The following is a 144,179-nucleotide window of genomic DNA, read 5'->3' as shown; positions in this document are numbered from 1 at the left end:
TTCCGGGCAGGGGACCTAACTAAAGCAGCCCAAGCCTCCCGCCACACTCTGCGAACTCGTCGCAAGTGTTCCTGAACAGAAGGGACGGACACATCATCCTCCTGGGAAGGGAACAAAGGGGGTTGAAAACCATACATTACCATGAATGGCGACATACCAGTAGCAGATGTGGAGAGACTGTTATGAGCATACTCCACCCACAGTAGCTGAACACTCCAGGAGGATGGGTTACGTGCACACACACATCTTAAAGCGGCCTCCAGGTCCTGGTTGGCCCGTTCTGTCTGGCTGTTCGACTGAGGATGGTACCCAGACGATAGACTAACCCTCGCCCCCAATGCGCCACAGAACGCTCGCCAAACCTGGGAAGAAAACTGGGGTCCCCGATCAGAAACGATGTCCATGGGGATACCATGGAGACGAAAAACATGATGAACCAGGAGCTCAGCAGTCTCCAGAGCAGAAGGGAGCTTCGACAGTGGTACAAAATGCACAGCCTTAGAAAAACGATCGACAATAGTAAGGATGACAGAGTTACCTGCAGAAGGAGGCAGACCAGAGACAAAATCCACCGCGATGTGAGACCACGGCCTTGAGGGGATGGGGAGAGGGTTCAGTAAGGGCCGTTGGTGCGAGGCCTTCCCTCGGGCACAGACGGAGCACGCTGCCACAAACTGATTGGTGTCACGGACCAGCGTGGGCCACCAGAACCGCTGTCGAATAAGCTCAAGTGTGCGTGCCGCCCCAGGATGGCAGACCAATCTGGAGGAGTGCCCCCACTGCAGCACCTGAGACCTAACGTTCTCGGGAACGAACAAAGAGTTAGGTGGTCCGATTTCTGGACGGGGACAACGGGAAAGGGCCCTCTTAACCTGCTGCTCAACCTCCCAATGAACCGCTCCCACAAAACAGCTTGGAGGGAGCACAGGCTCAGAGGGATCAGTCAATGGCTGTCTCTCTGTCTGACGGGAAAGGGCATCAGGCTTTAAATTACGGGAACCAGGTCTATAAGAGAGAGTAAAATTAAATCGGCCTAAAAAAAGTGCCCATCTGGCCTGTCGAGAATTGAGACGTTTGGCTTGCTGAAGGTAGGCCAAGTTCTTATGGTCCGTCCAAACCACAAATGGAATTTCTGCTCCCTCCAGCCAGTGTCTCCACTCTTCTAATGCCAGAACGACTGCTAAAAGCTCCCGGTTACCCACATCATAGTTGCGCTCAGCTGGAGACAGCCGGCGAGAAAAATAAGCACACGGATGCAACTTCTGTTGTGAGATCTGCGAAAGCACTGCTGCCACACCACTGTCAGAGGCATCCACCTCCACTATGAACTGCTTAGAGGTATCAGGGTGGATGAGAACAGGCGCAGAGGAAAACAGCTCTTTAAGTCTTGAGAATGCCTGGGCAGTTTCAGAGGTCCAGGTAAAAGGGCTGGAGGTGGAGGTAAGTTGGGTGAGTGGAGCAGCCACCTTACTAAAATTCCTAATAAAGCGCCGGTAAAAATTAGCAAAACCAAGGAAACACTGAAGTTGCTTGCGGTTCTCAGGTACTGGCCACTCAACCACCGCCCTTACCTTGGCTGGATCAGAGCGAATCTGACCTCTTTCAATGACAAAGCCCAAAAAAGAGACTGACTGGACATGAAACTCGCATTTCTCAGCCTTGACAAATAATCTGTTCTCAAGCAATCTTTGGAGAACTAATCTGACATGCTTGCTATGTTCCTCCAGTGTGCTAGAAAAAACTAAAATGTCGTCCAGATAAACAAAAACAAAACGGTTGAGCATGTCACGGAGTACATCATTAACTAAGGATTGAAAAACTGCCGGTGCATTAGTTAACCCAAAAGGCATGACCAAGTACTCAAAAAGGCCAAGAGGTGTGTTGAACGCCGTTTTCCACTCATCCCCCTCACGAATACGGACAAGATGGTATGCATTCCGAAGATCTAGTTTGGAGAAGACAGTGGCTTGATGAAGGGAGTGAAAGGCTGAATCCAACAGTGGCAGGGGATATTTATTCTTGACAGTGATAGCGTTCAGACCACGGTAGTCAATGCAGGGGCGCAAGGTCTTGTCTTTCTTAGACACAAAAAAAACCCCAGCACCTACAGGGGAGGAAGAGGGGCGAATGATACCTGCTGCCAATGACTCCTGTATGTACCTCTCCATAGTCTCTCTCTCGGGACGGGAGAGGTTGTAAAGGCAGCTGGAGGGGAGAGGGGACCCAGGCAGTAAGTCTATGTGGCAGTCATAGGGACGGTGTGGTGGGAGAGACAGAGCTTGGTGTTTGCTAAATACCTCAGTCAAGTTATGATAACAAGGAGGAACCCCAGAAAGATCAGGAGAGACGGAAGGAACTATGGCAGGAGGACTCAAGGCTGGACCAGCAGATCTAAGACAATTATTGTGGCATGCTACACTCCAGCTAAATATTGTGACAACAACCTACCGTCTAGAGCATTTACCTTACGAGGTGCTGTAAGTGACACAACAGGAATATTATGTAGTTAAACAAAATCTGCGGAAATAAAATTCTCATCTGCCCCAGAATCCACAAACGGATTCATAGCCACCTCCTTAGAGTCACAAAACAAAACGGCAGACAACTGAGTACGTGTGGAAGGGAAAAAACCTGAATCTTGGCTCACCTGGGTCCCCCCCTCCTCAGGTGAGCCTAGGCTTTTGGCAGATTGGGGCAGTTCTCTCGAACGTGGCCGGGTTGGCCGCAATAAAAACAAAGCCTCGCCTGAAGTCTCCGTTGACGCTCCGTCGGAGTCAATCTGGCCCGTCCAAGCTGCATGGGTTCAGGAGGGGGCAGGACAACAGGAGTGTGAGCACCTGCTGGAGTGGACACCTCCACCTGTTGGCCAGAGGCAGAACCAAACAACTGGGTACAGGCGGAAGTGATGCAGCTCCGGTCACGCTCCCGGCGTCTCTCTCGCACGTGGTTGTCCAACCGCCTTGCAAGGTCTATGAAATCGGCCAGGGATTCTGACTCATCCTGAGCCGCCAGCTCATCCCTCAAATTGTCATTCAGGGAGCGAAAAAATATTCCCATCAACGCAGCATTATCCCAGCCGCTCTCCGTCGCCAGTGTGGAGAACTCAATAGCGTGGTCGGCTACTGACCTGGAGCCTTGGCGCAGTGAGAGCAGTCGGTTGCCCGCCTCTTTACCACGAACAGGATGGTCGAAGACCCCTCTCATCTCCGCCACGAACCGCCGGTAGGAGGAGGAGAGCTGGGGGTTGCCCTCCCACGTAGCCAGCGCCCACTGTGCAGCCCGTCCGGAGAGGAGGCTGGTGATATACGCCACCTTGGCGCGGTCCTCCTGGTACATCCGAGGCTGCAACTCAAACACCAACGCGCACTGGAGGAGGAAACGTCCACAGGCTCCCACGTCCCCGCCATAACGCTCTGGCGTCGGGAGATGAGGCTCAGGAAGAGGGGGCATTGATGGCAGAACAGCGACAGGTGGCGGATAAGCAGCACACAGCTCCAGTGTCTGAGAGAGGGAGGTGACGCTAGAAGTCAAGGACCCCAACGCCTCCATAATGTCCTTGAGGTCCTGGGCATGCTGTCCCATTAAAGAGCCCTGGGCTGTCAGCGCCTGGTGAATCGACTCTGGATCCGCGGGGTCCATTTGGCTCGTGTGTTCTGTCACACCGTAATGAAGTGCGGGCCCCGGTGTGGTCACAGAGTCAGGAGAACAAGAACTCTTAGTTCAAACAAAAGTTTATTGGTTAACAGAAAATCTCACACAGAGGAAAAACCTGGCCTGGTGAGCAGGGAAGTCGGCCAGCAGGACCGGAGCAAAAAACCAAGGTAATCCAAGAACAGAAAATAATCCACAAAACACCAAGGGTCAGGATCCAGGTCGTGAACCAAACAGGCATAACAAATACATTAACACACGAGCAAAGAAAGGCGGAGAAGACCAGGTATTTAAACTAACGGGGTACTCAAGGGAAGATGAAACACAGGTGAGTTACGAACCAGGTGTCACAGCTGAAGAGCATAAAGAGCAATAAGCACTCATAATTACACTCACATAGAGAAAGAAAACAAACCACATTGTTTTAAGAATGTTTGATTCAAATACATTACCGTGTTTCTTTTACATGGTTATTTCCTACAGTGAGCAGTAATGTAATGGATCCTTTATATCTCAGTTCTCTCTCTGTAGGCTGGCCCTAGATCTGCGAGACATGGTGTTTATTTGATAAAGGAATATTGTGGTGTTAATCTAAAACCATGCTTATTATATCTGACAGTTGTTTGTTTGTAGTGAAATCCAATTAAAATGTACACTTTTCAACTTCATTGCTCTTTTTTTGCTCCTTCTCCTCCCTCTATTCTCCTTTTATCCTCCTGCAGTAACCAGAAAAAGAGCCTATGATGGCTTAAATAACAACTGTGCTTTCCTTGTGGTTTTTGTGAGAAGAGGGCAAACTCACAACAGCTGTCAGAAAAAGGGGGTTTATTTAAAAAGCAAATGGCTTTGGTCTAAAGTTCATTTGGAGACCTCTCTAATTAAATAGAGAGCCGAAAGCTTAAGTTAATTAGTAATTCCCTGGGTCCAGAAATTAGACCTGTCACGAGTGTTCATGCTCTTGGACAGCTAAAAGGTATTGTGTGTTTTTCCATATATCCCCTGTTTGCTCACATCTCTGTGTGTTTAAATGTGTGTTAATTTGTGCTTCTTTTAAAGTGAGGTAAGCACATTTTTCCTGTTGAAATGCTTAAGACATTAATGGTCTTTTTTTGGCGTGTCAAAGAAGTGCTCAGGAGATATTTAAGTGAGGGGTACATAGCTTGTGGCGTCAGTCAGGATACCTGCCCTATGATTATGTTTATGAAGATAATGACAGGGCCAGGGTCCCGCCGTGTACCTCCTTTAGAAAACAGCGGGGGTTTGAACTTTAAACTTTATTGTTACTCCTGGAAAAGAACTGTAAGATTTAGTCGGCATGTCTGAGAAATGTCTGTACAATTAGTAAGGTGTCTTTATCCTTCTCTTCTATTCTCTTCACTTCTCCTGTCCATTGTAATTGGCCTTGATAAGCACAGGTTAAGCAAACATAAATCAGCCAACTTTGACACAGCGGAGAGACAAGTTGTCCCTACCTGTTCAGGCCATAATTGAGTAATGACAAGTATTTTAGATGGAAGCAAGTACACAGCTGTTGAAATATCCACTCACTTAAATAGTGTGTCCCATGTTATAACTAACAACTACAACAAGGCAACTGCTTCACCAGCCATCTGGTCTCTAAAGTGGTCCAGATCACCTTCTGTTCAATATCAAGGTTGATCTAACATAAAATGTTGTTGTTTTGTTGTCCAGTTAGATCCTTAGATAACTACGTTAGGGGGTCCTGCTTTGCCTGCTCTGTCGACCTGGTCAAGTTTACCGCTTCTCTGCTCCAACCTTGAGTGGTCATCCAGCCTTGTCAGCTCAGCCTTCAGGTCTCCCTTACTGAGCGGCCTCGCCTAATAGCTTGCCATCACAGTAATCTCATGCAGAGCTGTCAAAGAAATTAATTTAGTTATCTGTATAATTTGGGAAAACCTCTGATTTGATTCACTAACTCAAAAAAGGCAACCAGCTACAGATAGGCCACATAGGCAGTCACAGCTGTAGCTCAGGAGGAAGAGCAATCCCCTACCAATCGGAGTGTTGGTGTTTGATTCCTTGGCCACAAATGTCCTTGGACAAAACGCTGAGCCCTATATTGCCTACTGATACGTCTGTATGAATGTGTGGGACTGCGTGGAAGAAAGCACTGTGTAGCCTATATGGAATAATATGTGAATGGGTGAATGTAGCATTTAGTGTGAAAGTGCTTAGAGTGGTCAGCTAGACTAGAAAAGCCCTATACAAGTACACTCCATTTACCATTTGCTTAGGGTGCCACCTACTAGAGGGGGTGCTGCTGCAACCCCTCAAAAAAAATCCTCTTACGCCAAACTATTATCTCGCCTAAGGCACCAAAATATGGCTATGAATATGATTATAACAACTTTGTTTCAATTTGATATGTGGTATTATTCTGGTGTCTAATACTGTTTAGACCATACTTGCATTTAAAAAAATTAATTAATTACAATCAAAGTTTTGTATTTTACTTCAAGCTGAAATAACTTGTTCTTACATTCTTACCGGGGGCTCACAACCCGCCGCTTCTGCTTCTTCTGCCGCCAGAAGCGGCCAAAGAAGCCGGAAGTGGCCAAAGGGGCGGGGCTTATATGTATAGCAACTAGCAGACATATATAATAATCCATTCATACATCGGTTCCCTCTTTCACCATGGATCGTACTCTGGGCAGCCTTCTTTGTGTTTCTTTATGTGTGCGCTCTGCCGTTTTCAGCCCTTTTCCACTTTTTTCCTCCTTCGGAATCCAGATCGGCCCCAATTGGCTGTCGCCGCGTCACTACTCCAAGGCACCTTTGCTGACGGCTTTGCTTTGCGGTAAGACGTATTGCATCACTTCCTGTTGCTTTGTGTGTGCACTTTGACAGTTCTCGCTCTTCTTGAACTACTAATAATCACCTTATTTCTCCCTATAATTTACACATCTTGCATAGTTAACTCTATCCCATACTTGTTATATTCTAACGCTCACTCTTACAGATCTTTAGTTTTTATTTTTCACTTTTTAGCGGTGTGTCTGCTTCTCTAGCTTAGCATGGCTACCAGTTCTATTCCTCTATCTCCTGCTTTCACCTGCTCCGTGTGTCAGATGTTTAGTTACTCCTCTACCTCCTTTAGTGGTAATGGTACATGTAACAAATGTAGTCTTTTTGTAGTTTTGGAGGCAAGGTTATCTGAATTGGAAGCTCGGCTCTGCACTGTTGAAAACCACCCGATAGCGAGCCAGGCCCCTTTAGTCAGTGCGGAGCCACCTAGCGTAGCTAGCTCTGTTAGTCATCCCCGAGCAGATCCCGAGCAGCCGGGACTTAAGAGTGGCTGGGTGACTGTCAGGAAGAGGAGTCATAGTCCTAAAGTCAAGCCCGTGGTTCACCATCAACCTGTCCACGTTTCAAATAGATTTTCTCCACTCAGCGACACACCCGCTGAGGACAAAACCCTGGTAATTGGCAGCTCTATAGTCAGAAACGTGGCATTAGAGACACCAGCGACCATAGTCAAATGCATTCCAGGGGCCAGAGCGGGCGACATAGAATCCTATTTAAAACTGCTGGCTAAGGATAAGCGTAAATATGGTAAAATAGTTATTCACGTCGGCGGTAATGACACCCAGTTACGCCAATCGGAGGTCACTAAAATTAATGTTGCATCGGTGTGTAATTTTGCCAAAACAATGTCGGACTCCGTAGTTTTCTCTGGACCCCTGCCAAATCTGACCAGCGATGACATGTTTAGCCGCATGTCCTCATTCAATCGCTGGTTGTCTAGATGGTGTCCAGCAAACAACGTGGGCTACATAGATAATTGGCAATCTTTCTGGAGAAAACCTGGTCTGATGAGGAGAGACGGCATCCATCCCACTTTGGAAGGAGCTCTTCTCATTTCTAGAAATATGGACGAATTTATTAGTCATCCAAAAACATGACAACCCAGGGTTGAGACCAGGATGCAGAGTTGTAGTCTTACACACTTCTCTGCGGCTTCCCACCTGATGCTGCCCCCCCCTCAATCAAAAAACACAAAAGGAGCAAATCCTCTTGTGCAAAAAAAATTTAAAACAAAAACTTTAACTGAACAAAAACATCAAACTATTAAATGTGGTTTGCTGAATATTAGATCTCTCCTTTGGAAGTCTCTGTTAGTGAATGATTTGATCTGTGATCATCATATTGATATATTTTGTTTTACAGAAACCTGCCTGCAGCAGAAGGATCATGTTAGCATTAATGAATACACTCCCTCTGACTATTTAAATGTTCACGTTCCTCGAACCACAGGCAGAGGAGGAGGAGTGGCAGCTATCTTCAGATCAGGGTTACTAATCAGTCCTAGACCCAAGATTAGTTTTAGCTCTTTTGAATCTCTGATTCTCAGTTTTTCCCACCCAAAGTGGAAATCACAAAAACCTCTTGTGTTTGTTGTTGTGTATCGTCCACCTGGCCCTTATTCTGAGTTTCTGTCTGAATTCTCAGAGTTTTTATCCCAGTTAGTGCTGAGTACAGATAAAGTCATTGTAGTGGGTGACTTTAATATTCATGTAGATGTTGAAAATGACAGCCTAAATATTAACTTTAATTCTATATTAGACTCTATTGGATTTTCTCAAAGTGTTCACAGACCTACTCACTGCCTTAATCATACCATTGACCTTGTGCTGACTTATGGCATTGAGAGTGAACAGTTAACAGTGTTCCCTCATAACCCTGTCTTGTCTGACCATTTTTTAATAACTTTTGAATTTACATTACTTGACTACACGGTTTCTGAGAAGAATTCTACATATAGAAGGTGTCTGTCAGAGAATGCTGTAACCAGATTTAAAGAGTTGATTTCATCATCCTTTTCTTCACTGCCATGTGCTGATATGACAGAGGATGGCTACCTAAATTTTACTCCAGTAGAACTTGACTCTCTTGTTGACAGCACTACAGCTTCAATGCGTACAACACTGGACAATGTTGCCCCTCTGAAAAGGAAGGTAATCAGTCAGAAGAGGTTGGCTCCTTGGTATAATTCACAGCTGCGTGCGTTAAAGCAGACTGCAAGAAAGCTGGAGAGACAGTGGCGTTCCTCTAATTTAGAAGAGTCTCAATTAGTCTGGAAAGATAGTTTAATAACGTATAAGAAAGCACTTCGTAAAGCTAGAACTGCTTATTATTCATTATTGATAGAAGAGAATAAGAATAATCCCAGGTTTCTTTTCAGCACTGTTGCCAGGCTGACAAAGAGTCCGAGCTCTGTTGAGCCATGTATTCCTTTAACTCTCAGCAGTGATGATTTCATGAGATTCTTCATCAATAAAATTGTTTCTATCAGAGAGAAGATTAATGGAATCCTTCCCATTATTATCACTGATGTATCATCAAGTAGAGGAGCTTTAGAAGTATCTTTCGAACCTGAATTGTATTTAGACAGCTTCTGTCCAGTTGATCTTTTTGAGCTAACAACAGCAATAGTCTCTTCTAAACCATCAACTTGTATGTTAGACCCAATCCCAACCAGACTGTTCAAGGAGGTTTTCCCCTTAATTGACACTTCCATATTGGATTTGATCAATCGGTCTTTGTTGATAGGATATGTACCTCAGACTTTTAAGGTTGCTGTAATTAAACCTTTACTTAAAAAACCTACTCTTGATTCAGAAGTGTTGGCTAATTATCGACCTATATCCAATCTCCCTTTTTTGTCCAAAGTTCTTGAAAAAATAGTTGCAGTTCAACTTTGTGATCATTTACATAGAAATAATCTGTTTGAAGAGTTTCAGTCAGGATTCAGAGTGCATCATAGCACAGAAACGGCACTGGTGAAAGTTACCAATGATCTCCTCTTAGCTTCTGATAGCGGACTTGTTTCTGTGCTTGTCCTGTTGGATCTCAGTGCTGCATTTGATACGATCGATCGCAGCATTCTGTTACAGAGACTTGAACATGTTATTGGGATTAAAGGAACTGCATTAGGCTGGTTTAAGTCATATTTATCTGATAGATTCCAGTTTGTTCTTGTAAATGAAGAATCTTCCTCACACGTTGAAGTAAGTCATGGAGTTCCTCAGGGTTCTGTGCTTGGACCGATTCTTTTTACTTTATACATGCTTCCATTAGGTAACATTATCAGACAGCATGGCATAAATTTCCATTGTTATGCTGATGATACTCAGCTGTACTTATCTATGAAACCAGATGAATCCAATAGGTTGGTCAGACTACAAGCCTGTCTTAAAGACATAAAGACCTGGATGACTCAGAACTGTCTGTTTCTAAATTCAGACAAAACTGAAGTTCTCTTTGGACCTGAGCGCTTCACGGAGAAATTGTCTAGTTATATAGTTACTCTAGATGGTATTTCCTTGGCTTCTAGTTCTACAGTGAGGAACCTTGGGAGTTATTTTTGACCAGAATTTATCATTTGACGCACATATAAAACTGGTTTCTAGGACTGCCTTCTTTCACCTTCGTAATATTGCTAAAATCAGGAACATCCTGTCTCAAGGTGATGCAGAGAAACTAGTTCATGCATTTGTTACTTCAAGATTGGACTACTGTAATTCCTTATTATTGGGCTGTCCCACTTATTCTCGGTAAAGCCTCCAGCTGATCCAAAATGCTGCAGCCAGAGTTCTGATGAGAACTAACAGGAGAGATCATGTTTCTCCAGTTTTAGCTTCTCTTCATTGGCTCCCTGTTAAATTCAGAATAGAATTTAAGATTCTTCTTCTCACATATAAAGCTCTTAATGACCGAGCTCCATCATATCTTAAAGATCTCATTGTAAGATATTTTCCTAACAGAGCACTTTGCTCCCAAACTGCAGGTTTACTTGTTGTTCCCAGAGTTTCTAAAAGTAGAATGGGAGGTAGAGCCTTCAGTTATCAGACCCCTCTCTTGTGGAATAAGCTGCCAGTAAATGTCCGGTAAGCAGACACCCTTTCTGTCAGTACCAGAGAGGGATTCAGGACGCAGATGCAGGGTCTTAGGGTTCAAGATGGTTTTATTATCAACACAAGACAACAGATGACGGCACTGCAGGGCAATCTCCCGCAGCGCAAACGAAAAGTGCTATAAACGGCTAAGCGCTCTCCTCTGTAACTAGAGTGGAGGAGGAGCGCGGCTATGAAAGTTAACAAACGTAAAATCTCTCCACAACGGGAGGAAAACCAAAAGCTATGAACTCTTAACAAAACAAAGACTCGCTCTCGAAATGAGGCGGATAAAACAAAGGCACTCTTTACAAGAACAGAGGCTCTATGAAGCTTTAACTTTCGCGCTCTCCTTTAACGGAGGCGACCATGACAAATAACAACGAAAAATCACTCCGTGAAAATGGAGGAAAAACAAAGCTATGGAACTTACCGTGACAATACATAAACTAAGGCTATGGCTGTGGAATGAATTACAAGGCAAGGTGCGCTGCAGGAGAGTCGCTCACTGCAGGCTCGTGGGATCTGTGGCAAACAAGACAAGGCTGCTGGTAGTGACGCTCGAACAGAGACAACATACTGGCACAAGACAAGGGAAACGCAGACTATTTGAGCACACGAGGGACCAAGGGGAACAGGTGAAAACACTTGGGAATCAGGGAAGATAATCAGACTGTTGACACGGGAGGAAGGGCAAGTCACCTGAAACGAGAGGACAAGATTAGTGATCTTTCAAAATAAAACAGGAAATGACGAGACAAGACGTAAAATGGAAAATAAACCGTGACAGAAGCCCCCCCTCAAGGATGGCTACCAGACATCCCAATAGGGTGGGAGGGAGGGGCTCTGAAGGACCCAACGTCGGGTCCGTCTGGCGGTCGGCCAGACTCCCTGTGACCCGGCAACCGGGGCCGGAGACCGTCTGCCGGACGGCCAGACCCGTGAGCCTGCCCGGGCCCCCACTGGCGAGGAGCGGTGGCGAAGCCGGCCAGGATCCCACTGGCGACGGTGTGAGCTTGCCCGAGCTCCTTCGGGCAAGGACCATGAGCCCGCTCCGGCTTCCATGGACGATGGCGAGGACCAGAATTTGCCCACCCGGCCCACCCCTGGCGACGTCCACAGCCCCCTTCTCAAGGAACAGCTTCCTAAACGTTCCTAAAATGGGGTGGGCGGGTGGGCGGGTGGGACTCTGACCACCGGAGCAGGCTTGGTCGTGGGCGAGGCAAGAGGCTTGGTCGTGGGCGTGGAAACCGGCAGGACCGCCCGCTCTAGCGTGGAAATCGGCAGGACCGCCCGCTCTGGCGTGGAAACCGGCAGGACAGCCAGCTCTGGCGTGGAAACCGGCAGGACCGCCGGCTCTGGCGTGGAAACCGGCAGGACAGCCAGCTCTGGCATGGGACCCGGCAAGACCGCCGGATCAGGCGTGGGAGCCGGCAGGAATTGAATTGAATTGAATTGAATTAACACCATTATTTTTAAGATTGCTATTTGATATAATTGTTCATATCACCAGATATCTTAAAGATTCTTTTGCCCTGAATTTCAGGTTCCTGGAGTAGAAGGCAGGACAACACACATGTCACGCAGTCATCCATTGCATCTTTTGCCCAGAAAGTGCAGGTCTACAGTCTGCATTCACCAAGGCAACAAGCCATCAGTAAAACCATCATCCAAGATTTGGTAATTGGGTGTTTCCTGCCTCATTTGTAGAAAATTAACATTTTAAACACTTTCTTGGGATAATGGACAGTAAGTACAGACCAATCTCTAGAAGAACAATTTCTGAGAAACGGATACCAGAGTTGGTAAGGAAGGTCAAGGAAACCATTTTGAAGAAGCAGGAGACCCCGTCGTCCGTGTCATTAACAACAGATCTCTGGTCAGATCGCAGGCTTCGCTCTTTTCTTGGAGTGACTGCCCATGTGTGCTCTGAATCAAAGGATTCCTATGCAATTGAGTCCTACCTGCTTGTCTGTAGGTGTTTTACAGGTAGACACACAGTGCAGAACTAATTGCTTCTGCTTTTGATTGAACAACAGAGGAATATGCTATCTGCCAGAAGATAAGCTATATCATCACAGACAATGCTGCCAATATGAAATGCGCTTGCAAAGTTCACATGCCTCAAGTCTGATGAGAGTGACACTAAGGAGGAGAATCTAGATGATGAGCACTTGTAGGAGGACATGGATTCAGTGGAAGACACAGAATTACCCTGGTCATCAGGTGAACGACTTTCCTGTTTTTTCTCTCTCCAGTTAGTTGTCAATGACGGAGGTGAGGTCAATCTCCCGCACCATAGCCAAAACATCGCGGTTCACAATTTACATAGTAGCTCACAATTCATTGACAAGTTTGAGGCTATGTTTGACACAAATAAGACTATTCCAACAGCAAACACCACTCGTTGGAACAGCACTTTAAAACAAGTACAGGCCCTCACAGCTGTGGACCACAAGCTGTGGGACAAGCCCTGAACAAAATATGCAGCTATGAGGATGTAGTTTTTAGTGCCTGCGATTGGAACCAGCTGAAGGAACTTAGTGCAGTTCTTGCAACATTCTCTGAGGCAACAGACTTGACAGAAGGTGAGAAATCAGTTACAATTAGCATGGTGGTCCCAACTATCCTGGACTTGAATACACACCTCCTCAAGACTCCTTCAGCAGTCTCTGCTGAAAAGATTCTCTGGAATCTTTACAAAAGCAAACATGTCCAAAGAGGATGGAAAATATTAACCTTTTAACCACAATGTGTACTTTTTGGCTTCCATGCTGGATCCACATTTTGGCTCAGCTTGGTGGATCTGGACGTCACAGATGGAGAAAATGCAACATCAGTGAAGAAGATCAGAGACGAGCTGAAGAGGATACTGACAGGAAAGTATTATCCAGGGAAAGAAATAGTAAAAAAAAAAAAAGTCCTTACATAATCAAAGCTGAAATATTGCTTTAATTTCATCTGTTTTATTTTTCTCAGAACAATTTTGCAAAACTCCCAGTTTACTGAACTGCCTATTCTTTTTGCTTGCCATACATGTACTTTACTGCCCCAAGTACGTTTAAAAAAGGAGCCCAATAGTAACATTTACTGCAATAGCACCTTCATGTCAAACTTAAAAATAACAGTTCATAGAATCATGTAAACATCATCATCCGCCGCTGGCGCAAGCAGGACGCTGATCCAGTAGCTCCGTACGTGTAGTGTCGTTTTAGCATTTAAAGTGTTTATTTTTATCCATCCATCCATTTTCTATACCGTCAATCCGTCGGTCGGGTAGCGGGTGGGCTGGAGCCTATCCCAGCATCGGGGCGAAAGGTACACCCTGGACAGGTCGCCAGTCCATCACAGGGCCACAGTGTTTATTTTTATTTATTTCTAATTTTTTTTTTTACTTTTAACTACACTCGCTGCGCAGTACTTCATATATATCCTATAGACACAATGTCTTCTTATCGGCAATACAGCGGCGGACAACTTGTTTATTCAAGTGAGAAGCTGCTTGTACTCCAAACAATGGGATGAACCGGCATTGTTCAACCCCTACCTGAGGAGCTGAGGAGGCGGCGACGAGGCCGCAGAGTCATGGCGATGGTGAAGGCTAGACTTGCGGCTAAGCAGTGGAAATACAAGCCCTCGGTTCCCTCGTTTATCATGGGAAATGTCAACTGTCTGATCAACAAGACGGACGAGCTGGCTGTCCTTGTGAGGACCGAGAGGACATTCAGGGAGAGCAGTTTACTCACCCAGAACACGCTATTGTGGATGTACCTGGATTCAAGACGGTGAGAACGGACAGGGACAGCAGATGCAGAGGCAAACACAAAGGTGGGAAACTCTCACTGTTTATTAACAACAGATGGTGCAACCCGGGGTATGTTACAGTGAAGGAGACTGAGTGCAACAGAGACATTGAGGTGCTGGCGGTAGACCGTATTACATGCCCAGAGAGCTTTCCTACGCCATTGTTGTTTGTGTTTACATTCCTCCGCATGCTCACGCTGACGAGTGACGTCATCCATGCCTCTGTTTCGAGGCTGCAAACACAACACCCAGACACATTCATCGCCATCCCTGGGGATTTTAACCACATCAAACTGAACACCACACTACCAGACTTTCACTAGTTTGTAAGCTGCCACACCAGGAAGAACAGGACTTTAGACCTCCTGTGTGCCAATGTGAAGGACGCTTACACGGCCACCCCTCTGCCCCCACTGGGAAAGTCTGATCATAACCTGGTCCTGCTCACACCACACTACAAGCCAAAGATCTAGACACAGTCCGCAATCACACGTTGCTTCAGGAAATGGTCTCCTGAGCCGGCCTTTCCGCCGGGCTCCGCCTTGTCTCTGCTGGTCTTTCCGCCGGCCTCCGCCTCGTTCCTCCGCCTCGTTCCTCCGCCTCACGACCATAGTTCCTACGACCACGACCATGGTTCCTGCCACAATCACGACCATAGTTCCTACGACCACGACCATAGTTCCTGCAACCAAGCCTGTTGCCATGACTAAGCCTGCTCCGGCGGTCAGAGTATAACAATATTCAAGGGCCCCGTGATCACCATAATCTGGCAAAATATAGAATAAATTACAGTAATATAAATATACTCAATACTTCAATAACTGTCATCAAATGCCATTTGATGTACAGATGTGCAAATGCTCATAAACCTACAAATGCACCACCATGTCCTCTTGTCAAGGCCACTCACTCACATGCTCTTATGAAAATAAAACACACCGGTATCAGTATAACCTGGCAAAATTTACCCACTTTCATAAAAAAATAAATAAGCAACCACTTTCAAAGCATCCAATATTTATTTAACAACACCTATTCCCAACATAAATGCATTGAACTGATAGAACCGTCACAGAGGAAGTCCACAGACAAGACAATCAAGTAATAGTGCAATATAAACTCTGAAATCTGCCTGTTTTCTCTCAACAACAACAAACAATTTACAGCATTTTCATGGAGCCAGCACAAGGAAAAAAATAAATAAAATGCAGTAACATCTGTATAATTTCAACCTATTCTAAAACAGAAAACAACCTGTCACATCACAACTCAACAAGACAGGCAAGGGTTAAACATTTGGAAATCTGTCAATTTCTCTCAGACAAATCACAAAGAAATGCTACATAATCAGGCAAAATACACAGTCTTAATCCTGAATAATGGGGAAGTGCAAGTTTAAATTTGAAATGCTTCATTTCATTTGGCAAACACATCTTACACTGGCACTTTTCTGGACTTTGGATGTGCAAACTGGTGTGCAATATCTTCATAATCAAGGGCACTAACAAGTTCATGTTCGATGACCAAAAGAGAAAGTACAGAGAGCCATGGCGGTGAGACTCAAGGCCCATCACCGCTTCCCTCAACAATCGCACTTGCAGCAGAATTCGGGCCATCGGTTGAATTTGCAGGGGGCTAATCGCTCTCCGAGCTGCGGACATTAGCTAGCGCCGGCAGTGAAGAAATGTCCTGGCTAGCTGAGCTGTACTCGTTGATGGTAGCTGCCTTACAGAACAGTTGGTAACATTTTCTGGAGGAATTACCTATTTTTGGCATATACTTCCAATTGTCTGCGTTTCTGATGTCCTTCACCTTTTTTAATATCCTTAGCGCTCCCACTTCGCTTCTCCATGTTTGCATTTTTTTTTTAAATCGGGTACTGGCGTTCGACATCACGCAACGTGCTCAGTGCACGTTGATTAGCGTCACCGTTTAACCGCCTCATACGAGCTGACCATTGAGGAGAGGGTCACAGCTCACGGTAACAGTCACAGGCAGTCTGGGGCAGAGATTCTGTGCAGCGCATAGACTGTATTGGTGCAGCACAATGGCTCTGGCTCACAGTTTAACATATAAGCGAGAGATAACGAGATATTTTTCTTCTGCCCTCACTGCCCAGGGCCCTTTAGAGGTCAAGAGCCCTTGGGCAATTGTCCAATTGCCCATATGGTTAATACAGCCTTGAATACATGTTCTGAGCATAACCTCAAGGTTTCTGTTTCTATTTAATGTTAAATAAATAACCCATATTTAGTAACTAGTCTTGTTGAATGTTTTCTTGAAGTAATTACGGTCAATTCCTTTCCTTCAGAAACCAACCCGTAGTTTGTAACTTCTGATCCTGTTTCCTATGAAAATTAGACAAGAGGTGGTGCACCAACAAGGTAATTAAATATTAAATTTGTTTAATATTTAGAACGCTACAACAGGAAGGGGCCATCCCCAAATTGTTTCCACAAAGTTGGGAGCATGTAATTGTCTAAAAACTCATGGTATGCTGAAACATTCAGAGTTCCTTTCACTGGAACTAAGGGGCCAAGCCCAGCTCTTGAAGAACAACCCCACACCATAATCCCCCCTCCACCAAACTTTACACTTGGCACAATGCAGTCAGACTAGTACCGTCCCCCTGGCAACCGCCAAATCCAGACTAATCCATCAGATTGCCAGATGGAGAAGCATGATTCATCACTCCAGAGAACGTGTCTTACTGCTCTAGAGTCCAGTGGCGGCGTGCTTTACACCACTGCATCCGACGCTTTGCATTGCACTTGATGATGTATGGCTTGGATGCAGCTGTTCAGCCATGGAAACCCATTCCATGAAGCTCTCTACGCACTGTTCTTGAGCTAATCTGAAGGCCGCATGAAGTTTGGAGGTCTGTAGTGATTGACTCTGCAGAAAGTTGGCGACCTCTGCACTCTATGCGCCTCAGCATCCGCTGACCCCACTCTGTCACTTTACGTGACCTACCACTTCATGGCTGAGTTGCTGTCGTTCCCAATCACTTCCACTTTGTTATAATAGCGCTAACAGCTGACTGTGGAATATTTAGTAGCGAGGATATTTCATGACTGGACTTGTTGCACAGGTGGCATCCTATCACGATACCAGTGAATTCACTGATTTCACTGAGCTCCTGAGAGTGACTCATCTTAAGCTTCACCTCTCAGCCCAACCTGCTCGCGTTCACTCTGCTACAACAATGAAGCCAGCTTTGGGTTGAAATGTTCTGTTATCAGCTGCATTGATGGACAACATTCCACCAAAAATTAGCTAAAGACTGTTTGTGTAACAACCACTCATCTGAATGTTTTAATAACTTGGTCCAGTTCAATGCTGGACTGAAGAAACTGAGCCACAAAGAGGGATCAGTTCCAACTCTCAGAGCCTGAATTTCAGAGCAGGGAAATGGAAGCATCTGAGAAATAATTAATCATGGTTTATTTCTTTATTAGTTTTTTTTTTTGTTTAGCAGGAGCTAACACTAACAACTCTGACGATATACACCAACTTCTAAGTAGTTAATGTTCCTCACTTTTTGAAAGACTAACATTATTGTTACACCATCACTTTTAGCACATGCAATGTTACGCTACGCGTTATGCAGTGTACATCTCCGGCTTGGTTGCTGTTAACTTTTGATCAAGAGGCATTGTTTACGAGCATCTGTTGCTAACTTACAGCCAGACTGCCAAACTATTTCCCACTCAGATCAATAGAGTAACCATGTTTATCTATATATAGAGTTTTTTGGTGTGACTGGAGAAAGAGCTTCTTTATGTTTGAATTTACTGCATTAAATTAAACAATGGATGCCCAGGTTTTGATGACAGTTAACGTACGTCAGCATCCTGTAACTTGGGGACATTGTGTCTTCAGCCAACAGGTATTTTGACCAAAGCATGTCTCTTACATCTCAATAAGTTATGAAAATTATGTCAGATTGTTAAAAAAAATGGGCATAAAAGGGCATAATGGCTTATTTAAGGAGACATTAAACTGTGGCAACAGGTTGCTGACTGACAATATCAATATTCAAATGACAAAGTGGAACAGAGTGAGATGTCTTAGTTTCTGTATGGTTTTGAACTGCATGGTGTCTGCCTGAATAGTATCAGACGCTTCACACCCATATCTGATCAGACTAGCATAGAAAGAGGACACTAAGTTGACTGTTTCATCTATTCCACAAGCACGGTCTTAGTACCAACACATCACATACATATATCAAACTGTGTCACAGCAGGTATCCTACACGGCAGAGTTAGTCACAGTAAGTAAATACATCAGTTTATATCAGGGTTTCATTTTCAACATTCAACAGTCGTTTAGTCATGTGGTGCTATGTAGATCAACTGGTGAAGTGGGTGTCCCATGTACAGAGGCTGAAAGTCCTCATCATGGTTGGCCTTGCTTCGAGTCATTCCTCTCTCTCCACTGGAAATAAAGGGTACTAGAGGCCTGTATATATCATACTTACAGCCCTCACATATATATATGATTCGGGAGCCCTTTGTGCTATATTATCTAGATAGATAGATAGATAGATAGATAGATAGATAGATAGATAGATAGATAGATAGATAGATAGATAGATAGATAGATAGATAGATAGATAGATAGATAGATAGATAGATAGATAGATAGATAGATAGATAGATAGATAGATAGATAGATAGATAGAGCCCTTTACACTATATTATCAATGAGCACAGACCTAAATGCCTCTGGGTGTAGTTGCATGGATAATGATGGTGTTGTATTGATACGTCTGTGAACAAATGTTTCTGATTCTGCCATTCCACCTCAGCAGCAGCTATCTCAGTTTATTTATAAAATTGCTTGGTGCTGCTCTACAGCTAGAGTCATCATATCAAAGCTGCCTGATTTTAGATGAATGCTTGTGATTAGTTTGGCACATGAAGGGCAGGAGGGAAATCTGTGTCAACAAGGGGGGGCAGATGCATTCTGCTGCCAGAGCACATTAAAAACACAAGCTCTCCCATTTCTGCAGCCTTTTTCACATAAATGTGTGAAAGGATGACTTCTTTTCACTACATTTCATAGCAGAGATGAGTAATGCTTTAAAATATGTGTTGGCTGCACTGAAAGCAAAAACCTTATACATGGTGATTTGGTTAAAGAGCTCATCCTTGTGATGAAGACTCCAGCGCTTCAGTTTTTCCCCCCTGAGATTTACTAAGTAGAAATATAAAGAGTTCTAAAAAACATGTAACTGCTTTTGAAATAAACCTGATACAAGATTAAAAGTAATTCATGGCTGGCTATAACATTACTATTGTTTCTATTATTTTGTTCAGTTTAAACCGTAGAAATACCAAGAAATGCCCCATATCCATGGTAGTCTTGACACTCAGTGGGGGTTACATGAGTGTCATTGGATCGAATTAATGGCTAAATTACAATAAGATTGAGTTATTAAGTTCATGTAGACACCTTAATCTGACAAAAAAAAAAAAGATTGGATCGGGTTATTCGCGATCGGATTAAGACCCCGATATAACTCGATAAACGTGAATATAGATGGCAGATGGTGGATTGGATTGAGCACTCTGCACATGCTCAGATCATCACCTTCTTTTGCCCCTTTCTCACCTAGACATATAAAGAATAGACGCCACATCGACATACAGGCTTTTGCATGACATTTGTTCAGTGAGGACAGAGAAATAGTTCTGTTTCTTTTACTTTGTTTGTTTTCCTCTATTTCTCCGCCGTGTTTTCCCACTTAGGCTGCATCTAATAATATATGTACAATTAGACCAGTGTTTCTCAATTCCGGTCCTCATGACCCACTGCCCTGCATGTTTTCGATGTTTCCCTCCTCCACCACACCTGATTCAAATGATCAGCTCGTCATCAAGCTCTGCAGTGGCCTGATAAGGAGCCATTCATTTGAATCAGGTGTGGTGGAGGAGGGAAACATCGAAAACATGCAGGGCAGTGGGACCCGAGGACCGGACTTGAGAAACACTGAATTAGACTCTCATCGACCGGGAGTGTGTTGCAGCTATTCAGGTGCACAAACCCAATGCACCACTCCAGTGGTTCCAGCAGTTCTCAATGAACTGATTACCTGCGGAGGCGTGGTTAATTTACAAAAGCTTGTCATTGATGTTGTGTCTTCTGTGAGAAAGCAAAGCAACAGAAACAGAAACAGAAGTCTTTCTTTGTCCTCACTGAACAAATTAATCATGTCATGCAAAAGCATGTATGTCTGTATCTCGTATTGGATCGATTTCACCTTCATCTGCTGGATGAAAATGGAACACAGATCAACTACGTGACGCGTTCATGTAAGCTGAGTGGTGCGCACGGTGCAGATCAACTATCAGGGGCATTTTATGCCACTATACTAAAACGTGTGTACAGCGCCTATGCTATGATATTAAATGGATGTAAATTCCATTCACTTTCAAAGGACAGAGGAGCGTCACGTGACGGGTGAACTACGCATCAAGTACGTGACGTGAAGAGCACGCGTGACTTTGAGTACAATTGTGCATGAGCGCACAGGCACGCGCTGTGTAGTGTTTGTGGAAATCATATGCGAGGGGTCATTCGTGCCGTGCCACGTGAGAACGCAGCGGACGCCTGTGTACGTTTGTCTCAATGTACAAATAATTATTTATATCATGATGACTTTATGAAGTTTAGTCTATTTCAGTCACACGTGCACACTCTTGGCTTCTTTTTTTTTTTTTTTTTGAAAGGCCCACATTAAGGCGACTTGGAAGCTCACTTTTTTCCTTTTCTTCACCTTCTTTACATGAGATGAAAATAGGCATTTACAGAAACCAAAATCAGACCTTATTTGAATCTGGTTTTCTTGGTTTTTGTTTTTGATTCAGACAACAACAAAAAAAAACCTCTATTGTGGGGTGAAAGTGATAACTGAAATAATTTCAACTAGTTAAAAATAAAAATATCCTGACAGCTCTGATGGGGCTTGGGGTTCATCTATATGATGTACATCCTACTATAGGCGTTAACACGTGCGGCACTATTGAACGAAAGCCAACGCTTTCTGGGCACATGTAGACTTGAAATAGCCTGCAGCAGCAGCACCGGGAAAAGACTCGGCTGGTACATATAGTAGCTGAAAGTATTTGACCGTTTTTATGTTGTCTGGGTAATTTGTACATTGAGACAAATGTGTACACAGGCGTCCGCTGCGTTCGCACGTGGCATGACACTTATCACTTATCACCCTCATTATTTGGTGTACACTCAACACGCATGTCTGTACGCACGCGTTTTTCAGTCTTTATGCAGGTGTAGGCGACGCGGTTAAGATGTTTTAGTGTAGTTTTCGCTGGCATAAAATGCCCCTCCTACATCAACTTCCAGTCGCGTAGCATCAGAATCTGCAAACGCACGTCTGTGAGCACATAACAACATTCGTCAAACAATGACAGACAGACGTGCACACGCTGCTTCATACGTACACAGCTTCTAACAACGCACGCATAACAAAATAATCATGCATAAACACACATGTTACTGCGTATCTCTATGGTTGTTTTGACATCGATATCACCTCATACACCCGCGCGCACACGCACACCTTCTTTTCTGTGACAGGAAACCTTTTCCCTTGCTCACTGTGGTTTCTCAGTGCTAACATTGGTACCAGACCATGCTAGAGCCTGCCAGCTGCTGTATGTCTCTGCCTGAGTGGGAAGGATGAGGTACACTTTTCCCTGAGTCAGTGTTTCCATCAACACTAAATGTTTTACTTAGACCTGTCACTTATTACTGACTGAAACTATAGACTTGGATGGTAGAAAGGAACAAAGCAGTACAGAAAAGTATTGGTTGAACAAACACTTTGCTCAAGTTGAATTTAACATGCAGCTAAAGAAACACGGTCAAGAACAGTGTACATTATATTAAAGAGTATATTTTTTGTCAAGTAAATACAAACAAAAAAACCCAAACATTTAGAATATGTAATATTTCTGTTGTATTTTTTGTTAAGTTTCAACTTCAGGAGACGCTGTTATGTTGAAGGCATGGTTTATATTTAGCTCAATAAAAAAGTGGGATTATTTAAGTGATTCTTGGGTGAGTTCCTGAAATCTAATTGTTAAAGACCATGTGAAAGAACATGATTTGGATGAGAATGACAGCATCTTGTGCTGAAGATGTTGCATTAACACAGTACGCATCCGCCAAATTAATCTACAGCCCCTCCTGGTGTAATCAATGAACACCACAATTTCAAAACAATGTATGTGAGTAAGAGAATAAACTATGTGTAAATCCCTTTTTAGAACCTAGCTAAAGTTTAGAGGTGCTACATAGACCTTTTACCATGATAGTTTTGTTACAAATTTAAACAAATTATCCCAATTTGATGGCAATTTACTTGAATCATATACAAATATATAAGCCCCTTTCATTCATCCATTGCTTTTCATCAATCTGGGGACTATTGAACATGTCAGTGTCATGTTCAAATTAACCTATTTTGTCAAAAATAAAACATTTACTTACTTTAATGTGAGGAGCAACATTCTTTGGTGGATTAGAGACTAGCCTTCATAGGTCTATGTCAATGAGAAGCTTTTTGATTGTCTCATCTTGAACAGAGTTCCACAAGGTAATGTTTCATATCTATTGTATCTTCAATATGCACAAATGAGGTCGAACCAAAACACAAAAGACCTTTCACAAATCAAGAATGCAGAGGACATGGCCCTGCTTGCTTGCCCCAAAGATGCTGACAACCCCTCAGTATGTTGACCACCTTGTCACTCAGTTTTGACATAAACATAGGCAAGACTGAAGAGCTCTAGATGACCTGTGGTCAGCCCAGTGATTGTGAAAAATCAGGAAGTGGAACAGGTCACTCGTTCAAAATTGCTTTAAACTATCATAAACAATAGAAACTCTTTCCAGTCTCAAACAGACTATATCTTTGAAAAAAGATAAAACAGCAACTTTGACTTTTAAGAAAACAGAATGCCAGCAAACACACACTTAACTAGGTTTACTGTTCACTTACCACAACTAATTGACCTAGATTGTGAACCATAACAATAAGACCTCAATAAGTCTCAAATCCCCTCTCACTTCAGAATTTATGTAATCATTTATTATGTGAGGAAGACACAGTGAACCCATTTGGCATATGATTCAAAGTTCCATCAACATGGAAACATCAGGGTCGCTGGTGATAGGGCTGGTGCTTATCCCAGCTATCATTGGGTGAGAGGCGGTGAACACCCTGGGCAGATTGCCAGTACATCACAAGGCCACACAGAGACAAACAAGACACACAACTATGCACAAACATGAGAACATGCAAACTCCACACAGGAAGGCCCCAGCTGGGATTTGAACCAGGAACCTTCTTGCTGTGAGACAACAATGCTAACCACAATGCAGCCTAACACGGAAATCCTTTGTTTCTTCTGCTGTGATTATTTCACAGGAAAATGTTGAAATAATCCTTTTGTTATCACCCACTGATGTTCTTTGGCTGTTGATTTTAGGCATGAAGAGATCTGTGTGTGTGTATGTGCAGTATGGGGGCATGTGCATGTATTTGTATGTATGGATATAATGAATATTTCTTTCTTTCTTTCTTTCTTTCTTTTCAGTGTAAAGAAGTGTCAGTGTAATTTTCTTTGATTTTGGTGTATTTTATGCATCATTAATTATTTTCCTTGAATGTCTCTTGATGCTGGAGAGGAATTTCCATTTTACGTATAACTAATGAAGAGTGAAGTTATATGTTATGTGTGTGATGTTTTCAGGAGTCTCATGCAAAGGCAGATCTCAGATCCCTCCAAGGGATTCAGTGGGAGTGCTGTCAGGACAGTTTTAAAACACATTCTTCCTTTTCAATAATTTTTTGTGCTGTTGTGAACTTGTTTTGTCCATTCATGAAATCTCTTGTCTCTGAAAGTTTGTAAAACACTTTTAAAAAGGGGAAATAGACGGTCGATAATGATTGTAAAAGTCTCGGGGAGGTGTTAGGGGGATGATTAGAGGGTTAAAGCGAGGTAAATCATATCTGTTGAGTGTATAACTGAAAGGATGGTTCATAACCGAATAAATTAAAGACTGCTTCATTTCAGAATAGGAAAGTTTGTTTTTAAGGAGAGAAGCTGCCAACATTTGGCATCTTCAGAGATTCTAAACCTGTAAGGTGACATGGGTGTTACTCATCTGGTAAAAAAGTCTTATGACCCCTCCTCTGACGACACCGGCTTATGGGAAGACAAAGTGACCAATTCATGTTGTGAGGGGGAGGACTGAGGGTCTCGAATCTTGAGAATCCTCCATTGTTTTACTTCAAGAACACCAAGTATGAATGGTCTTTAACTATTTTAGGACAGGGTGAAGAGGAAGAGACAATCAATCAGATGAAATGAAATTACTTTGTCAAGAAAGATGAATCAATCCTGTATTTCTGTAGGAGGGTTATATGATTGTGTAAAAATGATGCTTCAACCATTTACTCTTAGTATTCCTCCAGAGAAGATCGGGACCATGGCCTCTGGTACGCAAAAGTTTCCATTAAACTTCTTACAGTGAAAATAACACAATTAATTGAAGAAAGGAAAGAAATGTATTAATACAATTTTTTTTTTAAAGGAAAGAGTACGAGAGTTGAAATCCACAGATGTAATAAATTCGAGGACATCTCAGGATTGTTCAGCAGTAAGTAAACAGTCTTAATAATGAACATATATGTATGTATGTATGTGTTTATAGTAGAGGAACTAACCTCCAACAAAGGCTTCAGTTTTTTGAGATACCCCTACCTGAGGTAGAACAAAACACAGCCATGTTTTTTCATATATTTTTTTAAATGGATGGTTGTATAAAAATATTTTTTTGGTTAATGTTTAGATCAGTGGTTCTTAAACTGAGTTCGATCGAACCCAGGGGTTCTGTGAGCCAGGTTTGGCGGAGGTCAAGACACACATCCGACTCATATGATTCGTGATGACACGCCCCGCTTGGCCATCATTGGCTGCAGGTGATCACGCTACATCATTTGGCCAATCTGTGCTGCAGGGAATTTGGTGCACTCAGTAGTCGACTTGTGACTGCCGTGATGGTACATCTTGGGATTTCTTTCTTAATATTTTAATCCCTTCATACTTACCAATGTCGAGAAAAAGAAAAAAGTGGATATGGATTCACATGTATAACGGAACGTGATGGGTGTCAGCATTCTAACTGCATGATTTGCAATGCCAAGTTGAGCAATTCTAGTCTAGCACCGGCAAAACTAAGAGAACACTTCCTTAAGCTGCATGGAGATGGAAAATACAAGAACACAACGCTTGCTGAATTCAAGGTGAAGAGAGCCAGATTCGATGAAAAGGCTACTCTGCCTGTTCTCGGCTTTGTTCCCATCAACAAACCGATCCTCACAGCATCGTACGAAGTTGCTTACCTGATCGCAAAGCAGGGCAAACCACACACCATTGGTGAAACACTGAAACACTGAAACCAGCTGTGTTGAAGATGGTGACTATCATGCTGGGAAGAGAGGTTGAAGTTAAGTTATCCCAAATTCCTCTTTCAAATGACACCATCAGCGACAGAATAGAGGACATGCGCAAAGACATCTTGGCTCAAGTAGTTGCAGATCTGATTTCAAGCCCGACAAAATTCAGCCTTCAACACGACGAGACCAAAGATGTTTCCAATCTAAGCCAACTTTCTATATTCATGCGCTATGTGAAAGATGACATGATAAAGGAAGATTTTTTATTTTGTAAGCCTCTTACAACAACAATCAATGTGAGGAAACTTGTGGATAACTTCTTCAAAGACTACAATCTTTAGTGGGATATGGTTTTTGCAGTTTGTTCAGACAGAGCTCCAGTCATGCTGGGAAGAAAGTCTGGTTTTGGTGCGCTAGTGAAAGCCGATGCACCACTCATCATTGTTACGCATTGTATTCTGCACAGGCATGCGTTGGCAACAAAAACCTGGCCTCCAAAACTGGCAGAAGTATTAAAAATTGTAGTACAATGCGTGACCTATGTGCGAACTTGTGCTCTGAGGCACCGCATCTTCAGTGAGCTGTGTAAAGAAATGGGCTCTGAATTTGCGGCACTTCTGTACCATTCTAACATTTGTTGGTTATCCCAGGGACAGGTGCTGAATCGTGTTTTTGCCGTGCGTGAGGAATTAGCCCTATTTTTGCAAGAGCACCAACATTGTCATGCATATTGCTGAAAAAATTCTGAGTTCATTCTCATTTTAGTGTATTGTCTGACATCTTCGCAGCTCTCAATCAAAAGATGCGGTGGAGTCAACATCATCAAAGCGGAGGAAAAGCTGAAGGCTTTTCAAAAAATGCTACAGTTATGGAAACGACGAACAGAGAACAATAACTTCGCAAACTTTCCCCTGCTGGACGACTGTGTAAGTAAGATCAAAGATGTATCTGGAATCGGAGACATACCCACGGAACTGAAGCAAGCAATTGCCACACACTGTAGGGATATTTCCCTACAAGAGAGTCATATCTAGCATGGGTGAGACAGCCGTTCACGTTTAGTGTTGAGACAACAGATGTCAATGATGAATACCTCAATGAAATCATTGAATTTCAGCAGAGCCAGGTTCAACAGCAACTCTTCAGAACAACAACGCTTTCAACGTTTTGGTGTCAACAAATGGTAACGTACTCTGTTATTGCGAAGGAAGCTCTGGAGATTTTCATACCGTTTGTTACAACATATCTTTGCGAGCAATCCTTTTCGAGGATGCTGGACTTAAAAACGAAGAATCGGAACAGACTTTGCTGCAAAAATTACATGAGAGTGGCACTTTCCAAGGTGAAGCTGCAAGGTGAATTTGAAAAAAAATCATATTTCATTTTTCCAATTAAGAAGGGTTCTGTGAATGCGCATATGAAACTGGTGGGGTTCAGTACCTCCAGCAAGGTTAAGAACCACTGGCTTAGATGCTCCCCAAAACCGAAAATAGTGAAATTTAGGCTTCTCGAAAAGGGACAGTGTTTGCCTTATCGCATGTATCTCTGGAAATAATCATCAGAAAGTCTTTCGACTTAATGTTCACAGACAGTTATTGAATCAAATAAAGCAAATATTTCATCAATACCTTTGCCCATCTTTGAGATTTATACACTTAAACACACATGAATTATAGGCGGAAATTGAATCGGAAATTAAAAATCCAGAAGGTATGTATATATTTGTCTGTGATTATTTTAGTCAGAGCACCAATCACCAAAAAAATTTATTTTATATGTACCAAAGATATGTTATGTTCCTCTTATCAAAAATATAAGTTATTTAACTACACACTGTTGTCATCGGCCCTTAACAGGTAACTAGTGCAGCCAGCACTTCAACCAGCCAAATATAATGGGGCCTGATTGGTGTAAATGTGTGAAGAGAAGGACATAAACCAATGATTAAGCTAAAAAAAAAATCAAGTTATAACACAACTAGACATTATAAATATAATAATAAAGATTTATTTGTCATTTATAAATACATTATTCCATTATATTTTGTGTTAATTTCAATAACATGATATGATGACACTATGAGCCAACATGCTGCTTGACACAATATTTTAACATAACTACTTGAAAAGACTGACTGACGTGGCAAAATCAAAGAATAAACATAATCAGTCATGAATAATGATTTAATCAATTATTTTATTAATTCATTTCCCATTAAAATCAGTGATATAAAGATGACATTTGGCCTACAATTGACATAGTTTCTCCATAATAAAGTGAGATTCTTCATACTGAGTAGGATACAATTAACATAAGGGCTATAATTTCCATTGTTGGGGAGTGATTTAATGAGCACACACCAGACTTTTAGTTGTAAGTATCAGCACTGACCCTATCTCTGCAGTGTTCTTTATATTTTCAGAGGGGTATAACTGCTGAGACTGTTAATGTTGCTGACATACTCAAAAATAAAGAGAGAGAGAGAGAAGATAAAAAAAGGTAAGATCTGTTTTTAAGTATTGAAAACCACAGAAAAAGGACAATGTTCCCATGGATTAGCTACTAACAGTAGTGCAGGAGACAACTTGTTTAGGGCCAACTAGCTAGCTAACTAATTAGCGAGCTTGTTGGTTCCCAGCTAACAGTATAGTAAACCATAGTAGTTGTAGACTGTGTGCATTACAAATGTCTCTAATGATGTTCTAGAGTTTATATTACTTATCAGGGAACCATCAGGAATTTAATAGCTGTATCTTTGATCACACAGTAACATCTTTGTTAGTGTTAGTACTCAGCATTACAGCATAAGTGCTAACCTGCATGGCTGTAAGTGTGACGTCTGTGGGTTTTTTGTGTTTGATTTCTGTTATGACTTTAGGTTTTTCAGGTTTCTGTTTAGTATTTAGTTCTTGCCATGTTTTCCCCAGTCACGCCTGCACATCATTAGGTTCATCCTTGTCACCTGTTTTAGTTCACAGTTCACCACCATTCATGTTGTCAGGTTGGTCACATCAAGTAATTGTTAATTTTATTATCATAGTTCATGTCAGGTCTTGTTTTTTTTGTTAAGTATTTTGGTATTCCGGCTCAGCCATGCTTTTTGCTTTTTGTTTAAATAAATCAAGTTTTCTTTACCAATATCTGCATCCGTGTCCTAACATCTTTTGCCAAGCCACACCACAGCTTACCCCGCTGTGAAAGTAAGCAGCTGGTAGCCTTGCCTAATGCTGAAGCAAGGAGGAAGCATGATGTTTAGGAATGATTTCTAGGTTTTACATTTCACTTATATTTAAACAATAGAGTCGTGCCAGGAATTAATGTTACTGTACACTAAAAGACTGAAGGATAATATGCGATGTAGTAGTATGCAATGCCTCATTTTCATCTGTAGACTATGAAGTTCAATCTGGTGCAACAAGATGGAACCACCAGCTGATGAGTCCCACTTACTTGACAGGAAAAACTGTATCATCTGTTCCAAACCACTAAATGAAGAACATGCACCTTATGTGAAGAACCCAACGTATGAGGGACTAAAAAAAGTAATAGACTGTGCCAAGTTTAGAGATGATGAGGTCCATAAATGTGTTTCTCCGCACAAAGAAGATATACTGGGTTTCGAAATCCAGGTATCTTATCATAAATTATGTAGAGCCTCTTACACTACAAAGACAAACAAACATCACAATGCTGAATGCAACTAGAAATCGGAGTGAAGCTTCATCTACGCCAGACACTTTATCTGGAAGATTAAGTAGGGAGGACACCATTTCATTCAATGTCCGAAGAGATTGCTTCATTTGTGGGAAAGACCGTGTAAGACCAGAGAGCCTTACATCAGTCACCTACGGCACTGGTAAGAACACCAGAGACAAAGTGCTGCATGCAGCAGAAGAGAGAGCAAATGAACAAGTTAAGCTTCGAATGCTAGCATCAAGATCTCTTTGCTCATCGAAGCTGTCTGGGACATTACATCTCTGATAGAAATGTGGCTGCAGCTAAATGAAAATATCTAAATGAGGAAAAGGTGTCCACTCATGAGAAGCCCTTCCATGCACTCACTGAAGAAATTGATCAGACATTGTTATCACAGGACATGGCTGTAACATGGCTGAGTTCCCTTACAGAAAAATTTGACAACAAACTCAAAATGCTCTCAACTGATCTAACTAAATATGCTTCATGGAAATTAAAGGAGAAGCTGCTGAACCACTAAGCAGACAAACTTGTGTTTGTTGAACAGCCAAGAAAATCCCATTTGGTTTGCTCAAGCAATCTACCCATTGGTCTTGCTATAAGGAAGGCTGCTCTACTTGAAGAAAAGGACACAAAGGAGTGCAATACAGCAAATTTGGAATGGCATCCAACAATGTCTGAAAATCACATACTACACATGGCAGTAGGTGTATTGAGGAAAACTATGGCAGAGGTAAAGCAAGACTCTGGCTTTTATGAGAGCAATGAACATTTGTCTTTTTGTTCATGTCAAGATTATGTACCCAACATTCTCTATGACTTTGTAACCTGGTGTGTGGATAAAACTACATATACAACTCCCAAAACATGTGAAAAGCCTTCAAAGGAAAATCTCTGCGTAATTGCCATCTGCCACAATACTATTGCGCAATGCCGCCAGATGCACACCCCTATAACATTAGGGCTTGCCGTTATGATACATCATGAATTTGGAAGCAAATCACTAATTAATAAGTTAAATGATATGGGTCACTGTATTTCATACATTGAAGTCAGGCAGTTTCTCACATCTGTCTCTGCTGATGTCTGTAGAGTCTGGAGACTCTGGATGGAAAGCAGACCCTTCATGCAATGGCCATGGTTATACAGACCACAACAGAAGTCCATCCTCTTTGAAGGATTCCAAAGAAGTCCCTTTCTGCTTTGAACAACTATGATGTAGATTGAAGACAGCTTCACAGGTAGGCTTAACATGTTTACCTTTTTTGCACTGCCAATATCTAGTCAAATTAAATGTATTATCATAGTTTGTTTTCAGAGCAGATGTTATGTTTATTTATTTTCTAGATACGTCCTGTCACCTGTCAGACCAGAGCCTCCAGCCATACATGAGCCACAACATCTTCTGAATGCCAAGAGTGACATCTCCACACCAGCTGGAAAGAGAGACACTCTATGGAAGCTGGCCCGGATCATTAAGGGGAACGAACAGCATGTCCCATTCTGATCTGCGTTCAATTCATTCATCACAGATAAGTCACCTCCAGTTGTTGCTGTGCGCTACATGCCTTTCATAAGAGCTTCACTCACTGATTATTCCACAATCTACACAGCACTGATTCACCTTACACAGCTCTCTGCACAACTGGGGCAAATGCACATTCTTGTGACTGCCGATCTTGCAAAGCCAAAGAGATTCTGTGGAACAAACCACCAAGGTAACAATGGGATTAGGAGGCATGCACATCATCATGGCTTATCTTACAAGCATTGGTAAGCTTTATGGAGATGGTGGACTGCTTTCCATTTTGATCGAGTCAGATGTATATGGTGAAAACACTGCTCGACAAATGGTCCAAGAGAAAGGGGGGAGAAGCTTGAAGATTGTCCTAGAAGATCTCTTTCAACTCTTTTGGAAAGGAATGTCATGTACAGGAACAGGAGGACAGGAACTATTAACTTCAAATTTGGAACAGCTGAACGATCTTCAACCTTCATTCAATGCCAAAGACAGGGTATCAACAAAACAACAAATAAAAGACGAACACATTGATCAAGTTATAAAATTAGTTCACACTTTTTCAACAGCAGAAAGTAAGCAGTCACCTTTGCTTACTGGTTCACATTCATGCAAGGAGTGGACCTCTTGCTGAGAATGCTGCGAGCAAAGAGAGATGCAGACTTTCAGCTTCACCTAAACTGTATGGTGAAAGTTTTCCCATGGTTCAGGGCTGCTGGAAGAAACAACTATTCCAAGTATTTGCCAATTTATGTAGATGAAATTAAAACATTTCAGGAACAGTAACGAGAGTCATACAAGTTCCTGCAAGAAGGTGGCTTCGTTGCACGGTGGTCTGACGAGCGGAGCTTCAATTGTGTGGCAACCGACCAGGCACTGGAGCAAATGATTAACCATGAGGGCAAGAGTGAAGGTGGAGTTGTTGGTCTCACACTTAAGAAAGGGGCTCCTCAGAAGATGGTTGATGACACGACATGTCACAACAGAATGGATGCCATGAAAGAGCTTTGTGGCAAAAATGTCCAAGGCCCACAACCCCACCAAGAGCATGGATCCCCCAGAACCAGCCGAGATGAGGCAGACATACAAAAAATTGGAAATTGTGGAGGAAAACCAAAACCCCTTTGATATGGATAGTGTTCCTAAATAGCTAAACATTGTTACTGGTCAAGTTGCTTCTGAAAAGGTGGCAAAGGTGGCAAAGATGGCTTGTCCTGTTTGCTTGAAGATGCTCAACACCAACACCAACTGTTAATAGAGCAGTGCCTTGCTAGGGACACAAGAACAAAGACCTTCTGGGAACCAGTGAAAAGAAAATGCTCAGTCACTTTATCAGACATGAAAGCACCTGTATCAAAAAACAAGTCTGGGCAGCATCAGATGGACTCAGAGGTTCTTTTAAGGTGACTTTTAGCAGTTTCAGGCCAAAGAGATGTTTCCATGGAGAAGGTGTTGTCTCACGAGTTAGCTAAGGTACCACCTGCATTGTTTTATGATGATGGCAGGATGAAAAAAATTTCCAAAGCCGACCTAGCCAAGAAGATAGTCAATTGTACCGAGTACCATTTACCTGATGTAACAGGACCATCTGGATACATCATAGATCGTATGGCATTACTTCAAAGTCTGAATGAATCAGGGTTTCACACTTTCAATGACCTAACGGAACGGGTTCTCAAAATAATCTTTTCACTGCTATTGGGAGAGAAGAAAATCAGTTGTGTTGCCATTGTTTTTGACCGATATGATCACCCAAACTCCATCAAGCAACAAGAGAGACAAAGACGCATGTGATCTCAGGGCACACAAAAGTGTCAAATTACAGGAGGTACTTGAGAAGCAGTGGCAACAAGACTACACTTTCTGCTTTTGTTTACAATTATATAACCAGCTCAGGTCCAAGTAGACTCACTGTGGAACAGACAATCATCTTGGCTGGGGTTTTGAAGATGCAGAAGACACTAAAACCATCAAAAAGGAATGTGTGGAGAGCCTATCCAATTTGATGAGTGATCAAGAAGAGGCTGACACCAGGATAGTGCCACTTGCCATCTACCTTGCAATGACATGCACAAGAGTCATCATCAAGTGTGGTGACACTAATGTCCTTGTGTTGCTCCTATATTATGAAAGTTGCAGCATGTTTGGCTCAGCTTTAGTCCTAATGCACAAAGGCCATACAGGCAAAGAGAGATTTTTGCTAATCAATTCAATCTGCGAAAAGCTGGGGAAAGCCTTATGCCAGTGTCTTCCAGCTTTCCATGCACTCACGGGCTGTGATACGACAAGCAGTTTTTCAAAATAGGAAAAACAACCGCTTTCACAAAACTTCAGAATCATTTCGAGAAGCTGAAAGGCCTATGTCACTTTGGTTTGACATCAAATCTTGAGGAGTCACTGCCTGTATCCAGACGTTATGCACTCATTTTGTATGGCCACAATAAGAACAAGCATGGGGATCAGTGTACCACTCTGGATGAGTTGAGGTATGCACTGGCATCCACCTCAGACTTGCCTGCCTTTCAACTGGCCCCCAACTGAAGATTAATTTAGGCAGCATGTACTAAGAGCCATGTATCAAACTGCTATTTGGTGCAACATCACAAAAAAATAAAAATCAGTGCTTTGGAGTCCTGTGGGGAAAGGCTGGTGGCTCACTGAAGGAATCAGGAGAACCAGTGGTGTATGAAAAAGCAGCAGTACCAGAGGAAGTGCGAGATTTAACACATCTCTACTGCAACCACAAATAATGCAATCAACAGAAGAAACGTCCCTGTTTCGCAGCTGGCTTGACTTGCATCAAGTTCTGTGCCTGTGCCTGTGACTTGCCCTGACAGAACTAATGAAAAACATGATAAAGAGTGTGTGACGACCCCTCCGCTTCACTAGTTGTCCCTGTCTTTTTTGCGGTTTCTTCCCTTTTGCAGGGAGTAAGACGGAGGGCTCATCAGGCTGATTGAGCCACACCTGGGGCTTGTTTAACAAGCTCCCCTCCTACCAGTACTCCCATAATTGTTGCAGCCTTAGAGCTGGGCTGTAACAAGGGTTAAACTATTCAAACTGTTTGCATTAAATTAATATAGTTTTTAAGCTTAATCATTGGTTTATGTCCTTCTCTTCACACATTTACACCAATCCCGCCCCATTATATTTGTCTGGTTGAAGTGCTGGCTGCACTAGTTACTCATTAGGGGCTGGTGACAACAGTGGATGAAGTGTATAGTCAGATAACCTATATTTTTGATAAGATAACAGTCTTTGGTACATATAAATTACATTTTTTGATGACTTTAATAATGATATACAAATATATACAAACCTTCTGGGTTTTTAATTTACGATTCAATTGCTGCCTATAATTCATGTGTGTTTAAGTGTATAAATCTCAAATATGGTCAAAGGTATTCATCAAATATTTGCTTTATTTGATTCAATAACTGTCTGTGAACATTCAGTCCAAATTCGGTGACTTTCTGATGATTATTTCCAGAGATGTGATAAGGCAAATACTGTCCCTTTTCAAGAAGCCTAAATTTTGCAGTAAAATATTTTTATACAACCATCCATTTCAAAAACTAGACATAATAAATATATGAAAAAAAACATTGTTGTGTTTTGTTCTACCTCGGGTAGGGGTATCTCAACATTTAGGGGCCTGAGTTCCTCTACTTTTACTCTTTTTCCATCAGGACAAATTTCTAACTGTTATTCTTCAGGACCCGATGCAGAGGACCTGGAGGACCATGGTACTGTTTATGTAAATATCAATAACCTTTGACAAGTGAAATATTTCAATAAAATAACAACAACAACTACTTACAGATTTTTCGAAGCAAGGGGTTTCCAGGAGGAATCCGGCAGTATTTGAAGGAGATCTTCCTTCAATCGTGTTGAATGATAACCGTCTTTCATTGAAAAAAAAACCTGTGTCCGGAGATGCATAACCTCTGGTCAAAACAGTCCGTTTCAAGATTCAAGATTCAAGAATGCTTTATTAATCCCTGAGATGAAATTATTTTTGCAATAGGCAGTGGCTTCACGCACATGCGCCCTTTTTAAAGAGTTGCAACGGGGAGGGGAGTGGGGAGCGGGGGATAAGAGGAGTGGAGAGGGAGAAAAAACACAGCCACCAGACTATACTCCATGGAGAGTAAAATGCGTGGCCGGGAAAAAAAACCTCAGCAACATCAGAACAGTAAACATTAGCTCACCATCCAACATAGAACTCAAAACATAAACAAACATTTGCTCGCTTCACACATAAAAACGCAAGACAACTCGAAAGCGTGGGATGAGGGTAGCCCAGAGAGTTGCTATGTCTGGCACTCAACGAATGTTTCAGTTCACAAGCGCCTCGCAGCAGCGATCTCACGGTGAGTTGTTTCAGCCTTGGCCAAGGCCGTTGCCAAGAGAGCAAATGCAAGTTAGATTATGATTGTTGGGTTAGGGTAAGTAGTCGTATTTCAATGGACACGAGTCACTCTGTTTGTCCATTCTAGTCACAAAAACGATCCATACGCCTTTGCAAAGCCACCAGCTTCTCCAAGATGTTTTCCATATTGCGGTTAATGACCACAGTCTGAGCGCCAACAGCTCTGCCCACTGCTTCAAACATGTCAGGCAGCTTGGAGCCTTTGACTGCTGTCTCCGACTTCTGAATTTTTTGATACACCAGGGCAATGCCTAATCCAATCAGCAGATAGCTTGTTATCATGGTTCCGAATATGTAAAGATCCTCTATGTCCTCAACGGAAAGAATCGCCAGGCACACGACCCTCCACTTCTCCCAGGAGTCCCGCATGTAACCAGCACCGAACGTTCCATCAGGGCAGGCAGGTTCCCCCGAACCTGAGCTTCTTGTCGAGAAAATGGTCAATTGCATTGAGAGACCAGTTGACCAATTCCATGATATTAGTTTTGAGAGCAATGCAAAGAGAGGCACCAAAGTTTGAGACAGGACAGGACAAGACAAGAGAGAAGCAGGAAAGATAAGGGAGAGGGCAGATACAGGAGAGAGGAGAAATGCGACCGCCTTCGTTGAGAGCCGACTCTTTCAGCACACTCCATCCCATTTGAGGGTTCCATTACCAGGGGGAAGGAGTTAGAATCAAGCCAGCTACATACACCGCCCAGCATTATCCTCACCCTGCAAATACAGATGGTCGACTCACCGCTTACCATAGATCTATTGACGGGGAAATCACAGCATTACAGCCCTGTGGAATACTTGGCTCATGTCATGAGCAAAGAAGGAGCTGAAATAACTATGGACATCCCCAAACCCTTTGATAAACAGTCAGATGTTCGGGGTAAGTTAAAAGGTATCGTTCTTTATTAATTATTCCTGCGTCTTCTTTCTGTAACTGGATGAGTTTACATTCGCATTTGAATGTGGAGCCGGATTTCCTACGTGTGCGTCACTATGTAAGTGCCGTACAACGTCACTACCCAAGCCAGGAAAAGGTAGAGAGAGAGTATGAGGGGTGTGGGTTAGGGGTAAAGCAGCCTTCTAAATGGCACCCATTTAGATGAACTATGTGTGTGCTGTGTGACAGTGAAATAAGTCTGGTGATATAATAATACAGAACCGTCCAATATTGAGTGCTGCTTTCAATTATCCGGAGTTCATTATCCTGTAACCTATATGCATATTTCCCATAGAGTACACTTAAGCATGTTCTTTTTTTCTGTTTTTAAACTATGTTTCATTCTAGTTCACAGAATTTGAGGTTGTAGCTCTTGTGAGGTTTGAGGACTGTGGTATCAAATCAGCAGAGCAGCAGAGTACACTCAAGAGCTTCACTCATTGAAGGATTAATCAGAGGTGTGCTTTCTTTTCTTTACGTTTACTTTCTAATGTTCACAACCTCGTACCTGAATATTTAAAGTACTTAGTATGTTAGTATTTATTTTCCTTTCAGCACAGAGGCTGCATTGTCGGTAGATCATATACGTCACAGAATTCTAGCAGACTCACAGCAAAAAAGAAACAGAACTGCTACCATCCAACATGAGAAGTCATGAGCCCTCATGTTCATGCAAACAAGCCATGTTTTGTCACAGAAAATGTCCCGTGACCTGAAGGTAATTCTGAAGTATACTAAATGTGTCAGTCCCCCCCCCCCCAAATCATTGTGATCTGATTAAAAGGTGTCTAAAGTGTAAGAGATTTTATCATGTTGCGTTGACTACAGAAAAAACTCCACGTGTGAGAAGGATTAAAATGCATAATCTGTGGTGAGAAATTACCTCCCGGTTCTGGTGCAACTCTCGTACCACCAGTGCTATATTCAACCTCTCGTCGCTGATGATCAACTCGATGAAAAACTGATCTTCTATGATTCTGAATCCTTAGTCAATCAGAATGATGTACACGTTCCCTTTCTGGTCTGTGCAAAAACGCTGAGAGGTGTGGAGGTTTGCATATGGTCTGGATTGTGTCCAACAATTTATCCTCCATTTCAGGAGCCCGTGCTACAGAGGATATACTTTTATAGCACACAACAGGCGAGGATTCTTCTCACGGCTTTTCCTATGACATCTGAGGCAATGTTCGTAGCTGCTCTTTTCAGATGTGGCTTGGCTATAGCAAAACCTTTTTTAACTAAAGTAGCAACGAAACAAAATAATTTTGAAGATATAGATCCTATTCCAAAACCGTACATTACAGGTGCTCCATAAAAACTGGGAAAGGTACCTACGACCAGGTTCTAGTTATAGTTTACGAAGCATTTATCGTGTTTATCTGAACCATGTTGTTTTGTTTTGTTATCCTTTTCTTGACACTGGCGTTACCTCCGACAGAATGTTTGCTTGATACTGACCGATGTCCATGTGGTCAGCCTGTTTTTTATATATATATATATATATATATATATAGGGCTGGTGGAGATATATCGGATGCTGTGCGCCCAGCCTTGGCAGCTACCGGTGCGCAGAGACTTGCTCTCTAAGGGAGCGGGGACAGTGTTCCAACTGCGACTGCGGGCTGGCCCGTGAGTAGCTCAATTTGACCACAGCTGGGCTCCCTCAGGGTGATTAACACTATCCAAAACGCCAATGCTGCCTCCACTAGATCTCTGTATGACTCTAAGTGGGGAGAGTTTGAGCGGTGGGGCCTTGAATGGAGCCACATCCCCTTTAAGTGATCTGTGCCGTCGTCGTTTTTACAAGACCTGACTGACAAAGAAAAAGCCTTTTCCACGGTTAAGGTTTATCTGGCAGCTATAGCGGTTTGCCATGTAGGATTTGGGGACAAAACAGCAGGCCAATATTTATGAGGGACGCACAGGCGTCTTCAGACCACTGATGCCTCCGTGGGATTTAATGGTGGTTCGAAAGGGGCTTACAGGCCCCCCATTTGAGCCATTGCTGGGAGTAGGTTTCAAACATCAGTCCCTTCAGACAGTGTCATAACTGTTCTAGTCAGCGTGGCTAGCGCGGTCCTGGAGTCATAACTGGAACCCATGGACCCTCCCCACTGGCCCGTACTCGTTCGATAAGCTGTCTGGCAATATGGGAGCTACCATATCCCATAGCGAGACACTGAGTGAATAATATGAAGAAGAATGTTTGGTTATCTAACATAACCTCAGTTCTTAGAGTAATATGAGTGAGGTGTCTTGCTAGATGACCCTTCTTGCTGGGTGGTGAGAAGAGGTTTGCTTGTTGAATTGAGTGAGTGTTATCTGCACACACTATATATAGTGTAGATAATTGCTTCCATCAGGGCTACAGGAGGCTGCATTCTAGTTTATCCAGTCAGCCTCCGCGTGATGCATTTAGAGACTGCTTTGATGTCACAGACTGAGCTGTACTGCTGGAGGAAGTAGAAAAAGACATTGACATGGACAGGAGGGTCAGAACCACCACTGACTACATTAACTTCTATAAGGACACTGTGATTCCAGTGTGGACTATAAGGTGCTATCCTAATAATAAACCATGGATCACCAGTGACATCAAAGACCTCCTGAACCAGAAAAAGATGGCATTCCAGAATAGGGATGGAGAAAAGCGTAGGAATGTACAATGGGAGCTTAAAAAGACACTACGTCGAGCTAAGGTGGAGTACAAGAAAAAGGTAGAGAGACAGCTGGAGAACACCAAGGAGGTGTGGAGGGGCATGATGACCATTACTGGACACAGAATGAAAAACTCTCAGAGCCAATATGTTTAACCAATATTTTAACAGGTTTTATAGTGTGGCTTTTTCCACCTCTGTTTCTGCTCCCACCACCCCCACAGCTGCTTCCTCTATACTGCTTCCACTGCCCAGCTGTACTTCCACCTCAATGGCAACTCGCATTGCCAAGCCTCCTCCTCCGCCTAACTGCACCTCCACCTCTGCAGCAGTTTCCACCGCCAGGCCTCCTGAACCCAGCCACACCTCCACCTCTGCGGCAGCTTCCACCACCTGGCCTCCACACTTCAGCTGCTCCTCCACCTCTGCAGCAACTCCCACCACTTACCTTCCTCTGTCCAGCTGCACCCCTACCCCCATCTCGAAAATTGACATCACTCCTGTTGTCATCCCTCCGCTACAACCTCTTTGTCTAATTATAGTGGAGGTTGGAGCTAAGCTCTGGAGACTTTGGTCAGGGAGGGCTGCAGGCCCAGTTGGAGTCTGTCCAAGGCTTCTGAGGGACTGTGCTGGTCAACTAGCAGTCCCTCTTCATAGGCTCTTCAGTATGAGCCTTCAGATAGAAAAAGTCCCAGTGCTGTGGAAAACTTCTTGTCTCATACCGGTGCCCAAATTAGGGCAACTGAATGACTAAAGACAGGTGGCTTTGACATCTCATATCATGAAGACCTTGGAGGGACTCCTTGTTTGTCTTATAATTTTGCAGGTTACTGAGGATCTTGACCCCCTACGGTTTGCCTACCAGAAACACATAGAAGTGGAAGACGTGATCCTGTACATGCTGCATCGGGCATATGCTTATCAGGATGTACCTGGTTCTTATGTGAGAATCATGTTCTTTGACTTCTCCAGTGACTTCAACACCATACAGCCTCCCATACTGAGAGACAAGGTTCTAGGTATGGGTGTGGCCCCCTCCCTGACATCGTGGATTATAGACTATTTGACTGCCAGATCACAGTATGTCAGGATGGGGAGATGTGGTTCTGGAACACTGGAATGCAGTATTGGGGCTCTGCAGGGTACTGTTTTGGCTCCTTTTCTTTTTACCCTGTACACATCGAACTTCAGGTACAACTCAGAGTCCAGGCACATACAGAAGTATTCTGATGATACAGCTGTTGTGGCATGTGTGCGGAATGGACAGGAGGGGGAGTACAGGGACCTTGTGGAGGCCTTAACTGAATGGGTCAAAAATAACGGTCTTCTCATGAACATCACCAAGACCAAAGAGCTGGGGGTGTACTTCAGGAGATCTAAAACTCCAGGCCAGTCAGTCTGCATTGAGGAAGAGGAGATGGAGACTGTGCAGTCCTGCAAATACCTGGGGGTGGTACTGGATAATAAACTGGAGTGGTCTGCCAACATATATATGGTGTACAGGAAAGAAGAGAGCTGTCTCAGGAAGAGACATCTTAGATCCATGCTGTGCATGTTTTATCAGTAGCTTGTTGTTCCCCAGGAAATAGTGTCTACAAATCTAAGGCCTGATATAGTGTTGTTGTCTAGGAGTAGAAAGAGAATCTATTTCATATAGCTGACTGTTCCTTGGGAGGACTTAGTAGTAGAAGCATATGAAAGGAAAAAGGTTAGGTATGTGGAGTTAGGGGCAGAAGTATAGCAGCAAGGATGGAAAGTTAGGATATGTTCAGTGGAAGTAGGATATAGAGAATTTGTTGCAGTCTGCTGTGTCATTGTTGAGGGAATAGTGGGAAAATAGTGAAGGAAGTGTCAGATGAGGCAGTAAAGTCCAGTCAGTGGAATTGGATTAGAAGAAGCAATAGCACCTGGGTGCCCAGCAGGGGGAGCACTTAGGGTAAACAGACTCTTGGAAGAAGCAAGGAAGAAATCCAGGATGTATTTTAGTGGAGGGTGTGGCCCATGTGAGCCTTTTGAAACAAGGTGGCCATTTCAGGTGAGTTGGCCTTTATGGCCTTGTATTTGCTGACTTCTTAGTGACTGTAGGACTATTTAGGTGAGTTTGTCTGCTGAATCTGCGAGTGTGTCTTGTCCTGCCTCCACCTCTGGCACCCTCTTTACTTCCATTACCCCCTACTCGAACCAGGGTTTTGTTGAGGTAAACCTGTGCCTCTTTCCGAGTCCGTTGATGCAGTGAAGGAGGAAGACAGATGCGACGATATAAAAATCAACACAGTTTTATTTGCGCAGTTTGCAAAGTGCGGAGAGCAGTTCAGTACACCACATGCGAACAGCACAAAGTACGGAAAAGCTCTGTCTTTGTCTAGGAGTGTGATGTTATATACACTTGTATTCAGTCTCCTCCTTATGAGATGTGTGTGCGTCAATATCTTGTCTCTTCCTCTATGTGTGTGCGTGTGTGTGCCTGTATAAGGCGTTACTTTCAGAAGACCGTTGTGTGTGCGGTCCTAGTTTCACCACATGTTTTTCTCAGAGATATCTCCTTATAAAGCTGCTGTTCAAGCACAGAAATGAGCAAGCCGGTTATACATGATATCACCTTATACAGCTATCCTCACTCACAGTTTGTATCCCCACCCCGCTATGACTGGTGTGCAATTGGTGAGAGGCTTGGGTAGCTTATAATAATGTTGCTTGTTGAAGAAAATGTTGCTGTGGTGTGAGGAGCAGTGATGGCTGGCATTAGGGGAGGGACTCTGGGACGCCAGTGATCATTGGCTAGCCTCCCGGAGGTTTTGTGGGCCCAACTATACGAAACACTGATGAAAGGAGGCTCTGACCCAATGACCCCAATGACAATTTGTCAACACTGCTCACTGGTCTATATAGGAATTATAGGGATCAGGAGGTTCTTCATTAGATACTGAGCCAGTATAAGAAGGTTGATTGTTGAATTTAGGTAATTATTCACTGAGTCCGGTCCCTTTTTTTAGCACAAGTTTCATGCATAGTATGTTTTATGTCATTGAGAGTGTATTGTTCTATGCTGTTGTCTGCTGGGGGAGTTGCAGTACAGACTGCAAACTGTATACACCTGGACAAACTGGTGAAAATGGCCAGTTCTGTTGTAGGCAGGGAGCTGTGCTGTGGGGGAGCAGCACTCATCTCTGCGCTGCAGGACTGAGAGGTTCAGGAGGTCCTTTGTCCCCACAGCCAAAACTTTTTAACAGCGACTGCTAACATGTTCTTTCTCAAATTGAATGCATTTATTTATTATTAGTTTTGTTCTAATATATAATCATTGTAAATATTTTAATTGAGCTACATGACTATTTGAATTTCCCCCCAGGGGATGATTAAAGTATTTTCTATTGTTCTAATCACTGTTCTTATAAATAGTCTTTTTTCTCCCGCTTGGCTGTGAAGTGACCATGTTCCAGTTGTCCTGGACAAGGTTTTTGCAATGCATTATTGATTTGTTTGCGCATATCAAGGGTTTACACCTACCAAAGCCTATATTAGTCCATCTAACTGTGGCAGAGTCATGTGTCAAAGATGCAGGAAAGAAGAACACAATTGCAGACTGAGAGAGCTTTAAGAGCCTGATAAGAAGTCCTAAGCTGACCAATTCTCCTTTGATCAAGGCCCTCAGTAAAATAACCACATTGACCACAAACACTTCTGACAACTCTCCTTACATACCTTGACAGAATATATATATATATATATATATGATCTAGAATCTAGTTTTAAGATTTCCTGAGCAGTGAATGTATACCTCTTGTTGCCATATTACTCAACAACCATTTCTTTCAATCCACTCAATCAAAGGATCATAGTCTTGTTCTGGTGATTAAGTCATGCCATCTTCTTCTGACCACTTCAATTTGAAGACAGAATTGTGCTCATGTACTGAAAGCCCTGAGTAATGTACCACAGCAAGGATTCAATTAATTTATCTTTAACTCTCAACACACACTTCGCATTTTGGTGCTATGCCCCATGGCAACATAGATAGATTTTAATCTTTGTCATCAAAAGAAGGGATTTTCACACAGTGATAAAGACGGAAGGTAAACATGCCAGACTGAGTGTGCTCACATTTACTGGGTGAATTTGGATTTGCTGGAGTGAAGATAATCAGCTTTTATTTCTCCCATCTCCTCTTCCATACAGAGAGTTAGAAGAGTGGAAATTGGAAGGCAACAGGTAGACGCTGTAATGATTTGCCTCGCTGTCAAAGACATTAACCATGGCTGAGAAAATAATGCAACTTTAGTGCTGGAACAGAATGGGAAGTAGTGATTTAGTTACACATTCATTTGCACAAACAGAAAGCCACCCCTGGCATCATGTCATTCTACTCAGTAACTTTACATAGCTGATTAGAGAGGAATGACTCAGGAGGGAGGTAGAGGGATGATAGCTCCAACAATCGCTACTTCTCTTCTGTCTTTAAAGCTTCCTTCACCTTTATAGCCAAATCAAGACCTCTTTTTGGGCCAGTATTTGATCAATTTATATTGAAAATTGCACTTCCTGCAGCTAAGAAAGGGATTAGAGAGCTCCTGAAGACAAAAAACCTGACATATTGATTAACTATAATTTTCACATTAAAGAAAAACATTTGCTGACTAGAAATGGGATGATAATCTAAAGAATTTTCATGTTTTTCTTCGACTAAAAATGGCAGTTATAACAGCTTTAATGGGGTATTCCGGTATTTTTAAACGTGTGAAGTTAGCCGACTGTCAAGCTGTGTTGCAGAGTATGTAGAAAGCCCTCTATAAGCCCCCCGATAGCTGCCAATAACAAATACATTGCAGCTATGAACTAACAGAGCAATAGTACGCGTTCATTCATTTATTCGTCATAAAGTATTGGTGAAATAAAGACAGATAATGCCTTATTTAGAGGTTGCATTGTCTAAAGCCCGTTCTCTCCGTTATATGGATCTTGAGTTATCGAAATATCTTCCGAAGGACGCCGACTTTCACCAAACGGTTCTCGGTGAGTAGATGAACGTATTTCATGCCAGAAATAAGGTTGAGGTTTAAAAATACAGGAGTTCCCCTTTTTAAATGCCTGCATGTTATTCAAAACTTCTTATGTTTGGTGCACTGTATTGATGGAGTCACTATAAAAGCTGAATTAGAATGGAAACAAACACTACAATATCAGGGCAATTGTCAGGAAAGCATCTGATGGTCTTTTCAGCCACATTCCCATATATTGCAGGGTCTTGCAGTCCCATGCAGAGCACTTCTCAAACCAAATGGTGATGCACCATGCCCCAGTAGTAGGTTGTGAATGTTCAGTTTCTGTATGTGATTATGCATAGATGAGGCACCTCTGTTTAGTAAATGTGAATTTCCAAAGAGGAACAACGGGAGGCGAACAGGACACAAGGTAGAACTCACAAATGAAAAGCGCTGCACCATTAATATGCTTGTGTGGTGGAAATTTTAGTAAGGTACAGAGTCAGTTATTTTCTGAGGCGATAAGATGCTTTTAATAATATCTTGCAAGAGAGAACAACACAGTACAAAGTACAGAGCTACTCTGACCACTGAGGCAAAAACAATTCAGTTATAATGCATGTAGCAAATATATATATATATATATATATATGAATAAGCCTTATTTTACCTTGTTTTAGGGCACCACCTTCAATCAAAGGAAAAAGACAGAATCTTACAATTCTGGTATCTTAAATTAATAATCAATTATTAATCAATAATTAATAAATTCCAGTCTCATATAATCGCTACTCGTAAATTCTCATTTTGTTGGACTCACACATACGTAAAGAACACATACACAAAAACCGGTTGATTTTATATATGTATATATATGAACCATTTATTAAAATTACATGACCAAGACATGAACCTTACGACAACAGTAGAAATGCTTTGAATATGGATGATTATATAAGAAACACTTAGTGAATTGAAAAGAACTAAGGGGAGGGGGTGGATGGATACCGGAGTCATTCAAATAGTCTAGGTTTGATACTACTTGAATTTACAGGCTAACAGATAGGATTAATTTATCATTTTAAAACGTGCTATAGAAAGGAGACAGGATGACGGAAGAACAAAAACACAAACGTATCTTTCTACTACATTCTTCTCTTTCTGTCTTTGTTCGGGCCTTTTTCTTCCATCTGATCTTCCTCTCCTGCCATTTTCAAAGACTCTCCGTCAGACTCTCATTCCATCAATCTTAAAACTCTCTGCTCGTCATCTTCTTCAGTTCTACTCCCACTTTCTTCTCGTTTTCTCTAACTTTTCCTTGTGGTTTCCGGAGTTTGATTCGTGGAGGCGGGGCATGACGCAGGCTTACGCTACTCTTTCAGTCAATGGTATGCCTGAAACTTTTGTGACGTTTGCCCGGGCGTGTTTTGTAAAATGACCTATTCTGGCCGTGGATTAAATATTGTGGATTAAACTAAGGAACCTGGTTTCTTCATTTCATAAACATTTGTTCAGAGGATTCTAAAAACACCATAACTTGTTAAGATATAAAGGGTAAAGATATAGCATAAACTTAGGATATAAAGACATCAAAAACAGTGTAACGTGATGATTATGAGTCTCAACATTCAGATGGATATCTGTAAAGTTATGACGTATGAATAACGAACCAAACAATTTTATCTTCCTGTGTTAACCCTCTAAGCGCCATGGTCGACTTAAGTCGACAAGATAGCGCCTTGACTAAAACGGCCCATTGTGGCAAAAATAACGTCATATTTTGTTCCTACTCTCCACTTCTGGTTGGCAGACATGTCACACTTCACCTCTTCTTTCAATCAAATTTTTTTTGAGCTACAACAAGTTGAATCAGTATGAGTTCTTCACCGAGCGAGTACACCATTGAGCCACAGCAGCAGAGCGATATAGTCAGCATTAGCGAGTATTTTTTTCCAATAATCGCACAATGTCCACTCAAAAGTTTACCTGCAAAGAAGCGCTGGGTCTTCTATCTGCTTCCATTCGATCAAAGAATGAAGACCTACCTCTTTCCCCACAGATCAAGAAAATGGTATAACAGAATTTTCAATGCTATTCTTAGCATAAGTATGGTGAATGCTCACATAATTTACTGAAGCTGTATTCCAGCTCCTCACAAGTCTCTGAAGGTCTTTGTGCAAGACGTGGTAACTGGTTTACTGGAAGGCTACTCCAGGAAAGAGAGCCATAAAGGGAGGAAGAAGTCATTGGGAAAAATGCCACAGAGACTCACTGAACGTCACTTTCTGTATAAGGCTGATGACCACCCAGATTGTGTCGTATGTTCTGATCGAACCCGGCCGAAAGGCCGCCGTCAGACAAAATACAGGTGTAGGCAGTGTGGGGTGGGTCTTTGTGTGGTTGAGAGGTATCACACCATAAAAACTACAAACCGTGTCACCTGGATGGATAGGCATCGGCCTATTTTGACCTCTGCAAGGAAACGTGAGGTTATCGCTCAGGTGCATTTTTTCGGCCATTTACTAGAAATAATTTACAATGTTGGTTTACTCTTTGCTATTTCCCTGAACATTTTGCATTGTTTAGCACATTGAATATAGAATATTGAATATAGCACCGATATTCATAGGGGCATATTTGGGGAAAAAGGCTGCATTTCATCATTGAAACATGAAAATTTCATAAAAATTCTATAAACTAAGATGGCCGCCACCCCATGACGTCATAATATGCAAATTCGTTGTGTCAATTTGCATCCTACATAAACTTTGGGTCATCCTTAACATTTGTCTAATTTACAGAAAGTCTCTATCTCCTATCAGTTTTAAGATATAGCCTTTTGAAATTTATTTGTCAAAACCAAGGATTTTGGAAAAAAACCTCTGCCGCCGAAAGGGTTAAATATGGAATACAAGGAGAAACAACAGGAAAATACTGGTTAACAGTTCCATTATTTCATATAAATGTCGCATGTCATATGCAAGTTGTTGACTTCATTTTAGGTTAAACTATTCAGTACTACGGACCACTAGGGGGCAATGTGGCTCCATAAGCTGATTAGTCATTTTCCAAAATAATTACTTTTTCCGTATCCTTCCACGTATGATCGTGGAAAAGGTATTAAAATGCAGCTTGTGATATCACTGAGAACATGAAAGAACTTGAACAAAAATATAAAGCACATTTAATACAGTTTCATGATTCAGCTGAAAGTGAATCTGGGTGAGATTATTTAAAAGGTTCAATGAGGCTGACTGTCTCTGGCTTGGATCAGAGTCAGGGCAAATGTCACCATTGTTTACATGGACCCAGATATGGTCAGAAGTGTCCTGTTCTGGTTTTCCCCAATACTCTCCTGATAGGGTCCATTGTTTGCTCAGCTTAGTTAGCACTAAGTTATTAATATATTCACCTAAATTTATGGCACAGGTCTGTGGAAAGAGGGGCTGAGAAACTCCCCCAAAATGCTTTCATGGGCAAAAGTTGTTGTAAATCTGAGGATCTCTGATCCTTACAGACGAACACATCCACACCGGAAAGTGGGAGATTTCCAAAGTCTTAAGTTTGAATTAAATTCCACACTTGAGTTTGCTACATGCAAATTGTTGTGTCATCGCTCCTTGGGTATAGTTTAGGATTCTTATCTACTTTTCCTTTCTAGCTACAGCCAAGATTACTCTGACCCTGCTCTAAGTACCATCTTCCTTTCTATCCCTCTTAACATGCAGCTTTATCATATAATGAGCACTCAATGCCCTCAGGAAGAAAAATAAAAACATTAAAAACATAATTTAACAACATACATACTTAATTATATACAAACATGTAAAACAAACCAATAAACAACAAAAAAAAAACTTCACAACAACTTTTACAGCAAATTATACGTCCCGTAATTAACATCCCTTTAAATCCCTGTACCTTGTGTAAATAATCTAATTTATGAGTTATGTTTGGAAATTGCTCATACATAGAGAAAAACTTCTGCGTACTCCTTAATTTGTCTGGTGATGGTACATTATTATTGCCGTTTTGAATTCTACAAGTGTGTGATACATGTGTGATTTCCAGGAAATTTTGTCATCAATTGTCACTCTCAGAAATTTAATTTCTTGCACTCTATGTTGACACCATCTATTTGTAGCTGAATTAATTTTTTTATATTACCATTACCAAATACCACAAATTTTGTCTTAAATTTAGTGATAACTTATTTACTTCAAACCATCTCTCTTTGTGAAGGTAAGGGTGAGGAGAAAGGAGAAGGGGGGGTGAGGGCTGGGGGGAGGGGTGAGCGAGGGAGTTATGGGGCAGTGAGGAGTGGTGGGGGGAGCTCACAGTGCCTTTGTGAGAGGGGGGAGGGGGCAGGGGAGTGGAGACAACAGAGGGCATGTGGTCTCTCAAACCTGGTGTAAAAGGTGCTGAAATTATCAGCCAGTCCGGGGGAGGGGGTGATGACAGGGATTTTTCTTCTGTAGTTGGCGATGGTTCGAGGGTCGTTGGTGCCTGAATCACACACATGGCTGGCACTATAGTCCCTTTTAGCCTTTTTAATGATTCGTTCACGACTCAACTGCTTGGGTCTTCGTTCATTTGTCACGTGACAGGCTGAAGAGCAGTAGGCACAACAGTTCGTTCACAAACCGGATCATTCATACGGATCGTTGTTTCGTTCATTTGTCATGTGACTGCAGCTCAGCTACGGGGCTGTGGACTACTGGCTGCATTGGGAGCGGGCGGCTATAAACACTGTGAGATCGGGATATAGCCTAGCGACAGGATGTCAATAAATGATGTGGAAAGGAAGCTCAAAGAAGGTCTTTACAGCACAAAGACAAAGCAAGGCAAGTGTGATATTTGGAGAAGTTTCTCAATTGTCCGTGAATCTCTTTATTAACAGCCTATAAAATGACGTGTTTTCTCCTGCGGGACGGGAGAAGACACAGAATCAATGCATTTCTATTATTGTGCGGGCATAAATTCTCAAAGTTTTGCGGCTGCGGGCGGGAGTGTAACACACGTTGCGGGCGGTAATGGTCAGAAATTCAGCGGGAGCGGGGTGAAGAAAACAGTCCCGCACAGGACTCTACTGTAGACTGAGAAACGAAGGAGGAAATGAATGATGTCTGATTTGTGATGTTCATTCATTTGTCATGAAATCATAATTAATTAGTGGTCTTCGGTTCTTGTAGATATGTAAAGTGTTGTTGTGTATATAATGCCTGAAGTGTGTAAATATATAAATGATAATTTAATAATGTGAATAGTTACTTTTGAAAATTATATCAACATATTGATTTTGTGTTATACTCTACCATAAAATAATATAATAATAATGATAATAATAATAATAATAATAATAATAAGACACAATAAATGCACTATGTAACATTTTAGGGAACTTATTGTTACTTTTTTCTCACTTAATTGTGTTACTAATTGTCAAAATCAATGTGAGTTTTACATTCACTTGTTCTCTACCAGCTGTCACGTGACAGGGCTGAACGATCGTTCTCGTTTGTTAACCGAGTCAGTGTCGGGCTTTAAACAACAATGGCAGGGAGGATACAGACACAAGTCACCTTATTGTGTATTTGCTTTCCCAGGTTTTCACATGGTTTGAATTGTTTGTGGCATTTTGTGTTTTGTACTTTGTCAGCTCAGCTGAAGCAAACTATGTTTCCTTCAGTGTTAAGTGTTTAGAACCGTGGCCGTTTTGTGCAACGCCCACAGTAGGGCTACAGCGCCACCTGCTGGAAAAAGGAACGAAATGATTCGTTCAAAGATTCGTTCAATTTAGTGTTCGAGAGTAAATGATCCGATTCAGCCAAAAGAGTCGAACTTCCCAACACTAATCCGTTGTTGTGCTTCGCAGGCGGGTGCTTGCAAAGGGATGTAAACTCCCGCATGAATGAAGGGGGAGTAGTAAGGTTTACCCTCGATAAAAACTGATTCCAGGATGCCACAACAGTTTTGGTGTGATATCACTGCATCCGTGCACCAGTTACTATTTAAGTAAAAACACAAACCTCCTCCCTTCGATTTCCCACTGGCCTCCGTGTCGCGGTCTGCTCTGATCAGTGGGAATCCAGGTAACTCCACAGCGGTGTCAGAAACTGTGTCATGCAGCCAGGTCTCACAGAAGAAGAGAGCAGAGTTCCTCTGGAAGTCTTTATTAGTCCGTAAGAGAATGCTCATTTCGTTCATTTTATTGCACAGAGAGCGTACATTGGACATGCAAATAGCAGGGAGCGGAGTATGATGTTCTCTTCTCGTCCTCCTAACTGTTGGTCTGCATTTCAGGTTTCCCCCGGCGGGGACGCAGTCCTTTATTTCCTCCAAAGGAGTCAAAAAAGTAGAGTGAGAAAACTCAGAAAGTATAGATTCCCTGATGGATAGGAGGGTATTCCGGTCGAAGATATGCCGCATGGTGGCTAAGATGTACTGTTTACACTAGAAAAACACAAAAAAGTCGGGAGCACTGAAATACCGTGGCTGCCCAGACGGAGGTCAAGCGCCGAATATTAATATACATGTATATGCAAAAACTGTGGTTCAGTAATAAAAAAAAAAAATAAGAAGAAAAGCTTGAAGCAGTATTTGGATGCAGAAAGATGACACTCTTTGTGCTGAGCTGAACCAAATGATCAGAATCACCTAAAATAATTGAAATATTGTATTTACATGTCCTCAAACCTATAATGCTTGTGAAAGGTTTAAAGTCAATATCTCTGCTGTCTGAAATAATTACTTGAGGCTGGTTTGAGTGAACATAAGCAAATTAATAAATCAGTTTTCTGTGCCACTTCACCCTGTTCAGAGGGGGGCTGGACCCTCAGTCACAAGTTCATCAGAGGGTCGACACAGAGAAAGTAAGACAATAATAACAACATACTCTTACACTCAGAATCAGTTTAGAGTTACCAATCAACCCAACTCGGAGGTTTTTGGAATATGAGAAGAAGCTGACGGAGCACCCACAGAAGCCTTTCAGACAACATGCCAGCGCGACACATAAAGGCCCCAGCTTTCATACTCTTCTTCATGTGAGTTCAACATTTCAAACACTTGCTGTTTTTAAGCTGTAAGAAAAATTAATCAACCATTCACCTGAAATTAACATGGCAGACTATTGTTTAATCACTGAATGACTGCATGACTGAAGATTCTTCTGGAATGGAACTTTTGCAGCCTTGTTTTTACAGCTGTTAGAAGAGTGAAGACAAAATGTCATTTTTATCAGTGAAACTAAGTTTTGTCCTAATTTTTTTCCTTTTTTTTGTTTTGTTTAAACTTTTTGTTGTGTGTTCATAAGAGCTTGAATAAGGGCAAACGGACTTCTTTTTGGCTCTTGAAGACAGAGGGTTCAGTGACACGTGCAGTAACAACCCTCTCTGCTTATAAGCTAATGCTCCCCACCCTCTAGTTTAGAACTGAAGAAGCCTTTCGGATGGTGAAATGTCTGCAAGATCCAAAAAGAAGTCCAGTGGCCCTTATTCAAAGTCTTATGATTACAATGACCTGGATGACTGAGAATCTTCATCAACTTTTTGCTGTCTGGCACAACTCTTAGATGCAACTGTGACCATGTGAAAACATACCCACAGAGTTTATTGATTATGATTTCAGTTTATTATATAATTTGTCCCACATATTCTCTGAAAAGCCTCCAGCTGATCCAAAATGCTGCAGCCAGAGTTCTGATGAGAACTAACAGGAGAGATCATGTTTCTCCAGTTTTAGCTTCTCTTCATTGGCTCAGGGAATAGAATTTAAATTAGAATTTAATAGAAGATTCTTCTCCTCACATATAAATCTCTTAATGACCGAGCTCCATCATATCTTAAAGATCTCATTGTAAGATATTTTACCACCAGAGCACCCTCTCTACCTTCGAGATTAGGCTTAAAACTTTCCTTTTTGATAAAGCTTATAGTTAGGGATGGCTCAGGTAATCCTGAAACATCCCATAGTTAAGCTGGCTTAGATTGGTGGGGGGCCTCATCTGTCACACCTTTCCTCACTTTGCTCTCTTTTTTCCCCCATTTATTTTCTCAAATGATTTTATGTACATGTGACATTATTGTGGTTATTAACTTGTGTTTCCCTGTTCCAGCAGGTATCCTTTGAATGGTGTTATGGTGTTTTTCCCCCCTCTTTTCCCTCTTTTCTGTCTTCTCAAACCCCAGCTGGTCGAGGCGGATGGCCACCCTTCCTGAGTCTGGTTCTTCCAGAGGTTTCTTCCTGTTAAAAGGGAGTTGTTTCTCTCCACAGTCGCCTCATACATGTTCAGGATGGGAGATTGGAATTGTTTTATAATAATAATTTTGAATGTAATTAATTGGATTTGATTGGATTATGATTACAATGAATTGGACCCTAATTGGCTTGAATTGGACCGTAATATTGAAGTGCCTTGAGAAGACATTTGTTGTGATTTGTCTCTTTATAAATAAACTGAATTGAATTGAACTGAAATTGATATTTTGAACTAAATTCAGAATTGTTTTGTGAATGTGGCAGGGTGACACAAATCTTCTCATGGTAATTTACATATTAAGATCAATCCTTGCAATATCTTTGTGAGTAATCATGTGAAAATAAGAATCAATGTGATTTTGTAACCTTAATATGAACAGTTTATATCCAAGAACACTTGGCCTCCTCCACATTTCCGCCATTTCTCCACAATATCCCTTGAAGAGCCCCAAAAGTTTCTTTACTTTATATCGTTTAAGACATACACAAAAGGCTACATCAGGACCTCTTCTTCGACTTTCAGAAAGTTGCTATTATATTTTCTAATGAGTGTGTAAGAAATACACTTGTATACTTTGTAGTATGCATAGAGATGCCTGTGTCCTGTAGAAATACACAACTGAATTAGCTGTAAGACTCCCACTGTGGGATTTGAGATAAGTCCTTTATCCACAAATTGGCCTGTAGATACTGTATAACTGCAACGAACAGATCAGTGTGTGGATGAAAAACAATTTTCTTCAGCTAAACTCAGACAAAACCGAAATCACAAAGAGAAAGTGTTATCAGTCACCTTCAGAATCTCTCTCTCTAAAACCTAATAATCAAGTTAGAAATCTTGGGGTAATATTGTACTCAGACCTGAACTTTAACAGCCACATTAAATCAATAACATCAGCAGCTTTTTACCATCTAAAAAACATTGCCAGAATCAAAGGAATAGTGTCTAAACCAGACTTAGAAAGACTAATCCATGCATTTGTCTCCAGCAGGTTAGACTACTGTAACGGCTGCTCACTGGGCTCTAAACGGGCCGTAAGACAGCTGCAGTACATCCAGAACGCTGCTGCTCGAGTCCTGACTAGAACCAGGAAATACGACCATATTATTCCAGTGCTCAGGTGTCTGCACTGGCTTCCTGTCGCTCAGAGAATAGACTTTAAAACAGTTCTGCTCATGTACAAGTCTCTTCATGGTCTAGCGCCAAAGTACATCTCTGACATGTTAGAGCCATATGAACCAAATCGGACTCTGAGAACCTCAGGGAGGGGTCTCCTACTGGTGCTCAGAGTCAGGACTAAACAAGCTGAGGCTGCGTTTCAGGTTTATGCTCCTAAAATCTGGAGCAGTCTTCCAGAAGATGTGAGACAGGCCTCAACTCTGACAGTGTTCAAATCCAGGCTGAAAACAGTTCTATTTGGCTGTGCATATGACAGCTGAAAGTATTTTATCTGCACTCTTCACTATTTTATCTTCACTCTTCACCCTTGTGTACAAATTGTTCTCTACAAATATACTTGCCTTGCCACAAACAAGGTTGTGTTAGGTTCTTCATTGCAGAGAAAATGTTGCATCTGTTTACTGTTTAGTAACAGACAGAAGGCAGCTTTAGAGAGCTGAAGAAAAGTGACCATTATGCCATCCTATTTACTTCAGATTTCAGTGCACAACCACATTCACATAATCAAGCTTTGGTCTCACTCTGTCTGGTGCAAAACAAAGGATCCACCACAGTTCTTCATTGATGTGAGTTCGGATTCCAGTTTGCCAGGGGAAAACAACAGAGAAGGTGAGCAAGAACCAAACAGTTTTGGAATAAGAGAGAGAGAGGAGTGTGCTCACTGACAATAATCCATTGTGAATGTAATCAGGCACTGCTGCTTTAGCTATTAAAAACAAATTAAGCAGAAGCACAATTAGGGGACATTGTCATGCAAATGCTGCGAGATGTATTGTGTTATGTCAGGACACGTTAAATCTGATTAAAGTGAACTCTGGGCCGTTAGCTCTGCTATTTTTTGAGGAAAAGAAGAAGAGCAACATAATAGATACTCCAGAGATATGCATGTATAGGTGGAAAAACTCAATACAATATACTTGTCTGTTTTTTTGTTTTATTTCTTTACACTGAATCAAAATATTGTAATCAGAAGGTTTGAAAAAAACATGAAAAAGGCAGATAAGAAAAAAAACCTTAAAAGCTCACAATGCTTAGTCTTATCCTGAGGTTTCAAACATATTGTTAAAATAGATATGAAAATGAGCAGGTGTGCACTTGAAAGGCACCTGTGCTGTGCCTTGAGTTTTTCCATTGCCAGGCACCTTACACTCAAGCTCTTCATGTAAATTTACTTTTACTTTAATATTCCTCACATCTCCATTCAGACATCACTAAGGCAGTGATAAAGTGAGCCACAGAGCAGACAGAATGTTTGCCATCCATGTCTGCTTTGGCATTACATGAAGTTGGGGATATAACCCCAAAGTTTTCATAGAACTGCATTTCAAATTATTACAAGAATAAAATAGAAGAGTAAACACATCTGTGATATGAACCCCATCTTCTGCACAAATAATAAAAAACAATGATTGTTTATTTTGTACACTATATGTTGTAAAAACATGATCATATTATGTAAAACATATTTGTGGTGAATATATTCAGCTGAAAATATTGCTTTTTTTTTAAGAGTTTACTAAACAGTTGGCAGTCTGCAAATCAATATATATCAGAGGCTACTGATGAAGAGGAATTAAGTTATTGTGCCATTCTTAACACAGCCTCACCAACATCTCATCCCATTCTAAAAGAACAAGGCTGCCGGTGCTTTGGAAGACATTCTGCCTTATTCAAGTATCTCATCCATCTGCGTTCTCATGCCTACAGACCAGTTGCCCTAACAATCTTTATCATAAAAGTCCAAGAGGGAATGTTATTAACTTACTTCAGTAAGTAAGTGAACACCTTTCAGGACCCACTATTCGGTGCTTATTGTTCTGGGCCACCATCCACATGCTTCAGTGAGCCCACTCTCTTCTGGACAAAGCAGGCATCACAGTGAGGATCATATTCTTTGATTTCTCCACTACTTTTAATGCAATTCATCTTTTATCGTTCTGTAAGCAGAACAGAACAGAAACAGAGCACATTGTGACATAGGTCCTTCAGTGTTATCACCTAGATATTGTATGTCTTTTCAAAGTGTGGGGTGGAGAGTACAATCTGCTTTGCAGCCATCCACTGGGGAAGCAGCAGCAGACCCAAAGACTCATAGATGCTGAGACAAAAAGCTGGCTTTGTGCTGGGGACTGCTCTGGAGGCCCTAAAACTGCTCAACAAACTGGAAATTTAATAACTCATCATGTAGATTCTCAGCTGAAGTGTTAGCATCAGCTATCCAAATTTGTTGACCCCACAAAGAAGCTCCAATTAGAGTAAAACATTAGGTCAGTTTATTACAACCCTCCGAACATCATCAAAATCATACGTCAAAAGTATAAGCAGCCAAGGCAGGACTGATGCCGTAGTGATGCGAGACTCTGCAAGACTTTCAACAGAATCAAACATGGCGCGTTTCTGACCAAACATTTCAGAAACTGAATAACTTTGCTAGTCTAACCTTAAAGTTAAGACAAATATATTCTCAGAAAAGATGCACTATCTGAGATGTTGTAGAGATGTATGACACGTTTTGCAGTATCTCTGCTGGAATGTGACCTGTTTACATTTTTATTATACTTTTGTATAATATAAGTTCATATGGGTGGGTGGGTGCATGGGAGGAGGAAGGTAAGTATGTGTTGCTAAGTATGTAAGTACATGTGTTTGTTTTTATTTTTTTCCTCCTTTTGATTGTTGCTTTAGTTTAAGGCTCAATAATCCTATAAGTAGGGGTGGGAATTGTTAACAGTTTAGTAATTCTGGTTCCATTATCGATATCGCTTAATGATTCGGTTCCCTATCGGTTCTCTTATTGATTTTTATCCAGTTATTTATAGTACAAATGGCTTTGGTTGCAGTAACACTTTAATTTCAAGTATGCATATCATTTTATCTATTTTCGCCTCTGTCATTTTACTTTTCCCTGCCTCGATGAAAGTGGTAGCTACAGGTATGCGGGAGCCTGCCTCTGATCCTGCTTCTGAGCAGTCCTTGCAGTCCTCGTCAACTAAATGTTAATATCAGATGGAAATTATTCATACAGTATGTCGCTAACATTATTACAATCAACAGGACCTGTAAGTTTTATCTTACGGGGCTCTCAAGTTTTGAATGCAGGCAAGAGTGAGTTTACATTCGAGTTCTATTTCTGACCCTAATGGTAAATTTGTAATACTTGCTCGCCAGATATATAACACCTGGGTGGTCTTGGCTAATATTTATGCTCCTAATTTCAATGATGATGTCTTCTTTAAATGCCTTTTTTTTTTAACTCCTCCTGATTTGTCATCACACTACTTAATTCGAGGTGGTGACTTCAACTGTTGGCTTCATTCTCAGATGGATCATTCTTCCCCCGAACCTTGTACTCCATCGAAGTCTGCTAAGGTAATCCAGAACTTGAGTTTGATGCCTGGCACTTCTTTAACCCATCTAAGAGGGAATATTCTTTTTTTTTTCATGTTCATTACACAGTCACTCGCATTGACTACTTTTTGGTTGACAACAGATTGCTCTCATCAGTATCTACATACAAATATGTTGCTTTTGTTTTTTCTGACCATGCCCCACTTTCTATGACTATTTGCTTTAATAACTATAATTCCACACATGCACCATGGCGTCTCAATACACGCCTAAATTAACATTTTGTTAACTTTGTCTGACAACAAATTGACTTTTTTGTGAGCTTGAATAAAACACCCGATGTGTGTGCCTCAGTAGGATGGGAGGCTTTAAAGGCATACATCAGGGGGGATATAATAGCCTATATAGTATATGAGGGAAAAAAACAGTACAATCACAGTCTCAACTGCCAGCCACTGAGTAGTTGCTCAAGGTGGTGATGAGGGAGGGACAAGTGCTGTTTTTTCACTTTCCCCACACAGATTAATCCTGCCGGTCTGGGTATTACACCGGCGACCTCACAGTCACAAACTGGCTTCCCTAACCTTCACTGGGCGCTGTAGCCAAAAATATATATATATAGCAGACACCCGTAGTGTGATGTGATAAGATATAAGGATTTATCCGAAAGTTCTCACTATCTGAATAAGCCTTATTTAACCTTGTTTTAGGACACCACCTTCAATCGAAGGAAAATGACAGAATCTTACGATTCTGGTATGTTAAATTAATAATCAATTATTAATTAATAATGAATAAATTCCAGTCTCATATAGTTGCTACTCGTGAATTCTTGTTTTGTTGGACTCACACGTACGTAAAGAACACATACACAAAAGCCGGTTGATTTTATACATATGTATATATATATATATATATGAACCATTTATTAAAATGACTTGACCAAAGACATGAACCTTAAGACAACAGGAGAAATACTTCGAATATGGATGATTATATAAGAAACATTTAGTGAGTTGAAAAGAACCAAGGGGAGGGGATGGATGGATACCGGAATCATTCAAATAGTCTAGGTTTGTTACTATTTGAGTTTAAAGGCTGACAGCTTGGATTAATTTATCATTTTAACAGCAAATTCTCTCAACACCCACCGCATACCGTCTGAAATGTAAGAACAGGGCAGATCTTACGGTTAGGTCAGCTCCGGACCACAGGTAAAGCCAGCAGATCCAACTGGGTCTCTCCCGGTTACGCGTCTCGCAGCCTTCGTTGCGGTTGACTTTCGGGGACTTTAATTAAAGTGGCCTGGAACAGTCGCGCTCCTGCGCCGGAGGACTTCTGGTAGCTTCTGGTGTGTCGGAATTCACCGCAAATAATGACAAAATTGTCCAAGGGTCGAGTTGGTTTTGGTTGCTGACCAACTCTGATGAGGTGAACTTAAATTCAGAAAAGATTGACAAAAGGTTTGACAAGCTTAGTACTGGCTCTCTTGGTGAGAAAAATACAGAGACCATGACTCTCCACAAGACTCTCTTTCCATCACTCTTAAAAGTCTCTGTTCCTCATGATTCAATCTCTCTACTCTCTACAATCTTCTGACTTTTCCTCGCGGTTTCCAGAGTTTGATTCGCGGAGGCCGAGCATGACGTAGGCTTATGCTACACCTTCAGCCAATGGTATGCCTGAAACTGTTGTGACGTCTGCCTGGGCGTATTTTGTAAGACGAACTGCAAGGAGGTTTGCCTCAAAGCAACTCGACTCCTGCATTCCTCCGTCTCATAAACATCTGTTCAGAGGATTCTAAAACACCATAACTTTTTAAGATATAAAGGTTAAAGATATAGCATAAACTTAGGATATAAAGACATAACATAACATGATGGTTACGAGTCTCAAAATTCAGATGGACATCTGTAAAGTTATGACGTATATAATAACGAACCAACCAATGTTATTTTCCTGTGTTAAACATGGAATACAAGAAGAAACAGCTGAAGCATTGGTTAACAGTTGCATTATTTCATATAAATGTCACATGTCATATGAACATTGTTGACTTCATTTTGGGTTTAACTATTCAGTACTACGGACCACTAAGGGGCAATGTGGCTCCATAAGCTGATTAGTCATTTTCCAAAATAATAACATCTTACGTATCATTCCACGTACGATCGTGAAAAAGGTATTAAAATGCAGCTTGTGATATCACTGATAATACATGCCGTACATTGAAAATTAACGGCAGCTGACCGCCGTGGTCGCTCAAGTCGCTTTTGGTGTGATCGCCCTTTTAGGCCACCACTGCCCCATGGTTATGGTGAGATAAAAGAAAATGCTTTGCAGTGAACAGCACTGTCATTTTGTTATCATTTAATCAGTGTTATGCATTGACAACAGTTCTATTAATTGTGTCAGTTGAAACAGCTACATGTATTAAAGCAAGTGACATACCTGCACCCAGGCTCATGGGTGGCTTCAACACTTTCCTCCAAACACCATAAAACTGCACCATGGAGCAGAAGTCGGCCCATCTCTTCTTTACTTAATTTATGAACTTGCTGTTGTCCTTATCTAGAATCTTCAGCAGCTCATCCATCACCTGCAATGCAAATAAGTGTTGAAATCTGCAACAATGTTGGCTTTGTGGAGAAGCCGAAAAAAATAAGTGCATCACTTACATGATGAAGCTCTTTGAAACATGGATCTACCTCAAAAATCTTTGCTAGTCTGTCCTCTTCTTTCAGAATGTCATTGTCAATGAAGGCTTTTCTTGCTTGAAACTCAAGGTCAAGGATCTGGCAGACAGCATTTTGGTTGGCTTTTGGTTTCTTGTACATCTCCTGCAGAGTCTTGTAAATGCCTGACCTGAGTTGCCAGACTATCTTCGTCCGCTAAAAGGAAATACAAATCAGCAACAGGTATTGGACATGTCATCTGAATGACACGACAGGTTTAAGCCAGCAAACCTAACATTTTGATTGTTAAACTTTCATTGGATTCAAATAAGTGAAAACTACTGTCACATCACAATACATCAAAGCCTAATCATAACTTCAATGTAAAGTTTAAATACCTGTTGTGACGGAGTGACCCCGTCCCTTATTTTCCAGGACCTGATCTGTAGTCTGCAGGCTATTAGGGGTGCACACCTACTAGTCTGTGGGTTTGGGGTTGGATCAGTATGGAGACTGGGACATCACTGGCACTGATGGGTGCTAATCTAAAATCTGTTATGTTGGTGGTTGTGTATGAGTATTTTTGTGTATCGGGGGGAATCTATGTCGGCTGCAGGTGATAAGGAGCACCTGTTACCTGGAGGTTGATGATTATGGGGGAGGAGTTCAATTAAGGGAGGGAGCCCTTTAAATGGCGAAAGACGGGTGGAGAAGGGAGCGAAAAATGGCTGGGAATGATGTAAAAACTGGAGCTGATGTGGGCTTGATTGGTAAAAAAGATATGTACAGACTGTAGTAATTTTTGGGACTGAACACACATGTAGGGCGAAAAGGGGGCACAATAAATAGCTCCACCAAGAAACCAGCAAGGAAAAGTCTGTGAGTTATTCCGGTGACGCTGAACCCGGTCACCGGGAGGTGGAGTGGCGGACAGCAAACACCTGGGCCCGTGATGAAGAGGGCGATCGCCATTCGCACCTCATAACACCTGTAATGTATCATTATGTACAAAACTATCATAGTATTACCTAGCCTCTGTTTCATCATTGTTGCCAACATTGCAATTTTTCACTCACCTGAACTGTTGTCTTCAGAACTGCTCCCAGGTGGCAAAATAATTGTTGATCCACCACTTAAGTCTGCATCATAATCTTCTCCCTGGTTACTTGGAGAGAAATCAAAGTGATGTCTTTTCGTTGAACTGCTTCCCTTTGGTCTGGGCCCCGGCCTCTTATGTGGGGACTTCACATTCAGACCTCTCTTCTGAAGATAAGTGTACATGCTGTGGTGAAAAAAGTCACTTATTGAAACAACATTTTGAATATCACATATCCTTTTTTTTTTAGATAACTTTTCAAGAAAATAATATGGCTAAAATTGTCATCACTTACATGTTTGATGGGTTCATCTTTATCCTGTAACAGGGGATAATAAAACTCCACTAGTCTTTTAGCCATTGCAGGTGACCTTGTGCTTTGAAGGGTCCTGGAGCTCCTCTCCTTGACTTGCTCTCAAGATTGAAATCATGCTGTAACAGTGTTCCTCACCAGCCTGCATATCAGCTCTTTGGACATGGCAGATTCCCCCTCTCTACCAGAGCAGGCCATCTCAAAATGGTGCTTACGAGCTAGTTCCAACTCACTGTCTGTGTAGATCACATATTCTGGAGGACTAGGAAGCTGTAGGGTTTTCTTCACCACAAGAGTAGATGTGTGGGGGGACACTGGAGGTGATCCTTGGAGTGATGACACAGTTCCTGTTTCACCTGGGCCAGCTTTGTCTGGTAAAGTGGCATTCTCAACCTCAGAAAAAAAATCAAAACACAATTATTACAAGGTAAATGACAGACACAATTAGAAACAACATATTACGGTTTAGGGAAATGGACACCGATGCAGACAGACACAAAAACTAATGCAGTAAAACAAAAGACTATTAACTCACGGAGGCACCACAGGGACACAAAACTGGGTAAAGACTAAGGTCAAATACATGAGGAAACAAGACACAGATGGGGCAATCGCATACACGTGAGACATACGAGGTACTCACAGGAGGAAAAAAAAAACACAGGAAGACAAGACATCTAACTTCAAAATAAAACAGGACATGGACAAGGAAGTGGAAACAAACCACAGCACAACATGTGCAAGAGGCAAAAACTTGCCTCTTGGCTAAAAAGAGCCCACAGTTTTTTCCTCCTGAGAAAGTTCTATGGCCCAGAAAAAGGTCTCTTTAATCATCCCGGCTGAGGGTGTGGAGTAAGGCCTCATCTATGCTGGCAGCTGTAAACAAATCATTAACAAACCTTTTCGAGTTTAAAACCATGTACCATTTTTTTACCTATAAATTTAGCACTAATCAACTTGACAAGGTAAATAAACTCCAATTGCAGTGTCTGTGTTTTTCCATCTCTTATCTAAGAACAAATCTAAATAAAAAAATTGAGTTTGAGTTTTGAGATCACAAAATTTCTGAGATCAGTATAATCATATATAATCAATAATTCAGTTAAATGGTAATACACATCAATATTATGTAGCATATGCAGCAACATCTAAACATACCATTTAGAACCAAAAACAGTAACATCATCTAATTCCTCCATGATGTTAAGGCCCTTTTAGTTACTCCTGGAAGGCACGAAAAAACATGGATCAGTTTTTCAGTCTTTCAGCCATCAAAAGTGACACAGAATCTGATACCTGGATAGCTACTCAAAGGTGACTGAGCAAAGGCTAAATTCAATATGTGGAAATGACAAACAATAAGGCAAACAGTAACTTAAATGTCATTATTCAACCATTTACCACCAAAAAAACTACTCCAGCTTAGCTAGCCTTGGCTATGATGAGGATATATTTTAAGATATACTTATAGATTACTTATACTTATAGATTCAAAACAATTATAACCTAAATCATGTTAAATCATTAAGAAACTATGACAGCAGATAATTACATCAGGCAGAACACTGTACGTCTCCATTTTTATTTTTTTCAGAATGTGCTCAGCAGACCTAGCTAGTCAGGTCTATAAAGTAATTAATCTGCGCTGTCTTTCACTGTTTTTTTTACCAGGTAAATCTACTGTGTAGCATCATGCCTCCTTCTCATCAACACACTGAGCTGTGGTCACAGACTATGGCTGCGATGACCTGGTCGCTTCATGTGTATTAGCACCCTTCCCGCCAAGTTACTTTTGCTTTTAATATATCCACATTCATAGAGCACATGATTAAAAAGAACTATTGCGGAAAATTTTGCAGGAGTTAGCAAGCTGAATTTCAGAGGCTGATTTATTCATTGATACGGCCAGCAGTTTTGCAATGAGTGGAGGAAATGTGAAGAGTAAAACTGTAACGTAATTGTAAAATTTATAACTTAATGATTTTTAATATAACGTTGTTTTCTCCTTAGTGCAGCAGAATCCAGTCCAGATAGCTTGTCGTTCTCCCAACAGGGCAGACGTGACCACATGTCGGTCTGTGTAATCCGTGTTAAAAAACTGATAATACATAATTGGCTAATACTAGAACTATAAATTATATTTTAATTTCTAGGCCGATTGCTGATTTCTGTATAATCACATCACTATGTAAATTAAATAATCTTGCTATGATCCACCCACCCTCCCAACCAGATTTGGTATTGACCTCTCCAGTCAGTATGTGCCCGCCAAAATATAACATGATAAACACGGTATATAGTTTGGGTAAGTGAAACTGGTGTCCATAGGTACCCAATGTTTGCATACATTTATAAATCCTGCAGACCATGTAATGCCCATTTTGTAACCATTTCGACTCTATGTTTATGCAGTTCTGCTTTTGTAGCTACAGTTAAGGCACATACCTTACTGTCCGTCATGTTGGTATCACGGATTAGATCAATCACTTTCAAATTGACAGCACAGCTGATTGACTGATGGAATTTTCAGGATCTTAATGACAGTTACATTGAGAATATATACTTTGTGTTTATGATACATTTTATTTACTATGTGGAAGCCAAATATTAATTTTTGAGTATATATGTATGTAATTTCCCAGTGGAAAGGTGCACGAAAGGCTTGAAATGCACCCTGAAAGTGTTTGAACAGTGCTTTGACTCTGGAAAAAGTGTTAGAACCCTGAGAGGGTATAACCTGACATTTCTATATCTGGATAATTTCATATTCTCACTGTCATGAGTAACAACTTCCCCATATTTATGCTCAATTTTAATATTTTTCTAAACTTAGTGTTAGTTTTAATTGTTACAATGCTGGTGCTATTAGGAAGCAATTAGTATTAGTGTTAGCATCTTTCAGTAACTACAAGCAACAGGGGGGACATATTTTGATGTCATTTTGAATATTCAAATGTTCCACATTGTTCAAGGACAGTGACCATTTTGGTATGATCAATCTTCAAATCTTAGGAATGGTTATGCTCGTTGTATTGGATAAACATCATGTCTCTTACACTTCATTCTTGACTGTGTTTCAGAGGAGCGTCAACAACATTGTTTCTAGGGATGCACCGAATAGAAAATTTGTAGCCGAAGCTGAATAAAAATCAAACGCTTGACCGAATACCGAATAATACCGAATGTCGTTGTTAAGTTTTTCATTTTTATTTTTTTTTAAATATTGCATAGATGAAATACATTTTTAGACATAATTTTCAAAGAAAGTAAATGTTTATTTAAAATTCTGACATTTGAATATTAGTTCAAGTAGTTACACATCTATATTAGCCCTATATACCTGAGTTTAGAAAAATCTACTCTGTAGTCCTTCAGACAAAACCTGCATTAGAAGTGCATTCCCAAAAAACTAAAGTGCATAAAAGTGAATAAACCTACAACAAATTAATCCTTATCCTTTTTGGCACAAGTAGCGGAGAGCGGGGAGCAGAGCGGCTCTGTGCCACTCCAGTTCTGCTTCGATACCACTCACGCCACAAGTCTATTCTTACAGCTCAGCTCTGTTAACATGCTGTCTCGACACTTGAAAATGTTTCCACACTGCCGACATCTTTGTTTACCTTTGCCGCATCACTGCAAGTTGTTTGTTTGCGTCATTAAAATGCGCTGAATGTGGCCTTTTTTTTGCAATATTCGGCCTAATATATTCGGTTACCAAATATTCGGCAGATCCCTAATTGTTTCTGAAGTCCAGCAGTATCAAACTAATCTTCTTAGCACCTTGAGGGACACAATGAAGAAGATCTTTGCTGTATAATGGTGCTGTATAATATAAAGTTGCTGTATAATGGTGTCACAATCCAAACAGAGTGGTGGATTCGAGTTATTTGGTGCTGTAGTTTCAGTGTGTGGTGACACACTTGCGCAGCATGAGCTTAATGGTTTCAAGGAAGGAGTTGGTTTTGAATACAGCAAGTGTAGGCATTGTGACTGTACCGTTGAGGAAATGCAAATCAATTTTAATGAAGAGAGCTTTACAAAAAGGACAATGGAAAAACATATTCAACAGTGCCGTGAAATAGAAAAGGCCAGCACAGACTTCTTGAAATCAGCCCTCAAAACCACTTATGGTATAAACAGAAGGAGCAAGCTGGTTGATTTTCCAGCCTTTGACCTCATTCGGCAAACTCCAAAGGACATAATGCACGTGATTGTTGAGGGTGTTGCACCAGTGGAAAGTGTGTTAAGTGTGTTAAAATACCTTGTTCTGTCTGGGCTTATGGAGTTGAATGTCTGCCATGCAGAGTTTTCCATTGTCACCAGTAGATGTACGTGACAAACCCTGCCCTATCAGTGTTAGTACCTTGGCATCAAATGATAAGAAACTTAAACAGTCCTCAGGGCAAAGGCTGATATTGCAGAATATCATGCCTTTTCTGCTGAACACTACAGAGAGAAATGAGTATGTTCAGTTTGTTTTGGACTTAATTGTGATAGTTCAGATATTTTTTGTTCCTGTTTTATCTGTGCAGACTGTATTAAGACTGAGAAGTATGATTGAACAGCATCTGAAACAGTTTAAGCAACTTTTTCCTGAGAATAATGTAATTCCTAAGCAACAGTACCTGCTGCATCTCCCCGTCCAAATTCTTTCCCTGGGCCCTATGCATGAGATTTGTATCAAAGCACTGTTTTTTCAAACAGTGGTCAGCTAAATTGAACTTAAAAAATCTCTGTAAGTCACTTTTGAAACATAATCATCTCTTTGAATGTTGTCAAAATGATATGGGTATGGAGCATCCGATTTATTTACGAGAAAGAATTGTGTCCTGTCTCAGAAGTAACAAATATTTAGTATTTTAAAACAAAGATAAGGGATTTATGGGCAAGCCTGAATTAAGAATTCAGAGGCCCTTGGGCCAGACTCTTAGAGGACAGGATTCACACTGAATAGCAACAGCTTATTATAGGAAAATATCTAAAACTGTAAATAAATTCATCAAAAGACTCACCACATGGTGGTGTATGTGTGTATTATCAGAACAGTCTACACTCAGATATGCACAAACACTTCAAAGTATAGCAGACAACAATAAATGTAACCTGTTTATAGAATGTCAACAATATCAAACATCCCAACAACAAATATTTTCAAAAAAGTCATAAAAAACAATGCATTTACATTTACAATCATACAACACTTTGGAGGCAAGAATACACACATTGGACTGCCTTATGCAATGACCCTTTCTTTGGCCTTTCTCCTTGAAAAATCCTCCACAACATCGCTGAAGTTCAGACTCTATTGCCAGTAATGATAGAGACTTCAGCCATTTTTGCTTCATGTTTGTTCTCGGTTCATTTTTGATTCTCCCCAAGTGAGAAAATGTACGCTCCCCTTCACGTTTGTCATCAGCAACATGAGGAACTCCCTCAATGCTACATAGATATTAGGGAATACTGACTGCTGACCAAATATCAAAATGGTCTTAAGCAGGGATCAACCGATTATGGGCCCGACCGATTATCGCCGTCAATTTTCAGCATTTTGACGCATATCGGCATCAGCCTTTTTTTAATCCGACAGCCAATAAGAGATCAATTTCAAACCGGGTTATTTTGGCTGTCTCTCTGTCTGTAGTCTCTAATCTGTCTCCAGCATTGTTCCACCCACAGCACCATCTGATTAATTACACACAGAGCCAGGTAACAGCCAATCAGCAATGAGAGCTGTGCATGCACACTGCTCAAACTTATGCCAGAGAGGAGAAACAGCTTAACGAGAAGAGAGAGCAGATATATGTTTCAAAGGTAAGTTAAGGCAGCAAACTCTCCTGAAATTGTAATAAACGTCCCAGCCCTCTACAACTCACAACTACTAGTCCTGTTACTATGAACCCAATTACATTATATAAACATAAGCGGCAGCTCCGTTCTCTCACAGTCCCTCCAGACGGGCTGCTGAACATATCTATATGGAAATAGTCCGTGATCGTAGACGTATGTGTGTGTGTGTGTGAGAGAGAGAGAAAGATACTTGCGAAACTAGCAAGAAAGTTTCTTTGTGCACCGCCCTCATCAGTCCCAAGTGAGCACATCTTCAGTGAAGTCTCTGCAATTTATGAGAGCAAGAGAAGCCATCTTACTGGAGAGCACGCTGAACAATTCTGCTTTTTGCACCACAATCTGGTGGGTTACATGCCACTATTCCGTCATCCCACCAGTCCGACATGGGCCTCAAATTGTCGGAATGGCGACACTCAATTTTCTATCAAATGTCCCGTCATTCTTACACTTGTTTTCCTCCTATGGTTGGAATGGCAGTATGTTTTATTTTTTATAAGCTTCCCGCCATTCTGACGATTCCTTTAATAGCCTATTAAAGCCTATTTTTTTAGAGGAACTCCACAACTTCACAAAACCAACTTTAATAACCTATTTTAAAAATCCCCTGAAATTTCAAATATCAAAATACAGGTATTAATGTAAATCGGGTGAGTTTGAAACATGTTAGATTAAGCAGAAATACAGTGTCAGTGACCTGTAACAGCAGCCAGCTGGAGCGCGCTCTCCACAGAGCCCATGCGTCTTTTGCATGCTGGCATCATGTCCAACATTAATAATTGCTATTACAGACATCAGTCACAGCTTACCTGTGTTGGACGTCCCGATGCTGCAAATAAAACCAATGTCATATATTAGGCCAAGACGTAATTTATTTATTTTTGTAGTTTATTAGTTTTAAATCAATAAGTGAACAATGTTTGTCAATGTTTGTCGCTCCCTTTTGTGTAATAAACTAGCTGAATATCATTAATTTGCTTTTGGAGTGCGTTTTGAAAATTACAAAGGACTCTGTCAGGATCAGGACATTGTCAGGATCTGATGGTATCCGACACACCTACATGACAGCTGTTATACGGACACACCAGATTCAGAGTGAATAGTAACAACACAACCCTTATGGATGAATCCTGAGCGCCATCATCTTTTATTTTTATTTTTAAAATCCGAAATAACCCCACATTCACCTGATCCTCCCCTCTGACTGTAGATTTGACCCTTAAATTATCATTCAGTGTCAGTTTAATATAATTCAAATATCACAAGCTTTGAAGAATAACAGGCAGAGAAAACGCATGTATTAAAACATGTAAAGTGCATGAACAGAAAGAAGAGACTTACCTGTTTCCTTATATGGAAAGCCTTGTTCAGAATGGTGGGATGTTTGCATGGTGGGATGTTGGAATATAGGTTGCCGCCCAATCTGGTGCTGCTCAACTGGGAATACTGATAACTTCAGGAAGCTATTTATTTATTGATCTAAATTTTCAGTTAACTTTATAAGACGTTGTTGAGCCTTGGAGCTCCCTGAACTTTTTATGTTTTTTTTGTTCTAAGAAAAAAAAACCTTCAAGATGTTCTATTATCTGAAAATCTGTTTAATAAACATATGCTTAAAGGTATTTAAACAAATTTAAGTGTTGGAGTTTGTATTACTCAAAATTTTGACGTCAACACGCCTCCTTCACTACTAATCGTATCGACCCTAAAAAAAAACATATTGGTTTATCTCTAGTCTTAAGCATGTTTGAGGGTTACTTGTCTGTCTCAGCCAGCATGAATTATCTGAACTGCAGGAGTCAAAGTCTGATGGATAAGCACTGACTAGTATATTAGCATGCTCTGTGATGTCAATGCTGCTTGCTGTTTCAACCAGAAAGTAAAGCTGCAAGCAGCAATGATTGGGTCCGAGCACGTGCGCATGTGGGGGTAGGCGTTGGACGCCGGGTGACGAGCATCGCACAGCACATCTGGCCGTCAAGTGTAGAGCAGGCTGTGAGAATCCCATGTATACTGTGATTTACCACAGTGTAAAGTTTACCTTGATGATGTGGTGTTATATTCCAATGACTGGTCTAGCCATATGTCCAGTTTGTAGATTGTTTCTTCAGCGGCTTTCAGATTCGAAGCTGACACTCAATCTGACAAAATATGAATTTGGGAAATCGACAGTCACCTATTTAGGTAAGCAAGGGGGCATGGAAAATCTGACCAGTGGATGTTAAAATCACAGCTGTAATGCAATATTCAGTGCCCACCACCAGACGTGAACCGCGCCGATTTCTGTGTATGGCTGGTTACTGCAGGTGTTTCTGTAGAAATTTCTCTGTGGTGGTTGCTGCTCTCACACAATTGTGTAGCCCAAAGGTTCCTTTTGAATGGACAAGGGACTGTCAGCAAGCTTTTGATGCTGCCAAATCTCTGCTGTGCTGTGCACCTAGGTTTTCTAGCCTGTGCTTGTGGTGCTGGGGCAGTCCTCCTGCAGGATAGTGCTGATGGGGTACCACACCCAGTGTGTTTCTTCTCAGTCAGGTTTAAGAAACATCAGATGAACTATTCCACCATCGAGAAAGAAACCCTGGCGATGCTGCTTTGCCGCACTTTAATGTAAATGTTGGTTCCAGTACCCTCCCAGTAACAGTGTACACCAATCCAATACAAGAAAGGAGGGGAAAATGTGGTAGTGGATGCTTTGTCTCGTGCGTGAGGTAAGGGTTTTGTTTTTCATTGTGAACACTTTAAAAAGAAACCAAAGTTTGTTTTGTTTTTTATGGTTTTGACCCAAGGGTCATATAGTATATTGTGTGTGCATGCAGCCAAGTGCTGCAGCCAGGTGAGTTGTCCCAGCTGTAGCTGAGTAGGGCCGATCAGCTGGGCTACGTTTAAAAGGAGGAGGAAGACGCCACCCAAGGGCCAGTGGGGCCAGCTAAAGTTAGTGTGTTTGCAGTAGTTTGTACAGTGTGCTGAGAGCATAACTCTTTCAGTGGAAGGAGGGTGATTGTTTGCATTTTGGTTCGTTTTGGTTCTGTTAATCATTTAGGCTACTAATTTTCTCAACAGGTTCCGTTAGGATTGTGTTTTTCTTTTGTTTGAATAGTGTTACTATTCCTTTCAAATAAATAACTCTTGACTTCCGGTGGTGCGCTATGTCACACCGTAATGAAGTGCGGGCCCTGGTGCGGTCACAGAGTCAGGAGAACAAGAACTCTTAGGTCAAACAAAAGTTTATTGGTTAACAGAAAATCTCACACAGAGGAAAAACCTGGCCTGGTGAGCAGGGAAGTTGGCCTGCGGGACCGGAACAAAAAACCAAGGTAATCCAAGAACTGAAAATGATCCACAAAACACCAAGGGTCAGGATCCAGGTCGTGAACCAAACAGGCATAACAAATACATTAACACACGAGCAAAGAAAGGCGGAGAAGACCAGGTATTTAAACTAACGGGGCAATCAAGGGAAGATGGAACACAGGTGAGTTACGAACCAGGTGTCACAGCTGTGGCTGTGACACGCTACACGACATGGCTGCATAGTAACTGAGGTCCGGGCAACAGCCTCAAATTCAATTATCTTTAATCAGTTATACTACACAAAAACAAACAAATTACATTTCGCTTTGATGATGGATAGGGACAAAGGCAAGAAAGGAGGATATGAACTCCGCAGTAATTCTGTAAGAGAATCCAAGACGGAGGCTGAAGCTAGCGAAACTCCAAAACAAGATGGAGAGCTCAGAGCGATCGAAACTTTTCAATTAAGTGCCATTACGTCAATACGTGCGGTGGTGAGTGAAGTCATGACTACAGTAATAGCGGCGCTCAAGGCCTAACTGAAAAAAGACGTCTCTAACTTCCGCACGTGCTTCAGGGAAGATATTAAGAAAACAAATAGATTAAATTTATTTCAGAAGTAAACTGGAAAATATAATATGTGACAGGCCAAATTGAAGGGCAGTGGAACGTGTAGGCTAGATGGAGGAAAACATGCTCGTCATGGAAAATGGGACATCGGAGTTAAAGATACTCTCACCCAGCTGCTCACTAAACAGCGGACGCTGCAGGAAAAAGTGACCGATCTGGAGGGGCGCTCTAGGCGCAATAAGATCAGGATCTATGGCGTCCCCGAGGACGCGGAAGGCCCGTCAGCAGTGACTTTTATTGAAAACCTCATTGAGACGGAGCTGGGGAGCGAACTCGGCCGTGAACTGGGGATTGAGCGCGCCCATGGCACCAAAACTGCCACAGAGTGTCCCTCCACGCTCCATGGTGTTTCGTTTCCTTCAGTTCTCTGTCAAAGAAAATGTCCTTCACGCCGCCTGGAAAAAAGAGCTCCGTGTCCAAAACAAACGGGTGTATTTTGACCATGATTACGCATCGGAGGTGCAGAACAAAAGGAAGAAATATATACCCATCCAGAAAATACTACGCGATAAAGGTGTACGTTTCCAGACCCCGCTGACAAGAATGCATGCTTTCTTTGACACAGGCACTGTAATGTACAAAAGCGGTGCACACGCTGCAGAAGACCTGCGGAGGAGAGGATACTCGTTGGGTGAAATCCCCGGCGGCATGACCAGGAGCAAAAACATCTCAGAGGAGACGCGGAGAAAAGCACCGGTTCCAGAATCAGATTCGGGAGAAGCTGAAGGAGTACCGCAGAACGGAACCAGGAGCCACAGCATGAGATGACTGAGACATTTAATCATAATTTCCCCATTATCTTATTATAATGATGTTTAGTTAAAACATAGGCTGATGCCCAAATTGACACAGCCACTAAACTGTCTTTTTTTCCCCACTACTCAGGGCCCCCCACCTTGTGGCCAGCCCCCTCACTAAAGCGACATGACAGCTTTTCTGATGGAAGTTAACTTCACTGTCCTACAAAGTTCTGTTCTATACTGTTTGTTACCGTTGGTCCAGGGTGATACATGAAAGTTTCAAATGTGAGACTGATGTATTATCAACACTATAATATACAGTCTCTGAATGTAAATGGGCTAATTAATCAAGTCAAAAGAAGCAACATGATAGCTAAAATAAAAAGGGAAAAGATAAATGTGGCATTTTGGCAGGAGATGCAACTTTCAGGCGCTGAACATGAAAAACTTAAAAAGATGGATTTTAGAAACACCTTCTTTTCATCATATCAGAAAGGAAAAAGAAGGGGAGCAGCTATATTGATTTCTAATGCTGTCAAATTCGAATTAATATCTCAAATCAATGATAGAGAAGGTAGATTCGTTTTGGTAAAAGGAAAAATAGACAAGAAAGAAGTAACATTATTTAACGTCTATGCTTCCCCTGGGAGCAATATAACCTTTTTCAGAAGGATATCTGAACAACTAATTACATCACAAACGTATGGGACTCTTATATGTGCAGGTGATTTAAATATAATTCTGATCCCTTCTCTAGGTACAACTAATAGTATAAGAAGAAGGAATTTGATTGAACGCATAAACAAGGTGCTTAAAGACTTGGGACTTATTGATGTATGGCGGGCTCTGAATGGTTCAACTCCAGGATATACTTTTTATTCTGCAAGACACACGGTCCACTTAAGGATTGACTATTTTTCATGTATAACAAAGATTTACATAGACTGAAATATTGCAGAATAGGTCAGAGGGATCTTTCAGACCACTCAGGGTTTTTTTTTAACTTTACATTTAGATGGTAGACAGCGAAAAACTTTTTGGCGACTTAATACTGATTTGCTAAATGATCATACCTTTTAGGAATTCAATTGAGAAAGACTTAGCATTATACATGCAGGACAATAATAATGGAGAAGTGAACACCGGTATATCATGGGATGCAGCTAAAGCTGTTCTCAGGGGGAAGATTATAGGTAGCACAGCTGCACTTAAAAAGGTGAAAACCCCAAAATGAATTGGTTTACAGGAAGAATTGAGAGACCTGGAAAAAATACACATAACAAATAAAGAACCCTCGATTATACAACAAATCAGACACACTAAACAGGAAATAGATGAAATATTAGATGAGGAGGTGGAGGAAAAATATAAGATTCATGAAACAAAGATATTATGAGGCTACAAAGTTGCTGGCTTGGAGGCTCAAAAAACAACAGGCAGAAAACATTATCCACAAGATTAGAGACCCTACTACAAACAAAATTACTAACAATTTGGACATCATACAAAAAGCATTTGAAAGATATTATAAATCTTTATATTCTCAATCAGAACAGATTAATAACCACTCAGCTGCTGAATTTCTGAGCTCCTTAAACCTTCCCACTCTAGGTAAAGAAGCTAATGATAAACTTATCTCACCAATAACAAAGGAGGAAATAAGTAAAGCTATCTAAAGTTTAAACTCTAACAAATCACCTGGCACAGATGGCTTTCCTCCAGAGTGGTATAAGTCAATCAAAGATCACCTACTCCCTCATTTGGAGTCCAGTTTTAATTATATTCTAAAGGGAGCCTCCCTCCTGGAGACAAGCCCTCATATCTGTGATCCCCAATGAAGGTAAAGACGGAGCGGACAGTAAAGGGTACAGACCTATTAGTGTTTTAAATTCAGACTATAAATTGTATTCCACCATTATAGCAAAAAGAATAGAGCCTGTAATTCCCTTGCTGATAGACAAGGACCAAACAGGATTCATAAAAAATAGACAGACACAGAAAAACATAAGAAGAGCCTTGCATACCATCGAACAGATGAACAAATACCAAATTAGTGCCATCATTCTTAGTTTAGACGCTGAAAAAGCTTTCGATTCAGTTGGGTGGGAATTTCTCTATGTAGTTATGAAGAGATTTAACTTTAGTAAGGATTTTATACACTGTATCCAGGCACTTTACACCTCCCCCATTGTGAAAATTAAAGTTAACGGCAGTCTGTCTGATTCTATAACATATACATATATATACAACGTGGTTGCAAACAGGGCTGCCCCCTCAGCCCCAACCTATTTAATTTGTTTATCGAACCTTTAGCCCAAGCAATATGTCAGGAGACAGAATTGGAAGGTATATCCATGGGAGGAGAGGAATATAAAATAAGTCTGTATGCGGACAATGTATTGATCACAATAAAAGAAATCCTAATCCAGGCCTGCCTCTATTAATGAAACTGCTGGAATCATATGGGGAATATTAAGGATATGCCCTAAATATACATAAAACACAGGTTATGACTGACCAAGTTGGTAATCTTGGAGTGTTGATAGACTCAGATCTGACTTTTAGCAGCCACATCAAAGCTGTCACCAAGGCAGCCTTTTACCAACTCAGAAACATCAACAGAATTAAAGGTTTTCTCTCCCAAAAAGACCAGGAGAAACTCCATGCATTCATCTCCAGTAGATTTGATTACTTTAATGGTCTTTTAACTGGACTTCCCAAAAAGAGCATTTAACATCTGCAGCTCATCCAGAACACTGCTGCTAGAGTTTTAACCAGGACTAAGAGAACTGAACACGTCACACCAGTTTTAAAATCTTTACACTGGCTTCCAGTCAGTCACAGAATAGATTTTAAAAGCCTACTGATGGTTTACAAATCCCAGAACGATTTAGGCCCAAAATGCATCTGTGATATGTTCAGAGAATATAAACCCAGCAGAGCTCTTAGATCCAAGGACTCGGGTCAGCTGGTACAGTCCAGAGTCCAGACAAAACATAGAGAAGTAGCATTTAGCTGTTATGCTGCAAACAAGTGGAACAAACTGCAAGAGGAGATTAAAACAAACAAACAAGTCGAACAAACATTTCTTTTCTCATGTGTCTATGCATGAAATATGCACAGTATCTTTTAACTTATCTAGACTGGTGCTTGTTTTAATTAATTTTAATTATTTTATTTATTTCTATTTATATTCTTTTACATATTTTTAATGCTTTTTCTGCTCCCTGCTGCAATTCTTTTATTTTATTTAAAGCACTTTGAATTGTTTCGTGTCACGTCTCGCAAACATTCTTAGTTTTTTGGTAACTTGTCTTGTCACTTCCTGTTTTATTTTGAAGTATTAACCATTCCTCTTGTTTCAGATAACTTGCCCTTCCTCTCGTGTCATGTGTCTGAGTGTCTTCCCTGATCACCCAAAATGTTTCCACCTGCCTCCCTGGGATCCTCATGTGTATTTAGTCTGCGTCTTCCCCTTGTCTCGTTGCCAGTGTGTTGAATTTGCCTTTATATGCGTTCTCACTCTAGCCTCCACAGCGACCACAGTCTGAGTATTGAAATCTTGTTCATTGATGCGATCCTCTTTGCGAGGGATTTTTTGTTGTAAAGTTTACCATAGTCCTAGATTTATTCCTAGTGATTTTTTTTTAGTTTGAATTGTTCCATGTTTGTAGTATCTCCGTTAGAGGAGTGTTTCTTTGTTATACCCTTAAGATTCTTAGTAACTCCATTAGGAGGAGTCTCTTTCTGTTTTTGCTTAATTATACTTCGATAATGCCTCCGACGGTTTCGGAGAGGAGTAAGGTTTAATTGTAACATTTATATAACTTTTTGTTTTTCCTCCTAGCGTGGAGAGAGCTTTTAAGTTTTGTAGCCACACTCTCCTCGCCTTAGATATCGAGGAGAGTGTGATAGGAGTTTATAGCCCATTGTTTTGCTCGGCAAAGAGTTTGTCAGTGATCATTGTTAAATAAACTACATTATTCATACGACCTCTGCCTCCTGTGCTTTCACGGATCGTGACAGTTTTGTACATGAAATGTGCTATACAAATTAATTTGACTTTTACTAAAAAAATGACAGTCAGACAGTTGTGTGTATCCCTATACTAAAAGTGCTGCAGACATTACTAAACGATGGTTAAAAAAAAAAAATTATTTTGTCACAAGGATACACATCTCACAGGGATGGTTCTCGGTTTAAAGACAATTTTCTTTTGACAGAGGAAGAATTCAGGATTGCTCTTTTCTTGTACATAGATGATTTTGAGGTGGCTAACCCCTTGGGAACCTCCAGAAAGAAACACAAGCTATGTGCCATCTACTGAGTACTTGGAAATCTACACCCTAAATATCACTCGTCTCTTCATTTTGTTCAGCCTACTCTATTTTGCAAGGTCAGCAGTCTCATAGACCATGCCATGGTTATGGTGACATTCTCCCCCCTCTCATTCAGGACCTTGTTTCTCTTGAGCAATAGGGTGTGTATGTTGAACAGTTAGGAGCCAGCATAAAAGGCACAGTATTATTTGTTCAATTAGCTGCTCATTAATTGGGAGGGAATACAACACAAGGAAGAGCGGACAGGCTCATGTCAACAAAGAACAAAAGAAAATCAAGACAGACAGATGCAAGATGTATTGCAGGATCCTACAATGGCTCAACAATGTGGTGTGAAAAGAAGCTGCCCACTCACTGAAAGCTTGGAACATTTTCATGTTGTCAATGGTTATGCACCAGACTTTTTGCATGATCTTATGGAGGATGTTGTTCCCGCTGAATTGACCTTGTGCTTTAAGACACTAATATCAAAGAGATGCTTCTCACTTGAAACCCTGAATGTGGCTATTAAACAGTTTTCATATACATTTTCAGACAGAACCAACCAATCCAAGTTCTCCCAAAACACTACTCTATTGAGCACTACCCTCAACTAATTCAAACTTTTGGTCCATTGTGTGATGTTTGGACAATGCGTTTTGAAGGCAAACACAAGTTCTTCAAGAAAGTTGTGCATCCCATTCACAACTTCAAGAACATACACCTTACTTTAGCTCTCAGACACCAGCATTTGATAACCATCCATTTAGCTGCCACCTCCTTTTTCAAGCCATGACCAGATGTCCTGCTTTGTGTGGGACAGTCACGCATTTTCATTACTTTTCACACGTCCTGCAAATTGAAACGTTGTCCCGCATTGTTATTGACAGACTCCAGTTTTGAAATGCGTGTTTTATAATCTGCCATTTATCAAATGGCTGTTTGGAGAAAGCAGTGAAGCTGTCATCAGGGGGCGGGGTGGGCTGTTTGATTATATCAATCAAACAGGAACGCGGACGCAGGTTAAGGGCGCACCCACCACCAAAAAAACAATGCAAATCAGGTCAGAACAGCACCGGCGAGCAGCATGAGACATGGTCGGAAAGGAAGGAAAGCACGACTTGTAACTAAGAGAAGAAAATGCAGCTACAACAAAGACTGTGAAACTATCTTAATTGTATTCAGTCAGGTGTGTTAAGATAAGTTTTTATTTGCAATCTGTTATGTGCTACTGAATCAACCAGATGGCAAAGCATGGCAATGTCACTAAGCTAAGCTAAGCTAAGGGGCAGAATAGAGAGTTTATTTTTTTTAAGTTATTTTAGACTACCTCCATGCATTTGTATCCCACACTGTCCCACAGAAACATAGTCTTTGTCCCACATCTGGTGAATTGGAATCTGGTCACCCCAGTTTGCATAGATGGCATTAAGTATAGTATTGATATGGTAATTTCAGTTGGATCGTGCTCAGGGCTCCCAGATTTCAGACGAATAGCAAATATTGTAGTGATCAATACAGACATAATATTTGATTGCAGACTCATGACATGATGGTATATTCAACATCTTAGAGCATACGAGCTCTTTAGTTGTCATTTGTCCACCTTCTCTGCCACTCAGTTATATGAACTAAATTATGTTTAGCCTCTTTCACTTTACAGAGTTGAACACAAGCAGCTTGTTGTACTTAAACGTCACATATTATGCTGAGTGAATCAAACAGTTATCAAAATGGTTGTTGCTGAGAGTCATCATAGCTGAAGATGATATAAGGAAGTTGACTTTAAATCAGAGACCAGTCAATTGAAGAATTAAAAGTTCAACTGGTGGATAAACTGTCACTGCAGTATGACTTTAAACTTCTGTATGAAGCTCAAGACTTCAATACCCTCTGCAATTTGACTGAAATAACTGATTTACCTGAAAGACCTACACTCAAAATCATCCCTCTTTCGACTCTCCATTTAATATACACTTTGTACAGTGATTGATGTATTTCGTATAGCAATTCCTCCACAGCTAATCTGAGAGGTATTTAAACAGCCAGTAAATACAAATGAAATTTGTCACATTAATGTTCTACACATTAATTAATTTTGAATCTAAGGAGCAGGAGTCTAGGTTGAAAAGTCAGTGTCAATGTTCAAGAATATATGGACCTTGTGGACCATAGCTTTAGTTTAACCAAGCCAAATTTATTTTGTTGGCTATATTGTAACAATCCAGTGTGAACACCAATCTCAAAAATCATATTCTCTAGCAAATGCTTTCAACACTAAAAATTAATGTTTTAGAAGAGAATAAATTGCCTTCCTGAATAGTGTGTGTGTGTCTTTGTAGAATACAGCGAGAGACGAGGCCCTAGAATGCATCACTACTGGTGTGCTGACAGTTGTCAGTGAAGATAGTCTTCACGAGGGTCCAAGTTCAGTGGACTTCCAGCCCATCTCTACTGTCATCATTCCGGAGGGAAGCGTCGTCATGGATCATATTAAAAACTTGCCTCAGACAGTTTGTCTGTTATTTGGTCTGACATATGCTTTGCATTTGGATTACCCAAAATGCATGGAAAAAACACTCATCTTTATTCAGACTGTGATGCTCGGACTAGGAAAGAAAAACCTCCCACCAAAGCTGTTGACTTTGAAGAATAGTCTACTGGGTTAGACCAGTAAAGAACCATTTACTTTTTACTCATTTACATTTATGCAGTCATTATTGTTCTCCTGTTTGATGCTTTCATGAGCTGGCTTGTTTATGATCTAAAAAAAAAAATACCTTAAAGTCTGTACCATGTTATGCTTCAGCCTAGTCAATGATGCAATTATAACTTTTTAAATAAATGTTGTAATGCAGCTGAATCAACCCAGTGAGTATTCTTTTAAAGTATATTGTTGTGGTGTTTTTGCCTATATTAGCTAATAACAGCTAACATATCTTCTTCTTCTGGCTCTCAACGAAGGGGTCTCTTCTCTATCTTTCCTCTCTTTATCTTCCCTGCGTTTCTTCACATCATGTCCTGTCCTGTCTCAAACTTTGGTGACTCTGTCTGCATTGCTCTTAAAATTAAAATCATGGAATTGGTCAACTGGTCTCTCAACGCAGTTGATAGAATGAGCCTGTCTGCCCTGATGGAACGTTCGCCGCTGGCGACATGAGGGACTCCTGGGAGGAGTGGAGGGTCGTGTGCCTGGCGATTCTTTCCGTTGAGGAAATAAAGGATCTTTACATTTTTAGAACCATGATAACGGGCTATCTGCTGATTGGATTAGGCATTACCCTGGTGTATCGCAAAATTCAGACGTTGGAGACAGCGGTCAAAGGCCCAAAACTGCTCGACAATGAATGAATGCACTTCTGATGAGGAGGATGAAGAGATGGATCGCAGTACAAAGTTCAAACGAGCCAAGGGATTCAGGTGACGGTAGTTTTATTTAGGGGACACTTATATGTGCAATCCATCCATCATCTGCCGCTTATCCGGGGGTCGGGTCGCGGGGGCAGCAGCTTGAGCAGAGAAACCCAGACGTCTCTGTCCCCGGCCACTTCTTCCAGCTCTTCCGGGGGGACCCCGAGGCGTTCCCAGGCCAGCCGAGAGACATAGTCTCTCCAGCGTGTCCTGGGTCTTCCCCGGGGTCTCCTCCCAGTGGGACGTGCCCGGAACACCTCCCCAGGGAGGCGCCCAGGGGGCATCCTAACCAGATGCCCGAGCCACCTCATCTGACTCCTCTCAATGCGGAGGAGCAGCGGTTCTACTCCGAGCCCCTCCCGGATGACTGAGCTTCTCACCCTATCTCTAAGGGAGAGCCCAGACACCCTGCGGAGGAAACCCATTTCGGCCGCTTGTATTCGCGATCTTGTTCTTTCGGTCACTACCCACAACTCGTGACCATAGGTGAGGATGGGAACGTAGATTGACCAGTAAGTAGAGAGCTTCACCTTCGATCGCAGTACAAAGTTCAAACGAGCCAAGGGATTCAGGTGACGGTAGTTTTATTTAGGGGACACTTATATGTGCAATCCATACAAATATATGTATGTAGTAGTTGATGTAAGGTGAAAAAACACTAACCTTCTGTATGGTTGTGATACTTTCCGAAAGTAGCATGCCACTAACCAGCTAAATTCAGTCCATACTTTCTAATAATACCACTTTGTACAAATAACATAACACAGTTTTGTATTTATGTATATATTTTTGTTTTTAAAGCTGGCGTAAGAAACGATTTCAGCACCAGTCAACAGCAGCTGCCAGTGAATACACTGCACCTGTTGAGCTGTCTTCTCCACGTAGCTACTTTGCCCAATTTTTTAGTGACGATCTGTTTCAACATATTGCTGAACAGACAAATCTCTACAGCTGTCAACTACTTGGAGCCAGTATTAACACCACTGTGGATGAGAACAAGTCGTTTGTTGGCCTTAAGCTAATCGTGGGAGTGGTGAGAATGCCATCTATGGATGATTATTGGGCAGAAGACACACGCTATGCCAAAATAGCCAATGTGATGTCAGTAATAAGGTTTAAATGCCTTTCATGATTCATTCACTTTCAAGACAATCAGACATCAGACCAAACCCAAGATCGGCTCTTCAAAGTGACACCAGTGCTGTAGCACATAAGAAAGAAGTGTATGGAAATTGAGATTGAGAACAAGTTCTCAATAGATGAAATGATGGTCCCTTATAAGGGAACAAATAAACTCTCCGACAGTATCTCCTGAGCAAACCTCACCATTGGGGCATTAAGATCTTTGTCTGAGCAGGGGTTTCTGGGATAGTGTATGACTTCCTGACATACACTGGAAAGAGCACATTTGGCACAGGCCAGGGTCCAGCCAAAGAACTTGGAGTTGGAGCCAATGTTGTCACTCAACTCTGCAAGACCATTAAAAATCCATCAGAGTGTGTTGACTACTTTGACAATTTTTTCACTTCACTCCCACTCATTGTACATTTGAAAGAGTCCATTGGTTTGCGAAGTCTGGGAACCATCCGCAAGAACAGGCTTAAAGGATGCACACTTGAGGATGACCGTGCTCTGCTGAGGCAAGGAAGGGGCAGCTATGACTACAGGGTGAATAATGAGGCAGAAGTGGCTGTTGTAAAATGGTCTGACAACAAAGTTGTCACCTTAGCTTGCTCCTGTGCTGCAATCAGCCCTCTCAAGGAAGTCAGGCATTTCTCCAGAGAGGAGAGAAGAAGAGTTGCTGTTCCCTGTCCAAACATTGTGTCACAGTACAATGTCCACATGGGAGGAGTTGGCCTTTCTGACATGATGGTGGCCTTGTACCGCACCCCTGCAAAGTCCCACCGGTGGTACCTGTGCCTCTTTTGGCAAATGGCTGATATAGCCATCAACAATGGATGGCTGCTGTATCGCAGAGATGCTAAAAGCATTAGTGTGCTGTTGGAAAAATTATATAGTTATACTATGACAGAAGAGTCACTCCATCTGTTCACCTTCAAGCAAAAGTGTTTTGACTCTGGTACTAGACTTTCCCATAATATTAACTGGTGAGAAGCACCTCTTATGTTCCTTCCCATAACAAGGAATGGGGAGAGAAGCACCTTTCCCCATAACATTGAATGTTCCTACCCATAATAATGAATGGTGAGAAAAGCGCCTTTTCTCATAACATTGTGTGATCAGCAAGCATAAGCAACATAAATAGCTGGAGCACCATTTTGTCGGGAGACAACTCTGAGCGATCTTCCCGATAGGTTGTGTGGACTTGTGCGGACTTGTCTCTTTCTTGCAAGAAATAAATGTTTTGTGTTAATCGTATCCAGCGACTCTGAGCCTAATTTTAAAGAGAATTTTTCTAACATAATGGTCCTTCGAGCCGGATTCTAAGTCCTTTCCACCTTCCAGAATCGGAGCTGAAACCGTGCACGGGGGAGTCCAGGACTCCTAACTGAAGTCCTCTCAGCAGAGTTTCTGATGAGGCCGGCTGCCACTGGCTGGAGGAAAGGTGACAGAGTCTATTTTTGAATCAGTGGACAGACTCGCTGGATTCTTCGTTGTTTAACTTACCAGTGGATTTATGGTAAGGAACCCTTTGTATTACTATTGTTGGTTGGAAATAGTGTGATTATTAGGGAAAACTTTGATTAATTAACTAGCAATTGAAGGAAACTGGAGGCTTTTAAATAGATTGAGTCGTTGATATTTTCCTAAGAATATTACTATATCGAATGCAACCTAGTAAAGAAGCCTTTTAACTGGTAACTGTGTAAAAGTTATGTTGGATCACTCACAAATGAAGCAGTCAGAAAAAGTAAGCCTTTTAACTGGTAACCGTGTGTAGGTTGTGTTGGATTAACCCATAAAAGAAGCAGTCAGAAAAGGTCATCCTTTTAACTGGTAACTGTGTGTAAATTGTGCTGGATTAACCCATAAAAGAAGCAGTCAGAAAAGGTCAGCTTTTTAACTGGTTACTGTGTATAGGATTAACCCATGAAAACATAATAGCAGTCAGAAAAGGTGAGGCAAAGGAAAAAAGCCTTTTAACTGGTAACTGTATGTTGTGTTGGATTAACCCACAAATGAAACGGTCAGAAAAGGTCAGCCTTTTAACTGGTAACCGTGTGTAGTGGTGGGATTAACCAAGGACAACAAAAATGCAGTCAGAAAAGGTTAGTCCATAGTCTGTGTGAGAAGACTACAGGAATAAATAACTCTGCGCCGCGCGTTAGAAACGGAATCTTTCTTAAGAGAGTTTGCGATGAAAGATCGCAAGTTTTAAATCCATGTTAGTTTTTGTTAGTGATATACGTCTGATCGTTTGTTTGTCAAATGGCCTGATTGTTGAATCGTTAGTTTGTGAAATTAATTTGTTTGTTTGTAAAAAGGGGCTCGTGACATAACGACAGAAGTAGTGTTTCATTCAGTAGTACTCAGAATAACTCCACCGACAATTGATTAGCTGCAAGAGGACAGTATGGGAAATACCTGTTTTAAAGCTAACCGGGAGTTAAGTGGGAGTGCTAAAATCATGTTTCAGAAAAAAACCGATAATATTGAATACTTAGAGAGATGAGAAAATAAATTTGGGTTTGAGGGAGAATTGAACACGGTAACATTGCCCAATCATAGAGAAGGGGAAGACAAAAGTAATGTAAAAAGTAAATCTAGTTTAAAAAAACACAACAAAAAAAGAACAACAAGGATTAGAGTTAGACATTTGTACAAGTTTGTGTATTAAGATTTAGCAGCTCTCTTAAAGAGTTAAAGTTCAGAAGATCTCAGACAAACAAACAGAGCATTTCGAATCTTTACTCCTTTCACAGGAAAAACTGTCTGAGCAAAAGATGTTTTACAAGCTGAGATTTTTAGCATTTCCATATCAAACCTGCCATTCTTAGGCAAAATCCTAGGAAAAGTTGTACACCAACAGCTTTCTGACTTTTTCCTGTCTAACAATGCTTTTGATACTTTCCTCTCACAGTCTTGATTTTATGTGTTTAACTGAGAGATGAAACGACAAGACCGAGAGTGGGGAGGGTCTTTGTGCCATATTCAGGGCCAATATACCCACACACAAGATAAAACATTTATTTTTCTCCTTAATTCGAGCATGTGTCATTTAAAAATGGAGATAAAATTATCTTAAATACTTTGTCTCACCGCAGAATGATTTTATTGATGATTTTACTGGAATTTCTTTAAATTGTGTGCACTGCTGTTGACTGTTTACTCATAACAGGGGACTTGAAGGTGCACATGGATGTAGCCCATAATAAGCAAGCTAAAGAACTCACTGCTGTCTTTGAAATGTTTGGTCTAACTCAGCGTGTGACTTTGCATAGATGAAGAGAGAGTTATTTTCTGAAATCATAAAAAAACTGCAGTAACAACTCTCATGTCTTGCTTGCTACAGTAAACAGATTAACAAACCCTCCAGGTTGCATTTACAACTCATTTCTACATATAAGGGTAATGAAGTAGGAATATTCTTTAATGACAAAGTTCAAGGCATTAAAACTGAAATAATTTCCACCTGAAGCAGGTCTGAGACCAGACAGTGAAACCTTTCAGGTGCAGATGATTTTCAAGCCAAATTGAAACATTTTCTAAATTTGAGATTAGCTCTTCTGAAAAAAAAATCATAAGTGTATCAGAAACATAAGCCGGAAATAGAGAATTTAACATATTAATGTTAAGTAATGCTATGGTTAAGTAATGCTTCATTACTTCTGATTGACTAACTTCCCTAAAACTTATGAATTTATGAGCTTAGGAACTGACATCATATTCATCAGAGATTAAAGCATTTATCTCACAGAATGGGTTAAAGTGAGTATTAGTATATATATATATATATATATATATATATATACATATTTTATATATAAAATATACTTTTTAAAAAACCAACACAGCAATGAAATATGCTATGTGAGTCAGATATCAAACAATAGTTTTCTTAAAGAGAAATTTAAAGACAGCTGCAATAAATCAGCGTAATATATGGATTAATATATTAATACTATAAGCAGTTTCGAGGCCTGCAGATAAATATTAATTAAATTAAACAGAAAGGTTGTGCATGTGTGTTCAACAGGTGCCAAACTAGATGGGTCAAATGCAGAGAGTAATTTTGTGAGACTTGTAACATGACAATAAACAGTCATCTTAATGTGTTTGCACAGCAATGGAATAAAGAGGGCATGCAGAGGAGCACTCTAACAACAAAAAGAAAAGCAAGAAAGGACTAAACTTTTTGTTGGAAGGGAGAGAAGCAACTATTTAGGTGATGAGGGAAAGCAAAAACACAGATCACAACAGGAGCAGTGACGGAGAAGGAGAGACAGAGCAGGAGGAGATACATGTCGGCTGTGTGGAAGGAGGGGGCATTGGGCGAGGGACTGCAGGAGCAAGAGTAAGATAGAGGAAGAGTTTGGGAGTCAGTTATGACTAGATAAGAAAAAAACAGGAGCTGTAACCAGGATAGAAGCAGGAAAGCCAGAAAAAGTGTTAAACTTAGAGGGAATTGAACTTATCTCATAGTAGGACATCAAGCCTGAGATTACATTGAATGTTTCCGGGACGGAGGTAACTTTCTATGCGACACAGGTGCAAAACGAACTGTAATCCATCCTGATGACATTCCGGGAGTTGAGGAATCCAAAGAAATTATTTGGGTCAAATCAGCAAATGGTAAGAGCCACCCTGAGCGTTTATCAAAACTCTTGACAGTAACAGATACACGGAGTGGGGTGAGTGCTGATTGTCAGGTTGTCTTGTCCACTCTGTGTCCCTGTAACTTACTGGGAAGAGATTTACTCCATTTATTGAAGCTAAGAATAGTTCCAGAAGAAAAAGGGTTAACTGTAGTTCGAATGAAGTCCGCTCAAACAATGATTCAGCATGAGAACACCTTCATACTGGTATAGTTTGGATCTTGTGTCTACAGGCCCCAGCTCTATCACGCTTCCTCTCCTTCAGAAGGCAAAAGAACACGTCTCAGGAGAGCTCACCCTCAGGTCACCACATGAAGTACACTGCACTGTGTCTTACGAATATACTCAAGGGGAGGACATATTTTATTTTTTAAACAAATGACAAAGTTAAAACATGCTAAAGTTAAAACACTTATACTGGAATAAAGAGGGTTGTTGTGCAGTCAGCTGCTTACTCTCCCACAGCATGAGAAAGTTTTTAAGATCATGGAATGCACCCCATGTGTCACTCTCCAAACCCACAGATGACCACTGGAGGCGTTTAGTATTTAAATATGCTTCAGTATCGAGCCCTGGAGCACGGCATGTCTCTACAGGAGGGATGGTAGCAACAATGATCAAGGTTTTTACAGTGTATGGTTTTATTTATAATAAATAATAATATCATAATAAAGAATTTTTGTCTAACATGTCAAATATGTGCAAATATGATCCATACATATGGCCTAGGACCGGGACGAGGACAGTTCCCGAGGCCGGAGGACCCTTTTCAACACGTTTGTATGGATTTCATTGAATTAAATAAAGGTGTCTCCCTGGTGATTAGTGATGTTTTACCAAATGTAGTGAAGTATTTCCAGATGAACAGGCAGATGTACCCTCAACACTGGTGAATTAAATATTACCTAGATTTGGAATTCCTGAAAAAATCTACAGTGATAACAGAAGAAGAACTTTAAAAAAAAAAGGATCTCAGAAACCACTGTGCATATCATCCACAATCAGCAGGTTTGCTGGAAAGACACAATTGAATAATTAGGTCAAGACTGAAGAAACTGGGAAGAATTGGGTTTACTGTTTACCACTAGTAGTCCTAAACATGCATATTACTCTAACTAGCACAAGATTAACTCCAGTTGAGATCATGTATGACCATTTTTACTACCACAGAACTATTCACCGGACATGATGAAGAAAGAGAAGAAACCTTAGCAGGATACATGGTTAAAATGTTAACAAGTAGAGAGATCTCTTCTGTCTAGTGTCTGTTCCAGGTGACCCTGTGGAGGAATCTTTAATACCCGGGGACTGGATCCTCATCAAAGTGATAAAGAAAGATAACTGGTCCAGCCAAGGTGGGAAGGTTCATATCAGGTACTGCTTACAGAAACCACAGCAGCTAAACTAATATATCCTGGATCCTCATCACACTATAAACCAGGAAGGCCACGACCTGCAGAAGTAGGGAAAGATTAGTTACCCACCACCGTTCTCTGAGGCATAAGTCTGACTACAAAGGGGAATTCTCTCAACAGTGGGGGGGTTCGTCTCAACCTCAGTGAAGAAAACGACGGCTAAAATGGGAACATAGGGTGTGGCTAAAATAAGACAGGGATAGACAGACAGCAGCCGTGGCATCCATTCAGATTACCAGGATTTTGTAGGTTAAAATGAACCAGCTGTATATTGTTAATCATTATTCTTATTATCGTATTGCTAATTCTATGGGATTAAGCACAGATTAATAAAAAAATAAAAGATAATGCATTACAATGAATCACTCTCAGACCCATGACACAGACTGACCACAGAGATAGGAGGTCCTTCAGGTCCAACAGACAACTTGTCAACCTATTTTTTTTTGTTGCAGGAATAGATGGGGTGGCTGACATTGACTTATGCTCAATTATTTTATGTAAAGACAACCAAAAAGCCCATGTGTATTCTGAAAAGTACATATGTGAAATGTATGTTAATACAAAATTTCTGAAGAATCGTCGGTGTATCAGTTGGAATTTTGTTAGAATGTATACAGCATGACAAAATAACCAATCTAATTGTATTGAATGTGCAAAAGCCAGAATATAAATTTAGAAATAAAGCATTACAATTGCAAAATGAATCTTTTGTACCTAACACAGAGCAATGTAAAACTCTCTTTGTTGTTCCCAGCAGTTAAGAAAAGAGATGTACCGCCCTCAGCGGTGGCTTATAAGGGTAATTACATATGTTTCATCCACAGGGGTACAGGTAAGAATGTGGGTACACTCATGTCAGATAATTGTCAAGAATCCATCTATTGTCACTCAGTACGCAGGTAACTACTCAGCATCTTGGTTTCAGAACCAGACTTCCATGAGAGCAGACCTTTGGTGGCTGTATGGGGATATGAAACTGAGGTCCGTCCTTCTGCCTAACTGGCAGCTGCACAATAGCCCAACTACTGATGCTTTTTCATCTGTTCCCTGTGGGGGACTTTAAGGCCTTGGGTGAGAAGCTGCAATGTCTCAAGCATTTAACTGCGTCTGGAGGTTCATTTGACAACAGAGTGTACCTAGATAGCGTTGGAATTCTGAGTCCCAGATTAATTTAAAGCTAGAAATCAAGTAACTACAGACTTTGAATCTTTTCTTTTCTGGTGGGCAACAATAAATAAAAATATTTATTGGATAAATTACATCTACAAGGCATTGCTGAACAATTAAAATGTTTGGAACTTTTTCCTGTTCCTTTATTCCTAACAATACTTCCGCAGATGGCAGAATCACAAAGAGGGACTCGCATCACTCTCTGCAGAGCTGATAGAAACGACCCCTTCACTGACATGATGGAGAATGGGTTGGTCTCTGTCTATTGTAAGAGCCATAGTAGCCACCTGTGCTTGATGTTGTATCACATGCTTGAGAGGACTGTCCCAAAGACTGATTGAAACCACCCTTACCTGCATAATGTATCAACAGGTAGAGGGTGATGATGACAACGAGCGACACATGGATGATGGAGACGATGATACAGATAACATTTAAAGTACTTTGAATGACCCCGAGTGAATTCTCAATGATTTCTTTAATGATTATTTTTGCGTTCATATGAAAGACCAATGAACATGGGAATTGGACCTATTAAAAGACAATTCCTGAATGTAGAGCATTGTAAAGATGATATGTTGCTTCTTCCTGCTAACATTTGTCCACAGTTTGATGAACTGCATCAGCAGCAGAACCACTACAGGACTCAAAGTCAGGTAACTGACCAGGTTTCTGGAATTCTGGAATTCCCATCATGCCAAGATGATGGCGGAACAATCACAAATTTTTTATCCACATGTGTACAAAAGGGTGGACGGCGAAGCTAAGCGCTCCACCCCAAATGAATGAAAAGCTGATTTGAAGAGTTCATTCCACCAAGTAACGTCTAACAATCTACAGCCTCCAACCACTGTATGGCTGAATTATATCCTGAAATGTCCTAAAAGAGGATTAGTTAGGGAATAAGAGGTGGTAAAGACCTCTTCCTGGAAGTGAAGTGCTAGTAACCTCTCCTTCCAAGATAGCTTAGCAGTTCCAGACCCAGCCGGACTGATGTTCGGCCAGAAGCAGACGATTGCAGAGTGGACTGAATAAACTGCATTGTATTATTATTATTATTGTTTGACTACTCTTGATTTTCATTTATTATTATTTTTAATTTTATTAATTTCATTAATTTTTTGTTTGTGTCATATTTCCATTTATTTTTTCCATGGGATTAATATAGTTCTTGAATCATTTAGGTATTGATTTTTGTCCATGCATTAATCATTTAGTCATTTATTGATTTTATGTTTTTTAATTTTCATATTTTTCATATTTCCATTTATTTGTAATTTTGTTCCATTTCAATAATCATTAAGTCATAGTTTTAGTTTATATTGATTTTGTCCTTATTTCCATGTATTTTTGGTTGTATCTGTTTTGTGTTTGCTGGTCACACCTAGGTCCATCACCATTCATTGAAATTAACGGTTCGGAGTGCGACCTTTGATACTGAGAAAGTGACTAAGCGGTCGGTCGCCAAGGAGAGAATGGGGCCATAGGAGAATTTTCCCGTAAATAAAGCAAATGGGTTTTTCGCTCCTATGCACTGCGAACGATAGAAATACATTCAATGTTAATTGTACAGTTTTAATACTTCATAGCATAAACAGGAGGGAATGTTGGAAAAATTATATAGTTATACTATGACAGAAGAGTCACTCCATCTGTTCACCTTCAAGCAAAAGTGTTTTGACTCTGGTACTAGACTTTCCCATAATATTAACTGGTGAGAAGCACCTCTTATGTTCCTTCCCATAACAAGGAATGGGGAGAGAAGCACCTTTCCCCATAACATTGAATGTTCCTTCCCATAATAATGAATGGTGAGAAAAGCACCTTTTCCCATAACATTGTGTGATCAGCAAGCATAAACAACATAAATAGCTGGAGCACCATTTTGTCAGGAGACAACTCTGAGCCATCTTCCCGACAGGTTGTGTGGATTTGTGCGGACTTGTCTCTTTCTTGCAAGAAATAAATGTTTTGTGTTAATCGTATCCAGCGACTCTGAGCCTAATTTTACAGAGAATTTTTCTAACAGTGCAAAAGCACAAAAAGCTCAAAGAATTCAGGCTGGAGGTTGCAGATGCCTTTATTCACAGTGGAAAGAAGAAGGGAATGCCTTCCAAGGGAGGGGAGGAGAATGTGCACAGCCCCACCAGATGCATATATAACCATGCCAGTCCTTGGTACTGGCTGGTTCAGTTCTCTCTAATGATACCCTGCGTTGTGTTTTTTAGTAATTGAGACTGGTTTTGGTTTCGCCTGCACCGGCCGTTTATTCTCTGTATAAACACACGGGAATGCTGGTCAGGCACGGATACTCGGACGCATCCGTCCCAATACTGCAACATACACAATGAACAAAATACACATTTACCTGTATAAACCCACAGGAATGCTGGTCAGGCACGCATACTGCAGAGGAATGAAAATACTTAATAAAGGAATTTAAAAAATAACTCACATACAGACTGCTAACAAAGAACCGACTTGCCTCGGACGCATCCGTCCCAATACGGACGTCCATCAGGTGCAACTGATGACTTAACCACGCCAGCATTAAGGAGGACACACCCAAGAGCCAACATACCACACATAATGCAGCACTTCCCATATCACAATAATAAACGCAAGTGGAATGATAACTATTTACTCCGTTACACATACAATGGCCAACAACCCCAAGACCAATGGCTGATGTCCGCCATGATCAAGTGGATCACTTCCCAGCTTTCACAGACAAGGGAAGGTGCAGGCTTTGCCCAGAAGGACAGACAACAATCTACTGCACAAAATGTGGTGTTTGTCTGTGCATCGTCACCGGGACAAACCCATGCAACTGCTTCCAAGCGTTCCATAAAAAATTACATATACTCAGGAAATGAGGGGCATTGTTCATAGAGTTCCCACCAAAATGAAATTGCTGTGATGTTTTTTTTTTTTTTATGTAATCTTCAGTGCACAAAAAGTTCAATATATTCATCATGAAATGTTCCATTTTTGTGTCACTTTTTTATGAGGAATACAACAATGTATATTTCATATTCATCAAACTTAACATTGATATGTTTATCATGTGGGCTCTCTTTATACCTTAATAGTGCTAGCAGATACAACTCATAAAATCCAAAATATTGAATATATATATAAATATTTGCACATTCAATATATATATATATTGAATGTGCAAATATTTTTTTAGGGCCTAAAGAAATGAGTGATAACATCAAATTATTTTTTGCAAATTCTTTCCACTCCTGCCTGTTTTAGGGTTAACTAGCAAAAAAAAACAAGTTGCTAACTTTAACCACCAACTATGATGCTTTGAAGACAGGATAGAAATTGAGGGCACACATGCTCAATGCACGTCATGGGAAATAATATTAGGACAATTACATGAATAAAGTTACTCACCAAGGAGCCACCCATCGCGCACACTGGCACAGTCCCAATCGGTTGGCCAACTCCCTCTGGAATGCCCCGGTTGCTTAAACCCCAGTGTGCACATCCCCTGTGGCACAAGCAGCGCATGGCTCCTCGCTATGTTGTGCTCCAATGCCGACCGCAGCTCTGCGCACAATTCCAGGAGGATTGCCCTCAAAATAGCTGATGAGCCAGTTGTCATTATGTGCCAGCAAATCCTTCCAACACCACTAAAGCAGCCATTGTTTTTAATGGTATGCACTGCAACACTTTGCACATGCTTTTACATCCACTCGTGTAATTGCAGACACATGGGTGTGTTAATTGTTCCTGTGTCTCAAATATGCACATCACTCATTCGGAGGACAAATTGTGTTCACATTTATTTATTATAACAGTTTCCCAACATCACTTTAAGTGTCGCCAAAGAATCAACAGCTGTAGAAAAGTGCGCACGACAACCCTGAAATTGGCGTGGGGCACCGCACATTTCCACGGCCATTTCGCTCTTGATACATCTGATCGTTGACGTGAAAAAGTGTGTACGCCACTTTTTTTGTGCGTACCCACCCTTTGTACATGAGGCCCCTGGAGAAACTCATCCATGCATTCATCTCCATTACATCCATTACAGTAATCAGATTTGATTACTGTAATGGTCTTTTAACTGGACTTCCCAAAAAGAGCATTAAACGTCTGCAGCTCATCCAGAACGCTGCTGCTACAGTTTTAACCAGGACTAAGAGAACTGAACACGTCACACCAGTTTTAAAATCTTTACACTGGCTTCCAGTCAGTCACAGAATAGATTTTAAAAGCCTGCTGATGGTTAACAAATCCCAGAACGATTTAGGCCCAAAATACATCTGTGATATGTTCAGAGAATATAAACCCAGCAGAGCTCTTAGATCCAAGGACTCAGGTCAGCTGGTCCAGTCCAGAGTCCAGACTAAACATGGAGAAGCAGCATTTAGCTGTTATGCTGCAAACAAGTGGAACAAACTGCCAGAGGAGATTAAACTGTCACCAAATGTAGACATTTTTTTAATCCAGGTTAAAAACATTTCTTTTCTCATGTGTCTATGCATGAAATCTGCATGGTATCTTTTGACTTGTCTAGACTGTTGCTTGTTTGAATTCATTTGAATGATTATATTTCTTTCTATTTATATTTGTTTACATATTTTTAATGCTTTTTCTGCTCCCTGCTGCAATGCTTTTATTTTATATAAAGCACTTTGAATTGTTTTGTACATGAAATGTGCTGTACAAATAAATTTAACTTTGATATTCAGCTAGTTTATCTCTTAGTGTTTACAGAGATACCTGAAGATGGCCTTTCTTCGACCGGCTCAGCACACTTACACGCACGCCTGAGTTCACGCATACACTCGTTTAACCACAGTTGTGCCATAGGCTTTATGCGCTACAGCCTAAATGGGGCTATTGAGTCCAAAACCTCCACAGAAGTTCCAATAATGTAAGAGAGTTTATCCAGAGTAGGGTTTTGAAAATCGTAACGATAGGTTCCACTGAAAGCGAGAACAAGGAAGCTGTCTGGGAATTTATTGTGCACACCCGGCGTACCGGGGCGCAAGGACTGACCACACCCTGAGACAGCGTTACAGAGAACAGTACAGCAAAGTAGTCAGATAAGTGTGTCTCGCAGATCTCAATCGTATTCACATTAAGACCAAAGAACAGCAACAAGTTCAGCGTGTGTCCTTTTTCATGTGTAGAGCCCTACACCGATTAAGTCAAGTTAAAACAATCGATCAAATTTAAAAAGTCTTTAGCCAGTGGACTGGATTCACAGTGTGGTGGACGTGGCGAAAAAGGAGGAAATTGTCCAACAACCCCACCTGGGGAATTGCACCCCAGGAAATATACTCAGCCCTGGCAACTAGAAGGTCACACAGATTTGTTACACCAATTTATAAAGAGGATGTGAGACGGACTTCCAAAAATACCAATTTTTATTTCACACTTATTTACTAGCGTTAAAGAAGCACAGGTATCTCACAACCTGAGTGTGCAGATATACAGCCAGAGCCATCCCAGACAGAAGGCCATTACTGAATCAATAATACAGGATCTTGTAATTTCATGCAATCTGCCTCCATCTTTGATTGACATGCCTAGCTTCAAGAATTTCATGTCAGTGGTAGAGAAGAGATACTGCCCAGTAAGTCCAAGCACCGTAAACAGACGTCTGAGTGAGCTTGCAGCAGACAAAGAGTCCAAGATCAAATCCAAATTAGAAAAGACAGACAATGTGTCGGGGACGGTTGATATCTGAACTGACCTAAGCATTTGCGGCTTTTCAGGGGTAACAGCCCACTTCATGGATATAAAGAAAAACAGCCCAGGCCTACAGACAGTTCTCTTAAGTTGTGAGAAATTAACAGGGTCACACACTGGAGAAAGAATCAGAGAGAAATTTGAGGAGATATGTGACAACTTCAATATAAAACACAAATGCGTAAAATATGAAGAAAGCCTTCACTGTTTGTTTCCCCTCTGCAACAACTGACCGTAAAGATGGTGAAGACGACCTGGAAAACAACTTATGGGAGGATATAAGTGAGAATTTTCAGGACGATGTGGAATCTATCCAGAGCAGCTGCCATCAACAGCAACTACAGTGCTTTGCACATTCATTACAGTTTGGTGTGCGAGATGGACTGAAGGAGACAAAGACTCTAAACAGTGCACTGGCAAAAGTGACAAAATTCTGCAGTTTACTTCATTCCACTTGTGGTCTAAAAGAAGCATTTGAGGGTCAGTATGGAGCCAATAGAAGCATCCTCTCTGCTGTATCAACACAATGAAATTCAACTCTCTGCCTCGTGGAGGAAATCACTGACCTAGATCCTAAAAGCCTAAATACTTTTCTGGAAGCCCAAGGACATACAATGAAAAACCACAACCAGCTGCTACACTTGTAAAAAAACACAGAAGACAATCTACGGCCTCTGTGGGAAATCCAGCCTTAGAGTCACCAGGAGCTACCAGGAGCACCTGAAAGCAGACAAGCTGAGAAAAAACAAACTTACACGGGAGAAGTGAAGACTTTGTAATTTTAAGAAATTCCCACCAGGCTGTCAGAGAGGTGCTGATGTTAATGCTTTTGAAACATTTGTGATGTTTTATGTTTGGACTGATAAGTGGCAGGTTGGAGATTTCCAGATTATCACACAATGCCTGTTCTATATTTATCCATGGTTCATCTAGTGGGCTAGGTTTAAACCATTTTGATATATATATTGTAACCTATTGGCTAAGAAATATTATTGAAAATTGGGTAAATCTAATCCACCACTGTCCTTGGTCTTCTGTAGAGTTTTTAAACTAATACGTGGTGGCTTGTTTTTCCACAGAAATTTGGGGATACGTGAATCTATCGACTTAAACCAAAAAGCGGATGGTTTTATGGGGATCATTGGAAACAAGTAGTTTTGGTAGTATAATCATATTTATGTTTAAGCAGTTAGCAGACGCTTTTACCCAAAGTGACTTACAAATGAAGATATAATAAGATATATAAAAAGCTAACAATAAACTACATAGAAGGAACCCACTAGTCCGACTCTGTCAGAGGTGACAGAGTAGAGATAGGGTGCAGGCATAGAGGGAAGTACAGAAAGATAAAGTGCAGAGATAGAGGGGGTAGGGAAATACAAGGTAAGTGCTAGGATAGGAGATGCTCTCTGAAGAGCTGGGTTTTCAAGAGTTTCTTGAAGATAGACCGGGACGCCCCTGTTCTGGTAGTGCTTGGTAGGTCATTCCACCATCAGGGGACGACACATGAAAAGAGTTTGGATTGTCTTAGGCGTGGTGTAGGAGCTGCTAGACGACAATCCTGTGACGAACGGAGGGACCGAGTTGTGACATAAGCCTTTGCAAGAGCATTCAAGTAGATGGGAGCCATTCCATTTTCCACTTTGTAGCTAACATCAGTGACTTGAATTTGATGTGGGCCGCTAAGGGTAGCCAGTGGAGTTCAATGAACAGAGGGGTGACGTGTTCTTTTAGGCTGATCGAAGACCAGACACGCCACCGCATTCTGTACCATCTGCAGAGGTTTCACAGCACAGGCTAGGAGACCAGTTAGGAGAGCATTGCAGTAGTTAAGGCGGAAGATGACCATGGCCTGCACCAGGAGCTGGGTGGCATGTCGCTCTGGCTTCTTTTAAGGCTTCTGTCACAGCCAACAGAGCTGTTTCGGTGGAGTGTCCACTTTTAAACCCAGATTGGTTTAGATCAAGGAGGTTGTTATGTGAGAGGTAATCAGTGACCTGCTTAAATTTCAATGGTTTTAGACAGAAGCGAGAGGAGAGAGACCGGCCGATAATTCTCCACATGAGTTAGAGGGAGGGATGGTTTCTTGAGCAGCGGTGTAACCTGAGCTTGCTTGAATGTGGTAGGAAATGTGCCCGAAGTCAGTGAAGCATTAATTACATGTGTGACTGCTGCAGTTACAGTAGGAGCAAAGGATTGGAGAAGATTAGTAGGAACGGGGTCCAGCAGGCATGTAGTAGGACAGCTACATGTGAGAAGTTTAGACACACTGCTCTGAGCGAGAGGGGTAAATGAGGAAAATTATGCAGTAGGACTTCTGCGTGCAGATTTTGTGGTACCGGGTTCGGTAAACTGTTTGCTTATAGCTGCCACTTTGTCAGTAAAAATGAGGCAAAGGTGTCTGCTGTTAGATTGGTAGCAGGTGGCGGAGGATTAAGTAGAGTTTTGAAGGTGGAAAAAAGTTTCCGGGTATCAGTAGTACTATGAATCTTGTTCATGTAGAAAGACTTTTTTGCATCAGTAACACTGGATGTGAATGATTACAGTAGCGCCTGGAGTATAGCTAGATCTGCAGGATTTTTTGATTTGTGCCATTTCCTTTCGGCAGCTCTGAGATTGGTGCGCAACGCTCGGAGAGTATCATTAAGCCAGGGGTGAGACTGGGAGGATCGGGAGGGTTTGGTGGATAGAGGACACAGACTATCCAGAGATAAGCTCAGCGTAGCGCAAAGGGACTCCGTGGCATCATTAACCTCAAGGGAGGAGAATGTGCTGGAGGTTGGAAGAGCGGAGACAACAACGGAGGAGAAGCGGGTGCGCGACAGGTTGCGGAGATTGTGGTGGAAGGAAACCATAGGGGTAGAAGCAGATGGTCTTCTCGGGAGACTCACTCTGAATGAAATAGTGATCAGAAAAGTGCAGAGGTGTGACAGACAGGGCCTCTGTGGCACAGTTTCTTGTAAAATTGAGATCTAGCATTTTCATGGTTGCAACTCTCCCCATAAGTGATATGGGTAATGACTTCCAACGTGTGAGATCGTCCTCTACTGTCTTTAATAGTTACACATAATTTAGCTTTGTTAGCTCTGAGAGCCTGGCAGAAATGTTTATGCCTAAATATCTAATATTTGCTGACTGTATAGTGATCGCAGGTATATTCTGGACCCTACAGTTAATGGGTAGAACTGTGGTCTTAGACCAGTTGATAGATTAGTCAGAAAGTGCTGAGAATTTATTTATGAGTGTGATGTGTGATGTGTGAGAGACGTCTGTGAGTTCTGAAGGAAAAGTAATACATCATCAGCATAAAGACTTATTTTATGCTCAGTATTTTGGGGTTGGATGCCTTTAATATTTCTATCTTGTCTGATAGCAGCTGCTAAAGGTTAGATGAAAAAAGCAAAAAGTGAGGGGGAAAGTGGGCAACCCTGCCTTGTACCTCTCTGCAGACTGAACTTTGGAGAAGTTTGATCATTTGTCCTGACACATGCATTTGGGGAGCTATATAATATCCTCATCCAGTTGATGAAGTATGACCCAAACCAGAATTTGTTTAATGCTGCAAACAAAAATTTCCAGTTCACTCGATCAAATGCTTTTTCTGCATCTAGAGAGACTATTGTGGTTTCCAGGTTGTTGATGGTAGAATAGTCTATGAGATTAATTAGCCTGCGAGTGTTAGTGGATGAGTGTCTACCCTTTATAAAACCTGTCTGGTGAGGCTGTATTTTTAGGAGAGTAATTTTTTTCTATTCTTTTGGTGAGGGCTTCAAAAATTTATTTGAGGTCAACATTTATTAGAGATATTTGGCGGTAGCTGGATGGAAGTATGGGGTCTTTTCCTGGTTTCTGTAGCAGGATAATGTTAGCAGAGTTCATGTTTGGGGATAATCTGCCATTCTCCTTAACTTGTAATACAATTTTGTAAAATGTAGGTGCCAAAACAGTGCAAAATTCTTTTTAGAACTCTGCTGGAAAACCACCTGGTCCTGGGGCTTTGTTACTAGGCATATGTTGAAGGGCTTCATGGAGTTATCCTATTGAGAGGTGAATCCAGAGCCTGGCCTGTTCGGGTTGTAATTTTGGAAGGTTGATATTACCAAGAAACTGATCTATGTTACTGTCTGATGGATCATTTTGTGATAAATATAAGGTTTTACAGAAGTCCCTGAAAGCATTGTTGATTACATCATGGGTGCCATGTACTTTTGAGTCTTTAACACAAGTGATTGTTGTTTTCTCTTTGTTTATCTTTAGTTGATTGGCTGGGAACATTCCAGATTTATTGCTAAAGTTCTCCAAGCGAAGTCTTTGTATCAGAAACTGTGTTTGTATATCAATAATTTCATTTAATTCAAGTTTAGCTTTTCTTAGTTCATTCAGTATGTGTTCCTCTTTAGAGGCACTGTAGGCAACTTCTCATGATTTAGTCCTGAGTTCTAATTCTGATATCCTTGAACTTTCCCTCTTTTTCTTATTTGATGAAAAAGAGATTATTTTGCTTCTCATAACTGTTTTTCCAGCTTCCCAGAGAACACAAGCTGACATTCCTGGCAGGTCATTATTTTCTAAATATACAGACCATTCCCTTTTGAAATAATTAATAAAATCAGGGTCTTTCAATAATGATGTATTAAATCTCCAATTCCTAGCTGATGGTGTAACTCTTGTTATTCTTCAGTGTGATAGAAACTGGAGCGTGATCACTGATAGTGATGGGGTGGATTTTGGTGTTTGAAATATCACTTATCAAAGAACTGCTGACTAAGAAATAATCTATTCTTGAATATGAGTGGTGTACTGATGAGAAGAAGGTGTATTCTCTAAGAGTGGGGTGGTGGGAGCGCCAAGCATCACAAAGACCAAAATCATTCATATACTGTTTAACAATATTTGTGGACTTCCAGTTCCGCTGACTTCCTGTAGTACTGAGTCTGTCTACTCCTGAGTCAGATACCATGTGCAAGTCTCCTCCTATGATGAGTGTGTTATCTGAGTGATCAGAGAGTGAAATGAAAAAGGAGTGAAAAATGAGAAACATAAGTTAACTATTATAAATCTACCTTCTGGATCTATAAGTGTGTTGTTTACGGTGAAATTTACTCTTCTACTTATCAGAATGGCTACACCTCTTTGTCTGGAGTTGTAACAGGCTGAGTACACATGAGGAAACTGTGCTGTGGTGAGAACATCAGCTGCAGTCTTTGATAAATGAATCTCCTGTAATAAAACAATGTCTGCCTGTAGATCCTTCAACTTATTGGAGATTTGTTATCTCTTCTCCCTGGACCCAGCTCCATGCACATTCCATGAAATAAACCTTTGCATGGACATGCTCAGACTAACACAGTGAGTGCTGGATGCTTGCTAAAAGTATCCTGTGCATGCTTGTGCATATATGCTTGCATGAACATGCGATTGATTGTGTTTCTGTTCGTGAGTGCGGGCGCCGTTTGCTACACACGCTGTCAATGCTGTGTAAGTGTGGTATTTTATTGCATGTGCTGCTCAAATCTCTATGTGCAACGTGCAGGTTAGCGTTATGTTTTAAGGTGGAAATGCAGCAGGTTGGGGAAGAAATACAGACAAACAAACCCAAATAAACACATGAGACCTGCTGTAGCGTTCTAGCTATGATATTAATTCTTAAGACCTCGTTTAGAAATAGGGCACCACCTACCATTTACGCTGGCAGGAGCGTATGAAAATATTTATATTAATAGTCGTTACTGAAGATTAGAATTCTCTCCGAATTGACCGGAATTACTTAAGAAACATGAAACACGGATCGATTACATATATATGGTCATTTATTTAACATGGGGGGTAAGACAGTACTTATGATAAGGAGGACATAACACCAAAGATTCAATTCAATAGCCCAAGGATAAGAGAGACATGGGAGTTAATATTTCTAGAGCGGTCTCTGGCTAATTATAGGGATAAGTTTACTGCGTGAATGAAAACTTGGTTAGTTTAACTCGGCCCTATTCATTACCAAACCACAGCCGCTCCGTGACAGGTAGACAAGGGTGGACCTTACTTTTCGCAGAATCCAGAGAATTTGGCCGCCGCCTTCCCAGGAGTTTGGATCATCGGATAAACGAGTCCACGAGCGGAAGCTGGTAGATTCTCTTTCTTCGACAGAATTGTGGCCGTTGTTGCAGCTCAGGATCCGTGGTGCGTGCGGTCCAGTCTCTGGTTCTGGTTTGGCTTGAAGGCACCTGATGCGGTATCTCGTCTCCTCTTCTTGCCGACGGGTGCGGGCAGGTGGCTGAGTGGCTTTGAGTGGGGTCGAGTCAAAATAACCCCAACAAAAATTGGGTTTTCAAGTAAACTTGGTCAAAAAGGGGATTATTGGTTGAGTCTGCCACGTGGGGTTTGCTTAGGAAATGAGCGTCTCAAAAAGGTAACAAAAATGAGAGAAGGGAAATAATCTAAGTAGAGCGTAAATAAGTGACATAAAGGGAAAATGAGTCTAGAGTCTGAAAGTGTCAAATTAACGTAAAGACTAAATAAAAGAAGAATAAAATAAAACAAGACTGAAAATAAAACAAGACTAGACTAACAAAAAAGGAATAAAATTAGACTGCAAACAAGACTGAAGCTCAAACGGCGGCGCGCTTCGATTTCACTGGCGAGGGCGGAGTTTCGTCACTGGTTTACGTCTTTTTTTTTTTTTCCCCCCCTTGTCCTGTTCAGCATTATGGCAGCAGAATTGTAGTCTGGATACCTTTGATGCCAAACAGATTTGCTTTGCCAAGGGAAGTTTTATAAATGTAAAGCTCCCCTTGATGCCCATTTATTTATTTCTGTTTACAATATATAACATGTAATAGAACTGAACCGGACCGGAGGACAAGGAAAGAAGAAGAGGAAAGAAGAGGAAACAGAACAAAAATAGAAACAAAAACCAGACAACCAGCTGCTACACCTGTAAAAAACAAAACAGACAACAATCCATGGCCTCTGAGGGGAATCCAGCCTTAGCGCCACCAGGAGCACCTGAAAGCAGACAAGCAGAGAAAAAACAAACACACAAACAAACAAAAACAAGCACAAGAAGCGGCAATCGCATACAACACAGCTGTGGATATAGATGACCTGAGACGACATGATAATACATCAACTGCTTAGAGACCATGTTACTGGACTAATTAATGAATGTGTGTGTGTGAGAACATGCAACACCCATGGCACAGGACCTACATGATAACCGTGCTTAGTTATGAGTGTATAAGTGTACAGGGCCACAATCCACAGCCCCCCCAAGCAATCAGAAGCAGGCAGAGAGGGCCACAAGACCCATGCCACCAGCAGCCCCCACGGAGCACAGAACCCAGGAAGCCCACCGCAGGGGCAACCACGCATCCACCCAGAAGACTGCAGAGGAAGCCCCCAGACAGAGCCCCCATAAGCATAGGACAGAGGCCCTCTGGGAGCCAGGGGCAACAGCCCACCGACCCCGCCAGGCCCCAGCCGCCCAGACATGGGCCGTGCACCGGACCCGGGCCCCAGGAGCCCGAGCGCCCCCAAATCCCCCGGCAGAGGGCCCCACCCAATACCCAGGAGGGCCAAGCGCCCCAGACAGCCACACAGTGGGTCAGCGCCTGCCCCAGCGCCCCTGGCCAAGTGCCCTGGGAGTCAAGACGTGCCCACAGGTGGGTGAAGTCGCGAGCAGCGGGGAGAGGCAACGCCGCCCCCCCATCGGGAGAAGCACAGGCAGGCCAGGCGACAGCAAGTCCCATATCCAGGCCCAATCATTACCACAAACACTTTCACGTCCCATACATCACTGGTTTACATCCAATGAAGTGTCGGGCTTTCTTTTGGGCGTCAGAGGGGCTTTGATTCTTAAATTAACTTTTATAAAAGAAAAGTTAATCTCTCTTATCCCGGCATCCCAAATCACATTCAAAGAATACATTAATATCGTACTTATCACACAGGCATTAAACATAAGCAATGTAAACATGAATCAGTAGACATGTTCAAACAAGAGTTGATTAGTGAGTGACCAATAAAACTGAAAATGTATTATTCACACGGTTAATTGACTGCCGATTATTCCGTCGGTTGGACCTCCAGTTCATTGTAACACACACACATTTAATCTGCACTAATGCTGTAGTCACCATATTATCAACAGGAGAATAAAATACAGAATGATTTTAATCCTAAGATTCGGTGTCGCGACCTGTAGATGGCACTGTGGTTCCACAGCACGACGGTCGGGTCCTACGGAGTAATATTAACTTTCCTGGTGTTTTACGTGCAGCGTCGTGGAAAGTCTTAAAATTATGCTTGAGCTGTCCTTTTTCGTATTCCACAGTCAGTAGGTAATTAATCCATCTGAAACTGGCTCTGAAGCTTTTCTTTATTTCCAACAAGAGTCTGTTTGTTATCCAGATGGTGGGTGTCACGTCTTAATTTACAGCTCTTTAGATAAGGATGGTAATGTTCCTTTTGGTATGTACTTCACTAACCTATGGTACCAAAAGGTGAGTCTGTGTTTATCCAACTCAGCTCTGGCTGGCCGAGCAAATGTTTATCTGACTCCAGAAACTTTCAAAGGTGGAATGTCCTTGTTTAGAATGTTGTTTTCACTCCGTTTCTCATGATTGTAAATTAAGGGGTTAGTTATTTTGAAACCACTCCTAAAAGATCAAAGCAACATGGTTCCTTTGGGTCTCTCCCCTTTTTCTGGTCATCACAATTACGCTACACCTGCATAACATTCTATGCTGGTGAGACTGGCAGTGAGCTATATATTTTGCCTTGACAGATAACTGTGGATTGGATAGACTATTTCAGGGTTACATATGTACCATTTACAGTGATATGATTCATAGAAATTAACAAATTCAGAGCACCTGGAGTTAGTAGAGCCAAAGAGTAGTGTCCTGGTTGCGGTACAGCTGCCCATTGATGAATAAAATCTATGACAGCTCGGGAGCCTCCTTCCATGAACTTTTCGTCAGAGATTCGGCTCATTCCTTCGGTGAGGGATTTCACTGATCCTCTGAGGGCTGCGTTTTCTGCATCCAGTGTCTGCACCTGTTGCTGGCTGAACTCCAACGATTCCCGTAATGCCTGAAACTCTCTATGTAGAATCTCTAACAGAGACATACGGGCGTTGAATAATTTCTTATCTAAATCAATATAAATAAACAGTTCATAAAGTAGCCTAGTCAGCTGTTTCACATCTACATAACCGCACATATGAATGAAAATATATCAGACATAAAAACAGACCAAAGAAAATCAAAGACAAAGCAAACTTTATTGTCAATCAAGCATTACATTGCAAGCAGACTGAAAATCTTTATTAACACAAAAAAAAAATACGGTTTCATTTCCAATAAATGCTGTTGATGGCTCTTGGACGCTGCCTCATGCTGCATACGCCACTTGGCACTCTGCGGTGTTCCATCCTGCAGGACTTTCCCAGCAAGTTTGCGCTGGCACCCATGTGAAATTTCTGAGTTTTGTTGCCCTCCATTCAGGTGAATACACTTTCCATGTTTCCTTGTGTTCAGTGTCCATCTTCTCGTCGCTTATCAGACATGCAGGCACCCCTTCAAGGTATCTGTACTCAACAGTTAAAATGGAGCGAGCAACAGATAACTGCAAACTTAAAAGCTTAAACAGAAAACATTTGTTAGATATTACTCTAGCCATAGGTCAATGAGAACACTTTTTAAATGTATACATTAAAAAACAAACACATTCAAACATGTTTTACCTCTTCTGCATTGCCAGATACTGTCAGAAACCAGCAGGACACAGGATACAGATGCAGGATCTTTCAATATAAGACAGTTTATTGAAACTTATTATGGTTCTCCTGAAGAGAGAAAACAAGGGCTATGGAATACTAATACACAATCCTCAATAATTAGGATTGAGGCTAATGTAGATATAAAGCTTAATCAAAAACTCACTCCACTCCAGGAGGAAAAATGAAAGACTATAAAATATTATCTTTAAACTTATTGCACTCTTCTAAAGAGGCGGAACAAATAAAAATCTCCTTCTAATGGGGATTCTATGAAGTTACAAATACGCAAACGCTCCTATAATCGGAGGGGCTATGAAGCATCACAAACAAAAGATCACTCCAAAATGGAGGAAACCAAAACAGACTATGAACCTTAACGAATCTAAACTAGGACTAGGGTCCAAAACTTTACCAACAAAGTAGCTCTCTGAAGGAGGAACGCTTGACTTCAAAAGACGAGGAAATCACGACTTGGAGCACTTGTAAAGGCTAGAATGACGAACTCTCAACAGATTGTTGCGCCACACTGGTACAAGACGAGGGAGACACAGTCTATTTGAATGCATGAGGAGCCATGGGAAGTGAGAAGTTGTTTTATATTACTTAACTGTTATGAACGTGTTGAATTTGATGTCTCTTTTAAGATAACATAAATGAAACTAGCTTATTACTAGCTTACGTCAGGTCAAGAAAACAGAATATGTGTTTGTTAGTAAGACATCAGTAAGATGATGAAAGTGACATTTGGCAATCAGCCACTTTATATAATTGTGCTAAGCAGGCTATGTTATCCCTAAATGATTTATTGAATCAGTTTCATAGCACTAACATGAACGCTAACTGCTAATGTAAGTTATGTACCTGAATTGTAGCTACATAAGCATGGAAAACTGAGCATTTTTCAGATGGAGTTGTTTTGTGTGTAGGTTTCCAAAAGATAAAAGGAGGAGGCAGGCATGGGCAGCAGCACTCGGGAGGAGTGGTGTATTCCCAAAAGATCGTTCAGTCGTCTGCAGCTGTCACTTTAAACCACAAGACTTTGACAGGACTGGACAGTCAACTGTTTAAAGCAAGGAGTGAAACCATCACTTTTTAATTTCCCTGACCATCTTTGCAAAGTTAGTGTCATGACAAATTCTCATAATATCTTAGTATTTCACTAACACATCACAATGCCCACTAAATGACAATAAAATTGTCAGGTCTCACAGACTCTTAGGTTTTTGTATATTGTCTTGTCACTTCCTGTTTTATTTTGAAATGAACAACTCCTCTCATTTCAGATAACTTGCCCTTCCTCCCGTAATGATTGTAATGATGATAAAGTATCAACAATCAAGAAAAATAGGGTTTAGTGATGAAAAACGTCTTATAGCATGACACATTATCCTCCTGAGACCCCAGTCTTAGTTTGGCTTGCATTTCTTCTAGCTATTTGGGTGTTAGCAGGAACCAACAAATAAAATTCTAAAATATGTACATATTTCCATATATAATTTTTTGAATATTATATTTATTTCATTATATATGATGTAGATAAAAATATCATTTTAAATTAAACAAAATCTCTTCTGACACCTTCAGATGGCCGTATAAGTGTCAACAGGTTCCAGTTTTTACAGATTTCAGTATTATGGAGCAGACAACTACAAATGTGACCGTTCCATCTCAGGGGGTTGTAATACATAATTATAATAATAACCCAGTTATTCCAATTGAGTTATCTTTGTTATCTCAAAAAGCATTGCAATGTAATGATGCAGCCTAATTTACATAGAATATGTATCATATCATAATATGAATCAATTATCAATACCAGAGCTAATGTCATTTAGTTATATTTAATTGGCTCTTTTAAAATTTGTACTGCCTCTAGATGTATGCAGAAATGTAACCCCCACCCTCCTTTAATATGAATTTATGTCCAATGAAATTGTGATTGTGTACAGACTTGTTCACAATAATGAAGATAACTTGTTGTTTCCCTTTTCCACTGTGGTGGAAAAAATGATAATGATTATCCAAGCACTGTTAAGGTAAGAAACACTCAGGCAGGTTTATTAAACAGTTCTTGTACAAGAGAGAGCAAGACTTCAACACAGAGCACCTGTGTCAGAGTGTAGCTCTGATTTACAGTTTCAGTGCATGTCGTATTATACCCGAACACAGGATAAGGAAAAAATGTCTACGTATCAGACCATGCAAGCTGACTTCTTCTTATCTCCTGATGAGCTGGACGGCCTTGTGAAGTGCACAAACCAAAATGAACAATGGAATACAGAATCGTTTTATTGGAAACATCTTATCTCTCTAGTGCCTGGGAAAGGGAGACCAAGTTTCAAAAGTAACAAAAGAAATATTGTACTGTAACATCTGGTGCATCTAATGCCTGAGATTGAATATCAAGTCTTACAAGTGATTTAAGCATGATGAGACACAAGTATAAGGAACACAAGTATAAGTCATTCATGTAAGGCAAGGCAAGGCAAGGCAAGTTTATTTGTATAGCACAATTCAACAACAAGGTGATTCAAAGTGCTTCACAGAGACATTAAAACAGAAGAAATAAAAAGCATGATTTAAAATTTAAACAAAAGAAGGAAATAAGAACAATAAATAAAATCAGAAAGAATTATATATATGAAAGATAAAATCAATAGTTAAAACATGATTCCGTTTTGAAACTCAAGCTTATTCAAATGCAGCTGAAAATAGGTGTGTCTTCAACCTGGACTTAAATACACTGAGTGTTTCAGCTGATCTGAGGCTTTCTGGGAGTTTGTTCCAGACATGTGGAGCATAGAAGCTGAATGCAGTTTCTCCATGTCTGGTTTTGACTCTGGGAACTGATAAAGAACCGGATCCAGATGACCTGAGGGGTCTGGAAGGTTCATAGTGGGTCAGGAGGTCACTGATGTATTTTGGTCCTTGACCATTCAGAGCTTTATAGACCAGCATCAGAACTTTAAAGTCTATCCTCTGATGGACAGGCAGCCAGTGTAAAGACTTCAGAGCTGGACTGATGTGCTCCACTTTTTTGGTCTTAGTGAGGACTCGAGCAGCTGAGTTCTGGATGAGCTGCAGTTGTCTAACTGACTTTTTAGGCAGACCTGTAAAGATGCTGTTACAATAATCAAGCCTACTAAAGATGAATGCATGGACTCGTTTTTCCAGGTCCTGCTGAGACATCAGATCTTTTAGCCTTGATATATTCTTAAGGTGATAGTAGGCTGACTTTGTTATTGCCTTAATGTGTTTGTCCAAATTTAGGCCTGAGTCCATCACTACACCCAGATTTCTGGCCTGGTTGGTTGTTTTTAGATTTATAGATTGAAGCTCTGTGGTGACTTTCAATCGTTTATCTTTGGCTCCAAAGACAATTACCTCAGTTTTGTTTTTGTTTAGCTGGAGGAAGTTGTGGCACATCCAGTCATTAATCTCCTCAATGCATTTACCAAGGGCCTGTACAGGCCCTCTGTCTCCTGGTGACATTGTTATATACATCTATGTATCATCTGCATAGCTATGGTAGTTTATTTGGTTGTTTTTTATAATCTGTGCCAGTGGGAGCATGTAGATGTTAAACAGAAGAGGTCCCAGGATGGAACCTTGGGGAACTCCACGTGTGATTCTTGTCTGCTCAGATGTAAAGTTACCTATTGACACAATTCAATTCAATTCAATTTTATTTATATAGCGCCAGATTACAACAATTGTCATCTCAAGGCACTTAAGTAATATAGTCCAATTCAAGCCAATTGGAATTCAATTCATTGTAATCATGATCCAATTAATTCTTATAGAGCCAATTCAAAAAATTTATATCCTAGCTAAGGAAACCAACAGATTGCACCGAAACGTGTCTTCAGTCCAATCTCCCGTCCTGAGCGTGCCTGTGGCAACTGTGGAAAGGAACGACTCCCTTTTAACAGGAAGAAACCTCTGGCAGAACCAGACTCAGGAAGGGTGGCCATCCGCCTCAACCAGCTGGGGTTTGAGAAGACAGAAAAGAGGGAAAAGAGGGGGGAAAAACACCATAACGCCATTCAAAGGATATCTGTTGGAACAGGGAAACATAGGTTAATAATCACAATAATGTCACATGTACATAAAATCAATTGTGAAATTAAACAGGGGGAAAAAGAGAGCAAAGTGAGGAAAGGTGTGACAGATGAGGTCCCCCAGCAGTCTAAGCCTATAGCAGCTTAACTATGGGATGTTTCAGGATTACCTGAGCCATCCCTAACTATAAGCTTTATCGAAAAGAAAAGTTTTAAGCCTAATCTTAAAAGTGGAAAGGGTGTCTGCTTCCCGGACATTTACTGGCAGCTTATTCCACAAGAGAGGGGCCTGATAACTGAAGGCTCTGCCTCCCATTCTACTTTTAGAAACTCTGGGAACAACAAGTAAACCTGCAGTTTGGGAGCGAAGTGCTCTGTTAGGAAAATACCTTACAATGAGATCTTTAAGATATGATGGAGCTCGGTCATTAAGAACTTTATTTGTGAGAAGAAGAATCTTAAATTCTATTCTGAATTTAACAGGGAGCCAATGAAGAGAAGCTAAAACTGGAGAAACATGATCTCTCCTGTTAGTTCTCATCAGAACTCTGGCTGCAGCATTTTGGATCAGCTGGAGGCTTTTCAGAGAATATGTGGGACAGCCCAATAATAAGGAATTACAGTAGTCCAATCTTGAAGTAACAAATGCATGGACTAGTTTCTCTGCATCACCCTGAGACAGGATGTTCCTGATTTTAGCAATATTACGAAGGTGAAAGAAGGCAGTCCTAGAAACCTGTTTTATATGTGCGTCAAATGATAAATTCTGGTCAAAAATAACTCCAAGGTTCCTCACTGTAGAACTAGAAGCCAAGGAAATACCATCTAGAGTAACTATATAACTAGACAATTTCTCCCTGAAGCGCTCAGGTCCAAAGAGAACAACTTCAGTTTTGTCTGAATTTAAAAGCAGACAGTTCTGAGTCATCCAGGTCTTTATGTCTTTAAGACAGGCTTGTAGTCTGACCAACCTGTAGGTTTCATCTGGTTTCATAGATAAGTACAGCTGAGTATCATCAGCATAACAATGGAAATTTATGCCATGCTGTCTGATAATGTTACCTAATGGAAGCATGTATAAAGTAAAAAGAATCGGTCCAAGCACAGAACCCTGAGGAACTCCATGACTTACTCCAACGTGTGAGGAAGATTCTTCATTTACAAGAACAAACTGGAATCTATCAGATAAATATGACTTAAACCAGCCTAATGCACACACAAAGTACTTCCTGTTCTCTAAGTATGTTTTGAACCAGTTTAGTACAGTTCCGGAAAGACCAGCCCAGTTCTCCAGTTGTTTGAGTAATATATTGTGGTCAACTGTATCAAAGGTAGCACTGAGATCCAGTAAAACTAAGACTGACATTTTTCCACTGTCTGTATTCAGACATATGTCATTAAACACTTTGGTCAGAGCAGTCTCAGTGCTGTCTAAAGCCTGACTGGAAGGTATCATAGCAGTTATTTTGTGTTAAAAAGTAATTAAGCTGTTGAAAAACCGCTTTTTCAATGATCTTACTTAAAAATGGGAGATTTGAGATGGGCCTGTAGTTTTTCATTTGCGTCTTGTCAAGATTGTCCTTTTTCAGCAGAGGTTTAATTACGGCTGTTTTTAGTGGCTCTGGAAACACACCTGACGTTAAGGACAAGTTCACAATCAGTAACAGGTCTGACTCCAAAGTCTTTGAGACCCCTTTGAAAAAACCTGTTGTAAGCAATTGAAACAAATGAAACAGAGCAACAATGAAAATATTCAAAAAAGTTGACATAAGACTGCAGCAGCACACATATATAATTTGGAAAAAAATGTTGTTCTTAAGATTAATAAGAATAAAAAAAAGTTAAAAAAAGAACAGTAAAAAATACAATAGTAAATAAATGTATAAAATTTACACGAAATAGTACGATATACTAAAAAAAAAAAAAAAAGTATTTAAAAAAATTAAAGTATATTTACAAATGTACAAACACTCACACAGTTCCATGATGGAGGCCTAATCCTCACTGTCTGTGTCTGGACAGCCTTCCTCAGATTGGTCATTCGAAGCACCTCTTGGTTGATCATAAGCCTTTGGCGGATGACCTTCTCGCAAAATAACTGGTAACTTGAGACATATGCTGGCTCATTTCTGAGAACACAAATAAGACGAGAGAATGTGGTTATGGTTTATATGCACTGTTGTGCAATTATAATACACATAACAGAGGAGGAAAGTATAGAATGCTTCATTCATTGCGTGTCCTATTCAAAATAGAATAAAAATGAACTTCCCGTTCTGTGTCTCGTGACTCGTCTTGCAGGTTGAGTCAAAAAGCAGGTGTACTGTTGGTAACAGAACCCCCAGTAAGGGGCTTCACTTATGTGATGCATAGTTCTTCTATGTTCTATTCAACTTGATATGGCTATGTTTTATGTTGAGCAATCACACTGTGTTGATAGATGAAGAATAATTTGTTGGTCTGAGGTGAGCCGAATTTTGATCAACTTTCATAATACTTATCTTATCTAAAGTCTTTGCACAAAATCATTATAACATGGCCTTACAAGCAGGTATGTTCAGTGTTCAGTTTGTGAAAGTATTGGAGGTGGTGTGACAAAACACCTCAACTCTGTTTTAATCTCATTACCATCCTCCACACCCCCCACGTGCAAACACACAGCTGAGTAATGCCTTACCTGCTGTTAGAGTTTTGGCTTTTGTTAGATTGACCTTCTGTCGTTTGCCTGCTTGGTGAGGTACTTGTCAGCTTTCTTACAAATGATACAGATCGCAGGAAGCACAGGGCCAGAACTTGGAACAGGCAGACTGGACCTGGAGCAAAGTTTTTTGGTTGGACTGGGGTTCGTCGAAATTAACTCTGGAATGCACTCGCCACATCTCTTCTCTCAGCCTCCCGGTCGAGCCTTCTGCCTACCTTTTGAGCTTGCATTTTTGTCCGTATGTCTGCTATAGCACGTCGGGTGATAAGCGGCATCCACGGGGATGTTTTCAAAGTTGATATCCAGGCAGTTTTGGTAAGTGTTAGTGACATCCCTATAGACACCATACAAAGAAAGCCAACTTTCGAGGCAATTTTTATAGGTATTCCACCATGTCTCTGAGAAAACATTAACATTTTCACCCTTCACTCACGCTACATGCATATAATACTGTTTTTTACCCGTTTTTTCGAACTTTCAGCACCTTCTTCGCTGTTGCCAGTCGTGGAGGACGCCATCTTCTTATCTGTGGTTTGATGAAAAGCTGAGGCCGTATTGGTCCAGTTGGTCTTTACATCACGCCGTGCAACTGCCGATAAACTTGCGCTCTAATTTTGCGGTGAAAATATCAAGGCGCAGTCATGAAGCTAGTGCCACAGAAACCGCTTCTCGACACGCCTCTTTCGGGGTTACATGCACCGAAAGACTTACTTTCCGACAATTGGGAATATGCATATTATAATGGAAGAAAGATCCTGTAGATCTAATTGAGTGGAACGGTATCTTGTTTCTGAAGCTCTTTTCTGTGTTCACCTTACAGCCTACATCAATGATCAGCATTCCCACCCATTACTTACATAATAGCTGATGGACCTACAGAAGTTGAAATTTCAATAGGTGTGTTATCACCATTGTAGTCTGATCTTGTACTTAGAATATTTTTATAGGACTTTTAAGTGTGTTGTGTTACCTTTTTGTTTGTTTGTTATGAAATAGTGTGCTTCAGTGGACACACTTGGGAATTATCGTTGCCTTTCAGGATACAATAATAATGATAATAGATCGGTTTGCTGTTTTACTTTCTTATGCTGTTTCAGTGCAGTGTCGTACAGGTGCCTGTACAGACGCACTTCTTGACGCTGAGCCTGTTTTCGAATTGGTCCAACCGGTTTGTCATTGTCTGCGCGTGCCAAGTTACAAATTTTGATTGGTGCATGACTACGCACCGTGCCGCCTTTTCATGGTGTGCGCCAGGTGGAAATACGTCATTTTGATGTCACGAGCCGTGCGCGACACGTCAACTATAAAACAAGCTTTAGAGTCAACTTGGTGTTCTCAAAGTATCTGTAGCAGGCTCTTATGAACACAAAAAGTGACACATATCAATATGTGACAGACCTTTAGAACCAATTGTCATACTTTCTTTGGGGAGAGAAATATTTGTAATGAAAAGGGCTGTGCAGGAAAGTCTCATGTAGTGTGGACCACAACGTTTTCCTGAACCTGCAATCAAAGCTTAACTGTTCTGTAGCATTTCACACTTAGTGTTTGTCTTTTTGTGGAAGTAAACAGCTTTCTACTTTTACCTATTAACACTGACCCATTGTCCACATAAGACATATTTTTTTTTCTCAGAAACTACTTCATGTACCAAGACAAAATGTATTAATGTAGTTATTAGAATAGAATAGAAAAATCCTTTATTCATCCCCCAGTGGAGGAAATTCAAATTAGTCGTGTAGCTCAAAAAATGATCAATATTTACAATGATTTTATACTAGACAACAACAATAATAATGATAATAATAATGATAACAATAATCAATGACTAAATAAATCAATTTGAGAAGAACATGTCAGCAGTCACTGTTAAAAAGCCTTATGACTGTGGGGACAAAGGACCTCCTGAACCTTTCAGTCTTGCAGCGCAGTGAAATGAACCTCTCACTGGGACTAGTCTTCTGCCTTCAACAGAACTGGAATTTTTTTACCAGTTTGTTCAGGCGCCTACAGTTTTTGTCTGTAGTGCAACTCCCCCAGCAGACAGCAGCATAGAACAGTGCATTCTCAATGATAGTGTGATAAAACATGCATATCATATCACTACAGAACACTGAAGGACCTGAGACGTTTCAGGAAGAAGAGACTGCTCTGGCCCCTCCTGTACACTGCTTCTATGCTGGCAGACCACTCCAGTTTATTATCCAGCACCACCCCCAGGTATTTGCAGGTCTGAACAGTCTCTATCTCCCCTCCATTAATGCAGACTGACTGGTATGGAGTTTTAGATCTCCTGAAGTCCACCACCAGCTCTTCGATATTGGTAGTGTTCAGGAGCAAAAAGTTATTTTTGGTCCAGCCATAGAAGAATATGCCCATACTCTTTTCAAACATCATGAAAAAAATAAAAATGCACAAAAAAAAGCTGGGGTCTCAGGGGTTAAACCAATTTTAATTTAGTTTTAAATATTAAAATCGGACGTGGAAGAAATGGGTGAAAGTTCTGATAGAAATATGATCAACAGACCACTATGATCTGATGCAGCTCCATGTTTTCCTGTTATGTGGAATATCAGATGTTTTCGTGGTTGGTTGTTTCAGCTTCATGCAGCACGGCCTCGGTCAGTGAGGGGAAAATCATATTTATTTACTAAAAACTCGTTCTGGAATATTGTTGTACCCCCCAACTGAGCAGAGTCCCCTATGGGACCAAGTCTAGCGGTTAGCCTCTCAGTTGCAAGTAAAGTAACAGCAGTTTCACAGAAAGCGGTATATCACTCAGTTTGTCTGCAAAGCTAAACTCAAGTAACTCGGCATCTTCGACAACAGAAACAATTTAAGGGTCTAAAAAACGAGTATCAACTTACTTCCACATATCGTCCGATTTGATAACTGTAGTCTTGGGACTGCAGGCTCTGCCACTGACTCCAATGAGGCGCCATCTTACTTGGTTTCATCGTGAATACCCACATATGGGAGTTTCAGTTCTCCGAGTCTGAAGAAATTGCGAGGAGTCGTTTTCTTGTCCCAGGCATCATTTACGTGCTACTTGACGTGAACTTTACTGAAAAACACAACTCCGCAGCGTAGCTAGCATATCTACCTGTAGATTTGATACTGACCAGAGTGCTCTGATACTGACTACCAGATGCAGCCAATGAAATCAAGCCCCTCGAACGGTCCTGCTGTGGGAGGGCTGAATAACCAATCAAATGAACTGCAATACAGTATACAGTAACATGGCAATGTTAGATCTGGTTAGGTCATTACTTCTTATGGTTGATAGCATTTTCAGACTTGATATATTGAAACATTTGGCTGAAAGAATTCCTTCAACCATATATATGGTCAGAAAAATATTTTCACTCAAAAGTGATGACACCATTGACTATGTGGCATGCCCAGTTTGTAACAGAGTAGATACACTTGAGGAGGCAACAAGAATTGTAAATGATGGACAAGTCATAAGTAAAGAAATCTGCAAAATGTAGTCATGTTGGAAAATAACAAACTCGTCCAACAGATCCACATTAGGAGGGGAATTATCAACAGGAGACAACAGAGCAAAAGTCATGTGTATTTACAAGGTGGCTTAGAAATGACTAGAAAACTTGAGAACCTGTTATTGATCTGAAAGCTGAAGCTCAACCAGCGTTGATTTCCAGAATGCTTAAGGTCATAGTCTTGTTGAAAAAAGATAGTGAGACAGTTAAAGGTGAGTATACTGTGGCTGAGGTTAAATGGTTCAAACAACATGGTGATAGATATTATTACAATCAAAGTGATTCATGTTCTGTTTGGGAAGTAGGTTTTGAACCATTTTCCTATGCAACATACTGAAGAGCATACACAGAAAAAAATAATTGGTTGTTGTACCTATACCAAAATCATTAGAGGTGAGCAGCTTCAAAGGGCCCTTCTCCTGTTGTGCTGGGGGAGGGTGTGACAAGTTTGCTGGGTCTTTGTCTTTCAAAGTGGCAGTGAAACTTGTTCAGTTTGTAGTACCTAAAAATATACTAATGATACCAAGTCAAATTTATTGCTAATCTTTGACATATCCAAGACTCTAGTTACCACCAAAGCCACCGATTTATTTTATAGAAAATGTTTAATGTTTTTTGTGTCTTTAGTAAATTATTAATTAAAATAATTAAACTGTCATTTAAAAGGTTAAAATCCTACAAATTATAGAATGTTTGGTATTTTTGAGCAGGACGGAAGTTGTTTAAAGCATTGGTTTTCAGAGTGTGGGGCCTGTCGCGCCTCCCCTGAAGTGCTCTGGCGCCCCCCAGGGGAGGCGCGAAAGAACAAAACTTCAGAGAGGGCGAAAGAAACGAAAACATCTCAGCTAGCTAATTTATCTGAGGGGCATGGATCGATTTGTGGTAAGCAAGGTGAGATAAAGAGTGAATCTGGAACAAGAAAACGAAGGAAGTATGACAGTGATTATCTACAGTTTGGATTTTCATGGATTGGTACTGAAGATATTCCGCAGCCACAGTGTGTTATTTGCAAAGAGGTACTCGCTAATGACAGCATGAGACCATGCAAACTCCAGCGCCACGTTGAAACAAAGCACCCTACTTTGGCGACTGTTAGAAAAATTATATAGTTATACTATGAGAAAAGCTGCATGAATAAGAGTTTCTGTGATGGGGGGAGGACTCCTCCTGTCTTTTGGTTCTCATAATACTATGTAGCAAACAAAAGTGTTTTGTCTGTCTGAACTCGTCTTCCCATAATATTAAATGGTGAGAAATGCACCTTTTCCCATAACATTGAATGTCCCTTTCCCATAATAATATAATAACAATATAAATAGCAATAGTACCATTTTGTGAGTCAGACAACTCTGAGCCAGCTTCCTGACAGGTTGTGCGGACTTGTCTCTTTCTTGCAAGAAATAAATGTTTTGTGTTAATCGTATCCAGCGACTCTGAGCCTAATTTTTAAAGTAATTTGCAACTACTTTGGGATCATCGTTTGCAGGTCCAAAGGGCTCTGACCAACTGCAGAAACTCCTTTAAATCCACCGGGTCCATTCTGGCGAAATTCTTCTGTCACAATCGGTGAGATTGTGCGTGGCGTGGTGGATGTTGGACCTGGAGGCAGATATAAAAAAAAATTAAACTTGATTTATTTAAAGAAAAACAACACAAAGCGCTGCTGAGCCGGAATACGATAAATCTAAACTGTGGAGAAACAAACTTTGACTATGGCTGTGAAAAAACACCAGGCAAAACCTGACAAGACAAATGATGGTGAGGATTTCGCACTGACATGCACCGTGAAAATGAACAAGTTGAGGCAACATGACACATGAGATTTTCTCAATGAAAATGTGGTTTTCATTCTTTATGACCCTTGAAATCTAAATTTCTTCTGTGATCTGTAGATGGGGAACCTCTCTCTGATGTTGTTGATTGGTTTGAACAACAGCATCAGAAATTTCCTTCAAAACAGATTCATTTACTTAAATTTTATATTTTGAAAGGACCTCTTTGACACAACTGAGAGTGAATGTTAGAGAAAGACAGTAGATTATACAAATCCTCAAAATTTTTTTTGTGTTGCACAAACATGCAATACTGTTTGCATTGACAGAAAGAGAGAAGCCAATTTGTGCTCAAGTGTCTCACTAGTCACATTTTCAACTATTTCTTCAACTTCATTTCTTCAACAACATTGTGAAATGATGTCCCTGCTTCACTATCAGACTCACCATCAATTGTCTCATCTTCAGTAACAGCTCTTGCTATTGTTTGAAAAATGTCAAATGTACAATTTTTATGATTTCGACTACGATGAGTATATGCCTCTGGCAGCGCTGTACTTATTTCTGGCGGGGATCAGCGTTTTACTGTTGGCTTTGGGAAAACATGCACAGCATACACAGAAAAAGAGGCTTCAAAATGGCTATTCAAAAACCAATGACTCGTGTTGCTGATACGTTGCATTTACAGACTATGCAATTACATGATAGCACAGAGCAGTGTTTGTATGATGGTGGGCTTTAAATATCAGTGTTAACCCACTATCCCCGTGTGTGTCCCTTATAATGCGTAGTTTATGCTCCTGCGTGATGTCAACGACGTCGGTACTTAGTAGCTATGTCGATTACCCCTCCGCCATAGCCTGACGTGCGGCGCCCAAAAATTCTAACTCCACGTCGCCTCGACGCAGGCCGTCAGGGCTGTGATTGGTCCGCTCAGAACGTAATTTCCAACAGTTACTTTTTCCGCTCTTAATGGCTGTACACGGTGAAGAAGCTCGTTGACATTCGAAATGATCTAAAGTGCATTTGTTCATTCAGGTTCAACACTGGTTGTTCAGCCTCATTCAGCCACGTTCAGCCTCGGCCGGTCGTACAGACCCCCCCACGAACGTCTTCTCTGTCACCTGTGCTTTATCATTTGCTATATAAGCATTTGTTCTTCAATACTGATGAGCTCCAACTACAAATACAGCTGCTCCACCTCGGTTGCCATTGGTTACGGTTGTTACATGCCATATTAAGAAAAGGATAACAAAACAAGTGCTCCTAAGAAGAAGAGCGCAGTTCAGGCTCATTTTTTTATTTTTATAATGAGTTTGACAGACCAGTGTCCAAACGAAATACTGACACGGTTCACCAGTAACAGCAAGCACCTGGCATGAACCTAGACTTTGAAAATAGCTAATGTCATTTAAACTCACGCAAGTCTGCATAAGTTACCCTAGATCCGATTCTCGGGAGTGGCGTTACAAGAACGCATCACAAAGCTATATTCAGTCATTTTCAGTGAGTTCATTAAAGTAAATCTTAGTAAATCAAAAGACAAAACAGGTGACGTGGACGAACCAAATGACGGGAAAGAGTGACTGGGAAAAACAATGGGAAAACTAATGACTTAATAGAAACCTAACATGAAAAACTTAAAGTCACAATAGAAAAATCCAAAACACAACAAAACCCACAGATATGAGTTTGATCTCATGTTGGACAAAAGCCAGCATTTCTTCCATGTCAGACTGGTTCTTCCTCCTCAACAGACCAAGTCTTCTACAAACTCTCTTTAAAGTTCTGACATTATCACTGTCTGGTTGTAATGTGCTAAAATTGCGAGTATTTCCTTTTTACTGAAAGAAAGTCTGAAGTACAATTTGATTAGGTCCTTCAAATCAGGCACTGCAGGCATTGTTGTGAAAAAGAAATTAAAGGGATCTGTCGTTCTGCATTATCCATGAGTATAATGACATTGTGATCGATGTGTACAGAGGAGGACATAAAATAAGAGACAATGATTTTTTTCAATGTGTACATGCAAAAATGTTCAAGTGATATAACATGCTGTCACTGTGAGACAGATTCCAGAGATGTTGCCTGCAATCATCTAGTTTACTGTATTCTGGACCCTTTCCATGCATGTAGGAAAAGCCTTTGTGCTGACTTAAGTGAAACTAGTGCAACTAAACATCTGTCAGACTTGAAAGAATGGGATGAACAGAACTGGCTAAATCCTTTGAAATACATCTAACCCTTGGAAGCACTGTGCTGCGTATGGTTCGGACAATAAATCAACAGGCTAACTGGGAGTGCAATGCCTGCACATTAATTTACATAAACATGAAGTAGTCTTGACTATTTCTCGTGTTTGCATTTGTGTAAACTGGGAATCCAAAATGGCGCCATACGGCTGATTTGAAAGTACTCGGACCATCTGTGTCAGGTTACCAGGGGACTCAGGACACAGATGCAGGGTCGTATGTGTTCCAAGAGGGTTTTTTATTTTAAATGCAGCACACAGAGCACAGCAATGCAGGGCGATCGACTGGCAGCGCAAAAGGAAAAGGGCTGAGCGCTCTCCTCAGGAACTAAGCGGAGGAGGAGCGCAGCTATGAAATTTACAAACATAAAACTCTCCAAACTGGGAGGAAACAGAAAAGCTATGAACGCTTAAAACAAAGACACGCTCTCCTAACGAGGCGGTTTAAACAAAAGACGCACCCTTGACAAAACAGAGGCTCTATGAACTTTAAGAATAAATTACAAAACAAGATAGCACTGCAGGAGGAGCGCTCACTGCAGGCTCGTGGAACTATGGGTTAAAGTAAGGCTGGTAATGATGCTCACGTGTAGAAACAACATACTGGCAAAAGACAAGGGAAACACAGACTATTTGAACACACGAGGGACCAAGGGGAACAGTTGGAAACACTTGGGAATCAGGGAAGACAATCAGACGCTTGACACGGGAGGAAGGGCAAGATACCTGAAACGAGAGCGGAAAGTTAGTGATTTTTCTAAATAAAACAGGAAATGACGAGACAAGACATGGAACAGAACGTAAACCGTGACAGAACTGTTTCCTCCAAGATTTTTAAATCAATAATATTAATTAGCCGTCCGCATCAAATTCAAGTTACTGATGTTAGCCTACAAAGTGCTTAATGGAACGGCTCCCATCTATTTTAATGCTCTTACAAAGGCTTATGTCACAACTCGGTCCTTGTACTTCCCTACCCCCTATATCTCTGCACTTTATCTTTCTGCTCTTCCTTCTATGCCTGCACCCTATCTCTACTCTGTCACCTCTGACAGAGTCGGACTAGTGGGTTCTTTCTATGTAGTTTATTGTTAGCTTTTTATATAGCTTATTATATCTTCATTTGTAAATCGCTTTGGATAAAAGCGTCTGCTAAATACATAAACAGAAACATAAATTGTGCCATAACGTAAGAGTTATTTCTAGATTTTAGACACAAATTAGTTTTCTTGTTGGTCTGTGTGGCGTGAATGTTTTGTCTAATTATTTTGATTTTTTTGGCTAAAAAATTCGTTGCATTTCTCAGTGAAGAGGAGGTCTGGGTTTAACTGTTTAGGAGAATTTGTGAGTTTTTCAACCATAGCAAACGGGGTTGGAGAATTGTTGGTATTTTTATTAATCAGTTCAGATAAATGCAGCTGTCTGGCCCTACACAGCTCATTGTTTTAACTATGCAGGCTTCGTTTTGTACAGCTCATCGTGAATCTGAAGCTTTGTTTTCCTCCACTTACGTTCAGCTTTCCTGCAGTCTCTTTTCAGGTTTTTGACCATTGTGGTGTTTCTCCATGGTGTCTTCTGTTTGCTCAAGGTGCTCTTGATACTTATCGGTGCAACAGCTTCCATTACATTCAAAGTTTACAAGTTGAAATGATCCAGCAGTCTGTCAACAGACTGTGCGCTCATTGTTGGTGACAAAGCCATGGCCACCCTGAACTGAGCACTTCTTTTCTCATTAATGTACCTCTTCTTAACTGAGAAGCTGCTTGTTTGAACATTCTGAGTAATCAATAAATCAAATAAAATACAGAAATGGTCAGACAAGGCCAAATCAATAAGCACAATAGAAGAAATATCAACACTTTTAGAAATGACCAAGTCCAGAGTGTGACCTCGAAGGTGGGTCAGTTCTGTTACATGTTGCCAAAAACCAGCACAAAAGAAAATTCTTTGGCATAACCATCCGTCATATTATCTATGTGAATGTTAAAATCCCCGTTCAAGATAAAATGGTTAAAATCAGTCGATATAACAGACAATAATTCAGAAAATTCATCAAAACTTGCACAGTATCCTGGAGATCTGTAAATGATTAAGAACATAATTAAGAACACCCTTTAAAATAAAACTAAGATATTCAAAAGAAGTGAAATCACCAAATGAGATCTCTTTACACTGGAATGTATCTTTAAATAAGGCAGCTTCTCCCCCACCTTTCCTCCCATTTGAGCATTTATCCATAAAACAAAAATTTGGGGGTGCTGTTTCATTAAGAACAGTAGCACTTGTTCTGGGGGTTGTTTTCCTCGCTGCTGTGTCCTTCACCCTTGTCTGTACACTCATGTTTGGGTTTGCCGTCCCAACAACATGATGTAAGTGTGCACCAAGTGATCTGCATCCAGTTCGATTTGGATGCACGCCATCAGGTCTGAAACGCTCCTTACAGTTCCAAAATATATCAAAGTTATCAATGAACTTAATCCCATGGGCGATGTATGCATTTGATAACCATGAATTCAGGCCAAGAAGTCTGCTGAAAAGTTCAATTCCTTTACCCACAGTAGGAATGGGGCCTGAGATGGAAACACGGTGTGCCCCATAGTGACACAGTCTCTCCAACAGCAGAGAAAAGTCTTTCTTCAGGATCTCAGAGCCAGTCTTCCTTCTCAGAATATCTAAAGACCCTGTGTGGATAATGATCTCCATGCCATCTGGATGTGCAGACAGAATGGTCAGCAAGATATCTATCAGTTCCCTGACTGATGTATCAGGAAAAGTTATATTTTCTGTCTTTGCCATTCTGACATACTGTGTTACAGAGTCACCAATCAGAATGGTATCTGTTCCATTTTGAGTGAAGGTGTCGATTTCTTCTGTAGTCCTCACCTTGGTTGTGGGATTTGGGCTTCTCCTAATATTCTGGTTACCACTTGGCTGAGTTTTGGGGCCATTTCTCCTGTTTGTATTAATTTTTGCATGATATTCATTGTCACACATTCTATTTGGAGTCAGTGGATCATATCTATTATGCAATGGTACTTGAGGTGGTGGAGTGAGTGCTGGAGGTTTAGGTTTCATGCTGGATTTACCGCTGCGACGGCAGAGAGTCGCTTACATTCTGTGCAGCTCACTGATAATGCAGGGTTAGGAGACATTGTTCTGTCCTATTCTCTTTGCCAACAGGAGGGCTAATACCGTTTACAAGTATACACTTAAAAAAAATAGAACAAATGAATAAAATTATATCCAAGACTAGTGGAAAGAAGAATGATTTAAAAGCGAATGAAGCAGTAAGCAGCAGGAGGAAGCAGAGACGCGTCTGCACTCTTCAGAAGCAGGAAACAAGTCTTTTCCTCCCGTTATATTTCCCTGTTAATGTTCTATTAATTAAAATTATTATTGTTATTGTTGTATTATTATTACTATTTTTGTTGTCATCACTTTTTATCCATCCATCCATTTTCTATATCCACTTAATCCGCAGGTCAGGTCGCGGGGGAGCTGGAGCCTATCCCAGCGGTCATCGGGCGAGAGGCGGGGCGCACCCTGGACAGGTCGCCAGTCCATCACAGGGCCACACAGAGACAAACGAGACAAACACACACACACGCTCACACTCACTCCTAAGGACCATCATTTTTTCTGGCTTACGAGCCTGCAACGAGGGTGCAACAAAGGAACTGGTTTCTTCATTTCTCTGTCTCGTAAACATTTGTTCAGAGGATTCTAAAAACACCATAACTTGTTAAGATATAAAGGTTAAAAATATAGCATAAACTTAGGATGTAAAGACATCAAAACAACATAACATAACAAAACATAACATAACAAAACATAACATAACAAAACATAACATAACGATTATGAGTCTAAAAATTCAGATGGATATCTGTAAAATTATGGCGTATGAATAATGAACCAAACAATGTTATTTTCCTGTGTTAAACACGGAATACAATAAGAAACAGCTGAAATTACTTCTTTCGTATCCTTCCACGTACGATCATGAAAAAGGTATCAAAATACAGCTTGTGATATCACTGAGAACATGAAAGAACTTGTACAAAGATACAAAGCACATTTGATACAGTTTAAAGATGCAGCTGAAAGTGATTCTGGGTGAGATTCTTTTGAGAGGTCCGTGCAGCGACTGTCTCTGGCTTGAATCAGAGTCAGGGAAAACTGTCACCATTGTTTACTTTGAACCATATATGGTCGGAAGGGTCCTGTTCTGGTTTTCCCCAATACTCTCCTGAAAGGGTCCGTTGTTTGTTCAGCTTAGTTAGAACTAAGTTATTAATGCATTTACCTAAATTTATGGCACAGGTCTGTGGAAAGAGGGGCTGAGAAAACTCCTCCAAAATGCTTTCGTGGGCAGAGGTTGTTGTAAATTTCTCTTCTTTGATGTAGAAATCCCCCATCTGGCATTTCCACACTGACCATCCCCACAAAAGAATGTTGCAGTCATTTAAAGTCTTAAGTTTGTATTAACTCATTATAAAGAGAGCCGGCCGGTGACCGGACTACAGTGAGTGAAGAAAGCAGAGGAAAAGAGCGCAAAACATTTTCTCATTCAAACAATTGAAGGTGAGTATTTTCTTTGTGTAGTTGAAAACACACAACAAGATTCTGATCTGGTCTGAAAATGTTGTTGCTGACTTGTTAACTTGTTGCGCAGGAGACTGTGAGACTCCGTTTTTCTAAGGTTTAGTTCAAATGTTTCCAATGCGGGCATCTAAAAACGATTTCACTCTTATACCTAGCCACAGTGATTGAAGATTTTTTTCCTGAATGTTTAGCCCGAGTCGATGGTACGTGTTACAAGAGTGAAATGATTTCAGCTCCCTCATTTTCAACATATAATTTTAAAAGAATTGTAGCTACATTATAATATTAATTCATGCAAGCCAGCAGCAACAGTACTGAATTAATATTTAATTCAGTGTTGTGCTTTTGCTTGTGCTTTTTGCTCTTCAGTTATCAAAATGAAGAGAAAGGAGGACATTATGTCCTATTTCGTCCTCCGGCCCCAAAACATAAGCAGCCATGATAGTGGACAAGATGATCCAGATGGGACACAGACAGGAAATGAAGAGAGGCAGCTGGAAGTAGAGAGGAACCCAGAGGAATTAGGTCAAGAGGTCAGCAATGAAAGTGATGGAACTGAGCAGGAAGAAAGCACAGATGAGACAGAAGAACAAATGCAGACTGGGCGAGAGGCAGAGGGTAGTGCTTCCTCATCTACATGCACTGGACCATCAGGTTAGTGATGCTGAAAGAACACTTGCTTGTTTGGAAATAATTTAGTAACAATATGTTCATGCAGACATGTTAAGTCTGATTTGTTTTTATAAATGTATTTATTTATAATAAATAATTTATTTTTATAAATCAGATTCTCCAATGTCATTGGTCTATAACTATCCTATTGGTGTTTCTTTATTGCTGTAGCAGTGTTTCTCAATCCTGGTCCTCAAGGCACACTGTCCTGCATGTTTTCCATGTTTCCCTGCTCCAGCACACCTGATTCAACATCAAACCTGGAATGACATTCAACCTTGACTGGAGTATTCCCAAAGGCTGGACTCATCATATTGTTAGGCCTGCAGACATTTCAGCCCTCCTCACAACCAGTAGACAGTTTTTGACTCACTGGGGGATTGAGAAACTGGAAAAAGGCAACGTACAAAGAGGGAGGGTTTGCAGTTCATTCAAAGTCTTAGCGGCATTGACAGGCAATGATTGAACAAATGCAACACTGGAAAATGTCCTAAACAAGGAACATAACAAACTAATTGCAGAAAACGGGGAGTATATAAAAACAATAGGGGAAGTGCTGCTACTTACTGCCACACAGAACATTGCTCAAAGAGGACATGGTGAGTCTGCAGATTCCAATAATAAAAGGGAACTTTATGGCTATTCTGAAGACAGTTACTAACCATAACAAAGCTGTTAACAAAAGGTTGACTTATTCATGATGCAAAGTACACCAGCAAAACAATTCAGAATGAGGTTCTGAGTTGTTTGGCAGATATGGTTTGAAACAAAATTACAGAGGAAGTTAAAAGTCTTCAGTATCATGGCAGATGAAAGAAAAGATGTTTTAAAAAAAGAACAGATTTCTCTAGTGCTCAGATACTACTTCAGCGGAGCTGTCCAGGAGAGTTTTTTCCATTTTGAATCAGCTGAAAGACATGATGCAGCAGGGCTGACTGAAAAAAAATTATTCACATTTTGAAAAGTCATGGTCTAGAATACAAAAACAATCTTGTGAGTCAAGCATATGACCCTTCCATCATGTGTGGTAAACACTCTGGGGTGCAAGCCAGAATCAGAGAGCAAGCAAAATATGCCTTTTACATCCACTGCAATGCTCACTGTCTCAATTTAGTTTTAGTTAACACAGTGAAAGCTGCCCAAAGGCAGAGAAGTTTTTCTCATCACTTGAGAAACTTTACGTATTCACGTCTGGGTCATATGTCCATCCAAAATGGCTGGCCATACAAAGATGGATGTATGAAGGTCCACCAAGAGAATGCCAGTGTTTAAGTGACACTCGATGGGCTTGCCGATTTATTGCTTTGCGTATTGTTATGGATAGATTGCCTGCCCTTAAATGAGTACTGCAAGAGATAGCCAAAGAACACAGAGGAGACAGAACTATTGAGGCTCGAGGTCTGCTGGCACAGATAGATCTTGATTTCATTGTGCATCTTGTTACACTCTGTGTTCAGAGTTCAGATAAGCAAATTTACTCTGTGTTATTAGAATCAGAAAATATTTTATTAATCCCCTAAGGGGGAAATACTTTTTGCAACAGGCAGCTTGCAGCTGTGCGCAATTAAAGAGTTGTAATGGGGGGGGGGGGTAGCGATCTCAGGGAGAGTTGTTTCAGCAGCAGCCTTGGCCAAGGCCTGGAGAGCAGGAATACAGATTAGATTATGATTGTTGGGTTAGGGCGAGTAGTCGTATTTCTATGGACACGACTTACTCTATTTGTCCATTCTAGTCACAAAAACGACCCATACGCCTTTGCAAAGCCACCAGCTTCTCCAAGATGTTTTCCATATTGCAGTTAATGACCACAGTCTGAGCGCCAACAGCTCTGCCCACTGCTTCAAACATGGCGGGCAGCCTGGGGGCTTTGACTGCTGTCTCTGACTTCTGAATTTTTTGATACACCAGGGCAATGCCTAATCCAATCAGCAGATAGCTTGTTATCATGGTTCAGAATATGTAAAGATCCTCGATGTCCTCAACGGAAAGAATCGCCAGGCACACGACCCTCCACTTCTCCCAGGAGTCCCGCATGTAACCAGCAGCGAACGTTCCATCAGGGCAGGCAGGTTCCCCCGAACCTGAGCTTCTTGTCGAGAAAATTTTGTCAATTGCATTGAGAGACCAGTTGACCAATTCCATGATTTTAATGTTGAGAGCAATGCAGAGAGAGGCACTGAAGTCTGAGACAGGACAGGACAAGACGTGAAGAGAAGCAGGGAAGATAAGGGAGAGAAGAGAAATACGACCACCTTCGTTGAGAGCCGGAATGCTACAGTTTCCATCACTCGACATTTAAAAAGCTGTTGATTTTGTTTACGCTTTAATTCAGACATTTTTTGATAAGTTGTGGGATGAGGTGTTGAGCATTTGTGAACAATGTGAGGCTTCAGTACAGCCAGCTGCAAAACGACAAAAAAGGCGAAGCTCGAAGCTCAGTCAATACTGTGTACTGACTTCTGTTGGTCAGAGTGTGTCAGAACCAGATAAAGACAACTTGCGTACAAGCTTTTTCTACCCTGTCATTGATGAAATGCTCAGTGAGCTTGACAGACGGTTTTCAAAGACAAACTGTGACTTAATGAATAGCATTCCAGCACTGAACCCCAAAAGTGATGCTTTTCTGAAAGAAACAGCTCTGTTGTCATTTGCCAGATTACATGATTCAGATATTGATGACTTGGGTGACTTAAGTGGGTGCTCTTAAGACTCTTCAAAATTGCAGTTGCTATCCCAGTGAGTTCTGCTACATGTGAGCTGATTTTTTTCTACACTGAAGCGGGTGAAAACATGCCTCAGGTCCACAATAAGTGATGACAGACTAAGCAATCTGAGTGCACTCAGTATTGAGTCAAAGAGGGCAATAGCTTTGAATATGGAACACTTTGCGGATAGATTTGCTAAACAACACAAAAAACGCAGAATATTGTTGCTCTAGTGGATGAACATGGAGTTTTTGCACTTTAGGTAAAGATAGCCTTTGAAAATATTTTTTTTGAAAAAAAAAAGCCTACATACAAGTCATTTTGTCACAAAATAATGATGAAGGCTATTTTAGTGGCCAGTGTGAACAGAAAGAAAACCTGTTTCAATGTTAATTCAGAGATTGTTTCAGAACAGACTTGAAAAATTGTGAACCTTTCCTTTAACCCCTTACATCCTGTTCGGGTCAAATTTGACCTTTTTTGACATTTGACAGCTGTAAAAACACACCAAATACTGTTTTTATTTATTTTCAGTTGGTCGAAAGTTACAAATTATTATGCTGATGTTTTTCTGTCATTAGTTTACTACCAAATTAAAATAGTTGAAATTGTAAACATTGTTTGTAGTCTCATTTATCCCTTGTCTAAATGAGGCATTTTTTTCTGGGTTGTATGTGCCCCTCTAACACAAAAGCCGGCCCCAAGCTGGTCCCCCATTAAAACTGGTGTAGAACCGCCATTGCTGGAAAGAGAACCTAAAACCTACCCAGAAAATCTACCCAGAACCTAAAACTAAATGGAGACCTGTTATGTTCATTATGTTCAGGTACTGCAACTCTAAGGCATAGTTTTGCCAGGCTGTAAGGTTAGTCTGTCACAAGGCTGGTATACGGTAAAAGGTATTGCAGGTATTGAAGATAAACGAAGGCAGGTGAATTTAGGAGAGTCTAAGGTGAGAGAGTGGCAATTCAGTTTGTTCAAGAGGGGGATAAAGTTAATAAGGAGGCAAGACAGCTTAGATGATGCTTGTGATTGAGATGCAGGTAGATTTAGGAGATAAGCTTGTTGTTCCCCAGGAAATAGCCTCTACAAATCTAAGGCCCGATATAGTCCTGTGATCTAGGAGTAGAATGAGAGTCTATTTCATAGAGCTGACTGTTCCTTGGGAGGAATTAGTGGTAAAAGCATATGAAAGGAAAAAGCTTAGGTATGTGGAGTTGGGGGCAGAAGCAGAGCAGCGAGAATGGAAACTTAGGATATGTCCAGTGGAACTAGGATGTAGAGGATTTATTGCAAAGTCTGTTGTCTCATTGTTGAGGGAGTTGGGTGTAAGTGGACAGAGTGTGAGGAAAATAGTGAAGGAAGTGTCAGATGAGGCAGTAAAGTCCAGTCAGTGGATTTGGATTAGAAGACGCAATAGTAGATGGGGGCCCAGCAGGGGTAGCATTTAGGGTAAACAGACTCTTGGAAGAAGCAAGGAAGAAATCCAGGATATTTAAGTGGAGGATGTGGCCCATGTGAGCCTTTTGAAACCAGGTGGCCATTTTAGGTGAGTTGGCCTGTATGGCCTTGTTTTTGCTGGCATTTTTAGTTATTGTAGGACTGTTTAGGTGAGTTTGTCTGCTGAATCTGCTAGCGTGTCTTGTCCTGCCTCCACCTCTGGCAGCCTCTATACTTTCATTGCCCCCGACATGAACCCGTGTACAGTTGGTGAAAGGCTGGGGTAGCTTGTGATTGTGGAAGAAAAGATGGTTGTTGTGGTGTGAGGAGCAGTGATGGCTGGCATTAGGGGAATGACTCTAGGACGCCAGTGTTCACTGTCTAGCCTCCTGGAGGCGTCGTGGGCCCAACCAGAAGAAACACTGATGAAAGGAGGTTCCCACCTGATGACCCCAATGACATGTTGGTCAGCACTGCTCACTGGTCTATATAGGGATTATAGGGAATTGATCCCTGAATCTGGTTCATTTTTTCTTTTGCATAAGTTTCTTGTGTTTATCTTGAAGTAATACTATTATTTTTGTAATTAGTTTACATTTGTACTTAATTTCAATTCAAATGTTTCTTCTTAAAGTATGATGTGCTTTTTTTACTATTACAGTACACAGCAGCAGATGGACAGAAAAACTGTGTTGTGTGTCAAGGTCAAAGATACTCTTGTGCTTGGAGACGGAGTCATATCTAACATACACATAATCAGAATAGTTACATGCAGCTATCCAAGTGTCACTGTCTCTGACATCACAAGACTACTACCTGAGATACTGGCAAAAAACCAAGGGGTGAAATAGCTGATTGTGCATGTGGGTGCAGTGGTCATCAGAGAGAGTCAGTCCGAAATCTTAAAAAAAGACTAAGAAACTATTTGAGAGTCTTGATAAAGTGGCGATACCAACGTTCATCAGTGGACCTCAAACATCGACAGGAGGATACACAAATTCAGCCGGCTGCTTCATTTGAACACATGGCTGTTCAAAGACTGAGTCCAGAGGACTGCATTTCATTGAGAATTTTGAGATTTTGAGAACATTGAGATCTGTTAAAATCAAAAGGCCCACACCTGAACAGAGGTGGAGTGAGACGACTGACAGATAATCTCCTCCACTCTCAGAGAGGCAGTAAAGAGTAAAATAGGAAAACCCTTTTACTTCTGACCCCTGAAAGCTGACACTTAAAGTGAACTTAAAGGCAAATATTCCTCCTCATGCCTGCTGTATGGTCACTACAAGAGCAATGCCACAATAAATACAGTAGCATGGCATTTGAAAATGTTTGCTTTTATTTTGACTACAGATCCACTTTGAAGGGCAAATCCAATTTTGAAATAATTTTGCAGAACATCATGTGAGAATCATATCAGAAGAACCAAAAAGTTTCTGTTTGTGAGTAAAGGAAGTGACTGCCAAGTAAACTTATCCTTAATTACATCCCTTCTCTTCCCCCCTCTCCTCTTTCATGGAGGCTTTGCACATAGAAGCTTGAACATCAAAGCCAAGTCGGCCCATGTGATTGGTGCTCAAGTGCTCATCATAGACATCTGTTTTTAGCCTCCTCCGGGTGGAGTGCATGTTATTTTTCTCTCAGGGTGAATTGAGCACAGACTGGCTGCCTACTCCTAGTATCTAATGCAGTGTGTTTGCTTTAGGTAATTGGATTGTGAAGAAACCAACTCTTCACTCAAGAAGCTGCAATGAACTGAACAATAAATTGATTGATAAATTCCTCTTTTTAAATACAGGAATCGAGCAGTGGGATGTTAATAGTTAGCACACCACAGACAGTGATGATAACATATGAAATTCAGTGTCGGCCATCAGCATAGACAAAAACAAGAGAACAATCAGATTCACACTGCCTAATAACCATGTGACCCTAATAAGATCAATATTATCCATGGTTTGGTTAACAGTCTTTTTCGAAGGCCTTTCTGAGCACAGCCAGCATATTTTGTTTCATGTGTTATTGTTGATTTATAAAATCATTCCTGGAAGTCGTTACCCCCTTTTCCCCCCACTGTTATCACATAGATCATTTAACATTGCAACCAATTACATGATTTGTTAGGAGCCTGCATGTTATATGTCACGTCTTGAAGTAATCTCTAAGCCTGCTTTGAATAAGTTAATGATTTCATCTATTTTTTCTTACTTTCCTCTTTTTCTGTACAAAGTAGCCCACTCTTCACCCTGTTTACTTTGTAGCATTGAACCATTAAAACTGAAGCTTACTCTTACACGGGTGCATTAACAGACAAAGAGTCATAAATCTCCAGTCAACATTTGGACTATAAATGTTCAAGTTTTGTAGTTAGGTCAAAAATTTGTGGTAACGACTATTGTTTTGATTTTTCCACTTCTCCCATTCTTACTCACACAGTTAGTTTGTTTTTTCTGCGTTGTTGTTGCTTGTATATTTTGTACATAATGTGTTCACATTGTAGACAATAGCATTTATTGACTAGAAAATTTCTGAAGAAATTTTGATGGATTCCAATGGAGCTAGTGCCCGCCGAGTGACCTGCTTGTTGCCTAACATGAAATCTATAATGAAACAACTAAGGTGCACGGATCAGCTAAAAGATAGTTTGACATATGAGATATTTACTTGCTGTGGTGAAACCTGCTCGCTTTAGGAAGCATGAGAAAGAGACAGCTGGCTTCATAGATGGCTTAAAGAAGGTTTTTGATGTCTTGATCCCACAATGAACCACTTTACACTTTACATGGTGGCAGCCATTATGTTTTAGTGATATGTTGTTTGCGAATGATTCGTTCAATATGAACTAATCTTTTATATGACTCGGGAGTAACGTGTCGTCTCAGTGAGTGATTTGTTCATTTTCATGCAGTACCCTCCATCGCCACATGGCAGCTGCATAAGCTCAGTCAGCATGACAGGAAACAGAAATGATTTGTTCACGACTCACTCAACTTCTCGGGTCCTTGGACAGGAAACAGAAATGATTCGTTCATGACTCACTCAACTCCTCGGGTCCTTGGACAGGAAACAGAAATGATTCATTCACGACTCACTCAACTCCTCGGGTCCTCGGATAGGAAACAGAAATGATTCGTTCACGACTCACTCAACTCCGGGTCCTTGGACAGGAAACAGAAATGATTCGTTCACGACTCACTCAACTCCTCGGGTCCTCGGACAAGAAACTGAAATGATTTGTTCACGACTGACTCAACTCCTCGGGTCCTTGGACAGGAAACAGAAATGATTCGTTCATGACTCACTCAACTCCTTGGGTCCTTGGACAGGAAACAGAAATGATTCATTCATGACTCACTCAACTCCGGGTCCTTGGACAGGAAACAGAAATGATTCGTACACGACTCACTCAACTCCTCGGGTCCTCGGACAGGAAACAGAAATGATTCGTTCACGACTCACTCAACTCCTCGGGTCCACAGAAATGATTCGTTCACGACTCACTCAACTCCGGGTCCTCGGATAGGAAACAGAAATGATTCGTTCACGACTCACTCAACTCCTCGGGTCCTCGGACAAGAAACAGAAATGATTTGTTCACGACTGACTCAACTCCTCGGGTCCTTGGACAGGAAACAGAAATGATTCGTTCATGACTCACCCAACTCCTCGGGTTCTTGGACAGGAAACAGAAATGATTCGTTCACGACTCACTCAACTCCTCGGGTCCTCGGACAGGAAACAGAAATGATTAATTCATGACTCAACTCCTCGGGTCCTTGGACAGGAAACAGAAATGATTCATTCATGACTCAACTCCTCGGGTCCTTGGACAGGAAACAGAAATGATTCATTCATGACTCAACTCCTCGGGTCCTTAGACAGGAAACAGAAATGATTCATTCTTGACTCAACTCCTCGGGTCCTTGGACAGGAAACAGAAATGATTCATTCATGACTCAACTCCTCGGGTCCTCGTTCATATGTCACGTGACAGTCAGCTCAGGCTGAAGAGCAGTAGGCACAACAGTTTGTTCACAAACCGGATCGTTCATACGGATCGTTCTTTCGTTCATTTGTCATGTGACTGCAGCTCAGCTACGGGGCTGTGGACTGAGAAACGAAGGAGGAAATGAATGATGTCTGATTTGTGATGTTCATTCATTTGTCATGAAATCATAATTAATTAGTGGTCTTCAGTTCTTGTAGATGTGCATAGTGTTCTTGTGTATATAATGTGTTCTGCCCTGAATATTTTTATGTTAAAGACAATCTAAGTTGACTGTTAAAATTAGTTTTGTATTGTTTTATACACAAATAATTGTTAGGCTTTTATTTTGACACTGTCAGTCATGGAGAAAGTCAGGAAATGGGAAGTAGAAAGCTCTGTAAACAGAAGACAAGCATGGTTTAATCTAAAGGTTGTCACATCTAATCCAAACCAATTTATCCCGTGTATCCCTCAGAAAGAAATGGCTGTGAGTTTTATGCAGTCTTTACATGTTTGATATTCATGATTATTGTGGACATTTTCTAAGTTTGTGTGAATATATTAGCGTGATGTGTTACTGCTTATAAGATAGCAATACCATCATATAATTACATGCTACTCACCTGGTTGTCTGTTCTATCATTGTCCTCAAGGTCATTCATACTTACCTGTTGGTGATATAGTAGTTTATTAAGTCTATTTTTTGTATTTTCTTTTTTAGCTTCACTCCAATTCAATATTGTCATCTCAACTTACCAACTGTGAAAGAAGTGAATCAAGGAGCAAGCACGCTCACTTTCCTGGCTCATGAAAAGGAGTTTGGCTGGCTGTTTATCTATATTAACGCTTTGGAAGTACAACATATAGAGAGAACAGTACATAATGCGTGAAGTGTGTAAATAAATAAATGATAATGTAATAATGTGAATAAATACTTTCAAAAATTATAACATGTTGATTTTGTGTTATGCTCTTGACTGCCACAAAATAATAAAATATAATACATTTTTCATTCATGAAATCATAATTATATGGTGGTCTTTTATTCTTATAATCTTATAAATCGGAATTATATATTGTTAATTCAGTTAAACTTTGGTTTATTTTTTTGCTCATATTCAAAACTTTTCAGCGGCGGGCGTCGATGACGTCTTCCCAGTAGATGAGTGTGTAGAATGCCCTCTATAAGCCCCCCAATAGCTGCAAATAACAACAACATTGCAGCTATGAGCTAACAGAGCTATACTACGCGTTCATTTATTCATTCGTCTTAAAGTATCGGTGAAATAAAGACAGATAATGCCTTATTTATAGGCTGCATCGTCTAAGCCCTGTTCACTCCGTTATATGGATCTTGAGGAATCTAAATATCTTCCAAAGGATGCCGACTTTCACCAAACTGTTCTCTGTGAGTAGATGAACGTATTTCATACCAGAAATAAGGTCTAGGTTTAAAAATACCGGAGTTCCCCTTTAAATCAAATCACAAACAACAGAGGTCTGAGCAGGTCAGAAAAATGAGTGGAAGAATAAGGAGTAACATTTGGAACCACTTTGGTGAAATTTCAGCCACCAGAGCCAAGTGTAATATTTGCAAAAAACTTATCAACCCAAAGAGGAAGCACTTCAAATTTAAGAAGACACCTGAAAGCAACCCAACCAGTTAGCACAAGTGAGGGTGGAGAGTGACGATAGAGCCATTGCAGCAGCTGCAAATATTTCCACACAATTTCCAAACAATTAAGACGAAACCTACACCACCATGGATAAATGAGGAAACAAAGAAACTGCAGGAGTGCTGAAAGGAGATGGAGAAAATCCACACTAACCATTCACTATCAAATTTTACGGCAACAACTCAAAACCTACAATAATGCAATCAAACAGGCAAGAATTTCCCACTTCAAAAAAACTGATCTGTGACAATATAAACAACCCCAAATTTCTCTTCTCCACCGTTGATCTTTTAACAAACAGTAATTTTAGCAGATCCCATAAAACAAAAACACATACTCTCTGTGAGGACTTTGCAGATGACTTCAGGAGTAAAATTGATAACATCAGATCCAGTCTTTTGCTTTTACCTGAGGAAACACTGGAGAGTTTTACCCTGGTTGATGCGAGGACACTTGGTCGAGTCTTCTCCCAGGTAACCCCTACAACCTGCCTTTTAGACCCAGTTCCCACACCGTCTTTGAGGAACAGCTTTTAAACATTGTGAATTCCTCTCTCCAGATGGGTGTCTTCCCCACCTCTTTTAAAACAGTGGTGTTGAAGAACCTTCTGAAGAAGAGCAATTTCGACAATAACATTCTTAACAATTACCGGCCTGTATCCAACTGCCTTTGATACAGTAGACCATCACATTTCATTAAACAGACTGAGGAACCTGGTCGGCCTCTCTGGTACTGTTCTTAACTGGTTTGCTTCCTACCTCACAGATCGATACTTCCTTGTAAGTATGGATACATGTTCCTCAGGAACCTCATGAGAAGTGTGGGGTTCCCCAGGGGTCAATTTTAGGTCCAATTCTTTTTAATCTGTACATGCTTCCCCTTGGGGATGTCATCAGGAGGCACAGCATCAGCTTTCATAATTATGCTGATAATACGCAGCTGTACATTGCCGTGTCTCCTGATGACACAGGGTCACTTGATGCCCTTTTTAATTGCATTTTAGATATCAAGTCATGGATGGCAGCGAACTTCCTACAGCTCAACCAGGACAAAACTGAGGTTTTAGTCATTGGTCCTGAAGGCCAGCGAGAGAAACTTTTAACAAAATTATAAAATCTTACACCAAGAAAAACTGTAAAAAATCTGGGCGTGATTTTTGACTCTGAGCTTAGTTTTATTCCACATATTAAAAACGTAACAAAGATAGCTTTTTACCATCTTAAGAATATAGCCAGAGTCCGCCCGTTTCTCTCTCAGGCCAGCACGGAGGTGCTGATGCATGCTTTTATCTCTTGTCGTTTAGATTACTGTAATGCCCTGCTCTCTGGTCTTCCAAAAAAGAGTATTTTTAATCTTCAGCTACTCCAGCATTCAGCCACACGAGTGCTGACAAGGACCAGAGGGTGGGAGCACATTACACCTGTTTTAAAATCACTCCAATGGCTCTCCTTACATTTCTGGATCAATTTTAAGGTTCTTTTACTCATTTTTAGATGACTTAATGGTCTTGGGCCTTCTTATTTATCTGACTTACTTTTACCATATCAACCCTCACGGACCCTGAGGTCTTCCGCCACTGGCCTTTTAACAATACCACGTGTTCGATCTGAAACACACGGGGAAGCGGCTTTTAGTTATTATGGCCCCCGACTGTGGAACAGCCTGCCGGAGAACCTCAGGGCCGCAGAGACTCTTGATGCTTTTAAAAAGAGGCTCAAGACTCACCTTTTTAATCAGGCTTTTATTTGATTTTATTGATTCTTTTTGTTCCTTTTAATCACATTTTTAAAATCATATTTAATTTTTGTTCTATATCATTTTAATTATATGTTTTAAAGTACATGTTTTAGTTAGGCGTTTTAAGTTCATGATGTAGTTACATGTTTTAACTTCATGTCTTAGATAATGTAACAATATAAGCTGAAAAGCTATTTTGTTCATTTTAGACCTTTTTATTATGGGTGCCAATGCCAAAGGCAGGGCACACATATTACTATTGCTCATACTTATTATTCTCCCGCTTCCGTCACGTTTTTCGGCGCGCTACTCCTCCCGCAGCGAAGGTCCGACTAAAATAAAAAAGACATCGCTGCGTGCGCGCCGATGGGCAAAAGTGCGCTTGTATTTATCTTTCTCATTACTTGAAAGGAATAGCGGATAAATGGGAAAAAGCGGGCAAATTGTCAATGGGGAAAATTAATGGCCTCGAAAAGCCCAAAACTGCCTCCCCTTGGAGGCCTCTGAACTCAGCCATACAAGGTCACACACACAACATTCAAAGTTTGTGTGTGACAGGAAAGACTCAGCTTTAACTCTGGTAAAGGGCTTGTTAATAGCTTATACAGCTTTGACACAACGGCAGTTTACGTTTTAGGTGTCCAAAGGAGGTCGTCTCATGTCGGTTACACTGTAACTGTCACTCTAAAAATCTTTTTTAAAAAAAATCTCGAACAAATGCCTCTCACGTCCAAAATATCTGCCTGATCTGGATAAATTATATATCAAAACGTAGGTATTTTAGTTCCCTTTCACCCAATGTGACTGTCATTGAGTTGGGCCTCACAGATTTCTCACAAATCACCTCTGAGCGCAGAGAGGGAACATTCCATCCCATTATAAAATGGCCGAGCCCTGAAAACTCATTTTAAAACTGCCATAATAAAGGAGCCACGGGGGGTAGAAGAATAAAAAGGACACCGCTGGCTTCCCCCGTCCCTTCTGGCGCTCACGGTGAAAGAATTATTCGGATACGACTTCTACTTTTTGAACAGCGAGTGTTTATTCAAGACTTGTGCCTCAAAATGAAAACCCCGTGATTTTAAGGGGACAAAGTGAGGTGCAGATTTGACAGTTGACAGTTGGCAGTCAGAGATGTTGCCCATAGTAACTAATGCTGACCACACCCAAGATGGCTGCCCTGTTCTATCACAGCTGATGAAGCCAGAGCCAAGATGGCGGATGAGGGCAGAGCCAAGATGGCTGATGAGGGCAGAGCCAAGATGGCTGATGAAACATAGCAACAGAAGGGCAGCAGATGGGCAGTAGCAGGGCAGCAGCAGGGTAGCAGAAGTGCAACAGAAGGGCAGGAGCAGGGCAGCAGCAGAAGGGCAGAAGGGCAGCAGCAGAAGGGCAGCAGGGCAGCAGCAGAAGGGCAGCAGGAGGGCAGCAGAAGGGCAGCAGCAGGGCAGCAGCAGGGCAGCAAAAGGGCAGCAGCAGGGCAGCAGAAGGGCAGCAGCAGGGAAGCAGCAGGGTAGCAGCAGGGCAGCAGCAGTGCAGCCAACATGGTTGAACAGCTTCATGCCAACTGATCATGAGACAAATGCGCGCGATAGCGTGCACTCACTCATAAATTTTCATTAATCTGAACAGATTAACAGGTTCATGCCAGCCCCTGATGAGACAAATGCGCACGATAGCGCGCACTCACTCATAAATTTTCCATTATTCAGAACAGATTAACAGGTTCATGCCAGCCCCTGATGAGACAAATGCGCGTGATAGCGCGCACTAACTCATAAATTTCCATTATTCAGAACAGATTAACAGGTTCATGCCAGCCCCTGATGAGACAAATGCGTGTGATAGCGCGCACTAACTCATAAATTTCCATTATTCAGAACAGATTAACAGGTTCATGCCAGCCCCTGATGAGACAAATGCGCGCGATAGCGCGCACTAACTCATATGTTTTCCATTAATCTGAACAGATTAACAGGTTCATGCCAGCTGCTGACGAGACAAATGCGCGCGATAGCGCGCACTAACTCATATGTTTCCATTACTCTCAACTCATCAGTTGTGATAACAGCTTCATGGCAGCCCCTGAAGACACAAATGCGCGCGATAGCGCGCATTCACTCATATGTTTTCCATTATTCTGAACAGATCAACCGGGCCTTATGTGTCTAAAGCCGGCAGATTTCACCAGAACAAGCCAGAATCTCATATGTCAGACTGGATTATGATCATATAATGGTTGACCTTCAATTTGACCTTCAACTCTCAGCACATTAACTCATATGTCTCTGTGTGGACGGGCAGCAGCTTGGCACCCATCAAAATTTCTTCAGTCTTATTTTACTGTTTTAGTCTTTCAGTTTTTAGCTCCAGTGTTTCCTCATGGGGGCCTACCACACTGGGAGCTGCTTTTGGTCCACTGAGGGGGGTGCAGTCCTGTGGACTGCTCTGGACTGCTCTGGCCTCTGGCCTCTTGTCTGTCTCTGTGGAGGCGCTCCGAGGTGGTGGGCCGGGAGCCCTCTCAGTGTGGTTGAGAGGGTATGACCCCCCCTCAAGGAAGCTTTTTCCTCGCCTTACGTCTGGGTGCCCAGCCATGTCTGGTGTGTGTGTGTCTCTGTTTGTCTTCGTGTCTCTCTGGGTATTTATGGGGGTGGGAGGGTTGGTATGTTTTATCATTGTTGTTTTTAGCCTCTGTGAGGCACTTTGTGTTGCTTTTAAAGCATGAAAGGTGCAATATAAATAAAATTTGATTTGATTTGATATGATTTGATTTTGATTTTGATTCATCCAGCAGCACTTCATCTGGACCTCCAATCACTGCTGCTGCAACACTGGCTACTGCTTCTGCAACAAACAATACACCAGCAGCACCCACCACCACCACCCAAGCAGGAGTTAGGCCACGGAGGCCACAACAAACACTGATGAGCACTTATGTGACAAGGCCAATGGATCCACTCAGGCAGAGTAAACTGGATGATGCACTTGTAAAAATGATTGCCTGTGACTATCAACCATTCTCCATCGTTGAGGACAAAGGCTTTAAAGAATTTTCAAAGACCCTGGACCCTTCATACACTCTGCCTAGCAGGAAAACACTGCCCAACATGTATAGAAAGTTAAGAGCTGAGAAACAGGGAAAAAAAATCAAGAGTGCTCCTGCTCTATGTCTCACAACAGACTGCTGGACATATGTGATGACCACAAGTTACATGTCAGTGACCTGCCACTATATTCAGGATTTTGTCATGACCTCCCATATCCTGGAATGTTCACCTGGCAAGTGAACTGAGGAGAGTGACAACTGAATGGGGTGTCAGTAATCAAATTGTAGCTTGTGTCACAGATATTGCAAGCAACATATATTTTGGCAGCCCTGAGAGACCACCTGCACTGGACCACATACCATGTTTTGCCCATGTGTTGAACCTCATTGTTAAAGCTGCCCTTAGGGAGGTTCAAGGCACAATTAAAAAAATAAAAGGTGTGGTTGAGTATTTCCACAGAAGCAAAGTTGCTTCAGACAAGCTGAAGGTCACACAGCAACAGATGGGCCAGGAGCAACTGCGTTTGAATCAGGATGTGGCTACAAGGTGGAATTCAACATTCTACATGCTTAAGATTCATTGTGGTGAAAGATCCAGTCATCTCCACCCTGGCACTTATCAATGCACCCCTATCCACACTGTCCACCGAGGATAGAATTGTCCAAGAAACAGTGGACATTTTTAAGCCTTTTGAGGAGGTCACTCAGTGCGGTTACATGCGGGCCATCGGATCGGATTAATGGCTAAATTACAATAAGACTGAGTTATTCAGTTCATGTAGACCCCTTAATCTGACAAGAAATCGAATCGGATCGGGTTACTTGCGATCGAAATAAAGCATTCTGCGCATGCTCGAGATTTTTTTCCCGGGATTCTCACCCGGAAGTCGAAGGAGACGATATTTCTGTTGTTGTCGTCGCCGTCAGAAAGAAACAAACACGATGCACAACGGCGCATTCTCCATCGCGTTGTTTGTGTCATAACCAGCTCATCACAGATGTAGAGGGACGTAGCTTCATCTTGCTCTTCGTTCGCCATCTTTCTCAAATGCCTGAGTTTTGTTGTTGGTGTTGGTGAAGATGTCAACAGGAAGTGGCTCTATTAGCGATAGCTGAAATGGGTAGAGCGCTAGCTATCGTACCAGGGTATGACATGCTTTGTGCCAGTGATTCACCGCCATATATCCAAGGATAATTACCCTCAGATATGGAGCATAACCCAACTATAGCTATAATCCAGTTAATCTCATCATGTAGACCCACTGAGTGAAGACTTGGCCAATAGGTGCAGCTTAGCAACGTTATGTACTCTTTACTTATTTTTAGCACAGGCTCTAGATGTGGCAATGTGCTCATATTATTGTAGTGTATTAGCAGTGGCTAGGAAGAGATTATTTCACATCTGAAGATTTTATTTGATATTTTCTTTTTCTTTTCTGTATAATGTTGCATTTGGTTGTTTTTGTTTCTTTTTTTTTCTTGAAGTTATACTACCTAATTCATGTCTATCTAGACACATTGGTGCTAATTGTTGTACTCATGTCTACTTCCTGTTTCTGTAATGTACATTCAGCATTGCACTTTAGATATACTGAAAATCCTTCAATAAACCGATTTTGATTAAAAAAAAAGTACAATCAATTTTTGAGTAAAGATAGAAATACAAGCATGTTCTCCCCGTGTATGCGTGGGTTCTCTCCGGCTTCCTCCCACCATCCAAAAACATGCATGTTAGGTTAATTGGTGACTCTAAATTGTCCGTAGGAGTGAGTGTGCGCGTGCATGGTTGTTTGTCTCGTTTGTCTCTACACACATGGACAAAATTGTTGGTACCCCTCAGTTAAAGAAGGAAAAACCCACAATTCTCACTGAAAGCACTTGAAACCTACAAAAGTAACAATAAATAAAAATTCATTGAAAATTAAATAATCAAAATCAGCCATTACTTTTGAAATGTTGATTAACATAATTATTTAAAAAAAAAAAATAATGAAATAGGGCTGGACAAAAATGATGGTGCCTCTATAAAAGATTGAAAACTATTTGACCAGAGTGACATGATTAACTCAGGTGTGTCCTTTGATTGACATCACAGGTGTTTCCAAACTCATAATCAGTCAGTCTGCCTATTTAAAGGGAGACAAGTAGTCACTCTGCTGTTTGGTGAAAAGGTGTGTACCACACTGAACATGGACAACAGAAAGCGGAGGAGAGAATTGTCCCAGGACATCTGAAAAAAAATTATAGACAAACATCTTAATGGTGCAGGCTATAAGACCATCTCTAAACAGCTTGAAGTTCCTGTGACAACAGTGGTTCATATTATTCAGAAGTTCAAGACCCACGGGACAGTAGCCAACCTCCCTGGACGTGGCCGCAAGAGGAAAATTGATGACAGATTGAAGAGACAGATCGTTCGAATTGTATCCAAAGAGCCTAGGACAACCTCCAAAGAAATTAAAGGTGAACTCCAAGGCCAAGGTACATCCGTGTCAGATCGCACCATTCGTCGATGTTTGAGCCAAAGTGGACTTCATGGGAGACGACCAAGGAGGACACCACTGCTGAAAGAAAATCATAAAAAAGCGAGACTGGAATTTGCAAAAATGCATGTTGACAAGCCACAAAGCTTCTGGGAGAATGTCCTTTGGACAGATGAGACCAAACTGGAGCTTTTTGGTAAGGCACATCAACTCTATGTTCATAGACTCAAAAACCAAGCATATGAAGAAAAGTACACTGTCCCTACGGTGAAACATGGAGGAGGCTCAGCAATGTTTTGGGGCTGCTTTGCTGCATCTGGCACAGGGTGTCTTGAATGTGTGCAAGGTAAAATGAAATTGATGACTATCAAGACATTCTGGAGAGAAATGTGCTGCCTAGTGTCAGAAAGCTTGGTCTCAGTCGCAGGTCATGGGTCTTCCAACAGGACAACGATCCCAAACACACAGCCAAAAACACCCAAGAATGGCTGAGAGAAAAGCGTTGGACTATTCTAAAGTGGCCTTCCATGAGCCCAGATCTGAATCCCATTGAACATCTATGGAAGGAGCTGAAACATGCCATTTGGAGAAGACACCCATCAAACCTGAGACAACTGGAGCAGTTTGCTCAAAATACCTGTTGACAGCTGCAGAACGCTCATTGACAAATACAGAAATCATTTAATTGCTGTGATTCAATAAACTTTGCAGTGATTCAGTTAACTAAACTTTAACTAACTTGAATGGCAGCGCGCTTCACTTTCACTGGCGAGGGCGGAGTTCCGTCACTGGTTTACATCCAATGAAATGGCGGGTTTGCCTTTGGGCGTTACAGAGAGGCTTTGATTCTGAAATGAACTTTTATAAAAGAAAAGTTAATCTCTCTTATCCCGGCATCCCAAAGCACATTCAAAGAATATATTAATACAATACTTATCACACAGGCATTAAATATCAGCAATGTAAACATGAATCAGTAGACATGTTCAAACAAGAGATGACGATGGGTTATAGTGAGTGACCAATAAAACTGAAAATGTATTATTCACACGGTTTGACTGACGGTTATTCCGTCGGTTGGACCACCGGTTCGTTGTAACGCACACACATTTAATCTGCACTAATGCTGTAGTCACCATATTATCAACAGGAGAATAAAATACAGAATGATTTTATGTCATAGTTTAGGTTTTTCTGTCACAGTTTATGTTTTAATAGTTTTGTTTTCAGTTTCTCATGTTTTCAGGTTATGTTCTTGTCATGTTTCTCCCCTGTCACGTTAGGTTTACTCATGTCACCTGTTTCATTGTAATCAGCTGCACGTCATCACTAATCACTCCCTCCACAGCATTTAGTCTCCTGGTTTCCTTTCACTCATTGCAGAATCCTCACTAACACTTCATGCTACCGATCACGAAAGATAAGTCTGGTTTCCTGCCTCATAGTCACAGTATTTATTCATAGTCTTGTTCCTTTTTTTGTTCATAGTTATTCATACTCTTGTCTTGTTTTTTTCATAGTCTTGCTTTGTTTGTTCGCCGTTTAAATATTTTTGAATCCGGCTCTGCCGCGCTTTTTGTTCTTGCTCCCTGTTTTGTGAATAAACCTTTTTTTGAGTCTGAAAGAACTGCATCTTGGTCCTACCTCACCACTGATCGTGACATTGAAATTCCAAGATTCGCTGTCGTGATCTGTAGATGGCGCTGTGGTTCTACGGCACAACGGTCGGGTCCTACGGCGTAATATTAACCTTCCTGGTGTTTTACGTACAGCGTCATGGAAAGTCTTAAAATGATGCTAGAGCTGTCCTTTTTCGTATTTCACAGTCCGTAGGTAATTAATCCATCTGAAACTGGCTCTGAAGCTTTTCTTTATTTCCAACAAGGGTCTGTCTTTTGTCCGGATGGTGAGTGTAAAAGTCTTAATTTACAACTCTTTAGATAAGGATGGTAATGCTCGCTCTTGGTACGCACCCCACTGACCTATCTGGTACCAAAAGGTGAGTCTGTGTTTATCCAACTCAGCTCTGGCTGGCCGAGCAGATGTTAATCTGACTCCAGAATCTTCTAAAGGTGGAAGGTCCTTGTTTAGAATGTTTTTTCACTCCGTTTCACATGATTGTAAATTAGGGGGTTTGTTATTTTGAAACCACTCCTAACAGATAAAAAAAAGGGTATCTTTGGGTCTCCCCTCTTTTACGGGTCATCACGAGTATGCTACAGTTCTGACAGTTATGAAATCAATAAACATGATTAATAGAACACAGTGTCATACAGAGTAGTATGCAGCCTGTGTAGTCATTTCAACACAAAATGTTTCCACTCGGATGATACATGAAAAACACGATGTCAAACATGATGAAATATAACCTTTTAATAAAGTTCACACAACATAAGCACCAAGTACTTATGAAGCCCTTTTGCATGAGAGCAGTGACATATTTAACAAAATTGAAGTCAGTTTAGAAGAACAACTTAAATATACCTGTCACAGTTGTTTTTTTTCTGTCACAGTTTATGTTTTGATCTTCATGTTTTCAGCTTATGTTCTTGCCATGTTTCTCCCCTCACATTAGTCTCACTCATGTCACCTGTTTCATTGTCATCACTAATCACTCCCTCCACAGCATTAAGTCTCCTGGGTTCCTTTCACTCATTCCAGAATCCTCACCAACCCTTCATGTCGTTTTCACAGAAGATAAGTCTGGTTTTGCCTCATAGCCATAGTCATAGTCTTGCCATAGTCTTTGTATTTATTCCATAGTCTTGTTTTGTTTTCATAGTCTTGTTCATTATCATATTCAAGTATTTTGAATCCGGCTCTCCCGCACTCTTTGTTTTTTGCCTTGCTCCCTGTTTTGCGTTTATTGGAATAAACCTTTTTGGACTTAAAAGAACTGCATCTGGGTCCTACCTCCTCCACCGTTCCTGACAATACCACTTCTACATGACTGGAAGTGATTAAAGGAAACAGAAGTGCTGCTGGTCTTCAAAAGGTGGGACTCAGTACCAAATATATAAAAGTGCTGATCCTCTGCTAGCACGATACAGCAGTCAGGAAGAAGTAGGATGAAACCGTTACTGGAACTGTACAGGCCGTTGGCCGACATTCCAACACAACTTCTCACCTGAGCATGATCATTAAAGTTCATAAAAGTAACAAATACATTTCAGTGATTGGAAGATATGTACAATAATTAACAACAGTTAGACCAATAAATAGAAAGCCAGCTGCCATAAAGAAAATACAATTCTTATCATTAAAAAGTGCTCATGATTCAAAGCTAGCACAGCAATACTGAAATATTTGTGAACTATTGTGGTACACAAAGCAGCATAAGAATTTGTACATACATATACATATGTTACAGCTGGCAGAATACAAAGAGTCCATACTGATGTGCACCGTTACATTGCGCTAGAATAAACAGATGAATAAATAGCCACTGTCAGCCAGTATTGTTCAGTACATGTTAATCCGGAGCCTCGTGTACAAAGGGTGCGTACTGGCATACACTCTTTTTCACGTCAACGTTCAGATGTATCAAAAGCAAAATGACCGTGGAAATGTGCGGTGCCTCACGCCAACTTCAGGGCTGGTGTACACACTTTTCAACAGCTGTTGATTATTTGGCGACACTTAGAGATGATGTTGGGAAACTGTTATAATAAATAAATGTGAAAACAATTTGTCTTCAGACAGGGATGTGCACATTTGAGATACATGAACACTGATGAACAATTAACACACCCATGTGTCTGCAATTACAGAGTGGATATAAAAGCATGCGCAACGTGGTGCAGTGCATCACCATTAAAAACAATGGCTGCTTTAGCGGTGTTGGAAGACAATGAAAATGGTGCAATTTGTAGAGAGCATGTGTTCAGAGACAGAGAGGATTTGCTGGCACATTTCTTGCACAATCCTCCTGGAACTGTGCACAGACCTGCGCCTGGTGTTGGAGCGCAACGCAGAGGCCAAGCAATTGAGACTGTGCCAGTCGACCCTGAGCCGAGCCATGCCAACCGAGTGGGACGGAATTATCTCCATCTCAGCCAGGTATGTCAAATTCCCACAATACAGTTGAACAGGCCAACATTAAAGAGCAATTTGCAGCGAGAGACGGTTTTCCCAATGTAATCGGAGCTATCGACTGCACACACAGTGCTATAAAAGCCCATCACATGATGAATTTGTATATCAACAGGAAACATTTTCATTCGATCAATGCACAGATCCTCCATATGTGATGCGCAAATGCAATTAACCAACATTGTGGCGAGGTGTCCTGGTTCAATGCACGATTCATACATTCTGAGTAACAGCATTGTTGGGAACAGACTACAAGCTGGCACTGTGCATGATAGGTGGCTTCTTGGTGAGTAACTTTATTCGTGTAATTGTCTTATATATTATTCCCTGTGACGTGCATTGAGCATGTGCGCCCCCAGTTTCTATCCCGTCTTCACAGCATCATTACTAGTTGATG

This window comes from Leuresthes tenuis, unplaced genomic scaffold (assembly GCF_036924035.1).
Source record: "Leuresthes tenuis unplaced genomic scaffold, fLeuTen1.0.hap1 SCAF_24, whole genome shotgun sequence".
NCBI classification, from domain to species: Eukaryota; Metazoa; Chordata; class Actinopteri; order Atheriniformes; family Atherinopsidae; genus Leuresthes; species Leuresthes tenuis.
The sequence above is the reverse complement of the archived record's forward strand: the minus strand, read 5'-3'. Positions refer to the sequence as shown.